At 40.3% G+C, this 144,179-nt stretch overlaps 1 protein-coding gene, 1 non-coding gene and 1 pseudogene across 3 annotated transcripts; 1 reads left to right on the top strand and 2 right to left on the bottom strand.

Annotated features, from left to right (window-relative positions):
• Positions 1–11,760: 11,760 nt before the first annotated feature.
• Positions 11,761–80,713, bottom strand: ZNF280C (zinc finger protein 280C). 2 transcript variants are annotated; one of them, XM_055267830.2, is made up of 19 exons: positions 80,535–80,713; positions 72,086–72,132; positions 56,153–56,299; positions 53,136–53,201; positions 52,899–53,035; positions 48,936–49,047; positions 45,858–46,028; positions 45,600–45,706; positions 39,988–40,208; positions 38,450–38,607; positions 37,176–37,276; positions 36,253–36,399; positions 29,810–29,941; positions 25,251–25,561; positions 24,653–24,793; positions 18,937–18,999; positions 14,330–14,448; positions 14,154–14,190; positions 11,761–14,031 (listed from the first exon to the last, which is right to left on the bottom strand). In XM_055267830.2, exons 2-19 carry the CDS (start codon positions 72,114–72,116, stop codon positions 14,016–14,018), a joined length of 2,217 nt encoding a protein of 738 aa, XP_055123805.1. In that variant the 5' UTR covers positions 72,117–72,132; positions 80,535–80,713; the 3' UTR covers positions 11,761–14,015. The 2 variants fall into 2 exon arrangements, with proteins under 2 accessions (XP_055123805.1, XP_063490809.1); XM_063634739.1 differs by lacking the exon at positions 36,253–36,399 and having other exon boundaries at positions 80,535–80,698.
• A 35,711-nt stretch (positions 80,714–116,424) lies between these two features.
• Positions 116,425–137,828, top strand: LOC129475402 (SNRPN upstream reading frame protein-like; annotated as a pseudogene).
• LOC129476507 (U6 spliceosomal RNA) lies at positions 123,087–123,193 on the bottom strand. Its single transcript, XR_008654948.1, has one exon. It is a non-coding gene; the product is annotated as a U6 spliceosomal RNA (small nuclear RNA).
• Positions 137,829–144,179: the final 6,351 nt, after the last annotated feature.

Raw genomic sequence — 144,179 nt, forward strand, 5'->3', positions numbered from 1 at the left:
TGCTCAGGCCCCTGGATCCAGCCTGGGGACTGTCTTGCCAGGGTCCTTCCATCAGAGAGCCCAGGACCAGATGCTGCCCTGAGCGCCACTACCTAGAGTAGTGCCAGGGAAGGATGCCCAGCCCAGAATAGCTGGAGCAGCCCTCACCCCTTGAGGGAAGCAGACTGAGCCCACCCTCAGTGTGTGCTGGGGGAAGAGGAGGGCACACAGATGTGCTGAGAGCTCCCTGGAAAGCAAGGCTCAGCTTCTTCTGCAACTGTCACCAGCAGATGCAGAGAGAGGCCAGTATTTATCCTCTTGTAACACCTGAAGGGACATAATTGCCTCCTTACCTTAAAGAGGCCCCTCCTTTATACAGAATCCCTCATTGCCTCACTGGAAGGGGCCTTGCTCCCTACGAAAGGGCCTCCCTAGTCTCCTGAACCACTTCCAAGTCCCTTGAAAATCCCTGCATGATTCAAGTGGCACAGCCACATGAGTTAAAAACCTTGTTCTGGGCCGTGCGCAGAGGCCGAGGTGGGTGGATCGCCTGAGGTCAGGAATTCGAGACCAGCCTGGCCAACATGGTGAAATCTGGTCTCTACTAAAAATACAAAATTAGCCAGGCATAGTGGTGCACGCCTGTAGTCCCAGCTACTCGGGCGGCTGAGGCAGGAGAATTACTTGAACCAGGGAGACAGAGGTTGCAGTGAGCCAAGATCACACCACTACACTTCAGCCTGGGCGACAGAGCAAGACTCCATCTCAAAAACAAAAACAAAAAAAACCACAAAAACCAAAAAACAAAAAAACCTTGTTCTGATTCCAAGTCCTCTTGACTTCTATGCCCTAAGAGGCCGTGCTGGGGCAGAAGGACTGAGACGGGTTCCCAGAGATTCCTCTAGATTAGTGGTTCCCAAATGCCAGTTCACAGCTAACAGCATGAAATCAGTGAGGGACTTGTTAAAGTATAGACTCCTGGGGCTGCAGACCCCAACACTCTGGTCAGGGAGATCTTGGGGGCAGGCCCAGGAATTAATTTGTATTGTTAGAATGTCCACAGCTGATTCTGATGTGCCTCTAGGTCTGGGGTGGGGGTGAGGTGGGGACGGGGTCATTACCCCTAGGCTTCCTAGTGAGCCCTAAAATCAGAAATGACTTTTCCTGAGCCAGAGCTTCAAAACCAGCTGTATGAACCCCAGGGCGATCTGGGTAACCAGAGAACTCAGCCTGATAAAGTGGATCTTTTCAGGCCCTAAACTTGGGGTAAGTGAAACGGTTCCAGTTATACCCAATGTCCTTGGGTTGTTTCCTTGAAATTAGGAAGCAAGAGCCTCTTATCTATAAGAGACAACCGAAGACTAATCCCGAGTATAACCTGAGTATCAACCACTCTGGACACAAGGCTCAAGATGAGATAGAGAAAAAATATATTACATGTCTGCCGCGCGCCTCCTGCTGGTAAGATTAGTGAAAGCAGGAGGCAGGAAAGTTTACCAGTTTTTTTCTGACCAGTACTGACCATTTCCTGGGATGGACGCTCAAACAGAAGGAGCTAATCCTGGTCCCAATCTGTGCATTTAGACACCTGGAACTAGAGGGGTTACTCATAAAAGGGAATGGGCTGGGAGTGCCCTGCAGCTACCTCTGCCAAATCACTAGGGCTTAACACTCCTAAGGGGAGTCTGTGAAACATACTAGCCTGGCAGCAGGGAGGGACGGAGAGGAGACATTGAGAAACACCTCACCTGCCCAGGGAGACAGATTTTGAAGCTGGGTAGGTAGGCAGTCCTGGTAGTCTTTTTTTTTTTTTTTTGAGATGGAGTCTCCCTCTGTTGCCCAGGCTGGAGTGCAGTGGCGCAATCTTGGCCCACTGCAAGCTCCGCCTCCTGGGTACACGCTGTTCTCCTGCCTCAGCCTCCCATGTAGCTGGGACTACAGGTGCCCGCCACCATGCCCGGCTAAATTTTGTATTTTTAGTAGAGATGGGGTTTCACTGTGTTGGCCAGGATGGTCTCGATCTCCTGACCTCATGATCCGCCCGCCTTGGCCTCCCAAAGTGCTGGGATTACAGGTGTGAGCCACCGCGCCTGGCCGGTGACCTCTCTTAAAGACTACCAGGATTGGCCGGGCGCGGTGGCTCACGCCTGTAATCCCAGCACTTTGGGAGGGCAAGGTGGGCGGATAACGAGGTCTGGAGATCAAGACCAGCCTGGCCAACACGGTGAAACCCGTCTCTACTAAAAATACAAAAATTAGCTGGGTGTGGTGGCGCACACCCATAATCCTAGCTACTCAGGAGGCTGAGGCGGGAGAATTGCTTGAACCCGGGAGGCAGGGGTTGCAGTGAGCTGAGATCTCGCCACTGAGATCGCGCCACTGGGCTCCAGCCTGGGCGACAGAGCAAGACTCCGTCTCAGAAAAACAAACAAAGCAACCCACCAGAGGGCTTAGAGAGACGCCCCTAAGCCATGATATAGTTGAACTAGAATGAAAAATGGACCTCAAACCTGATTTGAATCTACAGGTGGTACTTAATCCCTTCCCCATCGATAAAGTAGGTACTGTGACCCTCTGAATTTAATCTTAAAGTACTGGAGAAAGTTTCAGGTACAAGCATAAATAAAAAACCTGGGCCAGGCATGGTGACTCACACCTGTAATCCAGCACTTTGGAAGGCAGAGGTGGGTGGATCACCTGAGATTGGGAGTTTGAGACCAGCCTGGCCAACATGGTGAAACCCTATCTCTACTAAAAATACAAAAAATTAGCTGGACCTCGTGGCCCATGTCTGTAATGCCAGCTACTTGGGAGGCTGAGGCAGGAGAATCGCTTGAACCTGGGAGGCAGAGGTTGCAATGAGCCAAGATAGCCCCATTGCACTCCAGCCTGGGCGACAGAGTGAGACTCCGTTTCAAACAAAACAAAACAAAACAAAACAAAACAAAACAAAACAAAACAAAACAAAACAGGCTGACCTGACCCCTACTCACCAATTCCAGGTAGAAACCCTGGCGCTTCAGGTAAAGGAGAGGTACCGCAGGCATTGTTGTTCTCCCTGTCTATTTAGGGAGATCACCAAATGAGAAGGATGATATCAGACCACACCTAGTTTTCAGTCTCGATGCTTCCAACCGAAATAATGACAATTATTAATAGCAGCTAACACTTATCGAGTGCTGTGTACTACTAAGTACAATGTTAAATGCTTAATGTGGACCATCATGCTTAATCCTCACACCACAATTACCTCTGAGGTACAGAATGATCAAAGCTTCCTGCCGAAGACCACATGACTGCCAAGTGTTGGAGCAGACTAGAACTGAATGGTCTGAACCACAGTGTTAATTTCCCTTATCTTTCTCTATTTCTCTCAACCCTGAGAGGAGGATGTGCTCCTGGGCCTGAAGTTAATGGTCCCATCTCTGCTTCATTTAGGATTAACTAGTAGATTAGATGGGAGTTGATGTTAGATGCCAGATATTATTTTATTGAAATTCAAGAAAATCCTGTAAAAATGATTTTCAATTCCATTTTGCGGAGGTGGAAACTGAGGTAATTTGTCATTCGGAAAATAAATGGTTATCAGGAAGTACTGACATGTTCACATTATAGAGCACCATTTTCCTTGCCCTGGTTTTAATCAAATCAGAGCATTTTCTTTAATGGAAGGTCTGTACTATTCAAAGCTGACTTTTGATCTGTCGACAAGTAAACAATCCTTATCCGGAGATCGACAACTTCATTCCCTTCATTCTTAGCTGAATTCATTCTTAGGTCAGGCTTAGGCCCAGAACCTAGGGGTAAGGGCTGAGCAGGCTCCTGAGGAACAAATCATCCTCCCAGGAGGGGAGGGCAAGGCAGGGGGATAGAAAGTCTAGGAACGGGTGGGCCAGCTTGAACGACTAGAACTTTTTAAAAAGAGGTATTTTAGAGGAGCTTCCTGCACCATTTGAAGGATGGGAAGAAATGACCTCAAAGGTCCTTTTCAGTTCTCCATTCCTCTGAACAACAAAAATAGTGTGATTGTGCACTGGTTTCTATGCATGTCTTAACATGCCATATGCATGTTAAGACAGCTATGAAGAGAATGAAGTTTTAGGTCTCTAGATAAGGATTGTTTACTTGTCACCAGATCAGAAGTCAGCTTCGAATAGTACAGACCTTTCAGTAAAGAAAGAAGGGAAAAGAGATTAAAACCAGAGCAGGAAAAATGGCGCTCTACAGTATGAACAAGCCAGTACTTCCTGATAACCATTTATTTTCAGAATGATGTTACCTCAGTTCCCGCATTTGCATAATGGAATCGAAAATCACCTTTATGGTATTTCCTTGAATTTAGATAAAATATAAAATGTATTTTATGCACAAACATTTGTGTATTATTCCTTATCCAATTCCCCTGACATAAAGGACACTTGGAAAGAATGAAAATGGAAGATCATTCATGTAGCTCCCAATCATTCAGTTTTAAAAATGAAGCTGTGCTGAATATGTCCTTCTTTTAAATTATTTAAAACTGAGGTAACTTGACCGCAAAGCCACTTGGAAGTTACTAAGAGAACTAAATCAACTGTTTGAAATTACTTCAAACTGTGGCCTTTAAGGATTTGACTCAATCAATAAGACAACTTGTTAAGTAGCTGAGTTTTCCAAGCTTGGGGTATCTACTAATTTATCAAGGATTCTTATGTTCTGAGGCACTGAAGATTTGCTAGATAGAAATACCCTATTCTGTTATTTTATCAAGAAAAAAACTTTTACAACTTAACACTTTCCTTCAATTCTATGTTATGATAATCTAGTTAGGAGAACATACTGGAGAAGATAGACGAGGGGGAAAAATGGAGATAAGGGGAAAACAGAAAAGGACAATTTCAAGATTGAGTGAAAATATCCCTACTCTCTGAGAAAGCAAGGTATTTCTCAATCATTTTAAAAGTCCTACAAAAGGAAAGAACACTTTACTACTGCTATTTGAAATTACATGTTTTTGGCCGGGAACGGTGGCTCACGCCTGTAATCCTAGCACTTTGGAAAGCTGAGGCGGGTGGATCACCTGAGGTCAGGAGTTCGAGACCAGCCTGACCAACATGGTGAAACCCCATCTCTACTAAAAATACAAAAAAAAAATTAGCTGGGCGTGGTGGCGGGCGCCTGTAATCCCAGCTACTCAGGAGGCTGCGGCAGGAGGCTCGCTTGAACCCGGGAGGCAGAGGTTGCAGTGAGCCGAGATTGTGTCACTGCACTCCAGCCTGGGTGACAGAGTGACACCGTTTCAAAAAAAAAAAGAAAAAAAATAACATGTTTTCATATAATTAATTGTATTGAATAAGTACCCAAGATTTCATTGATTCAAGATTCATTTCTTTCTGGAAATGAATTCCTGGTAATAATGAATAAAGAAGTTTCTTTTAAAGAAGGGGCTCTTTAGCACAAAAGGAATGCTTCCCTCCAGAGCAGACAGGATTCCGTACTAGTTTTCAACAAGGCAGTGTCGTTTCGTAGTCCTTAGAAAAAGCCAGAGCTACACTCATTTCCGACATTAGAGAATTATGCCACATGTAATTGAAGCACTGTGATAAGATGTCATCCACCCGCCAGTTTGAAGGAATGTACTTCAAGACCTGGGAATTATAAGCCAAAGTTATGAATAACCACAATGTTGATGGATTGCCACTAAAACTGTCAGAGAAGATTCCACTGATGTGTCGTTTCCAGGGTCTCAGCAGTAGCAGCAGTAGTGATAGTAACAGCAGCAACAGAATTAACAGCAATAACAGCTGAAGCAGCAGCAGGAGTAGCAGCAACATCACCATTGTTTATTCATTGTCTACTCTGTCATGCCAGAGCCAAACGTTATACATATATAATATACAGATGGTCCTCGAGTTACAATGGTTTGACTTACGACTTTTTTTTTTTTTGAGATGGAGTCTTGCTCCTGTTGCTCAGGCTGGAGTGCAGTGGCACAATCTCGGCTCACTGTAACCTCCGCCTCCCAGGTTCAAGCAATTCTCCCGCCTCAGCCTCACAAGAAGCTGGGATTACAGGCACACGCCACCATGCCCAGCTAATTTTTGTATTTTGTTTTAGTAGAGATGGGGTTTCACCATGTTGGCCAGGCTGGTCCTGAACTCCTGACCTTGTGATCCTCCCGCCTTGGCCTCCCAAAGTGCTGAGATTATAGGCATGAGCCACCGTGCCCGGCCAGACTTATGACTTCTGTTGTTGTTGTTGAGACAGAGTCTTCCTCCCTCGCCCAGGCTGGAGTACAGGGGCACCATCTTGGCTCACTGCAACCTCCGCCTCCTGGGCTCAGGTGATCCTCCCACCTCAGCCTCCAGAGTAGCTGGCACTACAGGCGTGCACCACCACACCCGACTAATTTTTGTATTTTTAGTACAGACGGGGTTTCGCCATGTTGGTCAGGCTGGTCTTGAACTCCTGGGCTCAGATGATTTGCCTGCCTCTGCCTCCCAAAGTGCTGGGATTATAGGCATGAGCCACCATGTCCAGCCAACTTATGATTTTTTGACTCTACAATGCTGTGAAAAGGATACACACACCTTCAGTAGAAACCATACTTCAGTTTTTTTTTTTTTTCTGGGCTAGCAATATGCAGTAGGAGATTCTCTCGTGATGCTGGGCAGTGGCAGCGAGCCATAGCTCTCAGGCAGCCACGAGATCACAAAGGGTAAACAACCAAAAACAGAGTGTACTGTGTTGCCAGTTGAGTTTGCTCAACTGTAGGATAATGTAAGTGTTCTGAGCACATTCGAGGTAGGCTAGGCTAAGCTACAATGTTAAGTAAGTTAGGTGTGTTAAATGCATTTTCAATTTATGATATTTTCAGTTTAGGATGGGTATGTCATAATGCAACCCCATTGTAAGTTGAGGAGCGTTTGTGTATATATATTCCTTACAACAACTTTGCAAGAATATCACCATTACATGCCTCTCACTGATGAGGAAGCTGAGACTGAACAAGTTCAGGTAATTTACTCAAGGCTACACAGCTGTTTAGATACAAAACCACGATTGAAACCTAGGACTGTGTTCTTTCAAGGCTATTCTCTTCAGCAGCCCCCCAGCCACCATATATCACAGTGGTATGGATAAACAGATATTTTTCAGTGTGGAGGATTAGAAACAGTAGAAGTCATGCACAGCAGCCTCTCCAAGTTTGTTGATGATATTAAGCTTTTTCAGGTGGTCAAATACCAAACTGACAAGAATCAGACTGCAGAAGGGTTTCAAAATCAGAGAAGAGAGGTATATGAGTATGAGCATGAGGTGAACCATGGTGTGGCCAAGTATAAGGTAGTATAATTTAGGGGAAATAGCAATACTATTAGATTGGTGCAAAAGTAATTGCAGTTTTTGCCACTGAAAGTAATGGGAAAAACCGTGATTACTTTGGCACTAACCTAATATTTATAAATGACAATTACGACTAAAGCGAACCCAGGAGCATTGATAGACATTCCTTAAAAATATTAGTCTGGTAAGCTTGAGAAACCAAGAAATATAACGGTATGCTTATCTTTAGTACTATGTACTTCAACAGTGACCCTCAAGAAAGCCACTGGGTTAGGAAAAGAGAGTTAATAGTCATTGATTGTGAAGGTGGTGTGAGGAGGCTGGAATGAAAAACTGGGTGAAGATTCTAACTATTTCTATCTGAATAAAGTTAAGACAAATAAAATCAGGAAAGGTAGTCACAATGTAGCAATAATCGTAACAATGTTGGATTGCATTCCTGTGTGCCAATCACTGTTCTAAGTGGGATATACATATACTGTATTAACTCAATAAATTCCCTCAATTCTGAGTAGATGCTGTTACACGCAATTTACAAATAAGGAAAATGAGACACAGAGCCTAAAGTCACACACACAAATCTAATCACTGGTAGGGCAGGAATTTCAACCTAGGCAGTCTGCTGCAAAGCCTGGGCTCTAACCACTCCACTGCACTGCACCTGTAAGGGTGCAAAGAGGGTTTACTGCAGAGTCAGGTATTGAATCTCGGACCTTGTAATCCTAGTATTAAGACACTCTCTTGAAGCTGTTTAAACAGGAAGTAAGACTTTACAGAGTAAGAAACTTGTTAATGGATAATAATAGGCTGAAAATAGTAATAGTTCCAAGAAAAGTAGGTAGATTAATAAGCCAAGTATGAGTTATAGAGAGAAGCTAGATATGATTAAGTCTGAAACTTCTCGAGTTTGAAATCGTGTAAAGTGACTGTCCGTTATGTATTCCTTAGATTTTATGAACACAATGACCATACTATTTTTCCTGATATAATTTCTAAAAATATGAAAACGATTTTTTGAGTCTTGCTGTCACCCTTGAGTGCAGTGTGTGGGTTTATTTCTGGACTCTCATTCTATTCCACTTCTCTGTTTCTATCCTGTGGCAGGACCACACTGTTTTGATTACTTTAGCTTTGTGCCAAGTGTTTTTTTTTTTTTTTTTTTTTTTGATGGAGTCTCACTCTGTCACCCAGGCTGGAGTGCAGTGGTGTGACCTTGGCTCACTGCAACCTCCGCCTCCCGGGTTCAAGTGATTCTCCTGCTTCAGCCTCCTGAGTAGCTGGGATTACAAGCGTGTGCCACCACACCCGGCTAATTTTTGTATTTTTTAGTAGAGACAGATTTTCGCCATATTGGCCAGGCTGGTCTCAAACTCCTGGCCTCATGATCCACCTGCCGCGGCCTCCCAAAGTGCTGGAATTACAGGCATGAGCTGCCGCGCCTGACATGAAAATGACTATTGCTAGCCTCCAGTTACATGTTCCACCTTACAAGTGGTTCATGAACACCCTTAACAGTGTCTGTTGTTCCCTTGTGTTCATGAGTTCTCATTTTTAGCTCTGAGAACACGTGGTATTTGGTTTTCTGTTCCTGCGTGGATATTTCATATAAAGGGAATCACACAACATATGACCTTTTGTGACTGTTTTCTTTCACTCAACATGTTTAAGAGGTCCATACACACTGTAGCAAGTATCAGCACTTCCTTCTTTTTTGTGGCTGAAAAATATTCCGTTGTATGGACACACCATAATTTTTTTTTGAGACAGTCTTGCTTTGTCACCCAGGCTGGAGTGCAGTGGTGTGATCTCAGCTCACCGCAACCTCTGCCTCCCAGGTTCAAGTGATTCTTGTGCCTCAGCCTCCCCAGTAGCTGGGACTTCAGGCGCCCACCACCACACCCAGCTCATTTTTGTATTTTTAGTAGTGATGGCGTTTTGCCGTGTTGCCCAGGCTGGTCTCAAACTCCTGACCTCAGGTGATCCACCTGCCTCGGCCTCCCAAAGTGCTGGAATTACAGGCATGAGCCACCGCGCCTGGCAACACACCTTAATTTACTTATCCCTTTATCTGTAGGTGACATTTAGGCAATTTCTATCTTTTGGCTATTGTGAATAGTGCTGCTATGAACATGCATATGCAAGTATCTGAGTCTCTGCTTTGGATTCTTTGGAGTGAAATTGCTGGGTCATATGGTAATTCTACATTTAACCTTTTTGAGGAACTGCCAAACTTTTTCATAGTGGCTGGGCCATTTTACACTGCCATCAGCAATACGTTAGGGTTCCAATTTCTGCTTCAGGGCTTTTGCACTTGTTTCCCCTCTCTAGAAAGCTCCTCTGACAGATACCCAGGTGGCTCACTTCCTCACCTCCTTCAGGTCTTTACTCAAATGCCATCTTCTCAAGGCCCAACTTGACCATCAAATTTAAAACGGCAACCTCCCAACCACCAACCTGTATGTTGCTATCTCCCTTATTTTTCTCCATAGCCTTCATCACCATTAACATACTATACGTTTTTATTTATTTTCTATTGTCTGTCTCCCACCACAGAAATGAAAATCCCATGAAGGCAGAGATTTCAGTTTGTATTTCCAACAACTACAACAGTGCCAGGCACATAGTAGGTAATATTTACCTAATAAATGAGACTGAGGGGCTGGGCACGGTGGCTCAAGCCTGTAATCCCAGCACTTTGGGAGACCGATGTGGGCGGATCACAAGGTCAGGAGATCGAGACCATCCTGGCTAACACGGTGAAACCCAGTCTCTACTAAAAACACAAAAAATTAACTGGGTATCGTGGCGGGCTCCTGTAGTCCCAGCTACTCGGGAGGCTGAGGCAGAATGGTGTGAACCTGGGAGGCAGAGCTTGCAGTGAGCTGAGATCGCCCCACTGCACTCCAGCCTGGGCAACAGAGCAAGACTCCGTCTCAAAAAAAAAAAAAAAAAAAAAAAAGAAAAAAAAAAGAGACTGAAAGAGGTGTTTTACCAAAATGTGACAAAAAGAAGGGCAAGAATCTAAGTCTTTGTCATTTAGTGTTTTTTTAAAAAATAATAATAGTGATGGACTGAAACTGAGCCAATCATACCTTTTATTCAGTTGAAAACAAAAAAGGACACATGCATGACACGGCTATTTCTGAATCAGGTGAAATAACTAACAGTCTGAATGTGAAGAGGGATCATATTGTCAAGCTAAAACTCATTAACACCTATTAAAACTCAACTGCTTATAACAAGTAAGCTTAGTACTGACTGCATAAATAGTTTTAAACAAAGTTTAAAAAAAAGTGATGCTATGGGACACATAATTTCCCGAGCATTAAACTTTAAGAAAAATAACTTGATACATAGTATAAGCAACAGAATCCTATGGAAGAACACAAAACTGTACCTCTACCTAAAATACTGCTATAGCAAGAATGTGGTTTTTCGTATTTTTGAACTGTGATAGAGACAGAGAAAATATCTGTAAATAAAAAGACCAATGTTAAAAATGCAAATAAGTTGCTATTTCTGGGAAAAAGTTTAAAACTTAAAAGTTGGGTGTCATTAATGCTACTGAATGAAAATGATTTTAAATGGCAAATTTCATACTACATATATTTTACCACAATAAAAAAAGTAAAAAAAAAAAAAAAATGGGTAGAAAAATGGTGTTTGACAAAACATCCTAGAGAAAGGTATGGAAAGAAAAAACAGAGTATTACCAAGCCCACGACTATGACATAGCCCCTTTTGGAGATTTGGGAAAATCATTTAGAGCAGAAATCTGTTTGGAAAATTAAAATTAATGGATTCAACTCCTGATTATGAATTGCAAGGAGTATACTACATAGCAGTGGCCAATGACACTGGCTTTCAGTGTTTCAAAGTATATCAAAGCAGTTTTGATTTTCTTTTTTTTTTTTTTTTTTTTTTTTAAAGACAGGGTCTTGCTTTGTGGCTTAGGCTGGAATGCAGTGGCATGATCATAGTTCACTGCAGCCTTGAACTCCTGGGCTCAAGCAATCCTCCTGCCTCAGCCTCCTGAGTAGATAGGACTACAAGCATATGCCACCACACCCAGCTTTTTTTTTTTTTTTTGTGGTAGAGACAGAGTGTTGCTATGTTGCCCAGGCTGGTCTTAAACTCCTGCCTCCCACCTCAGCCCCTCAAAGTATTGGGGATTACTGGCATGCGCCACTGTACCTGGTCCAGTTCTAATTTTGGAGTTAAAAAACACCCATATTGAGTCAAACGACTTCAGAGCCTGCCCACCTTCATGATTATTAAGATCACAAAGGGGGCTTTTGATAGCTGCTCAAGAAATTAGTAAAGTGTAAATAGTTTGCTCTTAACTGTGCTGGAGGAAAAAGTACAAGATGTGCTCAGCAGATAAAGCTTTCAGTCTGCAGGTCAAGCAATGAGGCTACACGGAACTAGGAGCAAAGCAATGCTCCTATAGTTATATGATAGCTTTTATATGAAGTTATTTATTAGAAATTTCCAAGGCACTTTAACAATACAAATTTTATTAAAAAAATAACATCAAAACGGTTCAGCAAATCTGTATTCAATGTAACCAAAATAAACAAACAACAAATTAAAAAAAATATACATCTATATATATATGAGCAAGAAACAAGTGCATTTTTTGGTCCCAATATATTTTGAATATATTATCTTTATCCAGAGGAATTACATTAATGGCTAAGAAGGTATTATGTATTAGATGTATAGAAATGTAACTTTAAAACTTGTTTTAAGGTCTGTAAGAAGAGTTTTGCCAATTCTTTATGTCTTTGAAATCAGAATCCCTAAGCTAATGTTAATGATAGGCCCAAGATAGAGCATGTAATAATGTCTAATGGTCTGGACAAGTATGAAATTAAGAAGTTACCAATAAGTAGCTACACAAAATCTGTAGACAATTCTAAGAAATGTCTTGGAGTTTGTAATAAGAACAAAACAAAGAGAAGAGTTCAAAAGTAGACATAAAATGGACATCAGCAAATTTCATGAATCTGGGACAAACAAGTGACAGAAAAAAAAACCAGAGTAAAATAAATTTAAGAACAATATAAAACCAAGCTACCAAAATAAAATTTAAAAAAATGTTTAAAAATGTGAATATCAGCCGGGCGCAGTGGCTCACACCTATAATCCCAGCACTTTGGGAGGCCGAGGCGGGTGGATCACGAGGTCAGGAGATCGAGACCATCCTGGCTAACATGGTGAAACCCCGTCTCTACAAAAAATTAAAAATTAGCTGGGCGTGGTGGCAGGTGCCTGTCATCCCAGGTACTCGGGAGACTGAGGCAGGAGAATGGCGTGAACCCAGGAGGTGGAGCTTGCAGTGAGCCAAGATCGTGCCACTGCACTCTAGCCTGGGTGACAGAGCAAGACTCTGTCTTAAAAAAAGAAAAAGAAAATAAAGTGAATATCAGTATTGCTGAAAATTCCTAGAATATTGGATAAAACTTTAAATGAAAACATGAATAACTGACTTTGGGAACTCTAATTGTAGAAATTTTGTTTTTCCAAAAACAAGAAAGTAACCTTGGTTCCCAATACAACCAGAATTTTGATATTCCTTGGACTGCATGCCTGCTAGAGGAAGATTAAAGAACAGCAGCCAAAATGGTTAAACGTCAACCTGGATGTTGAAGCACTGATCTAAAAACAATATAAAACCAAGCTACCAAAATAAAACAAAATAAAATGTAAAAAATGTTTAAAAATGAGAATATCAGTATTGCTGAAAATTCCTAGAATACTGGATAAAACTTTAAATAACATGAACAACTGTGTCTTTGGGAACTGTAATAGTAGAAATTTTCTTTATCTAAGAACAAGAAAGTAACCTTGGTTCCCATACAATCAGAATTTTGATATTCCTTGGACTGCATGCCTGCTAGAGGAAAATTAAAGAGCAGCAGCCAAAATGGTTAAACGTCAACCTGGACGTTGAAGCAGTCATCTCATGGACTTTTCTTGGTTAGAATCGACCCATAAGCTTAAGATCAAAAGCCAAAGCCCCCAATGGGAAGTTGTGCTCTATTTAGTGGGCCTTGAGGTCATCTCTGGCCAAATCAGCATCAGCCTTATGGGAGGTCAGTCAGGTAGGAAGGGACTCTCCCCAAGATCTGATTTCTGAAGGCCACAAACTAGAGGAGATCTCACAGTCAAATAATTCACATTTCTTGGAAAGAAAGAACAGGTATCAGTTGTGTCCATCAAAAGGTGACACTGTCCAGGAGTACCCTGGATATTTTTTGAAACTTATGTGTTGCTTCTTCATTTGAAAAATATGAAAAATAGAACAGTAATGAACAAGGAATGAAGAAAAAATGGTTATCTGATCTAAACATGTAAGACTTATAAGAAATTAAGAAAGCAGACAAAACAGACAGAAAAAGATGAACAGTCATATTATCTGGAATGTAATATTCTGAAGGCAAGTCAAGTATAGCAGAGAAAAACAGAAGGTATTTTTGGAGAAAGCCAACTGGAGAAAAAATATGTTAAGATATGTTAACCTGACACAAAGATAAGGTGGAATAACAATGTAGTGGCATCTGAAAGCTGAAAAGAGCTGAATAATGAGAGCTAGTGTCATGAACTTGGCTGTTTAACTGCCGTTGTGTGAGAAAATACTTCAGAACTTTGAACTTAGGAACTTCCAACTTGTCTTGCACCAGGTTGCACGAACTCCATGGAGTAGGAATCTATTTCAATGAGCAGCTTTAAAAAAAAAAAAAAAACTTTAATATTTTTCATTTATATTAATATTAATGATACATTAAAAAATACAACAGTGCTACAGTCCATCAAAGCAAAATGCACTGAAGGAAAATTAAACTTACCCAGAAGTGGGTTCAGAAGTTGAGGTACTTTCGGAAACTGAAATCAAGAGTTTTACATTTACAATAGCATATATGAAGAGTGAGACTATCAATTTAATACATGGGTCCATATGGTGTCCGATCAAAAATACTGAAATAAGTATCAGAGAATCAAAGAAACAATTATATATACGTACCATTCTCTATTATAACTTGGCAAGTATGAGTTTTACGTTGACTTAAGTGTTTAGCCATACGGTCTAAGCCAGAAGAATCAGCTAGGAAATCACATTTAAGGCACACTAGAGTAATGCCCCTATGAAAAAAAAGAAGACAGTAAGAAATATTCTTATCATTTATGGAAATCCATATGAGCTCAATAATTATTTTTCCATGTACTAACTTGATTTACATTTTAGTCTCCACAACCGTCATTTTCCAATTTTGTTATATAAACTTGATATATTTAAAATGGTTCTCTAGAAAATGGCATTGCTGGCCGGATGCAGTGGCTCACACCTGTAATCCCAGCACTTTGGGAGGCAGAGGTGGATGGATCACCTGAGGTCAGGAGTTCGAGACCAGCCTGACCAATATGGTGAAACCTCATCTCTACTAAAAATACAAAAATTAGCCAGGCATCATGGCGTGAGTCTGTAGCCCCAGCTACTCTCAGCTACTCAGGAGGCTGAGACAGGAGAACTGCTTGAACCCAGGAGGCGGAGGTTGCAGTGAGCCAAGTTTGTGCCACTGCACTCCAGCCACGAGACTATGTAAAAAAAAAAAAAAAAGGAAAAGAAAATGGCATCGCCATATTCAAATTACGCTAACATTTAGTGCTTTTTATAAATTGTCACCTCTCAACTTGTTGCTGAAAGCTAGGCATCAAGAGACTCAAAGCCTAGTCTCCCTTAACAACTCAATGTGTGCAAGTTATTACTTAAAAAGCAAGGATGTAATATTCATTCACTGAAATATATAAATATACATTTGCTGAGAACCCTCTTCATCCACACTGTACTACTAGGTATTGTAGGTATAACAGTAAACAAAAAAGGTAGTCTGTGGATTCTGCAATCTAGTATCTTAGTCAAATGAGGATAAAATTAGAAAAGAAATGTGAAGGTTTTAAAATCCTGTAATTATCATTATCAGTTTATTAACAAAGCATACATATACTTTTGAAGTTCATGAGATACTTTAAACTTAAATATTTCACCTCTATAGGAAACCAGTGGCATACCTTGGACTGACTTCTCTAGGTTTTTTTTTTTTTTTGAGATGGAGTCTCGCTCTGTCGCCCAGGCTGGAGTGCAGTGGCACAATCTTGGCTCACTGCAAGCTCCACCTCCCGGGTTCATGCCATTCTCCTGCCTCAGCCTCCCAAGTAGCTGGGACTACAGGCGCCTGCCACCACGCCTGGCTAATTCTTTGTATTTTTTAGTAGAGACGGGGTTTCACCGTGTTAGCCAGGATGGTCTCGATCTCCTGACCTCGTGATCCACCCGCCTCGGCCTCCCAAAGTGCTGGGATTATAGGTGTGAGCCACCGTGCCCGGCTACTTCTCTAGTTTTAACAATGTGTTGTGGATTTACACCTAGCCAGAACTCCTGCACATCAAAAATTATCTTCATAAAACTGGAATCATGTGCTTTCCCCATGAAATTTAGGGGGAAAGTCTCTCTTATGATGCCATTTCCCTAATACTGAGGCTCAAATTTGTAGTTATCTCTTTCTTCTTACGTAAAACATTCAGTATTTCAAACGTTTTATGATGTTAATGATTTATTGAGTACTTACTCTATGCCAGTCTGAGGGTTTTAGACATTACTGTCTGATCTAAATCTTATGGCAACCCAAAGAGATAGGTGCTATAATTATTACCTTTTTCAAGAGGACAGAGTTAGTTTCAGTAATCTACCGAGGCCAGGATCAGGTTGGAAATGGAGCCCTTTGATTCTCAAGCCCATGCTCTTAAACATGATGTGATACCACCCCACCACCTTAGCCCAGGGCATTATTAAGTAAGTCTTAACCACTACAATAGCCTTAACCAGCCTATGTGTCTCATGCAGCTACAACTCATCTTGTATACTCCTCCAAAGTGATCTTCCTTCAGCACCCTTGATTCTACTCAAAACATCAGTGGCTTCCCCAGTGTCTTCCAAATGAAAATTAAGCCCAAACTCCCTAGCCTTGTTTTCAAGGATTCAAAAATCTGCATTTAAGTTCAAAACTATCTCCCCAGACTGATCTTTTTTTATTTTTGGAATGGAGTCCCACTCTGTCACCCAGGCTGGAGTGCAGTGGCGCAATCTCGGCTCACTGTAACCTCCACCTCCCGGGTTCAAGTGATTCTCTTGCCTCAGCCTCCGAGTAGCTGCGATTACAGGCGCACACCACCATGCCTGGCTAATTTTTTTTTGTATTTTTAGTAGAGATGGGGTTTTGCCATGTTGGCCAGGTTGGTCTCGAATTCCTGACCTCAGGTGATCCACCCACCTCAGCCTCCCAAAGTGCTGGGATTACAGGCGTGAGCCACTGCGCCTGGCCAACTTTGATCTTAATATAATACTATGCCATATGAACTTTGTGCTTCATCCAAATTTTACTCCTAGTTATTCATTGTGATTCAGGAGAACGTGTATAGTTTCTGCATTTTCCTTTCTGAACTTTTATTCATGTTATTTCTTCCAACTAGAATGCCCTTGTGCCTCTTCTTATAAGTAGAAACTTCTCTCCCCTTTGAAATCTGTATCTCTCACTGCACTTACTAGAAACCTCTTTGAATTACTGTAGTTATTTATGTTCACACCTTATATCCATATCCCTTTAATAAATTGTACATTCCTTGAAGGTTGGTACAAGCCTTCTTCTTCATCACGGTCATCTGTATAGGACTTCCTACGTTGTGTTAATACACGACAGGTGCACAATAAATAGCTAAACAATATTTCATTTTAACAAAATAGTAATTATGAAAAAATTGTTTATAGAAATACAAAATGCTATGTCCATACAGATTTTTTTTTTTAAATTTTTTGAGACTGAGTCTCACTGTGGCCCACGCTGGGGTATAGTGGCACAATCTTGGCTCACTGCAACCTCCGCCTTCCAGGTTCAAGCAATTCTCGTGCCTCAGCCTCCTGAGTAGCTGGGATGACAGGCATGCACCACCACGCCCGGCGAATTTTTGTATTTTTAGTAGAGATAGGGTTTCATCATGTTGGCCAGGCTGGTCCTGAACTCCTGGCCTCAAGTGATCCACCCGCCTTGGCCTCCCAAAGTGCTGGGATTACAGGTGTGAGCCACTGCACCCGACCCATACATAGAATTTGACCAATTTTCTATTTAGATGTGAGATCCACTCAAGTTGAAAAAAAAGCACCTCAGATCTTTCAAATCATACAGTTAATTTAAACACCAAGCATACAATTGAGCTTGACCATAATGTGGTAAAAATCAAATCGAAGTCTCATCTTTAGAATTAAATCTCTTCTCATTCTTATAGGCATTTTTAAGTAAAGGTAACACCTAATATATTTTACTCTTTTCTAATTCCTCGAATTCAATGCTTTAAAAATAGCATAATTTTTTTTTTTTTTTAGATGGAGCTTTGCTCTTTTGCACAGGCTGGAGTTAAGAGGTGCAATCTCGGCTCACTGCAACCTCTGCCCTCCGGGTTCAAGCGATTCTCCTGCCTCAGCCTCCCAAGTAGCTGGGATTACAGGTGCCTGCCACCATGCCCAGCTAATTTTGGTATTTTTAGTAGAGACAGGGTTTCGCCATGTTCGCCAGGCTGATCTCGAACTCCTGACCTCAGGTGATCCACCCGCCTCAGCCTCCCAAAGTGCTAGGATTACAGGTGTGAGCCACTGCACCTGGCCTAACATGAGTATGTTTTGAAAATACAATAAAAATTTCCTCTATGAGCTGTTGGTCCAACATTATCCACATAATTCATTTTCAACAGATACATTAACTTATTCAACAAATATTCACCAAGTGCCTACTATGTGCCAGGTACTGTGTGCCTGGCAAACATCTGTCAACATGAGCAAAATAATTAACAAAGGAAGATGGAGTCAAAAGATATCAAAATCATGTAAAAAAACAGATGTTTAGTTGATTCTGAGCTAAATGTGTGTGGTGTAACCAATGGTAATTATCAATGCCTTTAGAAATATTTATCCATTTTTCTTTCTTTTTCTCCCTCTTCCTTCTCCTTCTTCTTTGTCAAACAGAGGATTGAGTTATTATCATTGATCCATACAAAGTCCCTCTCTCATTTATTTTCTTTAATTCCCACCCCCCATTTCTATTCCCCATCTTCCCATGTGCAACCTTCCTAATATGTTTGATATGCATCTTTTTGTTTGTATGTATTTTTAGAAAATGTTTTGTGTGCAAAAAAAAAATTAATAAAAAAAGAAAAAAGAAAAAAAGAAATATTTATCCATTTTTTTCTGTACAGTAAACAAGTTATATACTTTAATTCTAAAAACATTAACAATTATGAAGGCTATATATTGATTTCAAGTATTATGGTATTTTCATAAACTTACTTCTATTCAGATATGATTGGAGAACCTTATTTTTGTTATTTTACAAATGCAAATGCATGAAGGTTTCATATTAATGCTTGGCACTACAGAGTTTAGTCAGAGATGATAGGCTATCCCTCCAACTTTGGTCCAAGGACATAATAAACAGAACTCTATCATTTCCAAAGTAGGCACTCCAACATCAGGTTTAAAAAAATTACTGCAATATTTCAATTGAAAGAAAAAAAATCAATGATTACCTGAGAGTTCCTGAATGCTTCTTGAAAATACAAAACCGTTTACCTGGATGGTTGCTGTGAGAGCTGGAGAAACACGAGACAAACAAGATTTTATTAATTTTATTATACAACACCATATTAATTTTATGACCACATTTCAAGCCAACGCTTAATTTCTTAGTTTTGAATAAAAGATCATGATCTAAATAATAAAAGTCTGTTGGTTATAGCTATAATCTGAATTTTTGTGTCACCCCAAAATTCATATGTTAAAATCTTAACCCCCAAAGTGATGGTATTAAGAGGTGGGGCCTTTGGGAGGTGATTAGGTCATGAGGGCAGAGCCCTTATAAGATTAGTGCACTTATAAAAGAGATCCTAGAGAGCCAGTGTGCCCCTTCCACCATGTGAGGACGCAGTGAGAAGGTGCTGTCTATGAGGAATGGGCCCTCACCCAGACACCGAATCTGCCGGCACCTTGATCGTGGACTTTCCAGCCTCCAGAACTGTGAGAAATAAATTTCTGTTGTTTATAAGCTACCCATCTATATTTTGTTGTAGCAGCCTGAATGGACGAAGACAGTCATCTCTCTTTAATTCAAAAATTTTAACTTACATTCCACTTTACCTGTATATTTTCTAACGACATAGTTCCCTGAGAGTTTTCTTAGATGATCAGTACCTCACCATTACTAAAAACAATGCTTGAGTTAAAAATGCAGCATCAAATTAAAGTTTTTTAATTATTAAGAGTAAGAACAATTTAAAAGATATTTGATAATGTATTTTGCTATGATAGAAATTGTTATAATAATAATTATTTTTTGTTTCAGAGTCTTGCTCTGTCACCCAGGCTGGAGAATAATAATTATTTATTACATTTTAATCTTAATATGTTTGGGGAGGGGGATAATCAGAATGATCCTGGAAGTAAACACTACTTGAGATAAAAGCCATTGCCTAATTCAATAAACATGAAACATTTAAAGAGTCCTTTGCAACTACCAGGAGAACTTTCAAAGACAGCAAATTAAGAGAAGCAGAGCTCATGAATTAAAACAATGCTTCTCCTACACACAGATCAGAAAACCACTGATCTAGCTTCACAGCCAATGTTAATAGCTTTTATGCCTCCCTTTAAAATGATAATGAAAGCTTTCCTGTGTTAGAAAACCAGGCAGTGGTGGTGGGCGCCTGTAGTCCCAGCTACTCGGAGAGGCTGAGGCTGGAGAATGGCGTGAACCCAGGAGGCGGAGCTAGCAGTGAGCTGAGATCGCGCCATTGCACTCCAGCCTGGGTGACAGAGCGAGACTCCCTCTCAAAAAAAAAAAAAAAAAAAAAAAAAAAAAGAAAACCAGGCAAAATTAGCCAGGATTAGCCTAGCACAGTATTACTCAAAGTGTGGTCCATGGACCAGCATCATCAGCATCACCTAGAAGCTTGTTAAAAATACAAAGTTTCAGGCCTTACTGCAAACATAGTGAACTAATCTCTGGCAGTGGGGCCCAGAAATCTGTTTTCCCAAGTTTTCCAGCTGATTCTTATGCAAGCTAGTTTGAGAAGCACTAGCCCTATCTTGCACTGACAGACCCAACACAGCAGGTCAACAGTTACCCTCAGACACAAGGTAACCATCACCAGCTTACTATATATGCACGGGAAAATAAAGATTCTGGCTAGCTGTAATTCCAAGAAAATATCCTCAGAATAGGCACCATGGTGAATACAAAGAAAGAGCTTCTCTCTCAAAGAGATAATAGAGACACATGTGAGGCAGAAGAGCAGAATGTTACGGAACTCAAAGAATGATTCCTATGAATGGCTGTGCTGATCAGATACTTCACAGAGGGTGAAATGAGAGGAAGGAGAGGGGCATTCCAGAGAATAATCAAGAATAAGAAAAAACTACCTTAAATACTGAATATGAAGAGCCTATACATTGGGGAAGACAGATCAATTTTGAGGGCCTGTCTTCTCACAATAGAGTTGGCATAGCCTGGGAATAAAGGTACTCAACCTCTGAGAAAATGAAGCCTCTGAACATACAGAACTCAAACCTATGACGAAAGCCCACACCGAGTGGGAGTGAGGGTGCACCATTCAGAGGGAGGTACCTGAACCAATGAGGGAAACAGTGTACCCTTGCAAGTAGGGGAAAAGCAAAGGGACCTACGAGGCCCTTAGAAGAGTAGAAGCGGACGCTTTCAGTTCTAGATGAGGTTAATGATGAGTAAGAGCTCAGTGTTTGTGATGACAGTACAGGGGCTCACTAGAAATTAGGAAATGTTATGAAGGTAACTTTAGGTCAATTGGGAATGTTCGGGGATAGAATGGGGCTGAAGGTTCTACAAGACAGTTGGTGAGCCTATGGAAAATGGGAGAAGGGAGGACGGAATGACACATGGGTTTAAGTAATGCCCAAAATATTTTCCAGTTTAATCCTCTATAAATTAGTGGCAGAATTAAAGCCTCACTAGGGCAGCCAAGTGTTTAGCAAGAATAAGAGAACAACATTACTCACAGCAGTGTACTGGGGGAAGGGTTGGCTAGGGTCTGCTTTAGAGAAACTGGGGTGTAGGTGCAGAACCACTGTAGTAGTGGAAGAGGCAAACTGGTAAACTGCAAAAGGTGGACTCTCCGGAAGCTAGGATGTATAGTGGCAGATCAAGAGAACTCCATGGGCTTCAGAAACTTGGGATAGTAAATTATTTCTAGCTGGTGCTTCATGTTTATGCAAATGATGCCCTGAAACAGACTGAGCTTAAAGGGTATTGAAGTAAAAGTGGTTTGAATCCTAGTTAGAAACAAACAGTTGGGTCTCAGGGAAACTCAGCTTTGAAATCAGAGGATTTACAGTTGAAAGGTAAAAGATAAAACCTCAAGAATGGTTAAGGTACCAAGAAAGGGATTATAAGAGAACAAGAACAGCTGAAGGGAGAAAAGATAATTATATACAGGAGGAGTAGCCAAAAGGAAAGAAGAAAAACGGTGGTAACAGTTTAACAGAAGTTGAGAAGAGTTCCAAAAGTAAGTGATCAAAAATATCAAATACTCTGAAGAAGTCATAGAGGAGTAAGAATGAAAAATAATGAGTACATCTAGTGGTTAGGATATGACTGACAACCTTTAAAGGAGAAGCTTTAGCTGTATGTAGGTGGGTGGGGGGGGTGGTGGTGGGGTGACACTCAAATCACAAAGAGTCAAAAAATGACAAACAGGCTAGTAAAGAATACTCTTTATAAATGTTGATGGTAAATGGAGAACAAGAAAACATGCAAAGTAAGGGCAGATCTTCCTCATCCTAAAAACATGCCTGAAAATATCTACAGACACAATGAATGTGGTAGAGAGAAAGAGATGAACTGAAGGTCCAAAATAATGAAATAAGGGTGTGGAGGAAATGCAAGAGATGACAAACAGGGTTAACTTAAAAAAAATGGGACATGTCTGTTTTTTGAGATTAATGTCTGAAGGAAAAAAAAACCTTGAGACAGGAAAAAGTTAATCTTGAGAAAAACAAAAAGTATGACCTCTGAGTAATTATTAGGCAAGGTTAACAACTGAGGGACTAGAATAAAATCTGACAGATGTTGTAGAAAAAAGCAAAGCCCTATTTTTGGCCGGGCGTGGTGGCTCACACCTGTAATCCCAGAACTTTGGGAGGCCCAGGCGGGCGGATCATGAGGTCAGGAGATCGAGACCATCCTGGCTAACATGGTGAAACCCCATCTCTACTACAGATACAAAAAAAAAAAAAAATTAGCCAGGTGTGGCGGCGTGTGCCTATAGTCCCAGCTGCTGGTGAGGCTGAGGCAGCAGAATGACATGAACCCAGGAGGCGGAGCTTGCAGTGAGCCGAGATCATGCCACTGCACTCCAGCCTGGATGACAGAGCAAGACTCCGTCTCAAAACAAAACAAAACAAAAACAAAGCGGTATTTTTAAAAGGGCAGGACCAAATTAAAGATTTGATGAATTCAGAGCTGATTGAATCAAGTATGGTGTGGTAGTCTAGAACTGAGCATAGGGATACACCAAAAAGGATGAAAGATGCAAAGATAGCAAGACTAAGCATGCCTGAAGATATAAAGGATTTTAGGACAGAAACAAAGCAGCATTCGAAACAGAAGACCTTGAGGGCGTGGTTGGCTACAAAACTGAATTGATACTACTGGACTAGAAAAAGGGGTCAAGACTCTGAAAGTCATGGGGTAATGAGAATTCAAAATAAGTATTGTCTACAATGAGGTAAAATGGGATGGTGTTAAGAAAGGGGATACAACAAAGCAGAAAGGGATGTAAAGTGCTAGCACTGAAGAAGTAAAGGTATCATAAGGTCAGGCTGACCACCAAAGAGAAAAAAAAAAAACCCTGCAAGCCAGGTGCTGAAGCCATCAAAAAATGTGAGTGAATCCTTCAAAGTGGTAGCTGATTATGAACAGAAAATAATATAGAAGTCTTGTTATAATCTTCAAGAAAACCACTTTTATTGGTTATACCTATTTCTTTTTTTAAAAATAGAAATGAGGTCTTGCTATGTTGCCCAGGCTGGTCTTGAACTCCTAGGCTCAAGCAATCCTCCCTCCTTGGCCTCTTAAAGTGCTGGGATTACAGGCACGAGCCATTGTGCCTGGCTAGTTATATCTTATTTCTAACTGAAAATAAATGGAAATATCTTAATTAGAATAATGAACTTATATTTATATCTGGACACTTTTTGGTTATTTAAAATAAAATCCATTCTGAAGGAATAAAGCAAGCCCCTATGAATGAGGTTCAAATGAAAGTAAGGGGGGCTCTGAAGTCTTTCCCTTGTGTAGAGTAGATCATAGGTGCTCAAATTAAGTTGAATCAATGCATGAAAAGGAATTCCAACGGTAGCATCATGACTGGAATATTCCTACAGTCTCTTATGTTTCACTGAATGAATGCAAAGATGGATGATCATAAAGACAAATGGACAGACAGACACGGGAGACAGAGACAGGATAATGTTCTTAGCATCATTAAAAAGCCTGGAGCCTCTTAAAGTGATCGCTTTGAAGAGGATAACACTCATGAAATTACATATACAGGGGTCCCTGTATCCATGGGGGATTGGTTCTAGGACCTCCTGCAGGTATCCAAATCTGCACAGACTCAAGTCTCTGATATAAAATGGCATAGTACTTGCATATAAACTATACATATCCTGCTGTATACTTTAAATCATCTCTAGATTTGTGAACCTATGATGCCTAATACAATGTAACTGCTATTACATAGTTTTATACTGTATTGTTTAGAGAATAATGATGGGAAAAAGGTTTGTACATGTTCAGTAGAGACATAATTTTTTAAAATACTTTTATCTACAGTTGGTTGAATCCACAGATGTGGAATGCAAGAGCTGATCATATTTATTTGATAAATATATTGAAAACACTTAACATTTTATGTTAAAAAATAACCACTTTTTGAAAGACATAAAAGAAAAAAAAAGTCCCATAGAAAAACAAATTTCCCTAACAAACTCATTTTAATTTCATTAGTCTAATTGTTCTCAGAGTTTTTGTCTCAGTAATTTTATGAGTTACTATGCTGGAAAATAGTACAAGGAACATCTTAGAAGTTCCCTATTGCTAGATCCTTTTAGTTCCTTGATGAGACAAACTTGCTTTCAACAGGATAACTCTGTTTTCAAAAAACAAATGACCCAAATAGAAATTCTGATTGGCAGTTTACATGTTTAACTTACCTCATCATATGATTTACAAAGGCTTTGTTACAGTTAGTATTGTACTTGCACAAACTGCAGTGGATGTATATAGAGAAGTGGCTTGCAAAATCTTTTATTTTGGAATGACATTCAATGCACTTGTGAATTCCCCAACGACACCTTATGGAGACGGAGAAAGAAAATAAAAATACATTATAAAACAAAAATAATAGGAGAAAATCTTATTAACATTTTATTAACTGAAGCCAAAATGTTTAAATTGGTATCTTTAAGTAGACTCATAATTTGAAAATTTGCTTTGAAACAAGCTAGAGTAAGTGTAAAAAATTTAACACCAGTTAACATTTCCCTGGAATAAAAGGGATCAAATAAACCAATTAATCTATCTTAAGATAAAAGCACAAAATATAAGATTAGTGTAAAAGATGAAAATTAGAGAATAAACACAATGACTCAAGTTCTGCTCAGCAGTTGTAAAAAGTACCTTTTTCTCATTTACTTGGTCTTTATGCCAGATAAGTGATTATCATGTAAATGTGTAAGAGGGTTCTGTGATATGGTAAATTATATACTTAAGATTAAATTTGTATTGTATATCAGGAATAAAAGATATTACCTTAAGTTCTTCAAAGCAAGGCTCATTTTATTTTTTCTGTTGCGCTGTCGCTTTTGCTTGTAAGAGGGTTTTGCTTTGGACTTAGCTATATGTCTCCTTGGCTTACTTGTATTAGCTTTACTTGCAGTGGATGTAGTTGCATGAGGCTTACTTGTCTTAGATCTACTGGCATTAGATTTTCTAGGATTTTTAGCAGTTGTATTTTGAGATGTCGGAGGTGTGACCTGAAGAAAAGAAGTGCCTGGAGCACAACCGGAAGGTGCAGTTGGTAATTTTGACTGGTGAGGTCCAAGTGAAGCTCGAATAGTAACCTATAAAAACAAAGCCAATACATATTTTTAGAAAAGTAACTATCGCATTAGTATTAAAAGTATCATTGTAAGCCGTAAATATCACATTTACGGTAAATTGATTTTTGACAAGGGTCCCAAAACATTTCCAATGGGGCAAAAAATAGTCTTGATGAATGCTGCTAGAAAAACTGATATCCATGTGCAAAGGAATGAATTTGAACCCCTACCTCATATTATATACAAAAATTATCTCAAAATGTATTAAAGACCAAATTCTAAAAGGTAAAACTATAAAACTCTTAGAAGAAAATACAGTAGTAAATTCTTGTGAGCATGAGTTAGGCAATGGTTTCTTATATATGACACCAAAAGCACAAGCAAATAGATGAAATAGATGAATAGGCATTTCTTCAAAGAAGATATACAAACGGCCAATAAGCACACAAAGAGATGGTCCACATCATTAGTCACCAGGGAAATGCAAATGAAATCCCAAATGAGATGCCCCTTCACACCAACCAGAATGGCCATAATAAACAGACAATAATAAGTATTGGCTAGGACGTAGAGAAATGAGAACCCTCATACATTGCTGGTGGGAATGCACAACAGTGTAGTTACAATGAAAAACAGTTTGGCAGGCCGGGTGTGCTGGCTTAGGCCTGTACTCCCTGAACTTTGGGAGGCCGAGGTGGGAGGATCACTTGAGGTCAGGAGTTTGAGACCAGCCTGGCCAAAATGGTGAAACCCCATTTCTTTTAAAAATACAAAAAATTAGCCAGGCATGGTGGCAGGTACCTGTAATCCCAGCTACTCGGGAGGCTGAGGCAGGAAAATTGCTTGAACCCAGGAGGCGGAAGTTGCAGTGTGCCAAGATCGCACCACTGCACTCCAGCCTGGGCAACACAGCGAGACTCCGTCTCAAAACAAAACAAAACAAAACAACAAAAAAAGAAAAACAGTTTGGCAGTTTCTCAAAATATTAAAGGTAAGAGTTACCATTTGACTCAGCCATTCTACTCAGAGGTATATACCCACGAGAAATGAAAACATACATTCACACAAAAACTTGTACATGAATTTTTACAGCAGCATTATAGCCAAAAAGAGGAAAAAACCCATATGCCCACAAACAGATGAAAGGATAAAATGTAGAATATCTATGCAGTGGAGTATTACTCAGCCACAAAAAAGAATGAAGTACTGAAACATGGTACAGTATCAATGAACCTACAAAACATTATGCTAAGCAAAAGAAACCAGTCCCTAAAGATGACATATTGTATGATTCAATTTATATGAAATGTCCAGAATAGGAAAATCCAGACACTAAAAGCAGTCTAAAATTTGCACAGGTCTAGTGGAGGGGAAATAGTGAATGCTAAAGGGTATGGGGTTTCTTTTGAGGGTGATAAAAATGTTTTAAAATTTATTGTAGTGATGTTTGCCCAAATCTGAATATACTAAAAACCACTGAACTGTGTACACTGTAAATGGGTGAACTGTGTGATATATGAATTATAGCTCAATAACACTGTTACCAAAAAACCACTGCAATATAAAAAGTTAAAATCATTATTTTGAAAATGGCAAGTATAAACTACAATCAGATAAGCCTTCTACTTATTCTAAATGGTCATATTGATTAAATGAAATTTACCTTGATATTTACTTACTGTTGTAATATTAGTTTTATATTGATAACGGTTGTATGTTAACAGATATTAACGAATAATTAGGAGTTAGTACAAATTAGACAAATATCAGAAGAGCACATTCCATAGCTATTTTATGCTTCCATAGAATTAAAAAGGTCTGGGTGTGGTGGCTCATGCCTGTAATCCCAGCACTTTGGGAGGCCAAGGTGGGTGGACTGCCTGAGCTCAGGAGTTTGAGACCAGCCTGGGCAACTCATCTCTACCAAAAATGCAACAAAATTAGCTGGGCATGGTGACATCCGCCTGTGGTCCCAGCTACTTGGGAGGCTGAGGTGGGAGGATCGCTTGAGCCTGGGAGGCAGAGGTTGCAGTGAGCTAAGATGGCACCACTACACTCCAACCTGGGTGACAGAGTGAGACCCCTGTCTCAAAAACAAACAAACAAACAAAAAAACCCAACTAACTAAAAGGCTTTCACAAATAGAGAGGTCAAAATGTAATATAGAGGCCTGAAATAATAACTCTGGAAAGGCCTGCATTACCCTCTGGTAACTATAAAACAGATTTTCAGTAAATGTGACCTCTTCCTGGGGGATCGGGGGCATGATTTCTGCTTCCAAGGTTATGGTGGAGCTTATATCAATTCATCACACAGCATGGTGGTTATAATAATGCTCAGAATTTCCTTAATGGTAGCATAAAATTTATCATTTACTATTTGGAAAAAGAAAATGTTTGTATCTATTGGTTACTAATAGAAAACAGTCACCCACTAACATTCTCTTTAATCATTTGATTACACTCCCCCCCACGTACTTGAAGAACAGCTTCTATGAAGTCCTATGAAATATATGTGGTATAGAAAAGCACTGAAGCAGAACTTGTTAGCTTGCAAAAAGAAAATACATGTTTTGAAAGCACTAGAGTAGAAGTCAAAAGACCTGAGTTTAAGAATCTTAGTACTACCTCTTCCTAGATACATGACCTTGAGTAAGGAATTCAGCCTCTCTGAGCCTCTTCATCTCTAATATGGGGATAATACCTGCCTTGTCTACCTCACTGGATCACCGCATAGGTTAAATAATAAAATGTATGGAAAGACACACTGAACACTTAATTCTAAAGTGCTATAAGACATATAGTATCATTATTATCAATATTATCATTACTATTGGTATCTTATTAATAAGGGAAGATGTGAGAGAGGATTGCACTGCCTACATTAATATTCTGCATGTCTAATACCAACATGGAACAAATGGATTGCACGGAAGGATGCCAGATGGTTTATCTTACACTAGATATTCAGATAATTGTTTTATATTATTTTTGTTAATTTAAATAGCAGACATACTCGCATTCAAAAGTACGTACTCAAAGTGAAATACAAATGTTTAGGGATTATCTCACCTTGGATTATCTATCTATTCACTGGAGAAAATATTCAAGAGCTAACTTTATGTAAAGAAGTCAGAGGGCCAGGCATGGTGGCTCATGCCTGTAACCCCACACTCTGGGAGGCCGAGGCGGGCAGATCACTTGAGGCCAGGAGTTTGAGACTAGCCCGGCCATGTTGGCGAAACCCCGTCTCTATTAAAAATACAAACAATTAGCTTGACATCATGCTGCATGCTTGTAATCCCAACTACTTGGGAGACTGAGGCACGAGAATCACTTGAACCCGGGAGGCGGAGGCTGCAGTAAGCTGAGATCGCACCACTGCACTCCAGCCTGAGGGATAGGTGAGACTCTGTCTCAAAAAAAAAAAAAAAAAAAAGTCAGAGAAAACATATGTATATAAGGCAAACAAGGAGAAAGAAATTTGTAGTCTGATGTGTGCTTGCTCATGAAAAACAGCAATGCTATGCTATCCAGGAGCAAAACTTGCTTCTCTGAGAGTAGATTAGTAATACTAACTTCAACAAACCTACGGCATTTAAGGCACTATGACAGATGCTGGGGACACAAAGATAAATTAAATATAATTCCTGATCTTAAATATCTTACAGTCTAGCAACTTTGAAAAAGATATACACACTGACAACTGGAATAGCTCAAAAACAGCCTACAGAACATTGAAATGACCTGCCAACTTAGTCTACAATCTAGTTGCACTAGAAATACCCCTCCAACAAACCACGTCAATCAACTAAAAAAAAAAAAATGGTTAGAAGTTTTTCTTTACAAGCATAAGAATGATAAAATCTAAAATTAAAGTCTTAATAACAATCAGAGGTCAATTTTAATATTATATTCACTAAATAAACCAGGCAGTAGTTTGTTTCTATTATCATGCAAAATGTTAAAAATACAGCATATTTAAAACGCACTTTTGGGGTGCATGTGATATTTTGATATGAGCATACAATACGTAATGATCAAATCAGGGTAACTGGGGTATCCACCACCTCAAGTATTTATCATTTATTTGTGTTAGGAACATTCCAATTCCATTCTTTTAGTTATTTTGAAATATACAATAAATTATTGTTAACTACAGTTGCCCTAGTGAGCTTTCTAACACTAGATCTTATTCCTTCTATCCATAATAAAAAAAAAAATTAATAGAATGTGCAAAAAACCACCAAAAACTCCCTCACAAACTCACTTTTGTTCCAGGAGGCAATCCTTCTAGTTCTTTAGGCTTTATAAATGTACGATGCTGTGCCTTATGTTCAGCTTTCTCCTTGCTGGTCAAAAATTGTAGTCTGCATTTTGGGCAACGATGAACTCCTTTTTTCTGTTTACAGAAAATATCAGATATAATAACTTCCACCACGAACCACAAATCCTAGGAGCTGAAATTGCTCTTTATTCTAAAATCTAAATAAATTTACAACCAGAATTTTACCATCTCCCACCACAGACAATTCAAAATGATCTATTATTTAAAAGTACTCCTTGTGTTAGTATTTGAGTTTCAAAAGCATTAGTTACCATATAAGGATTAAACATAAAAAGTATATAATTAGATTTAAATTGGAAAAGTTCTATACTGATTGCAGAGGCATAAATAAGAATGGATCCCAATCTATTGTTTGAGAAACGCTTGACTACATCCCTCCTCAAACCTAGTCCCATTATTATTTTACCAATGGGAAATGGGACCCAAGAGAAATTTGCACTTGCCCATAGCTGGTTAGTGTTCTTTCTACTATACAACTGCAATCTTTATGCATATGTTCTCATTAATTAAAATATATTTTATATTTATTATAAATTTAGAACAACATACAAATACAAAAGAAAGCTTTCTTTAAAGATGTATCTCCACCAGCTCATCATTATTTGCATATAAAACACAAACAATCTTTTAGGAAAACCAAATGAGGTAACATGTATGAAGTATCTAGTAGTTATTGGTGCATAAAAGACATTTGCTAAATAAAAGCTCTTTACAAAGTTCAAAGCAATATATAAAGATAAGGTGTTTGCATTACTATTTTAGTTTGATCTTCAGACTATTTTAGAAGTGTGGTGTACTGGATCATACCACAGGTACAGTAAACACAAAGATTTACCTGTAGGTGCTCAAGAGAGAAGGGGAAAGAAGAAAATCTCAGCCAAGTAACAGACAGCAAATTAAGATGATGGACAGAATGTTCCCGCAGAGTACAGTTCCCACAAATTTTTTCTCTACCTATACCTATACCTCATCCAGTTTCATGGCTTTAAATAGCATCCACCCATCACCTACTTGACATCTTTTGATGTCTAACAGGTATTTCAAATCAACATGGACAAAAAGTTGAACTCTAGATTCCTCTCATTCATCCTGAGTGGGGAAGGGCACAAAATCTGTTCCTTCCCTACTCTTCCCAATATCTCAGTATATGGGATCTAAATTCTTGCAGCTGCTCAGGACAAAAAATACTTGGTCACTCTTAACTCTTCTCTTTCTCTTACATCCCACATTCAACAAATTAATAAAACCTGTCAGTGATACCTTAATAAAAAAACACTTATAATCTTTCAATTTCTCATCACCTCCAATCACTGCTACTATACTTGTCTGAGCCACTTACGAGGACTCTTGCAATAGCCTCCTATCTTCTATTTCCATCCTTTCTCCTTCTACAGTCTGTTCTTCCCATAGCTGTCAGAGTGATCTTAAAATGTTACAGATCTTTCACATGGTTAAACCCTCCAAATGGCTTTCCATAACACTCCAGAATCCTGACTCTGGCTTACAAGTCCTCAAATGATCTGGCTTACATTCTATTGCCACAACTTCATCTCCTACTACTTTTCCTCTCACTTGTTTCCTGTGCTCCAGCCACACTGGCCTCCTTGCTCTTCCTTGAATATCTTAGGTATATGTTCACCTCACTGCCTACCTATTATTCCCTCTACCTGGAACATTCTCTCCCAGATGAGTAAGCCACATGACTTACTCTTTTATTCCCTTTAGAGAAGCCCTCTTTGACCACACCATTTAAAAAACAGAAACTACTCCTTCACCTGAGCCCTGGCACTCCCTATCTACCTCTATTTTCTTCCCATGGTACTTACCAACAGCTGGCATACATATACATTCAGACACCACACACACACACACACACACACACACACACACACACACACACACACACACACCCTTCTCTACCATGATGCATTATTTCAGTGAGTACAAACCTTGCTTTGCTTACTTCTATATCCCCAGTACCTAAAACAGTCCTTGGCATATATTTGGCACTCAAATATTTGTTAAATAAAGAAATAAAGTGAGGCAAGAGACTGACAGTACAAATGAGCAGCAGGCACAATTTAACTAGTTCAAAGTGTCTGCCATTTCATTCAATGAGTATTTATTTGTCCAGAGCCCCAAGATGGGAGACATTAATCTACTATTCCCTTAATTGGACTCGAGTCCTGCATATCCCTCTTATGTATGTATGCTTGCATTGTGCTAATGATCACGGATGACACTTTTTTTTGTTTTTTGAGATACAGTTTTGCTTTTGTTGCCCAGGCTGGAGTGCAATGGCGTGACCTCGGCTCACTGCAACCTCCGTCTCCTGGGTTCAAGCAGTTCTCCTGTCTCAGCCTCCCAGGTAGCTGGGATTACAGGTGCCTGCCACCACACCCGGCTAATTTTGTATTTTTAGAGATGGGGCCAGGCTGGTCTCGAACTCCTGACCTCAAGTGATCCACCCTCCTCGGCCTCCCAAAGAGCTGGGATTACAGGCGTGAGCCACCGTGCCCAACTAATACATTTTTAAAATAATGTTTAACCAAAGAAACAGTAACTTGTTCCAAGGGTACCGAAAAAGTTAAGTGTTGAACTTCTTGACATGCATACTATATAGTTTTTGGGTGATATGAGGAATTTATTTTCTTTTGAGACGGAGTCTTGCTCTGTCTCCCAGGCTGGAGTGCAGTGGCATGATCTTGGCTCACTGTAACCTCTGCCTCCCGGGTTCATGCAATTCTCCCCCCTCAGCCTCCCGAGTAGCTGGGGTTACAGGCATGCACCACCACACCCAGCTATTTTTTTTAATTTTTAGTAGAGACAGGGTTTCACCATGTTGGCCAGGCTAGTCTCAAACTCCTGGCCTCAGGTGATCCGCCTGCCTTGACCTCCCAAAGTGCTGGGATTACAGGCATGAGCCACTGCACTTGGCCAATCTGAGGGATTTTCAAGGGTAACTATCTGTAATTTCTGCCTTTTGACCTAATGTCAATGTGGAGTATGAGTCTGCGGTGGAAGCTTGGGCTATAAATCAATTTTGGGCTCCACCATTTATTAGGGAATGTGACACTGGGCAAATTACTTTCTATAAAGCTTTGTTTCCTCATCTATAAAATGGAAGCAATCATATACCTGCTTCATAGGGTGGCTGTGAAGATTAAACAAGATAATGCATGTAAAAGCACCAGTGGCTGTCAAATGGTAAGTGATTATGACATGTTAACTGCTTACTGTTATTATTAAAGAGCTAATGAGGATATTTAACACATGTGGAGTCTTTTGTCCTTTGTTAAAAAATGTATAAACTGCATTGCTAACTCCAAAATCACTCAAGACATAATAATATATTATTTTTAGGAAAAAGTTGCAAACAAAGTTTTCAAAAGGAATAAAATAAACCATAGAGTCAATAATTCTTATATAAAATTACACTAATGCCATCTCAATTATAAGCTTATAATATTGGTCAGCTCAGGTTTTTGAGTCTTTTGTGAATAATTATGCAAACTGCAAATACCTTCAGAGAAGTCTGATGATCCTTCTTATCAACAGAATCTTACCTCTTCACTGCTGACTGTTTACTCTTTAGGTACTCCAAACTTAACAAAAAAATTCAGCACCTGAAATGGACTGAATGCTTGTGTCCCCTCGGCCCCCAATTCATATGGCGAAATCCTAATTTTCAATGTAATAGTATTGGGAGGTGGAGCCTTTGGAAAGTAATTAGATTATGATGGTGGAGCTGTCATAAATGGGATTAGTGTTCTTATAAAAGGGACCCTAGAGAGCCCTCTCCACCCCTTCCCCCATGTGAAGACACAGTGAGAATATGGCCATCTATGAACAAGGGAGCAGGTCCGCATCAGACACTGAACCGCTGGTGCCCTGATCTTGGACTTTACAGCCTCTATAAAACAGAGAGAAATAAGTGCTTGTTGTTTAAGCTTCCCAGTCAATGGTATAATAGCATGTTATAGTAGCTCAAACAGACTAAGACAGCACCTGTGGCACCTCGGTGGTCCCTCAGACTACTCCCAGATGTGATAATTCAGCAGAAGGATCGATAGGACTTAGTGTTATACTCACAGCTATGTCTTATTACAGTGTAAGGGTACAGAGCAGGATTAATAAAGGAAAACGGTGTACTGGATAGCTTCTAGAGGATTACCAGGCGCCAACTTCTAAGAGCTCTATTCCAATGGAGTCACAGAGGACACACTTAATCCCTCAGCAATGAACTGCAGCAACATGTATATAATCCCTCAGCAATGAACTGCAGCAACATGTATATAATCCCTCAGCAATGAACTGCAGCAACACGTGTAAAGTGTTGCTTGATGGGAAAGCTCTCGAGTCTAAGAACTTAGGTTTTTTATGAAGGTAAGCCACCAAATTTTCAGACGACTCCTCCCATTGCAAGAAAAGCAGGTGGTCACCATAACCGTATTTTTTTGTGTGAATTTTCTTGACTAACTGGTACAACATGGCTCAAGGTTCCAGGCATGTAAAACACTCTTATCAGTTAATAACATAGAGAACATTTTAGGAACTCAATTTCCAAGATTTAGCCAAGGGCCAGTTATACAAGCAGGCACTTCTGAAATTGTGCAATATTTGAGCAGCTCAGACCTGTTGGGTAACTCTTTCCAATACATAAAGCAAGTTAAGGCATACAACTTAGGGTATGAAGAATGACTACAGATCAGATAAACCAATTACAAGACACAGCTCACAAAGTGGGTTCACTATGTCTTTCTTACCTTTCTAAGCATGTTATCACTCCCTTCAAATCTACATCTATATCACTCTGGAACTTAGTAAAGCACAGGGGAAAGAATTATGTTAAAAAACCCATAATTAGACAGTCAGAGATACTGCTTTATGTTCCATTCTTCTTTTCAAAATTGAAGGCCAAAAAATGAAATACAGACCACCAAGAATAGTGTTTCCCAAACTCTATACCTCAAGAAATGTTACTAGGTATTGTGCAAATACAGGGCTCAAAGGTTAAAAATGTTTGAGGACTATTACATACTATGTCCCTTGCTTAGAGATTTACAGTATCAGCATATTAAAAGCTCTGAAAAATCTTGTTGTTAAAAATAAACAAAAAACACCCCTATGAATTTTGTATATCCAGCCATTCACTAAATTTCTTTCACCAGAAACAAGTTAAGAGGGGAACACTTATTAACATCTGAGTGAACACTGTTGGTGGAAACCCTAGAAAGATTTTGCCAAAGGTTTTTAAAGGTGAGATGGCCTACCAGGATACAAAAAAAAAAAGACACTGATACCATCCAAGTCATAACACAGGTAATCTGAATGTGTTTGGAAATTCTATTTTTATGACTTTTTTTCCAATTAACAACTACAAGTTGATTTCATGATCATCCAATGACTACAATCAAGGGCCACATTAGTGCCAGTACTGAATGAACTTGCCGAGACAATGTAATCAATACTAAGAAAATGTAATGAGCTGATCAGTGAGGAGGCAAAACTTGATTACACGACCAGACTTAGTAAATCCATTGACTTCTGATTTTGGCAAAAGCACTATTGCTGTTTCAAACACTCAAGAATAGGCCCACTGTTTCATCAAAGTTTTCAGCCCACAGGATGCTCTAATTGAGGAAAAGAATCAGTAAGCATAAAATCAGAATTCAAAGGAAAGATGCAAGCGTCAATACTGGTATCCCAGAAATTATATAGCAGAACTGGCAAAAGTCACAAAGTAAGTAAGTTACAACCTAAATATAGTTCTCTGGTATAGTTCACATATCTGGTCATAAGTGTTCTTGCTGTTTCCTTTGTTACTGGCTGCTACAAAAGTCAATTCTGGGTCACTGATGACAACCACATGTCTCATAATAAAAAGTGGGCTAGAAAGTAGAAATAAGATTTCAAGAGAAAGAGGAAAATACAAGGTTATGAGTCCTTAATCTTATGTTCCTCCATTCAAACTTATTCTTTTTCCTGCTCTTGATAAGCACCTTCAAAATCATCCCCAGTCCCACCACCCTTAGGTCCTAAAATATCTAACCCACATATTTCATGAATCTTCTGTTTTTTCCTCCACTTTGGGGTTCCTATTTCTAGCTATCTTTCAGAACTTTGACTATTTATGATTCTCAGTGTCACCAGAAAGCAAGCAAGGAAAATAAGTGAAAGTTTCACAAGTTATTCAGCATAAATTATAAATTGTGTCATTCAGAACAACTTTGCTTTCTGTCCAGAACATATCTAACCAATGTTCTAAGTTATAGATAGATATAGATGTAGCTATAGCTCTATACATATAGATCTATATCTTTTCACTAAGACAACATGAACAAATAAGAACTGCTTAATCTCACCTGATGCTTCATGTAATGATTCATGTAGGGGGTTGCCATTTTACTAACTTTGAGGCAAAATGGACATAGCAAGTTCTTAGTGTTTTCATGGGCTGCTCTAAAATGAGCTTCTACATCAGAAAATGTTGATGATCTAAACTGGCAAACCTAGAAATATAAAGAAGGCTTAGTTTAACTTGAAATTTTATAACTTCTTGCAATTACATCAAAGTAGCAATAACGGGTCATCTGTTTGGAAGAACATGTACTACTAGTTCAGCTCTGCTGCCTATACAACCAAGAATCGTATTACTGCAAGTAATAAAGATAACCTTTGAAAGATATCTTTCAAAGTTTAGGCAAATATTCCAAAACACAGTAACACTCTCTTCATCTTTTCAAATCTACCACCCCCTATCTTGATGTGAATTTTCAAGCTCTGCCAAATCTTGTTCTAAAAAGTTTTTCCTGCTATATAAAACAGAGTATTCTCTTCTTTAGATTTTAAATAGCATCCATGCTATGCCAGTGTCAATTTATCTTCATCTCACTTCCTCATTACTGGAAGCCACTTCAAATTCTGGAACACTGATCCCAAAGCATTTAATTTGGTTTTCTATAACTGAGAGATTTTCCTATTTCTCTAGCATATCCATAATTTTCCCTATATGATAACCCACATTATTTGTCTTTCTCTAGTAGGGCATTTCCTCATCTAGTGCAGAGGTCAGCAGACTACAACCCACAGGCAAAATCTACTCCACCCCTTTACTTATAATGCATGAGTTAAACCCAAGGGGGTTTCCACTAATGAAGAGGGTCTTCAATTTTAGCATAGTAACTATTTTTATTTAAATGGCTTTAAAAAATCAAAAGAACAATACTATTTCATGGCACATGAAAATTAAACAAACACTTAACTACACAATAAAATGTGTGTGTACCTGGCAAACATATGGCATTTCACCAGGTTTATGGGTGTCCTTCATATGTTGTAAAAGAATATGCTCTGTTTCAAATGATAATTCACAGATTTTGCAAATAGCTGAAAGTGGAAAAAAACACATTATACCATTTAAGGATGTATATAAAAAAAGATTCATTTTGTACATCCACAACAACAAGTAATAATAATAGTAGAATAGTGATGTGGTTCTAACAATTCTATAGCTGTTGACTCTGTAATGCTGTTCCAAGGATATATTAGCTTATTTAATTCTCGTAACATCACTGAGGAAGGTACTGTTATTTGTATTCCTATTTTTCAGATGAGGAACCAGAAGCACAGAAAAATTAAGTAACTTGCTTGAGATCTCAAAGCTGTAGTAAGAGCCAAAGTTGGAATCTGAACCAAATCTGTCCGCTTCTCAGACTCTAAATCTTAACATTGCAGTTAACTTTTGTCTAAAGTGTAAATCAAGACAATTGATTTCAAATTTGAAAACCATGGAATCTGGGTGTTCTAATTTAGTCCCCTACACACAATGCATGTGCCAAGGAAGTTTCTACTAATTAACTGTTTATAAGAAAGATTTCAATTATTTTATTTTTTTGAGATGGAGTCTCGCTCTTGTTGCCCAGGCTGGAGTGCAATGGTGCCATCTCAGCTCACCGCAACCTCTGCCTCCTGGGTTCAAGTGATTCTCCTGTCTCAGCCTCCCGAGTAGCTGGGATTACAGGCATGCGCCACCTCGCCCAGCTAATTTTGTATTTTTAGTACAGATGGGGTTTCTCCATGTTAGTCAGGCTGGTCTCTAACTCCCGACCTCAGGTGATCCACCCACCTCGGCCTCCCAGAGTGCTGGGATTACAGGAATGAGCCACTGCGCCTGACCAAGGGACTTCAATTTTAACAATTTTTTTCTTCTATTTTTTTTTTTTTGTAGAGGCAGGGTCTTACTATGTTGCCCAGGGTGGAGTGCAGTGGCTATTCACAGGTGCAATTGATCATAGCATTCTATAGTACTGAACTCATGGGCTCAAGTGATCCTCCTGCCTCAGCCTCCTCAGTAGCTGGGCGTATAGGCATGCACCATCACACTTGGCTTTAGCAACACATTTAATCTAAGTTTATAAAAGTTATGATTTTTTTTTCAATTTTGCCCTCAAATTACAAAGTCTACTTCTTATTTTTTTCTGTCAGAATTTTTAAGGTTTCCTCACAGTTCGGATGATCAAAGTCAATAATATTCAGGATTCCAAAGAAACTTTCACTTACTAGAAAACTCATGGGGAGTGTGTGTACTCTCAATGTGGCACTGCAGTTGGAAGGGTGTGGGATATTGCCGGTAACAGTGCTGGCAGGTGGTGTGGTTTTCCCAGCTTTCACTGTTCTGCTTCTCAAGTTCCAAGTGATGTTTCATGTGGTTCATAAACCTACAAACAATTTGCCAATAAGAGCAAAAATTCAGACTTATAACCAAAGAAAAACCTCACAAATAAGTCTCTGAACCTAAATTTTTAAAAATGTAATTCTATGACTCAAAATAACATCTCCAAGGCCTGAAAGCCCTCTAGAAAAGTGTGTACTTTAAATAATTTACTTTCATTAAGTGGCTCAGTAAGGTTTTTTTAATCTTTGTTTTTAAAATAGTCCATTAATGTAGTAGTATGAAACATCACTAATTTGCTGTAACACTTTATTATTATTTTAGATTTAAATTTTTTTTTTAGCAAAGAGAAATAGCAGGCTTCTTTTCCATACATGAAATACTATTTACATTTTAAAATAAAATACTGAAAAGGATGGAAAAACTACCACCAAAAGCAGCTACAGTGAAGAGACAAATCTTTGAAAGCTTTGAAGGTTTCAGCTGCTCAAAAGACAAACTGCTGGTATATTTTTATTTGTGTCTTGGTTTCTAAATGCATGCAATAGCAATTTTAATGCCTATAATTACAAGAACGTTTTGTTTTATCTAATTATACTGGCTTACTGTTAGCACAAACTATTCATTTTTCTTAGCAGGTTGTGCCCTTTGTAGCACCGTCTATTTTTCAGTTTTACCTTCTGCTATTTTAGCTTCTCTAAAAGGCTTCTGAATAGAAGGAACTATGATGTTCAATGGCAGAGAGTACAATATAAATGGACATACCATTTTCAAAGGGCTTACTAAAACTTTTTGCTGAATTTCAAAGTAAAGTTATTCAATGTAAACAACAATTTTAAGACTGGGTCAACCACTTACAATTATTATGAATCACTAAAGAAAATAATCTTGAAACAAAGTGATAATGTCATCAACCTACATAGCAATCATTGTGAAGGCCTGGGTTTTTATCTTTTTTCACACCTCCAAAACACTTCTCTTTGGTTTTGGTAAACGTCTGAAATTTATTTTAAAACTGAAAAATTTGAGCTTTAAATAAGGTTAGTATGGAGGAGGTCATGCTGCATAGGGTTCTTCTTGTGACAAGAAGAAAAGTAAAATTCAAAGTCAGTTAGAAAATATAAATTTCTCATGAAACCGCCTAGTTCAGTAACAAATGTAGGGAAAAGAAGTAATTTTCCCCTAAATTAAAATACATTTTGTCTTTTCTTAAGCTATCTGAAAACAATACAACTAGGTGGATCCTGGAGTCAAACTCTTAAAATACAAGAAGGAACAAAAGCTTTTCAACATGATAATCTGCCTCTGTTCTTAGTAGAAAATATTAGAATTACTTACCGAGGATGGCAGAGCAAAGTAAAGATACTATATTCTTATCTGTCATATCCCAACTTTCAAACAGAAATAAAAATAAATATTTACATACCTAATATTATTTTTAAGAACTTTCGAGCAACTGAAGCATTTAAAGGTTGTGTAAGTCTTTGGCTCTTTCTCAGTGACTCCTTCATGCCTTCCATAATAAAACTCATTGACTAACATGATCAACTTTCCTGTCTCTGAATCAGTCTTATTGTCTTCACCACATGGACGTTCTGATTTAACAATTACTCCCAAAAATTTAGTTACCATGTCTGGACAACAATGCTGAAAGAGGAAAAAAATATGAGCCTTGTCTATAGCTCTTTTAAAGATTAGATACCAAAAAATGATTGTGTTTACATCTAAGGACAGATGATATAAAACTATGCTTGGCAATGTATCTAGAAAGATACTCACCAAAATTGTGGCTTCCGTTTTTATATATTCTAAAAAAAATTCAAACAATAAACACCTACTATCTTAATAAAGGAATAACTTCAAAAACAAATTGAAAACCTTAAGATCAGGGATGTTTATACATCTAATATTTTTTCCTTGCAATTTTTCTTTTTAGATGTAAATATTTAATAATTTTTTTCTTGGCCCAAAATCACCCATTTCATATCTGTGTCAAGATACAGCTTACATGCTTATACACCATTGGTAGGAATGTAAATTAGTTCGGCCCCTGTAGAAACAGTTTGGAGATTCTCAAAGAACTAAAAATGGAACTACCATTTGACCCAGCAATCTCATCACTGGGTATATACTCACTGGAAAATAAATCGTTCTACCAAAAAGACACCTACGCTTGTATGTTCATTGCAGCATTATCCACAATAACGAAGACATGGAATCAACCTAGGTGCCCATCAACAGTGGACTGGATAAAGAAAATGTGGTACACATACACTATGGAATACTACACAGCCACAAAAAAGAATGACATAATGTCCTTTGCAGCAACATGGATGCAGCTGGAGGCGATTATCCTAAATGAATTAACACAGAAACAAAAAACTAAGTATCTTATGTTCTTACTTACAAGTGGAAGCTTGTAAGTGGAAGCTAAACATTGGGTATACACTGACATAAAGATGGAAACCACACTGAGGTCTCCAAAAGTTGGGAGGGAGGGAGGAAGGCAGGGGCTGAAAAACTTCCTATTGGGTACTATGTTCACTATTTGGGTGACAGGATCAGTAGAAGTCCAAACCTCAGCATCATGCAATATACCTTTGTTAACAAACTTGCGCACGTACCCCTGAATCTACAATAATTAAAAAAAAAAAAGCTTAGGCTGGGTGTGGTGGCTCATGCCTATAATCCCAGCACTTTGGGAGGCTGAGGCAGGCGGATCACAAGGTCAGGAGTTCGAGACCAGCCTGGCCAATATGGTGAAACCCCGTCTCTACTAAAAATACAAAAAAATTAGCCGGGCATGGTGGCACGTGTCTGTAGTCCCAGCTACTCAGGAGGCTGAGGCAGAAGAACTGCTTGAACCCGGAAGGCGGAGGTTGAAGTGAGCTGAGGTCGTGCCACTGCACTCCAGCCCGGGTGACAGAGCAAGACTCCATCTCAAAAAAAAAAAAAAGCTTAAAAGGTAGTTTTACATGCCATTATGTATAAGCTTGATTATCAAATAACACAGTAATATTTAAGTGAAGCCTGGTTGGAACTAGACTTTGAGCATAGCTAACCTGCCATCCTCCAGACTTACCACACTAGAAAATGTGTGGGACACAAAGAAAGAAGCATCAGTTACATTTTGAGTATCTCAACATATTCTATCTAGAATGCCTAAATATCTGAAGGGGAAATCTACCTCATGAATAAAATCAAGACATCATATAAACTGATCCTAATGTGGAATACTTTCATACATAAGCCTTTTTTATCCAGTGAGATAAAACTAATTTATTTATTGTGTATATTTTACAGTTGTAGAATTTCTCTAGAAGAATTCTCTAAGAATAACTGGAGAAAAAAATAGGAGAAACTATCTGAGAAAGGGTTAAAATCCAAAATATATGAGAAATTCCTGTAATTCAATAGCAAAAAACCAAATACACTAATTTAAAAATGGGCACAGGAATTGAATAGACAAAAGAAGACTCATGAGTAGCCAACACGTATGTGCAAAGGTGCTCAACATCACTAATCATTAGGAAAATGCAAACCAAAACTACAATGAGCTATCACCTCACACCTATTAGAACAGCTATATCAAAAAGACAAAAGATAAGTGTTGATAAGAATGTGAAAAACGGGAACCATTTTACACTGTTGATGGGAATGTTATTGATGCAGTCACTATGGAAGACATGGGAGGTTTCTCAAAAAGTTAAAAATAGAACTATCATATGATCCAGTAATCCTACTTCTGTATATATGCCCAAAGGAATTGAAATCAGAATCCCAATGAGACATCTGTACTCCCATGTAGGTAGACTTCATTGCAGGGTTATTCATAATAGCCAAGACATGAAAGCAATCTAAATGTCTATTAATATACAAATGGATGAGGAGGATGTGGTATATACATACACACACACACACAAATGGAATATTATTCAGCCATAAAAACAGAAAGAAATCTTATCATTTGCACCAACATGTATGGATTTGGAAAACATGCTAAAGAAAATAAGATAGTCACAGAAAGACAAATATTACATGATTTCTGTTATATGAGGAATCTAAAATAGTCAAACTCATAGATGCAGAGAGTAGAATTGTGATTGCCAGGGGCTAGAGGGAGGGGAAAATGGGAAGGTATTAGTCAAAAGGTACGTAGGTTCAGTTATTCAAGATGAATAAGTCCTAGAGATCTACTATATAGAATAGTGCATATAGTTAACAATACTGTATTACATACTTAAAAAATTTGGCCGGGTGCAGTGGCTCACGCCTGTAATCCCAGCACTTTGGGAGGCCAAGGTGGGCGGATCACCTGAGGTTGGGAGTTCAAGACCAGCCTGACCAACATGGAGAAACCCCATCTCTACTAAAAATACGAAATTAGCTGGGTGTGGTGGTGCATGCCTGTAATCCCAGTTACTCAGGAAGCTGAGGCAGGAGATTTGCTTGAACCTGGGAGGTGGAGGTTGTGGTTGTGGTGAGCCGAGATTGCACCATTGCACTCTAGCCTGGGCAACAAGAGTGAAACGCCATCTCAATTTGCTAAAAGCATAGATTTTCTATTGTGTTCATATCACAAAAAGGTAATAATAATAAAGACGGTAGGAGGAAACTTTTGAAGGTGATCGTTATGTTTATGACACAAATTGTAATGTTTTCATGGATGTATACTTAGCTCCAAACTCATCGAGCTGTATTCATTAAATGCAGATTTTTATAGGTCAATCACACCTCAATAAAGTGTTAAAGACAAGACTACATAATAAATACTAAATAAGGTGTTAAAGACAAGACTACACACTAAAACAAGAGTGGAAAACAAAAGAAAAACTTTCCTAAAATCACAAAGTGAAAGACTTTAAAAAAAAAAAAGGACAAAGAAAGCATAACAAAACATTGTGACAAAACTAAGACCAATTAAACCTATCAGACCAGTTAAATTTCTCCTACCAATGAATATACATGGGTTTAACTCAACTTCTAAAAGAATAGAAGTTTTCATATAGGATCACAAAAGAAAAAACTCTGGTGAAAGCAAGAAAGAACAAAAACAAAGTGATTTGGGAGGGCTGAAAGTAAAAGGATAAGCAAAGAATATAACAGGCAGGTGGAAACAATAAGAAAGCAAGGGTTGTGAGCCTGATATAAAACAAAAAGCACTAAACAAACAAAAAGGACACTATAAAAATGCTAAAGGGTGCACCCACAATGAATCATAAGAGATGGATACATCTGTGTCCTAAAGAGCAACACCATGAAACAGAATTGGAATGTATCAAGGGCAATAGTGGTAATGTGAGACTTGGATTCCCCTTTCCCAAACACACTCAGGGAGGTGGAAACAGCAAAAGACTCAATACAGTTTTGCATCAGAGTAAAGACGTCTGTATTTGCAATTTTAGAATTCCTTTTTTGTAAAATGCCGAATTTTAATAAAAACTTGCCAATCTTTGAAATAGTGAACAATTCCTTTTTCTAAGTTGCTTCTTTGCTTTGCACTCTTCTCATCACTTCGTTCTCACATATAATCAACACTTTTTTCTTGCCTCCTTTGCCCCTTCCTGTCATTTACATTGGGCATGCAAAGAGAATACAGACTATCTTTATACACACATAACAGAATACTGTAATATCTACGAAAATATTTTAAGTGGCATGTTACCTTAATCCCATACTCCATTAGTACTGTGAAAATTACCTAAAACCTAATTTCAAGAGCTTCCTATATTAATAGAAAGTTAGAATTCATTTATAACTATATAAATTATATTATGGATTGAGTTAAAACTATCATTTCATATGAAATGCTCCATCATTAGAAGTTTATTTCTGAGTGTTGAAAATTAAAATGTAAGACTAAGGTTTTCACAGGGTAATGCAACATGGATATGTCACCATGGGCAAAAAATAAGGTAAACAAAAGGAGCTTTCACTTTACACAAAAGAATAAGCACGTAATAAAACACCTGCTTTACAGGAAGTTTGAAGAATGGCATAATTTAGTCAATAAAATATTCCAATTTGTACATTATTTTCATTTAAAATTAAAATGCAGGCCAGGTGCAGTGGCTCACACCTGTAATCCCGGCACTTAGTGAGGTTGAGGCCAGTGGATCCACTTGATGCCAGGAGTTTGAGACCAGTCTGGCCAACACGGCAAAACCCCGTCTCTACTAAAAATACAAAAATTAGCCAGGCATGGTGGTGCTACGTGTAATCCCAGCTACTCGGGAGGCTGAGGCAGGAGAATCGCTTGAACTGGAGAGGCAAAGGTTGCAGGGAGCCAAGATTGTGCCACTGCACTCCAGCCTGGGCGACAGAGCAAGGCTCTGTCTCAAATAAATAAATAAATAAAAATAAAATACAATATGCATACACTGTAGTGCATATGAACTTAATTAAAAAATTTAAATTGATACATAATGTTTATAAATTATTATGGGGTACATGTGATATTTTGTTAAGTGCGCAGAATATGTAATGATCAAATCAGGATGTCTGAGGTATCCATCACCTCGAGTATTTACTATGTCTCTGCATTGGCAATATTCTAAGTGCTCTCTCCTAGCTATTTTTCACTCTACTTTGCACCAAACATTACAACTTATTCCTTCTAACTGTATATTTGTGCATAATAACCAACCTCTCTTCCTCTTCCCCTACCCCTCCTCACATACCCTTCCCAGCCTCTGGCAACTATTGTTCTACTCTCTACCTCTATGAGATCACCTTTTTAGCTTTCACATATGAGTGACAACGTCCATTAGTCTTTCTATGCTTGGCTTATTTCACTTAACATAATGGCCTCCAGTTCTATCCATAACTTTATTTTACAAATTTCATCATTGGAAAGGATTTTAAAATCTTATATAATCATTGTGAATATCAATTTTAACTTGTTATATGGAAATGCCAAAATGAGGTTTCTTATCTAAATATCTCGATAAACCAGCATTTACTGTATGTATATCAATTTTTAATATTTTCAAGGATCTATAAACATTTTTAACAATTGAACTTTGAAAAAAGTTTTACCTTCATGTGGTATTTCAAAGGATCCAAAAGATTGAACTGAACATTGCACTTTGGACAAGTTCTTAGGTAATCTGCTCCAGCATCATATGGAGATGAGGTATTTGTACCTACAATAAATTAAGGACTTTTAAGACTCAAATTCATCTTTTTAAAACCTTAAATGACCACTAATAATGGTTTTAAAATTCATCACAATTTCTAAAATGTACAAATAAATAATACTGTTTTTTTTTTTTACATGCCAGATTTCACGTTTACCTTTTGACAGCATAACTTGGGAGGATGTCACTGGAGGAGAGCCAATTAAAGGCAATGAAGTGGAGGGATTTATCTGAGGAACATCTTCACTGGTCTTTGGTTTTTTTGGAGTAACACTGTTTACTTTAGAAGTAGAAGGATGTTTTAATACACATGAAGTATTTTTCATACCTACAAAGATTTAGTGAGAAAGATATTTGTAAATATTTCAGTATGGAATATTGCTTATGTAAAACTGCTACCAAAATGGCTTTACATTTAAAATTGAGCAAAAACAGTTTGGAACTAAGTTAAAGGTAATATAATTTAATAAGCATATCATACAAATGACAATAAAGATTAAAATTTATATGAGCAAGCAGAAATTGCACAGCTACTACTATGAACTACATATCTTTACTTCACAAACTTTATATACCAAAATTCTAAAAATGCTTTCAAATAAAGAAAACAAACAGATATCATGAAAAAAGTTAGACCAAAAAATTCCAAGCTAAATAAAATAAAGTTATAGCACAGGCAATACTCTAAGTTTCTACACATCAACTTATATTTAGATGCTTAAATGCATTTGAATTTGTAAAATATTTAAAACATTTATTCCAAATGTTTAGAGAAACACTTTTAAATGTTTTTTAAAAAACTTAAGATGTGTAATGGAAAATTCAAGTTGGTTCTTTTTCCACTTAACAACCTAACAGGTGGTTTAAATTATCTTGTTTACTTCCTATATACAAAGTAGAAACAACTAATCTTGAATAATACCTCACTCATTCATATGAAAAGGTTTAGAGTTAGTATAATGACTTTCAAAGTATGTTCCCCTTAATCCAATTAAGGGTCTATCTTAGAAAATATAATGGGTATGTCAGATAAAGAAACTCTGCTTTTATGTTTTATTAATTTCTGCATAAATTTTATTTGAGTAAGAATTTCATTGCTAAAGATAGTTCTGAGTTTGAGAGCCACCACCTTAAAGACCAAAGGATTATATAATTCAGAGCATTCCCAAGACAAGTGGGGCTATTTAGGCTATAACCAGACCCAGCAAAAGTGATTTTCGAAAATAATGTACGATTGTACTTTGTGATAAGGGTTCTAAAACTGCATGTCGTGTTTTAAAAGCTCACAACTGTACATTAATAGGAGAAGCAGTAGAGTAGACATATGCCAGGAAAGTATTACATTAGTGGGTTCCTCTGTTAAATCTGTTTCATTCTTTGAGATAAAAATGATTTTTTCCTTAAACAGAAATTATTTTTTCCATCCTCAAAGCACATAATTACTGCCAGCTATATTGAAGGCACCTAAGACCAATTTTTGTGTAATCGCTAACATTTTTCTGAGATGCTTAGGTTACTTGAACAACCAATGAGTGCTAGTACTTTGGACTAGGCAACTGATTATATAACCAGCTGGATAATAGACTGTTTTAATATATGCTTATTCAAGCATGATAAATCTAAGTTAAATAAAATCAACCTGAGCTCAATAGTTTTAAATTCTGACCCTTTAGCTTACTTATTTGTGTTGTGTTTGGCTTGCAGTGTTCCCTACCTCAACTCTTCTTATCTGTGCTAATAAAAATCCTATCCTCATTCTTCAAAATCAAGTTCAAATCCAACTTTCTCTAAGAACTCTCCATGATCATCTTAGACAGGAGTCTATTAATCATGCTTCTGAACATATAGCACATATTATCATGCATGATTATCATTCTAACAACTGTTTATTGTCAAATCCTTTAAAACTGATAATGCATTTTTCACTTTCCACTTATTTTATTTGGGCCTCAAAAAAGCCCTGAGATAAACAGAGCAAGAATTAAAATTTAATATCCAAATGGCTCATTTCAGGTCTGAAGAATAAATGCTTTATGTGAGAAAAATGAAAGTATTTTAATAATGTGAGAAAACTGAGGTATAAAGAGGTTAGATGACTTGATAAAAGCCACAGAAATCTTTAGAATAAAGGCTTAAACCTGTACCTTCCCAATCAACTATAATCCTATTTACTATTCAGGACAAAGTTCCACTCTCTGCTGTATTAATCTTAGAGAGAGAGAGAGTAGGAGTCACTGTCTTTACCCTTTGGAAGCTTCAAAAATTCAGACTTTTTCTATGAATAAAGATCACGTGCTTTGCAAAACCCGAGTTAAAGCAACTATTTTATCTCCCTGTTTATTTCGGTTCTTGGCCATTTTACTATCTAGATAAGTGACACCTAAATAGGTGAGTATCAAACCAAGTAATATCAAAATGGGAAAATATTTTTGGCATTCATATAATTTTTTTGTTTTGGTTTGGTAAAGGTTATACACTAATTTATGAGTAAATAATTACATATGCAAAAAAATTGTGTTCCTCTTTCCATTTAGTGAAACATATCAAACTAGCTAATATAGAGAACAGTAACTGCTTTGATTATAGGGAATTTTTCAATGAGACAAAATTCCTTTTTAGCATACTAATTTATTTTAGGTTAATGAAGAACTTTGTTACGGTGGACATCAAAGAACTGTAACACTTCAACTGGAAAATTTCCATTATTACTTCAAAGTATATTTACTGAGTACTTACCATGTGGAAATCACTGTTTCTTTAGTTCTTTCATTTTACAATACTACTCTATAATCATATTTAACTATCATATCCACATCATTTATTTGAATAGACATTAGCATATTGAGAAATCAACTATAACCATGCACCTTTTCTCATGTTAAGTGTCTTCCAAATAATTACTATTTGTTTTCGCAGAGTATTTAAGGCATCAGGGGACTTCCTTGACTCACAGAAATTATATTAAGATTGTTCAGTCCATGGCTGGTTCCAAGTGAAAAAGAGTGCAAAGAATATGTGCTAGCCAACTTAATAGAAATAAATAAAACATTCTATTACTAAATACAATTTTATATATCACCCAAGAAAGGCATTCAGGAATGATTAGCTCTATTCCATGTTATAATATATGAAAAACTTAACGTGAAGGTATGGGTTTCAAAACAGAAATTCAATTCCATATGTATATTCAACAAGTCTCTTTTTATAATTTTTATGAAAGAGTGCTAAACCAAACCTTCTCTAAAAATTGCTGGTATGTCTTGGGATGGTGGTAGTGATTCCCGGGTCGAGCCAAACAGTAAAACTGAAGAATTATCCGATCCAACTTGTGAATTCTTTGTAAAATCCTGTAAAAATTTACAATTATTTTGTTTCATAAACTTTTACAGAGATAAATTTAGCTGTATGTCAATACTATAAAAAATCTTAATAACACAATTACTAATATGGTATAAGACACAAAGGTAATTATTAGTCTCTGCCAAAATTAGCATCTACTGGGTGAGGAGTATATGGGAACTCTGCATTATTTTTATAATTTTTCTGTAAATCTAAAATTAGTTTGAAATAAAATGTTAAAATTTAAAAATAATATTACTGGCAAAGTAGAGGTTATGTTTTGGAACAACTTTTCTGCAAGGAAATTTTAGCAGTATCTATATCAAGGGCTTTTTAAAAAAAGTTCATATTCTTTGGTCCAATTATTCCAATTACTCCATTTCTAAGAATCTATGCTAAAGAAATGAAAATGTTTAATGAAGAATGATTTATAATAGCAAAAATTGAAAATCTGTATGTCTAACAATAAAGAAATGACTAAATAAATTAAATGATACTATCCATAACATCATGTTTTTGGGAAATACCCAATGACAAAGAACAATGTTCCCAGTACAATGTTCAGTGAAAAATGAGGAATAGATATCAAATATGTATTAATATGGTCCCGATATACTCTAATGTCACCCTAACCATCTACAGAAAACGAAAATCAAAATACAGTATGTATTCTTCCCTGTCTCTTTTCTAACCTATCCCTCCTTACACGTTACTTTTATAATGAGGATATAAAGATTTTGCTTGCTTGTTTTGTGCTTACACTTTGAGAGATGATTAGGTTTTAGACTATGACTTAATTGTAACCAAGTGCAATCTTACCACAAAGTAAATATTTTCTCTAAATATTTTTTATTTAAAAGTTTAAAAGTGGAAAATATTCATTTGCAATTTCCAAAAATAGTTAACAGAAGTTCCTCTGAATAAAGGTAGCACCTTTCAACCTTTTCTAAGGTGACATCTCTGATAAATTAAGAATCATAATTTCAGAAAGCAGACACATTATTCAACAGATAATCTGTTAAATAATTCTCCAATTGGGAATTTCTTATGTCTCATAAAATATTTCAGAAAGATAACAAATATAACAGTAAGGCAGACTAGGCAATAGGCTGAGATTCACAAGACCTGTCCATTTATTTAACTATGTTACCTTGGGCAAGCCACTTCTGAGCTTCAAGTTATTTACCTTTCCAACTGAAATAAGAGCCACTAATAATTATGTATTTAAAATGTACTTGCCTCTTTCACAGTACATGTATTATATTAATAGTTGTCATAACAGTACTAATAAAGACCTAATATTATCTCACATTTTATAAATACGCAAACTAAAATTTCTTGTAGTTAAGGTTCCCAGTACAACCCAGCCTGTTACAGATGAAGGAGCTGGAATCAGAACTAAGGTCCGCCTGATTACAAAGCCTGCGTCCTTAAGCTGTATCTTTAAAAGAGATAATAATAATACTCACTTTAAAAGAGATAATATAATACTCTCCTTCCCTGCCTGAAAGAACTGAGATACAGATAATGAAATACATTTAAATTTTTAAATAAAATTTCCTTATGTAGGATTCTCAATTCATTCCAGAATATTTGTCTGTCATTCTCAACTCTGGCTGCACATTACAATCACTTGGAGAGTTTTACAATGTCAACACAGTGAAGAGCACAAATGTCTACGACAATAGTTTTAACCTCACAGACCCCTGAAAGAGACTTAGGGAACCATAAGGGTAAACCACTGCTCTAAGGCAGTGCTTCCATTTAAAAAGCACATACTTAATGGGGCTGAGTGCAGTGGCTCACGACTATAATCCCAACACTTTGGGAGGCTGAGGTGGAGGCTGGCTTGAGGCCAGGAGTTCAAGACCAGCCTGGGCAACACAGTGAGACCCCCCCTCCAATCTCTAAAAAAAATTAAAAGCCAAATTAGCTGGACATGGTGGTGCATGCCTGTGGTCCCAGCTACTTAGGAGGCTGAAGTGGAAGGATCACTTGAGCCCAGGAGTTCGAGGCTGCAGTGAGCTATGATCATGCTACTGCATTCCAGAGTGGGTGACAGAGCAAGACCCTGTCTCTAAATAAATAAAGTATATGCTTAAATGTATAAATGGATGTGTGTATACGCATATTTTTAAAATTCTGGGTTAACCTGGATTGAAATACCAGATCCATCATTTACCAGCTGTGTGTCCTTGAGTGAATCATTTACCCTCTCTGAGCCTGAGTTTCCTCAACTATAAAATGGGAATAATACTAGTGCCCATCTCAGCTGGGCGTGGTGGCTCACGTCTGTAATTCCACACTTTGGGAAGCGGGGTGGGGGGTGGATCACCTGAGGTCAGGAGTTTGAGACTAGCCTGGCCACCATGGCAAAACCCCGTCTCTACTAAAAATACAAAAATTAACTGGGTGTGGTGGTGCGTGCCTGTAATCCCAGCTACTCGGGAGGCTGAGGTAGGAGAATCTCTTGAACCTGGGAGGCAGATGTTGTAGAGAGCTGAGATCGCACGACTGCACTCCCGCCTGGGAGACAGAGCAAGACACCGTCTCAAAAAAAATAAAAATTGTGCCTACCTCATAAAGATGCCATAAGAATTAAATAAGATTAGCGTCTTAAGACTTGTACATATTAACAGGCCGGTAAATGTTAAGTATTATCATTATTACTTTTACTAAAAGTTTTTAAAGCTAAACTATGAAAGTATGTTTTCAGAATAAGCAGCAATAATGACTTCAGAACACTCTTTCCAATTTAAGAACACCTGTTTCAGTTTATTAACTTAAAAATGTTGCCATTATGCATTATTCATGTTGCGATACATTTTAATTTTTTATTTTGTTGTTGTTTGTCTTTTTGAGATGGAGTCTCACTCTGTTGCCTGGGCTAGAGTGCAGTGGTGCGATCTCGGCTCACTGCAACCTCCGCCTCCCAGGTTTAAGCGATTCTCCTGCCTCAGACTCCCAAATAGCTGGGACTACAGGCATGAGCCAACACGCCTGGCTAATTTTTTTGTATTTTTAGTAGAGACGGGGTTTCACCATGTTTGCCAGACTGGTCTCGAACTCCTGACCTCAGGTGATCCACCCACCTCGGCCTCCCAAAGTGCTGGGATTACAGGCATGAGCCACTGCGCCCGGCCTTTATTTTTTTATTAAAGAGAGACAGGGTTTCGCCATGTTGCTCAGGCTGGTCTCAAACTACCGAGCTCAAGCAATCCACCTCCCTCAGCCTCCCAAAGTGCTAGGATTACAGGTGTAAGCCACTATGCCCAACCTGATCATACTTTTTCACTCATATTTAGATAGTATAGTTTTCAATACCGTATTTAAGCATATTAGCTGATTAATATGTTGGATAATTCCTGCAGTTATTATTTTGGGTTTTGGTTGAGTTATATCATAAAGATGGGGATTATTTTTCTACTGAAATGGTAACTAGCTATGATAGTTCACAATTTTTTGGGTTTGTTTGTGTTGGCTTTTGTTTTTTTCTTGAATCAGGATCTCATCCTCTCACCCAGGCTGGAATGCAGTGGTATGATCTTGGCTCACTGCAGCCTTGACCTCCAGGGCTCAAGCGGTCCTCCCATCTCAGCCTCCCGAGTAGCTGGGACTACAGGTGGTGTACCACTATGCCCAGCTTATTTTTTGTATTTTTGTAGAGATGTGGTCTTGCCATGTTGGCCAGGCTGGTCTCGAACTCCTGGGCTCAAGCGATCTGCCTGCCTTGGCCTCCCAAAGTACCAAAGATTACAGGCGTAAGCCACTGTGCCCGGCTGACAGATCACAATTTTAACTCAGTATTATAATAGCCAATGTGTCCCTGAATTAATTGTGTAATTTTATAAACACTTACAGGTTTAGACACATTCTCAACAGTAAGAGAGCTTTGTGAAGATTTAGATACAGGATGAAATCTAGGCGAGGCAGCCACTGGATTTGATGGTGGGTCTCTGCAGCGTTGACTTGCAGTCCTGAATATTTCAGGAATACCTGTATTTTAAAATTACACAACATATTGAATATATTTCTATACAACCAATTATATCAAAATATTTCACTTTAAAATTGAAATACTACAGTAATACTGTACCTGGACTGTGTGGCTCACTCTTTATTCCTTTTGAAGATGAGCTGGAGTGGCCTCTGTTCAAAATATCTATAAAATTATATTTATTTTAAAATTTGTTATGTGAATGAAATATACACTAATAGAAAAATTCCTCCAAAAATATATCTTTGCATAACCAATAATTGAAGTATATTTCTTTCCTTTAATGGTGACAGGGTTGTGTACAGATACAGATTCCCGTGACTTGAAATCAAACCCTTCCCCAACCCTGTGCCACATTCAGACCTCTAAAAATCTGGAAGTTTCATGATGGGAGGGCTGACTGGATTAACTTTCTGTACCATTACTCTTCAGTTCTGAATAGGAAATTATCAGAGACTACAGACTAAATTAAACCTGGAGTTCCAGAGTATCTGATTAATGTAAGGGGTTTCGAATCTATTACTACGCTAAAACTCAGTTTGAGCCTCACAAAACCCTCTGGATCAGTTTAAGATTGCACACCCTCATACCCATATGAACTCCGTAACTTCTAGGTTACTGAGAGGTCAAATTGAAATCTGGAAGAATAGTGATTTGCTTAAAATTGCTTATCAGGAAAAGGTACAAAGCATTAACAAATCCCACAAAACCTCAAAAATTTTCATTTTTTCTCTCCTAGTAGAAAATAACCAGATCCCAGCCAGGGGCAGTGGCTTATGCCTGTAATCCCAGCACTTTGGGAGGCCGAGGCGGGTGGATCATGAGGTCAGGAGATTGAGACCATCCTGGCTAACATGGTGAAACCCTGTCTCTACTAAAAATACAAAAAAATTAGCTGGGCGTGGTGGCAGGCGCCTGTAGTCCCAGCTACTTGGGAGGCTGAGGCAGGAGAATGGCGGGAACCCGGGAGGCGGAGCTTGCAGTGAGCCGAGATTGTGCCACTGCACTCCAGCCTGGGCGACAGAGCGAGACTCCATCTTAAAAAAAAAAAAAAACAGAAAAGAAAGGAATCAGATCTCATGAAACAATTCTATTAAGTGAAGGGTCACACCAAAGTAGGGTTGCTTTCTGATAACAGAAATGCAGTACTCTATGAGTAAACATTACAGAAGTCTTCTAAAAGAAAAATCTCCTCAAACAACTTGATAATGTTTTCATTCAGAAATTCAAGATAAGTATTACTCAACCCACTAAGAGCTATTTTTACTTTTTGGTTGTTATAGTCTACCAATCACAAGTTTTTTCCTCTCCTTCCCCTGCCTTCATTGTAGTTCTATATAAACATTTAGATGAGATTCCATATGCTAAAATATTTTATAGCTCACAAATAAAACATCAATAAAATCACTTAAATTCTGAGTTATCAATATAGAAAAGAAATTCTAGTGGGCCCAATACCCTTTTTCATACAATCTCTTAAAACGAATACACATTGTTTTGGTTGAGTACTGCTAAGTCATCTACAATCAATATAAATCCAACTTGAATCTTAATTGTCATGCTTCAATAAGATGATTTGAGTAATAATTTTGAAATATGGTAATATTTCAGCATAAAAATTGTCACAGTGACTAGAAATAATAAGAGAATATTCTATTCTACTATCAACAATAAATATGCCAAATATATCTAGCTCATTTAATAATTTAAGTGGCTCTCCACTTAGAACCTCCCAATTTGCCACAGGAAATGATATTGAGAATTCAATTGGCTAAATTATTCTGCCTCTGATAAAACTGAGTAGAAACGCTATTCCAAGTTTATAGCCAAGAGAAGTAAGAACTAGGCTTTCAGAAAATTTAAAACTCATCTCTTAACCACACTATTACTCATTGCCATGGTAAGAAAGAAGACTGGTATGCTGGCTACATTCCTTGACTTCTCCAGGCCTAAAAAAAGTAAATAAAATGAAAAAGGATCTGTTTTCCTCTTTCTCCTGAAATTCAGTTATGTTGTCCCTTGCACTTTAGACACATTTGAGGACTTTTTTTTTTTCTTTTTTTGAGATATAGTCTTGCTCTGTTGCCTAGGCTGGAGTGCAGTGACGTGATCTTGGCTCACTGCAACCTCTGCCTCCAGGTTCAGGCGATTCTCATGCCTCAGCCTGAGTAGCTGGGACTACAAGCACGCGCCACCATGCCTGGCTAATTTTTTTATCTTTACAGTAGAGAGGGGGTTTCACCATGTTGGCCAGGCTGGTCTCAAACTCCTGGCCTCAAGTGATGTACCCACTTCGGCCTCCCAAACTGCTAGGATTACAGGGAGGAGATATTTTAATAAGCATCACCAATATCTTCACTTTAACATTGTAATGTCAAGTCTAATTACTCTAACAGAAATCTAACAATCCACAAAGGTACTGGACATGTTTTGCTAGAAAGCCATAAAGATTTACGTGTGCTGACTGCCTGCATTGTCCAAGTATAGTGTTGGAAAACCAGGCCCTCCCTCTTTCATGAATATAAACAGTAGTTGCGGAAGATGGGTGTAGCCAGAGGCTACAGCACATGCTGGTAGACAGACCAGAGATTCTATAATCATGCAGCACCTATGCATTTTATAGTCATATATCAAGATGATACTTTGATGAGGCAGTTGCTTAGACATTAGAACCCCCATCAGACACTAACATAAACTTATTTAGCATATTAGGATATTTTAAGAAAAGTATTCCAAACACTTCCTTTTCTGTACATCTGAGTTTAAGGGAGAAAAAAAAATTAACAAATAAACAGATAGGCTACTTGGTTCCATTAAAAATTATGATTTCCAATCTCAGAAGGCTTACAATGCTGTTCAGGTCATCTTAACCCTCAATTAACTTAGTTATTTCCTTTTGCTCACATCTGATATTTTAACCTCTCACCTCCTTACTCTAGTCCCCAACTACATTCCCGCTTTGATTCTCACAAGTTCTTATTGACCTTTACTCTCCCTCTTACCTCTAACTCCTTACAGAAGAACAACAGTATCAAGGACAGATAAGATATCTCATATATTTTCCATTAGAAACAACCATCTTATGAAACGTTACTTCACTGAAAGTAAATGCTTACTTGAAATGGCTGGTTTTGAACTCGATATCTCTCCAACAAAGATCAGTTCATCGTCATCCTCATCCTGAGTTTCTTCTACTTTCTTCTGCCATGGCTCTAGCTCTTCTTCTTCACATTCCATAAAGAGTTCTGCCATTTTTGAAATGTCTAATTTTCAAAAGGAGAGAAGCAAACTTTATTTTCAAAAGAGAAAAATATTTTTTGTGCAATACATAGTATGATATTTAAGATGCACTTTAATAATCCTAATAGCAATTACTGACTTGATATTTGTTTGTTTTTGAGATAGAGTTTTGCTCGTTGCCCAGGCGTGATCTCGGCTCATTGCAACCTCCGCCTCCCGAGTTCAAATGATTCTCCTGCCTCAGCCTTCCAAGTAGCTGGGATTACAGGCGCCCACTGCTACGCCCAGTTAATTTTTGTATTTTTAGTAGGGATGGGTTTCACCATGTTGACCAGGCTGGTCTCGAACTCCTGACCTCAAGTGATCCACCTGCTTCGGCCTCCCACAGTGCTAGGATTACAGGCGTGAGCCACCATGCCCAGCCTACTGACTTGATTCTCGTGCCTCAGCCTCCTGAGGCACTGGGACTACAGGCTAGACTCCTGAGGTAGCTGGGACTACAGGCACGGTCTACAGTGGACCCTCCCCTACCCTGAGCGGCCATCTCCGCCTTGTAATCAGTACATGGTAGCAAAAGAAATGAGCTCAGAACTAAATCTCTAAGATCTAAACCAGTTAAACTTGGCTAGACAGATAGATAATGAAGGATAGTAGTCATTTACAGTGGCCAATACACTTTAGGATCAAATCCAAGGTGAGTTTTAGTTATAGGACTAGGATGATTATATCTACAAAAAAGATTGTAGCTATTATCTGAAAAAAAAATCCACTTGTATAAACAAGAGAGATAAACTAAGAATAAGAGAAAATACATAGGAGATATATTAGAAAAACGGAACCAGATTCAGGTATATCAGGCACAGGGCAAAGCAGGGATGAGATACGAGACTGAAAATAGGGAAATTAAGTGAAACTTAATTCCATTCCAGGACAGATTAGACATTTCTCATTTGAAGAAACTAAGTAAAAAATATACTGTGAATATCGCCAGCCTACAAGTTCTGACCAAAATCAGATCTCCTGGGAAGCATTTTAGTGCCTCACTCTTAAATATGGGTGGACAACCAATGCGTACCAGAAAATTGAGGAAAATCTTCAACGTGAAACACCAAAGCAATAAAACAGATTAAAGGATTTTAAAGAAAACCGACAGCTAGGCAGGATGGCAGACTAGATACAGCCAGGTGGAACAGCTGCCACTGAGGGACTGGGACAACTGGTGCACTCCTAACAGATCTTCAAAGGGGAGGCGCTGAGTGGGCTGAGGGAAGACACAGAAGCTGGAATGAAGCGGGAGGAAACTGGGAAGCCTGTATGGGGCTACTGTGCACCAGGATTGGTTCCTGGCCCCCAGTGACTCCAGGGGAATGAGTGAGTTGAACTGGCAAAGAGCAACTCACTCTTGCCATGGACCTCTGGGAATCCCGGCAGGAGAAGACCCTTTGATCACCACGGACACTTTAGCTGGCAGGGAGAGCTGCTTAGAGAAGTGGTAGAGGCAGCACGTGAGCCGGTGTAGAGCCCAGAGGGTTTGTTGCAGGAGCATCTGTATTCGAGCACAGCCTGGGATGCCCATCCCCCTAGGCTCTGCTTGTTTCCATAGGAGACTGTAGCACTAGGGGAACTGTCAGACCTGAACTCTGCAGGGTGGTCTTGCCCACCTGACCTGAGCACTCTTTGGTCTGCTGTCCTCTCCTGGAGCCCCAGCCTGCCCATTCCCTCTTGCAGTACAGCCTAGAGTGCCCTGATGGCCCGCATCATAGCTCCTGAGCTGGCCGACCGGGCTTGACCAGCGGAGAGCTCCAGCAGGGTTGCCCCTGTGGCCATGCACCGGCCCACCTGCTCATTCTCCCCACTTCAGCTTACCCTGGGTCCATGGCCACCCTCCACATCACTTTGCCAGTCAGTGCGTATGTGCGCAGGTGGATCTTGCCTTCCCTGCCCCGTAAGCACACGTGTATGTGCACCCTGCCCTGCCTGCTGCCAGTGGGAGTGCACTCCGCCCACCCTCCTCTGCCATACTACCATTGTAGTCGGAGCCTTGGTGAGCACAGAGCCCGCAAACCCTGTGCCCACCAGCACCCTGCCCCTGAGCCACCACTGCCACTAGAATGTAACTACGCACAGAGAACAGTGGACCCTCCCCTACCCTGAGCGGCCATCTCTGCCTGTATCAACATATACAAAGAGTGCATACAGTCCTGCAACGGCCAGTGCCCCATCCCCATGCTAATGCCACCACCAGCATGACCATACACACAGTTGCCAGCTGGGGCCCCTGCACCCCTGAGCCATGCTGCCTCTGCCGCTTCTGCAAAAGCCCACGTAGAAGCCGCTAGCACCCTGCAGCAGCTGATGAGTGTGCACTCTGCTGTGCTGCTGCTGCCATTGGCATGTGTGAACAAGAATGGGCCCTGCTGTCACTGCCCTACAAAACAGTTTGGCTGGCACCACTCATTGGCGTGCTGACAAGAGGTCCACGAGCACCTCAGTCCCCCTAGCACAGTGGGTTCCTAACCTTGAGAAGCCAGAGAAAAATGCAGAGGCCCATTATCAGTCCTGCAAAATTAAGAGCATGCACTCCAGGAGTTGTAAGCTGAGCCTTGGCCCCCTAAAATTTTCTAGAAATGAAGCCAGTTGACTGAATCTACCTTATACCACAATCAAACCCTTAAGGTAATCAGGTAGGATAGAAGAAAAAAAAAATCCAAAGGACAGTGACTTCAAAGACTGAAGGAACGTCAGCCCACAAAGAAGAGAAAGAACCAGCAAAAGAACTCTGACAACTCAAAAAGCCAGAGTGCCTTCTTTCCTCCAAACAACTTCACTAGCTCTCCCACAAGGGTTCTGAAGGGGGCTGAGATGGCTGAAAGGACAGAAAAAATAATTCAGAATATGAACAGGAATAAAGGTCACCGAGATGCAGGAGTACACTGAAACCTAATCCAAGGAAGCTAAGAATCATAGTAAAACAATACAGGAGCTGACAGACAAAATAGCCAGCATAGAAAAGAACGTAACTGACCTGATAGAGCTGAAAAACATGTAAGAATTTCAAAATGCAATCACAAGTATTAATAGCAGAATAGAACAAGCGGAGGAAAGAATCTCAGAGCTTGAAGACTGGCTTTCTAAGATAGCCAAAAAAATAGAGAAAAAAGAATGAAAAGGAACAAACAAGACTTCTGAGAAATATGGGATTATGTAAAAAGACCACTAAACACCCACATCAAAAAGACAGATCTCGATTTAACATCCTACCATGACAACAAAAAGAACTAGAGAACCAAGAGCAAACCAATCCCAAAGCTAAGAGAGAAGACAAGAAATGTCCAGAATCAGAGCTGAACTGAAGGAGACTGAGACAAGAAAAACCATTCAAAAGATCAGTGAATCAGAAGCTGGAATGAAGCGGGAGGAAACTGGGAAGCCTGTATGGGGCTACTGTGCACCGGGATTGGTTCCTGGCCCCCAATGACTCCAGGGGAATGAGTGAGTTGAACTGGCAAAGAGCAACTCACTCTTGCCATGGACCTCTGGGAATCCCGGCAGGAGAAGACCCTTTGATCACCACGGACACTTTAGCTGGCAGGGAGAGCTGCTTAGAGAAGTGGTAGAGGCAGCACGCGAGCTGGTGTAGAGCCCAGAGGGTTTGTTGCAGGAGCATCTGTATTCGAGCACAGCCTGGGAGCTGTTTTTTTGAAAAAAGTTAATAAAATAGGCCACTAGCTAGACTAATACAGAAGAGAGAAGATCCAAATAAACACAATAAGAAACAACAAAGGAGATACTACAACTGAACCCAGAAAAATACAAATAAACATCAGACAATATTATGAACACCTCTATGCACACCAACTAGAAAATCCAGAAAAAATGAGTAAATTTTGGGACACATTCACTCTCCCCAGACTGAACCAGAAATAAACTGAAACCCTGAATAGAATAATAACGAGCTCTGAAATTGAACCAGTAAAAAGAGCCTACCAATCAAAAAAAGGTGAGGACCAGATGGATTCACACTTGAATTCTACAAGATGTACAAAGCAGAGTTGGTACTATTCCTACTGAAAGTCCTTCCTAACTCATTCTATGAGGCCAGCATTGTCCTGATAACAAAACCTGGAAGAGATACAACAAAAAAATAAAACTTGGCTGGATGCAGTGGCTCACACCAGTAATTCCAACATTTTGGAAGGCAGAGGTGGGCGGTTAACTTGAGGCCAGGAGTTCGAGACAGGCCTGGATAACATGGTGAAACCCCTATCTCTACTAAAATACAAAATTAGCCAGGGTGATGGTGAACACCTGTAATCCCAGCTACTTGGGAGTCAGAGGCAGAAGATTCACTTGAACCCGAGAGGCAGAGGTTGCAATGAGGTGAGATCGCACCACTGTACTCCAGCCTGTGCGACAGAGTAAGACTGAGTCTCAAAATAAATAAATAAATAAATAAATAAAAAATAAAGAACAGCTTAGCCAGGCATGACGGCAAGTACTTCTGTCCCAGCTACTCAGAAGGCTGAGGTGGGAGAATCACCTGAGCCCCAGGAGATTGGGGATGCAGTGAGCCATGATGGCACCACTGTACTCCAGTCTAGGCAAACAGAGTAAGGACCTGTCTCAAAAAAAAAAAAAGAAAAAAAGAAAGAAAGAATAAAGACCAGCAATATTATACAACATTTCCCTCTGATTCACCCTTTCTCAGGAAGAATCCACCAAAACGAGACTTAAGAAGGAGGACAAATGCAGGATGCAGAAAATCTGACATTCGGCACAATACAAAAACAAAAGAAAATCCCAGGACAACAGCTGTGCAGTAGGCCTACAGAGCAAACAGCCAGAGTAGCGCAGGAGAATACCACTTTCAGGAGACCGGCCAATCTTCCAAAATATTAAGCATTAAATTGTTAGGTAACCTGACAAGTTTCACAGTGTAAGAAAAGTGAATTAAGAGGCCATGGGGCTGGGTGCGGTGGTGGTGCATGCCTGTAGTCCCAGCTACCCAGGAGGCTAAAGAATGAGAATCTCTGGAACCCGGGAAGGGGGAGTGCAGTGAGCCGAGATCGAAACACTGCCCTCCAGCCTGGGAGGCAGCGCTAGACTTCATCTGAAAAAACAAAAACAAAAACAAAAACAGGGGTGACAGAAGGAGCCAGGCGCAGGGTCTCATGACCTTAATCCCAGCACTCTGGGAGGCCAGGGTGGGTGGATCACTTGGTGCCAGGAGTTCAAGACCAGCCTGGCCAACATGGCGAAACCCTGTCTCTACTAAAAACACAAAAATTAGCCAGGCATGATGGCGCACACCTGTAAGCCCAACTATTTGGGAGGCTGGGGCACGGGAATCGCTTGAACCCAAGAGGTGGAGGTTGCAGTGAGCTGAGATCATGCCACTGTACTACAGCCTGGGTGGAAGAATGAGATGCTATCTCAGAAAAAAATGAAAAACAAAAAAACGAAAAAACCAATAATCAAAAAACCAAAAAGCTTTCATGCCAACATCTTTGATGAACATGGATGCAAAAATCCTCAACAAAATATTGGCAAACCGAATACAGCAGCACATCAAAAAGCTTATCTACCACTATCCTGCAGGCGTTATCCCTGGGATGCAGGGTTCATTCAACACATGGAAATCAATAAATGTGATTCATCACATAAACAGAACTAAGGACGAAAACTATCTGATTATCTCAATAGACGCAGTAAAGCCTATCAATAAAATTCAACACCCTTTCGTGTTAAAAGTACTCAATAAATGGTCAGACGTGGCGGCTCAGGCCTGTAATCCCAGCATTTTTGGAGGCCGAGGCAGGCAGATCACGAGGTCAAGAGATCAAGACCATCCTGGCCAATATGGTGAAACCCCGCCTCTACTAAAAATACAAAAATTAACAGGGTGTGGTGGCGTGCGCCTGCAGTCCCAGCTACTTGGGAGGCTGAGGCAGGAGAATGGCTTGAACCCAGGAGGCGGAGGTTACAGTGAGCCAAGATCCTGCCACTGCACTCCAGCCTGGCGACAGAGTGAGACTCTGTCTCAAAAAAAAAAAAATTCTCAATAAACTAAGTATTGAAGGAACATACCTTAAAATAATAAGGGCCATCTATGACAAACCCACAGGCAACATCATACGGAATGGGCACAAGCTGGAAGCATTCCCCTGGAAAACCAGCACAAGACAAGGATGCTCTCTCTCACCATTCCTATTCAACACAGTATTGGAAGTCCTGACTAGAGCAATCAGGCAAGAGAAATAGACGACATCCAAATAGGAAGAGAGGGAGTCAAACTATCCCTGTTTGCAGACAGCATGAGCCAATATCTAGAAAACCCCACAGTCTGAGCCCAAAAGTGCCTTAAGCTGATAAACAACTTCAGCAAAGTCTCAGGATACAAAATCAACGTACAAAAATCACTGGCATTCCTATACACCAACAACAGTCAAGCCAAGTGCCAAATCAGGAACACAATCCCATTCACAACAGCTACAAAAAGAATAAAATACCTAGGAATAGAGCTAACCAGGGAAGTTAAAGATCTCTTCAATGTAAATTACAAAACACTGCTGAAAGAAATCAGAGATGACACAAACACATGGAAAAACATTCTATGCTCATGAACTGGAAGAATCAATATCGTTAAATGGCATACTGCCCAAAGCAATTTATAAATTCAATGATATGCCTATCAAACTACCAATGACATTCTTCACAGAACAAGAAAAAGCTATTTTCAAATTCATATGGAACCAAAAAAGGCCTGGATAGCCAAGGCAAACCTAAGCACAAAGAACAAAGATGAAGGCATCATGCTACCTGCCTTCAAACGGTACAGGGCTACAATAACCAAAACAACATGGTCCTGGTACGAAAACACATATATAAACCAATGGAACAGAATAGAGAGCCCAGAAATAAGGCCACACACCTACAACCATCTGACATTCGACAAAGCTGACAAAAAAACACAATGGGGAAAGGACTCCCTATTCAATAAATGGTGCCAGGATAACTGGCTAGCCATATGCAAGAGACTGAAACTGGACCCGTTCCTTACACCATACACAAAAATCAACTCAAGATGGATCAAAGACCTCAATGTAAAGCCCAAAACTATAAAAACCCTGGAAGACAACCTAGGCAATACCATTCTGGACATAGGAATGGCCAAAGACTTCATGACAAAGACGTCAAAGGCAATTATAACAAAAGCCAAAATTGACAAATGGGCTCTAATTAAATGAAACTATAGACAGAGCAAAAGAAACTAGAGACAGAGTAAACAGACAACCTACAGACAGGAGAAAAAGTTTGCAAATCATGCATCTGACAAAGGGCTAATATCCAGCATATATAAGGAACTCAAACAAATTTACAAGAAAAAAGCAAACAACCCCATTGAAAAGTTGGCAGTGGATGTGAACAGATGCTTATCAGAAGAAGACACACATGCAGCCAACAAGCATATGATAAAAAGCACAACATCACTGATCATTAGAGAAGTGCAAATCAAAACCACACTGAGATATAATCTCTCACTGTCAGAATGGCTATTCAAAAGTTAAAAAAATAACAGATGCTGGGGAGGTTGCAGAGAAAAAGGAACACTTATACACTGTTGGTGGGAGTGTAAATTAGTTCAACCACTGTGGAAGACAGTGTGGTCATTCCTCAAAGAGCTAAAAACAGACCTATCATTAGACCCAGCAATTCTATTGCTAGGTATATACCCAAAGGAATGTAAACTGTTCTATCATAAAGACACATGTATACATATGTTCACTGCAGCACTATTCACAGGAGCAAAGACATGGAATCGACCCAAATGCCCATCAATGGTAGACTGGATGAAGAAAATGTGGTACATATACACCATGGAGAACTTTGCAGCCATAAAAAAGAGCAAGGTCATGTCCTTTGCAGGAACATGGATGGAGCTGGAGACCAGTATCCTTAGCAAACTAATGCAGGAACAGAAAACCTAATACCACATGTTCTCACTTATAAGTGGGAGCTAAATGATGAGAACACATGGACATATAGAGAGGAACAACAGACGCTGAGGGCCTACTTGAGGGTGGAGGGTGGGAGGAGGGAGAGGATCAGGAAAAATAACTCATGCATATTAGGCTTAATATCTGAGTGATGAATAACCTATACAACAAACCCCCAAGACATGAGTGTACCCATAACAAATGTGCACATGTATCCCTGAACTTAAAATAAAAGTTAAAAAAAGACACAGATAATACAGAGAGCAAGAGACAATAATAGGATATAATAAACATCTTTAGACAGATAAGACGATATTATATAAAGACAGCCAAAATTCAGTAAAAAAAAAAAAAGTCAATGTCAAAGTTGAGTAAATGTGAAACCAAAAGACAAAAAACACATATATTAAACACAGAAAACAAGATTGGTAGACAAATCAATTTCAAAGGTATAAAATGCACCTAACAAAAGCTCCAGGAAAAAAAAGAGAAAAAGGAGAGGAGAAGTAATCAAAGGAAAATACAAGAAAAATTCCTAGTTCTCATGGATATAAATCTACAGAATGAAAGGGCCCACCAGCAGCCAGCACAATGATCAAGAATAAAAACTACACTAGCAGGACATATGAAATTTCAGAATATTGGAAATTGCCAGGTGGCTGAGTGCGGTGGCCCAGGCCCGTAATCCCAGCACTTTGGGAGGCCAAGGCAGGTGGATCACTTGAGGCCAGGAGTTTGAGACCAGCCTGGACAACATGGTGAGACCCTGTCCCTACTAAAAATACAAAGATTAGCTGGGCATGGTGGTGCGCACCTGTAATTCTAGCTGCTTGGGAGGCAGAGGCACAAGAATCGCCTCAACCCGGGAGCCGGTGGTTGCAGTGAGCCGAGATCGGGCCCTGCCACTGCAATCTAGCCTGGGTGATGGAGAGTCTCATTTAAACAAACAAACAAGAATAAAGAACAGCTTAGGCATGGTGGTGCGCACTCTAGTCCCAGTTACTCAGAAAGCTGAGGTGGGAGAATCACCTGAGCCCCAGGAGGTGGGGGCTGCAGTGAGCCATGAAGGTGCCACTGCACTCCCATCTAGGCAACAGAGTAAGGGCGTATCTCCAAAAAAAATTAGAATAAGAATAAAGACCAGCAATATTATACAACATTTCCCTCTCATTCCCCCTTTCTTAGTAGGAATCCACCAAAACAAGACTTAAGAAGGAGAATGACACAGGATGCAGAAAATCTGACATTCAGCACAATACAAAAACAAAAGAAAGTCCCAGGACAAGAGCTGTGCAGTAGGCCTACAGAGCAACAAGCCAGAGTAGTGCAGGAGAATACCACTCCCAGGAAGGTGCCAATCCCCCTAAATATTATTAAAATATTGAACATTAAATTGTTAGATTACCTGACAAGTTTCAGTATAGGAAAAGTGAATTAAGAGGCCACGGGGCCGGGCGCGGTGGTGATGCACGCCTGTATTCCCAGCTACACAGGAGGCGGAGGCATGAGAATCGCTGGAACCCGGGAGTGGGAGGTGCAGTGAGCCAAGACTGCGCCACTGCACTCCAGTCTGGGAGACTTCATCTCAAGAAAAAAAGGGGACAAGGAAGTGGGGGGGCGTGGCAGCTCACAACCTTAATCCCAGCACTTTGTGAGGCTGAGGTGGGCTTATCACTTGAGGTCAGGAGTGTGAGACCAGTGTGGTCCATATGGCAAAATCCTGTCTCTACTGAAAACAAAAATACAAAAATTTGCAGTGCATGGTGGTGCACGCCTTTAATCCCAGCTAGGCGGGAGGCTGAGGCAGGAGAATTGCTGGAACCCGGGAGGTAGAGGTGCAGTGAGTTGAGATCGTGCCACTGCACTCCAGCCAGGTTAACAGCGTGAGACTGTCTCAGAAAATAAAAAAAAAAAAAGAAAGAGGGCCGGGCGCGGTGGCTCACACCTGTAATCCCAGCACTTTGGGAGGCCGAGGAGGGTGGATCACGAGGTCAGGAGATCAAGACCATCCTGGCTAATATGGCGAAACCCCGTCTCTACTAAGAACACAAAAAAATTAGCCAGGCATGGTAGCAGGTGCCTGTAGTCCCAGCTACTCGGGAGGCTGAGGCAGGAGAATGGTGTGAACCTGGGAGGCGGGGTTTGCAGTGAGCCAAGATCGCGCCACTGCACCGCAGCCTGGGCGAGAGCAAGACTCTGTCTCAAAAAAAAAAAAAAAAAAAAAAAGGCTCTGGAAGTGTGTGAGTGGCTATAGGTTTTAATAAACTTTGCTAACTTATAAAATGAAAATTTTAATTGAACAATATATAGAAAAAGAGAAAAGGAAATGTACCCATGATACATTAATATGTATTATTATGTAATATGTATGTTCACTCACCTGTGAACAGTATTATGGTCATCATAAAATCATGGAATATGATTTACTGAAAAATTCAGATATAACTATATTGAGAGATGCTTAAAAGAAAAAGTTTTAAGAAAACTAAAATCTTGCCTGCCTGCCTTCCTCCCTCCCTCCCTCTCTCTCTCTCTCTCTCTTTCTTTCTTTCTTCTTTTCCCTCTCGGGCCCAGGCTGCAATCTACTCGGCTTCCTCCTGCCCGCTCCGCGGACTGCCTGGGTCTGCCGGCGCGCGCCACCGCTGCCTGCCTTTTCTTCTTTCACTGCAGGCACGCGTTCGCCATCTTGGCCACGCTGGTCGCCAGCTCCTCACGCCGAGTGCTCTGCCCGCCTCAGCCTCCCGAGCTACTGGAACTACAGACGGAGTCTCGCTCACCCAGTGCTCGGTGTTGCCCAGGCTGGAGTGCGGTGGCGTGGTCTGGCCTCGCGGCAGCCTCCGCCCCCCAGCCGCCTGCCTTGGCCTACCAGGGTGCTGGGATTGCAGCCCCTGCCCGGCCGCCGCCCCATCTGGGAGGTGGGGAGCGCCTCTGCCCGGCCACCCACCGTCTGGGAAGTGAGGAGCGCCTCTGCCCGGCCACCCACCGTCTGGGAAGTGAGGAGCGCCTCTGCCCGGCCACCCACCGTCTGGGAAGTGAGGAGCGCCTCTGCCCGGCCACCCACCGTCTGGGAAGTGAGGAGCGCCTCTGCCCGGCCACCCACCGTCTGGGAAGTGAGGAGCGCCTCTGCCCGGCCACCCACCGTCTGGGAAGTGAGGAGCGCCTCTGCCCGGCCGCCCCGTCTGGGAAGTGAGGAGCGCCTCTGCCCGGCCACCCATCGTCTGGGAAGTGAGGAGCGCCTCTGCCCGGCCGCCCCGTCTGGGAAGTGAGGAGCGCCTCTGCCCGGCCGCCCCGTCTGGGAAGAAGTGAGGAGCGCCTCTGCCCGGCCGCCCCGTCTGGGAAGTGAGGAGCGCCTCTGCCCGGTCGCCCCGTCCGAGAAGAAGTGAGGAGCGCCTCTGCCCGGCCGCCCCGTCCGGGAAGAAGTGAGGAGCGCCTCTGCCCGGCCGCCCCGTCCGGGAAGAAGTGAGGAGCGCCTCTGCCCGGCCGCCCCGTCCGGGAAGAAGTGAGGAGAGCCTCTGCCCGGCCGCCCCGTCCGGGAAGAAGTGAGGAGCGCCTCTGCCCGGCCGCCCCGTCCGGGAAGAAGTGAGGAGCGCCTCTGCCCGGCCGCCCCGTCCGGGAAGAAGTGAGGAGCGCCTCTGCCCGGCCGCCCCGTCCGGGAAGAAGTGAGGAGCGCCTCTGCCCGGCCGCCCCGTCCGGGAAGAAGTGAGGAGCGCCTCTGCCCGGCCGCCCCGTCCGGGAAGAAGTGAGGAGCGCCTCTGCCCGGCCGCCCCGTCCGGGAAGAAGTGAGGAGCGCCTCTGCCCGGCCACCCATCGTCTGGGAGGTGAGGAGCGCCTCTGCCCGGCCACCCATCGTCTGGGAGGTGAGGAGCGCCTCTGCCCGGCCACCCATCGTCTGGGAGGTGAGGAGCGCCTCTGCCCGGCCACCCATCGTCTGGGAGGTGAGGAGCGCCTCTGCCCGGCCACCCATCGTCTGGGAGGTGAGGAGCGCCTCTGCCCGGCCACCCATCGTCTGGGAGGTGAGGAGCACCTCTGCCCGGCCACCCATCGTCTGGGAGGTGAGGAGCGCCTCTGCCTGGCCACCCATCGTCTGGGAAGTGAGGAGCGCCTCTGCCCGGCCACCTATCGTCTGGGAAGAAGTGAGGAGCGTCTCTGCCTGGCCGCTCCGTCTGGGAAGTGAGGAGCTCCTCTGCCCGGCCGCCCTGTGTCTGGGTAGAAGTGAGGAGCTCCTCTACCTGGCCGCTCCGTATGGGAGGTCTACCACGGAGGCCAGAAGCAATGTGGGGGCTGGACGTGGTGGCTCACGCCTGTGGTCCCGGCACTCTGGGGGGCGAGGCGGGTTGATCACTTCGGGCTAGGAGTTCGAGACCAGTCTGGCCAACTTGGGCGAAACATGAAGAATACAACAGACAAACCAACCAACCAACTCAGTGACAACAAAACAGGTCTACCCTGGAGTCATACTCTAATTTTTTCTATTTTCTTCCCTTTCTGATCCTTTATCCCACTTTCTTTTTCTTCCTCTTCCTTCTCCCTCTTCTTTGTCAAATAGAGGATTGAGTTATTATCACTGATCCATATAAAGTCCCTCTCTCATTTAACTCCCACCCCCCATTTCTATTCCCCGACTTCCCATGTGCAACCTTCCTAATATGTTTGATACGCATCTTTTTGTTTGTATTTTTAGAAAATGTTTATTGTTTTTGTACGCAAAAATTAATAAAAAAAAAAAAAAAGAAAAAAATGTTGCAAATATTTTCTCTCAGTTGTTATTATTCTTGTATACAAAATCAGGAAAAATCTTCTCTTTCCAAACTTTCTTTTTCAAAATTTTCCTGTTTATTTTTGAGCATTTATTTTTCCTGATGAAATTTTTGTCAGATTTAAAATCCTGTTGGAAATTTGGGAGAAATGTTTTCTTCACAGATTGATATGTAGGGAATTCACTTTGTATAATGTTGCTTTTTCCCAAACCATTCATTCAAGTTTCGTTTTATGACACTCAATTTAGTTTTTTGTTTCTTTATATAGTTTCTTCAAATTTCTCTAAGGTTTATTACCAGATTTTTTTAAAAACCAATTATTATGTTGTTACTGTGGATTAAATATTTTCTTTGAATATAAAAAAAAAAAAAAAAGAAAACTAAAATCTTCATCTTCCTTGATAGAAAATCACTAGGTAATGGCAAAACTTGATGATTCAAGAGACAACTGTATGTACATACGAGTTTTAAAAATTGAGAAACGTGGAAGTAATTATTAGAAAAACAGCTATACAACTGAAAGTACATGCTTTCAGTTTTTTAGCTTGAAAAAACAGGGAGTATATAGGTACCTGCATGTGCTCACACATACACACCTATCTCTACCTCTCTCTCTCTCTCTCTCCTTCACTCCCTCCAAGAGCTCTCCTTCACTCCCTCCCTTCAAGAGACTGTGCTTAAGTAACTTAAAGTCTTTTCAAGTTGTTTGACTTTAAAAAAAGATATGTGTATTGTTTAGGTTAAAAAGTAGTGAAGGAGATGTAAACTAACGTAACAGCAATGGGGTCTGGGCACGGTGGCTCACGCCTTTAATCCCAGCACTTTGGTAGACTGAGATGAGGCCAGGAGTTTGAGACCAGCCTGGCCAACATGGTGAAACCTCGTCTCTACTAAAATTACAAAAATTACAAAAATTAGCCGGGAGTGGTGAGGCACGCCTGCAATCCCAGCTACTTGGGAGGCTGAGGCAGGAGAATCACTTGATCCTGAGTGGCAGAGGTTGCAGTGAGCAGAGATGGCACCACTGCTCTCCAGTCTGGGCCACAGTGCTAGACTCTGTCTCAAAAAAATAAAAAATAAAAAATAAATAATAAAAATGGGAATGTATGTAAGTGGTGGAGTGACATGTAGATTGTGGGGGACAACTATAAGAATAAATAAAAACAAAATAAAACTTCTTCAGGGTTCTGGCTTAGACAATGATATCTTTGTTTTTCAAATGCAGTCATTCCTAACAGTAATTTTACTATATTAAAATAATGCCATTTCTACTTTTGACTCAAAATTAAGACCATCCTTTAGCACGGCCTTAACATGTAAAACTTGAAAACAATGATTTGAGGATAGGACACAAACAAAACCTCTTAACAAATTGGTTCCATTCTTTTAAAACATTTTGATTTCCTCTTCTATACAGACACGCCAGATATCATGGCTTGGCATAACATTGTTTGATGTTCAGTAGCCTGCCTACCAAAGAAACCCCCAAAACAAAAAATCTTCACATTCTCCCAAATGTAACCAATATTATGAACTGACCCTTTTTTCCAAATACCTCAAAAAACATTACATAGAATGCTGTAAGTCTGACAATTAAAAGTATTAATTCATTTTTCAGTATTTGTATATTCTGAATACTTGAAAATACCGCAATCATTGTGTCCCTTGAAGTCCTCATTCGTACTGCTTCTTCCACTTGGAATATCCTTTCTCCTTACCTTACACTGTCACATGATTTGAGTATAGTGGAAAGAGCACGCACTTGACATCAAATTGAATAGTTCAAATCCTCATTGCACCATTTTTAATTATGTGACTCTGGAGAAATTACTTGAACCTATTTTCTCACCTCTAACATGAGCACAATATCTACCTAATAGAAGTGGTAACAGAGATTCAGGAAAATGCCATATTAATAAGTATCTAACTTCAAGCAGATATCCCCCCAGATTGATTCCTTGCCCCTTTCCAACTCTTAGTTCAATTATAACTTCCTCAGCAAACCATTAGATTTGTTTTTCTTTAACCTCTTACTGCACTGACAGTCTATGCTATGCAATTCAAGATTTAATATATATGATCTCAAACTGCCTACTACTTCTTAGTGTGTCTTAATTATACATGTTCAACTCCAAAGTAAGCTCCTTGAGAGTGAAGAACATATTTTCTTTCTTTGTATTTCCTCCTACACACAGTAGTGTATTGGATATGTACATGATTATCTACGGGGTAAGAAACTAGGTAAAGCCATGCAATGCCAGATTTAAAGAAACAAGGGAGACTCATATATACTGATAATTAAAAAAATAATTTACATTATGTTGATACCATCGTGATATTATGGGAACAAATAAATAGGTCTTCCCTATTCTTTTAAACTGAGTACTGCCATTGTTAATTTCAAGATATACTTCTGAGCAAAAATTTTTACAAGGCACATAATAGCATATATAGTATGATCTTATTTAGAAATTATTTTTTGTCTATGCATAGAAAAAAGTTTGTGATTATGTATACTAAACCTACAACAGTAGTTATCTCTGGGGATGAGAAGGAAACATTTCATATCTATTACTGACATGTTTACTGTATTTTTTTTAAATTAGGAATATGCATTACTTTAATAAATATTTGTTTTGGCCAGGCACAGTGGCTCACGCCTGTAATCCCAGCACTTTGGGAGGCCGAGGTGGGTGGATCACGAGGTCAGGAGACTGAGACCATCCTGGCTAACACAGTAAAACCCCGTCTCTACTAAAAACACAAAAAATTAGCTGGGCATGGTGGTGGGCGCCTGTAGTCCCAGCTACTCAGGAGGCTGAGGCAGGAGAATGGTGTGAACCCAGGAGGTGGAGCTTGCAGTGAGCCGAGATCATGCCACTGCACTCCAGCCTGGGCGACACAGTGAGACTGTCTCAAAAAAATAAAAATAAATAAATAAATAAATATTTGTTTTTAAGAAAATGTGCCCACTTCTGTCTCTAACCTTTTCTTTTGAAAGGTTTACAGTACAAAAATCATGCCTATTAGTATCAACTACAGCGGAAATACTTACTTTTCGGTTGAAAACGTTTGTCGTCATCCATGAAGTTGCAAGGTCACCTAAGTACGAACACATGACATCAATCAATGTTATGAGTCACTTTAAGTAACACCAAGTATTGAAACATGAAACCTGAGATCCAAAATCTTTGGGTCTAATTTTGATCTCCAGCACACTCACCATATGACTCCAGACAAGACAGTAAGCTAGGTCTCAGTTTTCCACCCTCTAAAATAAAGATGTCTACTACTAGTGTGGATTTTGTTAAATTAAATGCACACAAATTTAAGTCTTTTTCTCCTATAAAAGCCCACCTTTTGAGTTTGATATGTTTAATACACACAGGTAATTCATTTTCTGTAATTGGTTTATTCCCAAATGAATACATTTAACATATAGTTACATGTATTAAACATTTACTACTTGAAGAAATCGGAGTTATCAGATTACAAATAAACTTCAAAAGGGATCTTTATGCAAAAATGAGTAATTACCCTGTAATATATGTTTTAGTAAATCTGAATTCTGAAATGCTGACATTAATCTTTAACTGATTCCTATTCTTCACATTTCAGAAATATTATTACTATAAGAAAACACATACGTTTAGATATTTTTAGTTTTTCGAATCAACTCTGAACCGAAAAGTAACAGAAAAGTAATTGGATAAATTGCATAATAAAACAATTCATTATTAAGTAACTGTTCATTGCCTTTTGTGCTCAGGGTACTGTGCTAGGTTCTAGGGAAAATATAAAGATGAATAAGCCATAGTCCTTGCCTTCAGAAGTTTACAATCTGTCTACAGTTCTTCGGGCTTTTCAAAAAGCTGTTACATTAAACATTATCAAAAAAAATTTGAATTGCTTTCTAAAACAGGAATTTGTATCCTGAGTTCTTGTGCACTGCACATACCATATATTCTACATACAGAATACACACTTTTAAAATACTATTTCAGTTATAAAACAAAAAAGGTAAAAATCGGACATCAGAAATCTAAAGTAGGATATACAGAGCTAATTCAGTCTCCACGTTTGTCTTTATCTTCCAACTGGCAAAAGCAAACTCCCTAATTCCAAATTATTTGGACGAAATTAGAGCAAAGCGGAAAATATTACTTTAACTCCAGAAGAAGTTACTTGTATAAATGTTTGTATTTCTACTACAAGAGTCTCTAGTGAATTCTGTAATTCAGTAAATGTCCCTAGTTTTGAGGTCTGACTTGAATATCCTACTTTAGATTTCTGATGTCCGATTTTTACCTTTTTTGTTTTATAACTGAAATAGTATTTAAAAAGTGTTTATTCTGTATGTAGAATATATGGTATGTGCAGTGCACGAGAACTCAAGATACAAATGTTTGAATAATCTCTTTAAACTCAACTACTTGGATAGTTAGTGCTTGTTCCTAAATTAGAATTAAGGTAATACATATGTCACGCAGATAAATACATGACAATTCTTGCTCAACATTAAGGATCTATTGCTACCAAGAGCATAGAATTTTTTAAAGTCACAATTGCACAGTATATGAGACTCATACAACACTTTTTTTTTTAATTTTTATTTTTTAGAGACAAGGTCTCGCTATGTTGCCCAGGCTGGAGTGCCGTGGCTATTCACAAGCACGACTGATCATCACATACCACAGCCTTGAACTCTTGGGCTCAAGCGATCCCCCCAAGTAACTGGGACTACAGGTGAACATCACTGTGCCTGGCTTAACACTTTAATTAAATGATCATATAAAATATTTATTGGCATAACCATCCTAAAATGATTACTAAATGTACAAGTGTCTATATAAACAAGTCATATTTACTGCCTATGGCTATAGAGATAGCTTTTGAGGCCCAATGCAGCCACCAAAGAGTCTCAATTGGTATGCTCATAAACGCTCTAAAAAGTCAGAAATCTTTAGATGCCATTAGAGCCATAACTTCAGTCCAAAGCTGTGCTATCCAATGAGGTAACCACTAGCCACATGTGGCTACTTCAACTTAATTAAAAAATAAAAATCCAGCTCCTCAGTCACTCTAGCCATATTTCAAGTGCTCAAAAGCCACAAGTGGTTAGCGGCTACTGTAGTGGATGATGCAGCTATGGAATTTCTATGGGACAACACGTCAAAAGAATGTTACCATACTTAGTTCCAGTTTTTAAAATAAACAAATACATACAACTTCATGGATTCCTTTGGGGAAGGATTGCAGCCTTCTAAAACTATCACAAAAACCCCTAAAGTCACTACATCAGAATTTTGGTGGCAAGGGAAGGAACTGTATGGGGGATTAAGTCAGCTGTCAGAGAAATGGAATATCCAGCAAAGATATGCAGTGGGCATCTCAGAGCTCCTATAACAGCAACTCCAGAGGGTCTCTAGGTTCTGCAACTCAGAGTTGGCATCAAAATAGGCACAAGAGGAAAGAATGCTCCATATTTCAGCTACTGATTCAGGTGGAGATACTATACCCATGTTTAATACACCGTTCTTCTGGGGGAAAAAAATGAATTCTGAGTAACTGACTCAGGAAACACCTACTGAACACAACCCATTCATTTTTTTGAAAACTGCCTGTATAAATAGTTATAATTCCTATTTAGTTATTTTTTGGTTTCAGCTTTTATGTATCTAAAATTCAACTATGTTTTATAAGAGTTTATTCCACAAAAAGTTAAAAATAGATTAACATAGTTAAAATGGTAAATAGTATATGTATTTTGCCACAATAAAAAACATTTAAATAGTTAATGGATGTCACTTTACACCCACTAGGATGGCTAGAATTAAAAGACAGATAATCACAAGTGTTGGCAAGGATGTAGAGAAACTGGAACCCTCATACACTGCTGGTGGGAATGTGAAATGGTACAGCCACTATGGAAAACACTTTGGCAGTTCCTCACAAAGTTAAACAGAGTTATCACATGACCTAGCAATTACACTCCTAGAGACAGACAATTGAAAACATATGTCCACACAAAAATTTGCACACAAATGTTCACAGTGGCATTATTCACAATAGCCAAAAAGTGGAAACAACTCAAATACCCATCAACTCAGGAATGGACAAACAAAATGTGATATATCCATACAACTGAACACTACTTGGTAATAAAAAGGAATGAAGCACTGATACATGTTACAATAGGAATGGGCCTTGAGAACATTATACTAAGTGAAGGAAGACAGTCAAAAAGACCACATATTGTATGATTTCATTCATATCAAATGTCTAGAAATGGCAAATCCATAGACAGAAAGTAGAGTAGTGGCTGCATATGGTTGGGAGGGTTGGTGGGAAATGGGAGTGACTGTTAATGGGTACAGGGTTTCTTACTGGGGTGATGAAAATGTTCTAAAATTAACTGTGGTGCTAGCTGCACAACTGTGAATATATTAAAACGACTGAATTGCACACTTCAAATGAGTAAATTGTATGCGATATGAATTGTATCTCAATAATGCTATTAAGAAAATAATAAGGCCAGGTGCGGTGGCTTACTCCTGTAATCCCAGCACTTTGGGAGGCAGAGGCGGGTGGACTGCAAGGTCAGGAGTTCAAGACCAGCCTGACCAACATGGTGAAACCCAGTCTCTACTAAAAATATAAAAATTAGCTGGGCGTGGTGGCGCGTGCCTGTAATCTCAGCTACTCAGGAGGCTGAGGCAGGAGAATGGCTTGAACCCGAGAGGTGGAGGCTGCAGTGAGCCGAGATCGCACCACTGCACTCCAGCCTGGGAGACAGAGTGAGACATCATCTCAAAAAAAAAAAAAAAAAAAGAAAGAAAATAATCAGCTGGTAGGATATAAGCTTGGGAGTGATGTAAAGAAAAAGTACCAAAGAACCTAACAAAGATAGCAAAGCTGTAAGATTCTGGAGTGGAGAAAGGGAGAGTAGGTAAACATTCAAGTCCTGATGATACCATTTAAATACCTGAAGCTAACCATGCCTGAAGCAAATTATCCACAACAGCTTTTCAGTTAAGAGAGAAAATAATTATTCATTTTTGGTTTAATCTACTTTGAGCTAGGTTTCTGGCAACTGTGTTTAAGACTACTAATAAACTCATCAATGGATTACCCCATTTTTCAAACCAGGGTCAACAGACCTCTCAGGAAAATAGATATATTCCAGGTTGTGCAAGAGAGCTCTATAACAATATAATTCTCTTTTTGTTTTGCGATCTAACTTTTGCTATCTAAAAAAATTAATATAAGCCTGCTCTGGGGATTCCCTGGGTGACCACCTTATATACCTAAATGACGCATTTGCACTAAATGAAGGGCAATGACAGTATGGTTAGCTACAGAAATGAAGGTACTGAAAGGGTTCAAATAAAAAACCTTGCTATTATTTATATATAAGCAGGGAATATATTATATATATAGTATATATAAGTAGGTATGAAAAACTCAATAGAAGTAGGCAGTGACTCAGCAAAATACTCATTCAATATATGAAAGCTGATTCAAATGGCAATGGTTTTGTAGTTTCACTTGACTGCTTTGTTTTATGGTTGTGTAAGAACTCTGAGAATGTTTCAAACATTTTAAGTTCAGGGGTGTCTGTGAAATGTTTTTCTTATACCAAGAATTGGTATAGTACTCAAATCCAAGAAAACTGGATTATATCTTGGTTCCTTAGACAATTTCACTGGCATCTCAATGATTCAAACTTTCAAAGTAGGTTTTGGGAACAAATTAGACACAATTCAGAAAGAAAACAGAGGCTCTTCATATTTTCTTTGTCCAAGTTTTTATACTATGCAAATTATCTTTTTTTCTGAAAGTCTGAACACATGAAGTCCAGGTACATTTTGAGAAGACATTTAATAACTTTATTATTTTATCCTAATTTATTCGTTTTCAACTTTTGTCTCTGTTAATTGTCATACTTCATTTATTTGTAGAAAATAGCTGGTTTATGCTAAGATTTAAAACTCACTAGCATAATACTTTGCGAAGTTTGCCTATATTTTAAAACATTTTATGTCAGCTTTGGGATAGGGCACTATAATAAAATATACTTCTACAAAGAAGTTTTACATTATACTCAGGGTATAGACTTTATAGGCATACACTTTTATTATAATTCATATGTAAAAGATATAATATGGAGAAAAGACTAATGTACAATTACTGGCCTTTCGAAGCCAATCTGTAAATATTTTATGTAAGTTTCATAAGATATTCTATGATCACTAATTCCTAAAGTAACCTCAAGAAGTATGTATTATTAATCAATTTGCTTTTTATAGGAGTAAAACTTATCCACCAGGGAAAATGTAAGTAAGTGCATTGACGGGAACACTGGACATAGGGGCTGAAAACCTGAGTGGGAATTTCTGGTCTACCACTTCCTGGCTGCCAAATCTGTAAGTATAATCAACCTCTGTAAGCCTTAGTTTTTCTATCTGTAAAACGAAAACAGTAATACCTTCCTTGCAGCACTACTGTGAACATTAAATAAAGCACGTGAAATATTCCTAAACAGTACTTTGCACTATTTTTCTCAACTTCTCCTTCCTTACCTGAAGTCATACCGTAAATTGATGAATACAAGCACTTAAAGAAAACAAATCTAGTTCACATGAAGAGCTCAATTAAAATCATATCATAAATAAACTGCATCACATCAGTAGTTCTCAAACTCTTTTATCCCAGGATTTCTTTTCACTTAAAACTTAACGAGAACCCCAATGAGCTTTATGTTTATATGGACAATATGTGTTGATATTTCTCATATTAGAAATTGAAACTGAGACAGATTTCAAATGTTTTTATTTAAAATATTTATAAGACCATTACAAGTTAATAAAAATACTTTTAATGAGAATAACTTTTAAAAAACAAATCTAATGAGAAAAGTAATATTGATTTACATTTTTGCAAATGTCTTTTAATATTTATCTTAATAAAAAGCAGCTGGATTCTCTTAGTCTCTGGGGAAAAACATTGTATGATCTCACATGTGGAATCTAAACAACTTTATCTCATAGAAACAGAGAGTAGAAAGATGGTTACCAGAGACTTGGGAGTTCGGGGTGGGACAGATGGGGAAAAGATGTTGATCCAAGAGTACAAAGTTTAATTAGGCTGGAGGAATAAGTGTTATTTATCTATTGCACTACAAGGTGACCACAGCTAATACTAATAATGTATTGTATATTTCAAAATTGCTAAAATAATTTCTAACATTCTCATAACAAAATGATAAATTGTAAGGTGATGGCTATGTTAGCCTCTTTCCATAATGTATACATATCAAAACATCACATTGTACCCCATAAATACGCACAATTATCATTTGCCAATACAAAGTTAAAAAGGAAACAAAAAAATGAAAAAAAAAATACTCCTTAAAAGAAAACCACTTTGCAGCAAATGAATAAAGTCTAGACAAACACTCTACTTTCAGGGGTCATTTCTACAGTTCATTACTAGTGATGTTTCTCTGAATGTGCAGAGCACTGGGAAAAAAAAGTCTAGACATATATATTTGATTCAAATTACTGAAGAAGGCTGGGCATGGAGGCTCACTCCTGTAATCCCAGCACTTTGGGAGGCCGAGGTGGGTGGATCACGAGGTCAGGCGTTCCAGACCAGCCTGGCCAACATAGTGAAACCCCATCTCTACTAAAATTACAAAAATTAGCCGGACGTGGTGGCAGAGGCCTGTAACCCCAGCTGCTCGGGAGGCTGAGGTAGGAGTATCGGTCGAACCCGGGAGGCACAGGTTGCAGTGAGCTGAGATCGCGCCACTGCACTCCAGCCTGGGCGACAGTGCGAGACTGCGTCTCAAAACAACAACAACAAAAATTACTGAGGAAATCAAATCTTTTTGAATCACTACTTAAGACAAACTCACTGAAAACCAAGTAGCTGAGATTTGGAGTTATTCAACCTAAGAACTTTTTCAATAGGATATTCTTCAACTCTTCAACATGCTTAGAAATAATATTAAAGTATGAAAAAGTTGAAAAAAAATGAAGCCTTAAAAATAAAAATACAAAGGAAAAAGGAACTGAATAATACTTCTTAAAATTTTTAAGTGAGCCTCCTTGCTTATTCTCCGTGACCACCTCACTCTCACAAAAAGTGAGACACAATATAGCAAATTGAACACTGAATGAGGGTCAGAAAGCCTAGGTTTAAGAATTGGTTCCATCACTTCCTAGGCACATGACCTCGGTAAAGTTCTGTCCTTGAGGCTGTTTCCTCATCTTCAAACAGTTCTATCAACACCCTACAGCCCATCTCAAAAGGGGTGCTACCAATGAAATACACAAATGCAAGATACGATTATAATGGAATGTGTACGGCTGTAGAAACATCAAAGGTACACAGCCCTAATTTTACAAGCAAATCAGTGCCTTTGTAGGCTCAATGAAGTTTCCGCGTAAGGAGATTAAGTTTGCACAGTAACCCCCAAACCAGGACACCTCACAAATACTAAGATGAGACTTTTGCAGTTTAAAACTCTACTTCTAGGTTCCAATTTTATGTTTAGGGGCACTAAAAGACATTACAACTCATAGTCCAAACCTGAAAACAATAGTAAAAAAAATTTAAGGTCGCAGATTTAAAAAATCTCCACAAAACTAACAAATCTTTCCAAACAAAGAGAATCCCCTGGATGAAGGTCTCCCGTGCTTGCAGAAGCTGGTTCACTTGACAATTTCCTCTCGAATTTCTCCTTAAAAAAGCATTAAAACCTGAGAGAAGTTGAGAGGAACTCCCTCCATCTCTAGAGCAGGAGTATACCTCAGCCTAATTTTTTCCATCTCTTTAAGTAAAACCTGCAAACCTCCTAGTTAGAATATAGTGTATTTAACTCCACGTTTCTCCTCAGGGCTCTTATCCTCTAGACAATAACGGAATGGAGCACGATTCCTGTGACAGAGAAGGGAAGTCCCTTTGACCAGAACAAGGCTGTGGGCATGGAATGACCGGTCCTGTGTGGGGGGAACCTGGGCAGAAAGAGGGGGTCACAGGATCTCTGATGCCTGAAAGTTCGGAATCCCCTCAAGTCTCTTTTCGTTTGACTGAAGAGACTTGAGGGTGGGCGGGTCTCCGTCAAACATCAGTATCAACCGTACAAAAGACGAAAGGGAGCTGCCTCCAGAATGAAAAACCCAAACCGAGTTGGAAACAGACCGGCAGGACTCAGGAGGTGAGAAGGCTGCCGCAGCTGCCGCGGCCCGCGAAACCACGGGCCGCCAGGCTCTACCTCCAGAAAACCCTCCCCCTTCAGGGCCCGGCGCAAGATGGTGGCCCACCAACTACCACGCCGCCAAGCCTGTCCCCTCCCCCGCACCCCCGTGGATCCGCACCCGCATAGAGACCCTCAGCCAGACACCCTCAGAACCGCCCTCTGGGGAAGGCTGCCTCGGCCGCGCGGGAGAGCTGCTGCCTGCTTCCGCGCGGCACAGGCGGGGGCGGGGGCCGCTTACCGAGAGCAGAGCAGATCGGTCTGACTGGGGTTCGTATAAGGAGGAGGAGAAAGAGGAGGAGGAAAGGGAGGAGCGCGAAAAACCTCGGGCGACAGCCTCAGCAACAGCGACTCCCCCGGAGACTTCCAGCGCGGAACCGGCGCCTCAGCACGGCGCAGGAGTATATAACTGCGCGCGCTGCCTCATGGGTAGAGGCCAACTCCACCCCCTGAACATCCGGGGCCTTTTAGCCGCCCACGGACGGCTGGTACTTACATGTGCAGCTACTTTACTTACCGTCGAAGGCGGCGGAGGAAGTGAAATTGACCAGCGTGGATGCAGCTCTTCTAAGCAAACGCTCCATTTAACCTGGAGTTGTCATCCCAAAAAATACGTTGTACCTGACTACAGAGAAACATGAATTCCGGGTCTTCCCTGTGTGTGAGGGCTAAAGACACGAGTTAAAAAAAAATATATATATATATATATATATTTTTGTACTTGAAACACGTCTCAAAATACTAGTTATTTTTACCACATTTTGTTTTAAACATATGGTTTTGCCTGTCTCTGTGTTATTTCTAATTGCCATATAGATGCCTATAGTAGTTACAAAAATGCTAAGGAAAAATACATTTACGGCTGGGTTCGGTGGCTCACACCTGTGATTCCAGCACTTTGGGAGGCTGAGGTGGGTGGATCACCTGGGGTGAAGAGTTTGAGACCACTTACCTTTCCTCCTCACCTTTCTCCTCCTCCTTATCGGAACCCCAGTCAGCCTGACCAACATAGTGAAACCCCATCTTTCCTAAAAATACAAAATCAGCTGGGTGTGGTGGCACATGCCTGTAATCCCAGCTACTTGGGAGGCTGAAGTGGGAGAATCACTGGAACTTGTAAATACGTTTACAAGAAAAACACTTGCCAAAATACTGCTTACAGAAACATTTTCTAGACATTGTGCTTTGAACTGTAAAAGTTTCTTCTCCCAACTTTCTCCACAAGGTTTATAGCAGTACTGGTTCATCTCTCTTTTTTTTTTTTTTTTTTGAGACGGAGTTTCGCTCTTGTTGTCCAGGCTGGAGTCCAATGGCGTGATCTCGGCTCACCACAACCTCTGCTTCCCGGGTTCAAGCGATTCTCCTGCCTCAGTCTCCTGCGTAGCTGGGATTACAGGCATGTGCCACCACACCCAGCTAATTTTGTACTTTTAGTGGAGACGGGGTTTCTCCATGTTGGTCAGGCTGCTCTCAAACTCCCCACCTCAGGTGATCTGCCTGCCTCGGCCTCCCAAAGTGCTGAGATTAACAAGTGTGAGCCACCACGGCTGGCCCAATTCATCTCTTAAGAATTGCCCAGACTGAAAATACTGTGTGGCTCACGTAACACACACATAAATCCAGTCACTGAATCCTACCATTTTTTTTATTTGAGCTAGTTTTTTCTTTCTTCTCTATACAGCTATTTGCTTCTGACCCTGAAAATAAGCTTTACAGGAAAAGACAGGGAATAATCAAAATAAACAAAAAAGTGAGAAGTCTCAAAATCTTGGAGCATGCATAGTTGGTCCCTGCTTCCGGTCAGGGTGATAAGAAAGTCCGGGCACCTTTTCCTTTGATGCCAGCAGGAAATTTAAAACTAGCAAATCTACAGCCGGCATGACTCTGTTTTTGGCTGTAGTGGGAAATTTAAAACTTGTAATTCTCCAGCCTGCCTCCTTCTTTGGCATTGGTGGGAAATTTAAAACTGGCAACAAAAATTGGTGCAGTTGAGAAATTTAAAACTTGCAAATCTACAGCCTGTGCGGCATTTTCACCAGCCCCACTTCCTAGATGCTATAAAGGCCCATCCAACTTCCTCTGCCTCTCTCAAAGCAGTCCAGACCTGTTTGCAGCACCCACCCCTCCCTCACTTACCCCCACTAGTCCCCAGGGTAATAAAATTTCTCTCCAATTCTCTTGGCATATCTAGTGTCACGAGTGTCCACATCCAACCTAAAATTAGGAGGAGGAATGGTCAAACTGCCTCAGCAGGATGACCAGAAAACACTTGTACACCCAAATTTCAATCTAACTTATTCTTTTTTTCGTGAAAAATACAGCCAAGAAGACCAGCGGGCTCTGGTCAGTTGACTGCAGACTCTGGTCAGCAAATTTTCTATCAAGATGAAAATTTGAGAAACTAAACAATAACAATAATTAAAAGGATGTCTGGTGAGAATGGAATTAACACATGGGAAATTGTTTGGGTGATTTTTAACTGTTCTTAAAACTCTTCCCCAGGCTTGTAGAAAACCACTCTATTTTGGTTCTCTTGACTAGCTGGCCGTATGTTCTTTTTTATTTTTCAGCACTTCCAGTAAATGAGGGCTTACTCCTGTATAGGTTTTTCTGACAATTTTAAAAATTGAGACAAATTTACATGAAAAAAATCTACCATTTTGAAGTGTACAATAGAGTGATTTCTTATATATATTTACAGTATTGTGCAACCATCACTGCTATCTAATTCCAGAACATTTTCATTACCTCCCACCAAAAAACCTGCAAACCTATTAGTAGCCACTCCTAATTTCCTCTTATTTGTATCCTCTGACCAATCATTAATTAACTTTTTGTATCTATAGATTTGCCTATTCTGGATATCACGTATAAATGCAATCATACAGTATGTAGTTTTTCATGTCTAGCTTCTTTCATTCACTATAATGTTTCTGAAGTAGGTTCATCCATGTTGTAGCACATATCAATTCGTTCTTTTCTCTCTTTCTCCTTCCCTCCCTCCGTCCCTTCCTTCCTTCCTTCCTTCCTTCCTTCCTTCCTTCCTTCCTTCCTTCCTTTCCAGATGGCCTCTGGCTCTGGCTCTCAGGCTGGAGTGCAGTGGGGCGATTTCCACTCATGGCAACCTCCGCCTCCCAGGTTCAAGCAATTCTCCTGCCTCAGCCTCCTGAGTTGCTGAGATTACAGGGTCCTGCAACCGCGCCAAGCTAATTTTTGTATTTTTAGTAGAGATGGGGCTTCACCATGTTGGCCAGGCTAGTCTTGAACTCCTGACCTCAAGTGATCCACCCGCCTCAACCTTCCAAAATGTTGGGATTACAGGCGTGAGCCACTGCACCCGGGCCACTTCATTTCTTTCTATTATTGCATGATATTTCATTGTACAAACATATCACTTTCTGTTTATCCATTCTTCAGTTGATGGACGTTTGGGTTGTTTCCGCTTTTGGGCTGTTATAAATAATGTAGCCATGAATATCGGTGTATTAGTCTGTTCTCACACTGCTCTTAAGATATTACCTGAGATTGGGTGATTTATATACAAAGGAGGTTTAATTGACTCACAATTCCGCATGGCTGGGAAAGCCTCATGAAACTTATACCATGGAGGAAGAGGAAGCAGCCACCCTCTTTGCGAGGTGGCAGGAGAGAGAAAGAGTGTGTGTAGGAGGAAATGTCAAACACTTATAAAACCATCAGATCTTGTGAGAACTCACTCATTATCATGAGAACAGCATGGGAGAAACTGCCCCTATGATCTAATCACCTCCCACCAGGTCTCTCCCTCAAAACCTGGGGATTACAATTCAAGATGAGATTTGGGTGGGGACACAAAGTCTAACCATATCAATTGGTGTACAAGAATTTTTTTTTTTTGAGACAGAGTTTCACTCTTGTTGCCCAGGCTGGAGTGCAGTGGCATGATCTTGGCTCACTGCAACCTCTGCCTCCTGGGTTCAAGCGATTCTCCTGCCTCAGCCTCCTGAGTAGCTGGGATTACAGGCACCCACCACCACGCTCGGCTAATTTTTTGTATTTTTAGTAGAGACGGGGTTTCAACATGTTGGCCAGGCTGGTCTCGAACTCCTGACCTCAGGTGATCCACATGCCTCGGCCTCCCAAATTGCAGGGATTACAGGCATGAGCCACCACGCCCAGACGGTGTACAAGATTTTTTTAAAAGCTTTATGAAGATAAAGTTCACATAAGGTACAATTTATGCACTTAAGTGTGCAATTCAGTGGTTTTTAGTATATTCACAGGTATATGCAACCATCACCACAGTCAATTTTAGAACACTTTCATCACCCTAAAAAGAAATTCTGGCCAGGCGCAGTGGCTCACACCTGTAATCCCAGCACTTTGGGAGGCCGAGGCGGGCGGATCACAAGGTCAGGAGATCAAAACCATCCTGGCTAACATGGTGAAACCCTGTCTCTACTAAAAATACAAAAAATTAGCCGGGTTTGGTGGCGGGCGCCTGTAGTCCCAGCTACTCGGGAGGCTGAGGCAGGAGAATGGTGTGAACCTGGGAGGTGGAGCTTGCAGTGAGCTGAGATCGCGCCACTGCACTCCAGCCTGGGCAACAGAGCAAGACTCCATCTCAAAACAAACAAACACAAAAAAAGAAATTCTATGCACATTCGTCACGACATCCTTACTCACCCTACCCCTCTTTTCAGCTACCCTCCTGCCCTACACAACTACTAGTCTACCTTTTGTCTGTGCAGATTGCCCTGTTCTTTATATTTCATATAAATGGAAGTATATAATATGCTGTCTTTCGTGACTGGCTTCTTTCCCTTAGTATAATGTTTTCAAGGTTCACTCATGTTGTAGCATGTGCTTATTTCCTTTTTATGGCTGAATAATATTCCACTGCATGGCTATAGTATATTTTGTTTATTCATTTGTCAGTTGATGAACATTTGTGTTTTTTCCACTTTTAGGCTATTATGAATATTCCTGTGCAAGGGTGAAAATATATTTTCAATTCTCTTTGTTATATAACTAGGAGTGTAAATGCTGAGCAATATGATAACTATAATTAACTTTTTGATGGACTGTTAAACTTTTTCACCATGGCTGCACCATTTTTCATTCCCACTAGAATTTATTATGATTCCAGTTTCTCCACAAACTCACCAACACTTGCTATTTTCCATTTTTGTTTTTCTTGTTTTGGTTATAGCCATCCTAGTGGGTGTAAAGTAGTACCATGGTTTCTGCTGGCTTCTGATCTCAGAATTTCTGCCACTTCCTACAGTCAGTCCACTGGTCCCGGGTTTTACCCTTCGATCTGCTGTGGTGGGCCCACTTGTTCTCCATTCAACATCTGTGTTACACAGGAACTGGGAACAGGTCAGGGAAACTAAATCTCAGATCTGCCATCTGCCTGAGCCTGAGGCATTCTCATGTTTATTTTGATATCACTGTGCTTTAGGATGGTACACAGAAGCCCAATAAACAGCCTCTTTCTAGAGCAAGATGGCATGGGTGAGGAGTTAGAGGAGGTAAAGGAAGAGAGGGGGTGGAGAGGACGGAGGAGAGGATGGGGGATGAGGATGAGAAGGGATAGAAGGAAGGAGAAGAGATAAGAAAGGATGGAGAGGAGGGGAGAATTATCCATGACCTGAAAAAGTTGAACCCCTTCCTCTAGTTACATTTCCAGTTTCTTTCCTGGCCTGAATTTGGGCCAAGCCTGATGCCCAAGGCAGGTGTTTTGTGTACATCTAGCAGCTATAATGTTACCAAGCACAGAGAAGTTTGAAGCAGGTCACATAGGAATATTTTACTAGGCTTCCGAGGCAACATCATGAAGTGGGCTGACAGATTATTTGTGTTTTCAATTTACTCTAAGTATTATTATTAAAAAGTCCATAAGATTGTTGTTTTGTTTTCTTTTTCCTCAGTATGAGTATGGATCCTCAGTGGCTTTTGATCAGCTCATTCTCCTTCTGAATATGGAGACAGTTTGGAAGCAAATACATGAAGTGCTGAACCCCTAGTCATATGCCCTCAAAGTGACATTGGCAAAATGTTAAAACTGACTCTTGTTATCTTTCTTTTAAATATCTTGGTCAGGCGTGGTGGCTCATGCCTGTAATCCCAGCAGTTTGGGAGGGCGAGGTGGGAGGAACCCGAAGTCAGGAGTTTTGAGACCAGCCTGGCCAACATGGTGAAACCCCATCTCTATTAAAAATACAAAAATTAGCTGGGCATCGTGGTGGGTGCCTGTAATCCCAGCTACTTGGGAGGCTGAGGCAGGAGAATCGCTCGAACTGGACGTGGAGGTTGCAGTGAGCCGAGATGGCACCACTGCATTCCAGCCTGGGCGACAGAGCAAGACTCCATCTCAAATAAATAAATAAATAAATATCCCTTCCCATCTGGCATCCAAAAGCACATATCACTTCCCCACATTCTGCCTATCCACGTAAACTCCAAGTCCCCTAAACCCTCGTTGGCTGGAATCTAAAATCTAAAAGTGCTGGAGTTGCCCCCTACTCACGTTAGAAGAGCTGACTATAGATATCTCTTCTTGACTTGTTCAGTTATGTCACGTTGGTAGGTTGAAAGTTTCCATGGTGAAAGTATTAACACCACAGGAAATCAACAAACACTACTAATGAGAGCTGGATTACCAGCATAAACCCCTGGTTGAATTCTATGGCTTCAGTCTCTGTGGCCTAATGCTTAAGTAAAGGTGCCTCAGAAAGCTCCTCATATTCTTTTAAACCAAAGCAGCAATTCCATGTTTACATTTTGAGCTTCTACCTAATATTTTTTTGAAGAAAAGTTTCCACTGATATGAAATAAATGATAAACATCTGAAAGCTATTGTTCTAGGCCAAGCCACCAATTTTGAAGATGTGTTCATGGAAACCTAGAAAGGTTAAAATAGTTATTCAACATCACACAAGGGACAAGAGAAAAAAGGCAGGGCAAGTACTAGGACCTAGGTTTCCTTAATCCCAGTCCAATGCTCTTCCCATTTGTACTTGATAATAGTGCATTAAAATGTTTCCTGTTCTGTTTCTCATCCCATCAAAAGTGGGTATGTCAAGTAGTCTGTCTAATAAAATAATAAATGTTCCCAGGAACGTATGTTTATTATGAGTGGGGCCTTCTAGAGAAAATGCCCCCTCAGGACACTTTAGTGAATGGAAGGTATTCACTTTAGTGAATGGAAGGAAAGAAAATAGGCAGGAGTAGAGATACCGGGTATATACAAATGACAAAAATTGTGGATAAAAATTATACAGCACTTATTGTGTGCAAAGCACTGTTCTCAGTACTTTATAAATATGAATTATTTCATACAATAACTCTATCAGTAAAGTACTCTTATTACCATCCCACTTTACAGATGGCACAGAGATATCAAATAAATTATTGTCACAAAACTGGAAAGTGGTAAAACCAGGATTTTAACCCAGGCATTCTGGTTCTAGCATCTGGCATCTTAGCCATTATACTATCCTGTCTCTTTAGGTGATCAATAAATATATGTCTCTTTAGGTGATCAAATAAATATAAATATATAGCTGATCAAAAAATATTTATAATTATACTATCCTGTCTCTTTAGGTGATCAATAAATAAAAATAGTGAATGAATGAATAAGCATATAAACAGCATGAGACACCAACATTGGAGGTTTTGGGGTATGTTTTAAATAACAGAGGGAATATCACACCATGCTGTCTTCACGTAGAACCAAATATAAGTGAAATAGAGTAAGTAGCCAGTAGAATGTATCTCCCAGGAAGAAAAAGTCACTCCTATCAAAGGTTTGGTGGAAGAGATATGCTTAATCACCTTGGTCTCTAAGATTTCAATTAATGCCTTTCTATGCCTCTCACATTTCTGATTAAGCCACTTAGTGGTAGAGGACTCTTGAGCTAGTCCCAAGGATGATCAGGCCACTTATATAATTTCTAGGAAAAGAGAGTTTTCACATTCCTCTGGTAACTGTATACATAGATTGACTTAGCCTTTCAAAGTGAAAGGTTTAAATGTATGTAATGAGTACTTTGCATTATGCTATATGTCAGAGGAAAGGCACAAGTAAGTATGCAACATAGATGCTTCTCTTATGGCATTAATATCTGTTGGCAGGTTAGGCCCAAAACCCCAGAAATGATGAGTGAGCAATGCAAGAACATGTATAATCAACTATTAACTTTGTGTGGTTCAGACTGTCAAGTACAGAAAAAATTCAGAGAAATGGAAAATTACAGCAGATGGAAGTAGACATAGAAGGCTTGCTCTTAAGCTTGAGTTTAGACTAAGCAGGATCTTGAAGGTTGAATACAATTTAATAAGGCAAAGAAGAGGCATTTCAGGTAAGAAGAGTGACAGGAGAAAAGGTAAGGAGACAGAATTGAAAAGAATGCTTCTGTGAGACAATAATGGGACCAGTCTGATTAGAGGAAATGTTGTGTATGAGCAAGGCAGGAGAATAGGGTCTGGAGGCAGGGAACCTAAGGCCGTTTCCTGCTGACTTCCTAGAAATAAATTGAAAGGAAAACCCTAACTTTCCACGCCTAAGTAACAAGAGGACCAGAGGATACTCCCTTTGCAAACCTTCACTTTTTCTGTGCAGCAGATGGAACATTGAAAACACCTCTGATTGGTTGCTTTCTCTCAGGCCTCTGAGCCCAAGCCTGCATGTATACATCCAGATAGCCTCAAGTAACTGAAGAATCACAAAAGAAGTGAAAATGGCCAGTTCCTGCCTTCACTGATGACATTACCTTGTGAAATTCCTTCTCCTGGCTCAGAAGCTCCCCCACGGAGCTTGTGACCCACGCCCCTGCCTGCTAGAGAACAATCTCCTTTGACTGTAATTTTCCGCTACCTATCCAAATCCTATAAAACTGCCGCACCCCAACTCCCTTTTACTGACTCTCTTTTCGGACTCAGCCTGCCTGCACCCAGGTGATTAAAAAGCTTTATTGCTCACACAAAGCCTGTTGGTGGTCTCTTCACATGGACGCGCATGACATTTGGTGCCATGACTTGGATTGGGGGACCTCCCTTGGGAGATCAATCCCCTGTCCTCCTGCTCTTTGCTCCGTGACAAAGATCTGCCTATGACCTGGGGTCCTCAGACCAACCAGCCCAAAGAACATCTCACCAATTTTAAATTGGGTAAGCGGTCTCTTTTTACTCTCTTTTCCAACCTCTCTCACTATCCTTCTACCTCTTTCTCCTTTCAATCTTGGCACTACCCTTCAATCTCTCCTTTCTCTTAATTTCAGTTCCTTTCCTTTTCTGGTACAGACAGAGGAGATGCGTTTTATCCGTGAACCCAAAACTCCGGCGCCAGCCACAGACTCTGGAAGACAGTCTTCCCTTGGTGTTTAATCACTGCGGGGATGCCTGCCTGATTATTCACCCACGTTTCAGAGGTGTCTGATCACTGTGAGGACACCTGCCTTGATCCTTCACCTTAGTGGCAGGTACCACTTTCCTAGGGGGCAAGTACCCCCCCCACACACCTTCTCTCCATGGCTCTACCCTCTCTTTTCTCTGGGCTTGTCTCCTTCACTATAGGCAACCTTCCACCCTCCATTCCTCCTTCTTCTCCCTTAGCCTGCGTTCTCAAGAACCTAAAACTTCTTCAACTCACACCTGACCTAAAACCTAAATGCCTTATTTTCTTCTGCAATGCCACTTGACCCCAATACAAACTCGACAATGGTTCCAAATAGCCAGAAAACAGCACTTTTGATTTCTCCATCCTACAAGATCTAGATAATTCTTGTTGTAAAATGGGCAAATGGTCTAAGGTGCCTGACGTCCAGACATTCTTTTACACATCAGCCCCTCCCTAGTCTCTGTTTCCAATGCAATTCATCCCAAATCTTTTCTTCTTTCTCTCCTGCCTGTTCCCTCAGTCCCAACCCCAAGCATCGCTGAGTCTTTTCAATCTTCCTTTTCTACTGACCCATCTGACCTCTCCCCTCCTCCCCACTCTCCTCACCAGGCTGAGCCAGGTCCCAATTCTTCCTCAGCCTCCGCTCCTCCACCCTATAATCCTCTATCACCTCCCCTCCTCACACCTGGTCCGGCTTACAGTTTCATTCTGAAACTAGCCCTCCCCGACCTGCCCAACAATTTCCTCTTAAAGAGGTGGCTGGAGCTAAAGGCATAGTCAAGGTTAATGCTCCTTTTTCTTTATCTGACCTCTCCCAAATCAGTTAGCATTTAGGCTTTTTCATCAAATATAAAAACTGAGCCCAGTTCATGGCTAGTTTGGCAGCAACCCTGAGATGCTTTACAGCCCTAGACCCTGAAAGGTCAGAAGGCCGTCTTATTTTCAGTATGTGCTTTATTATCCAATCCGCTCTCAACATTAGAAAAAGCTCCAAAAATTACATTCCGGCCCTCAAACCCCACAAACAGGACTTAATTAACCTTGCCTTCAAGGTGTACAATAATAGAAAAGAGTTACAATTACTTGCCTCTGCTGTGAGACAAAACCCAGCCACATCTCCAGCACACAAGAACTTCAGAACGCCTAAGCAACAGTGACCAGGTGTTCTTCCAGGACCTCCTCCATCAGGATCTTGCTTCAAGTGCCAGAAATCTGGCCACTGGGCCAAGGAATGCCCGCAGCCCAGGATTCCTCCTAAGCCATGTCCCATCTGTGTGGGACCCCACTGGAAATTGGACTGTCCAACTCACCAACCAAGCAAGTAATTACGCTGAACCCCCTTGGGCACTCTCTAATTGGATGTCCTGGGTCCTCCCAATTCTTAGTCCTTTAATACCTATTTTCCTCCTTCTCTCATTCGGACCTTGTGTCTTCTGTTTAGTTTCTCAGTTCATACAAAACTGTATCCAGGCCATCACCAATCATTCTATATGACAAATGTTTCTTCTAACAAACTCACAATATCACCCCTTACCACAAAATCTTCCTTCAGCTTAATCTCTCCCACTCTAGGTTACCACGCTGCCCCTAATCTCGCTTGAAGAAGCCCTGAGAAACATCACCCATTATCTCTCCATACCACCCCCCAAAATTTTCACCACCCCAACACTTTACCACTATTTCTTTTTATTTTTCTTATTAATATAAGAAGACAGGAATGTCAGGCCTCTGAGCCCAAGCCTGCACATATACATCCAGATGGCCTGAAGTAACTGAAGAATCACAAAAGAAGTGAAAATGGCCAGTTCCTGCCTTAACTGATGACATTACCTTGTGAAATTCCTTCTCCTGGCTCAGAAGCACCCCTACTGAGCACCTTATGACCCCCCACCCCTGCCCGCCAGAGAACAACCCCTTTTGGCTGTAATTTTCCACTACCTACCCAAATCCTATAAAACTGCCCCACCCCTAACTCCCTTTGCTGACTGTCTTTTCGGACTCAGCCTGCCTGCACCCAGGTGACTAAAAAGCTTTATTGCCCACACAAAGCCTGTTGGTGGTCTTTTCACATGGACACGCATGACACTTTCTGCAACCAATCAGATGTTTGCACAGGAGTATGATCTTTGTAATTTCACTTCAGCCTCTAGTTGTGGGCCACCACTCATTTATGAGGTACCAAGTGGCCAATAGGAAACCTCTAGCGGGTATTTGGACCTGAGAAGATTCTGTATCTGGGGCCCTTGAGCCACTGCTCAGGCCTGCTCCCACACTGTGGAGTGTACTTTCATTTTCAATAAATCTCTGCTTTTGTTCTGTGGTTGCTTCATTCTTTCCTTCCTTTGCTGTGCATTTTGTCTAATTCTTTGTTCAAAACGCCAAGAACCCTGGACAACCTGCAGTCAAGACCCTCTACCCGTAACATATTTTGGCAAGCTGGCCAGTAGAAAGCAGGTCCAAAGTTTGGGATTTATTTTTCTCCTTTCCCCTTTTACATACAGGGAAATCTTTCTGTCTCTCTCTTTTCCTTTCTAACTCAGGACCCTCAGTAGGCAGCACCTAAGCATGTAGACAACTGCAACTTTCTGGCCAGGTCCACTCTCTGGTGAAACTGAAAGGCTTCCATGTGGAAGTGCCTGACCACCACCACCTGGTTTGGGTAAGGGACCTGAGTCCTTTTCCTTGTTTGCATTTTTCTGAGTCCTATTCCTTTTTTCCTTTTTCTGAGTTTTCTTTTTTCATTTTTCAGTCTTTCAGTGGCCGTTTCCTAGTAGCTCCTTGAGGGGAACTGGTTGGGTCCACTCTCCGTTGTTGTCTGAAGGCCAAGGAGAAAGCAGGGATGGCTGCCCTTCCCAGAAGGGGGAAAGACTCTTTTTTATCCTTTTCAGTGATAGTCCCTGATCCTTATGTGTGAAGCAGTTGGCAGTGGCCGTTCATCCAGGGTGAACTCACACATGTTTCAGGCAACTTAAACCTCCTTTTCTTATGCTAAATTCTTCCCTTCCCCCACTTGACTGACTAAGGACAGGAAACCCACCTAGCTATGCCAAAAAAAAAAGGGTTATACAAGTCAGAGGGTCTGGGATTGTCCTAGGTGGTCTGTGGGGGGTGGGGAGGGGAATTCATGAAAGGGAATTTATTATTGCCTCAATTGAGAGTTAAAGGGTTGCTTTCAGTGGGATACAAAAACCTTAAGGAAAGTTCACAGTAGGTCCTCAGTAGTAGAGGGAACCATTCCAAAGTGGTGCTGCCACACATCTAAGGTCAAATATCTGACAGACTAAGTCAGGGCCTTTAAGGCGGGATGCCTCAGGGAACCCAGCCTGGGCCTAGAATTTTTCCAAGGGGACACCCGGGTAAAATTTGGGTCACCTAGTGAGCCCTCCACTTTTCAAAGTCCTCTTTTCCAGACCACTAAGGGCAACTGTCAGTCTATTCCACCTGATTCCACTGTGGGCAACTCTCCACCTATTCCACCTGATTCCCTGCTTGGTTACATCATCCACCATTGGAATCAATTTGACTCTGACAATCTAAAGAGAAAATGTATAATTTTTTTCTGCAATACTGTCTAGCCCCATTATGAGCTGCCCAGCCCAGAACAATGGGCAGTCAATGGTAGCCTAACTATGACATCATCCTGCAATTAGACCTATTTCGCAAGGGGTAGGGCAAATGGTCAGAAATCCCATATGTAAAGGCTTTCATGACCCTATACCAAACCTAACCATCTGTGAAACTCCCAGAACCCACTCCCATAAAGGAAAGTTCTAAGGCAGAACTAGATACTATAGATGACCCCCTTTTACAAGGGCCACCTGTCTGTCAGGGTGAACAGCGACCACCCCCATATAGCCCCTTGCCAAGTGCTCCTGAGGCTAAAGCCCAGGAGCAAACACCGGAGACCCTACTAAGTCCCCCTCACACTCAGAGGGGAACACCGTATTTAACTCTCAACCCTGCTACCTTTTAGGGAATTAGCAGGAGCCAAGGGGTCAGTCCTAGTGCAGGCCCCCTTCTCTATAATTGATATACAATAATATAAGGAAAAGCTAGGAAGCTATTCTGAGAATCCCAGGAAATTTGTAGATGGGTTCCAAACTTTGACCTTAGCCTTTGATCTCTCATGGAGAGGTGTTCAATTCATTCTAGCAACCTGTTGCACTCCTTCAGAAAAGGAACGAGTCATCGAGGCCACCCACCAGGAAGCAGACGAATTATTTGCCTGAAACCCTCAGGGCAATTGCTCAGGCCCAGACACAGTTTCCACTACTGATCCTAACTGTGGGATTCCCTGTGGGAATGAACAACCGGGTTAAATTTCTTGAGGCTTTCCTTTGAGGAATGAGAAAGGGAATAACTAAGACAGTAAATTATGATAAAGTAAGGGAGATTATGCAAGGCAGGGAGGAAAACCCAGCCATGTTTTATGGCAGGCTGGAGGAAGCCTTTAAAAAGTATACTAATCTGGACCCTTCCTTTCCCAAAGTCAAAATATTAATGGCACAGCATTTCATTAGCCAATCTGCCCCCAGACATTAGACATAAGCTCCGAAAGCTACAAATGGGGCCACAAACTAATCAAAATCAGCTTCCTGATACCACCTTTATGGTGTATAACAATTGTGACCTGGAGGAAGGAAAAAAGGGAACAGAATGAAGAAAAACGGCAAGCCAGAATTATGGCAGCCATCATTGGCGATGCCTTGAATGCTCAAAGAGCGTCTAAGGGAAATCCAAAGGGCAATAAGGATAATGCCAGCAAAGGCTCTTGCTTCAAATGTAAGAAAAATGGGCATTGGGCAAAGGAATGTACTAAGCCCCTGCCAGACCCCTACTGTCAATGCGAAGGCACCAGTTGTGGCACCTGGCACTGGAGAATTGACTGTCCCTTCTCCCACCAAGGGGCTCAGTCAGGCAAAACTCTAGTTTTGCGAAAAGAGGAATTAGATGAAGACTGAAGGGGCCTGGATTCTTCCTCACTGCCCCCGTCCAGGAACATTTTAATTACTACTGAGGAGCCTCAGGTAACTCTGGACATCACAGGCACCCAACTTCAGTTTCTTTTCGATACAGGGGCAAATTACTCTCTTCTTATTGCTTATGCAGGAAAACTTTCCTCCCAGTCCATGAGTGTTATGGGAATGAAAGGGAAGCCACAGACAAGATTCTTTATTCCTCCTTTGATTTTTCAATTTGAGAGACAAATCTTCTAGCAGGAATTCCTAGTAGTACCAAGCTGTCCAATCCCCCTGTTGGGAAGAGATATTGTGGTTAAAACAAGAGCACTACAATAATTTAAGCATCACCCAGTGAAATTGCTAATAGTCAAAATTACAGACAATGTCCCAGACCACATTAATAAACAGGTTAACCCACCGGCATGGTATACTGGAAAACCGGGGAAGGCTAAAATGGCAGTGCCAGTCAAAATACAGCCTAAAAATCCCAGCTATTTTTCCAATTGAAAACAATACCCAATTAAGCAGGAAACAAGAAAAAGCCTAACACCAATAGTTAAGGTATTACTTACCCATGGGCTCTTAAGACCCTGTAATTCATTGGGCATGGTGGCTCACACCTGTAATCCCAGCACTTTGGGAAGCCGAGGTGGGCAGATCACCTGAGGTCAGGAGTTTGAGACCAGCCTGACCAACATGGAGAAACCCCGTCTCTACTAAAAATACAAAATTAGCCGGGCATGGTGGCACATGCCAGTAATCCCAGCTACTCGGGAGGCTGAGGCAGGAGAATTGCTTGAACTTGGGAGGCAGAGGTTGTGGTGAGCCGAGATCACGCCATTGCACTCCAGCCTGGGCAACAAGAGCGAAACTCTGTCTAAAAAAAAATAAAAAACCCTGTAATTCTCCCTGCAATACCTCCACCTTACCCATTCTAAAAGCTTTAGGGGAATACCAATTAGTACAGGACCTCAGAATAATTAATGAAGCTGTTATTTCCATATATTCTCCTGGCTTAAGTGCCAGGGGATGCAAAATGGTTCTCAGTCCTAAACCTAAAAGATACTTTCTTCTCCATTCCCCTGGCCCCAAAGTCTCAATACCTTTTTGCCTTCTAATGGGAAAATCCTAATACCGGGGAAAAACAACAATACACTTGGGCAGTGCTCCCTCAGAGCTTTTGGAATACCCCCCATTTCTTTGCCTGGGCTTTAGAGAGGGGTCTGAGGGATCTGCAATTACAGACTGGAAGTATACTTCAGTATGTGAATGAACTTCTTGTGTGTAGCCCAACTCAGGAGTTTCTGACCAAAATACTATAAAAACTTTGATTTTCCTGGCAGACAGGAGATATAAAGTGTCCAAAAAGAAGGCACAGATTACCCTCTAATGGGTCCAATATTTAGGGTATGTCTTAACACTTGGAGCCTGACAAATAGTCCCAGAATGAGTGCAAGCCATATGTGGTTTGGGGGCCCCCCACACCAGGCAACAGCTTCGTTCTTTTTGGGGAATGGCCAGGTTTTGCAGAACATGGGTACCAAATTTAGGACTCCGAGCAAAGTCCCTGGATGAAGCAACAAGTGGGCCTGAAAATCAGCTAATGGAATGGACCCCGGAAATGAGAGGAACCTTTGCCAAGTTAAAACAGGCTCTTGCCCAGGCTCCCGCTCTTGGCATCCCAGACCTAACTAAGCCCTTCTTTTTGTATGTAGCAGAGAAGAGGGACATAGCTGTGGGAGTGCTAGCACAGAAATTTGGATCAGAACACAGACCAACCACCTACTTTTCAAAGAAGTTGAACGGAGTGGCCTTGGGGTGGTCAAGTTGCCTGTAGGCAATAACAGCCACTGCTATGTTAGTGGAGGAAGCCACTAAAATTCCCCTGGGCCAACCAGTGGAAGTTCTAGCCCCTCATCAGGTAAAGTTAGTTTTAGAGATAAAGGGACACATCTGGATGACAGGGGAAAGGATAACCAAATACCAGGCTATGCTCCTAGACAATCCAGATGTAATCCTTAAAACCTTTAACACTGAATCTAGCTTCATTGCTGCCCACAGGCCCAATAACTGATCATTCCTATGAGCAGGTCATTGCACGTATGTTAGCTGTCCCGCTTTGAAAGATCAGCCTCTCCCAGATTCTGAGGATGATCGATTCACAGATGGCAGTAGTTTTGTGTCAAATGGGGAGTGCTGAGCTGGATATGCAGTAGTGAATCATAACACAATTACTGAAGCCCAGCCACTGCCCCCAGGCACATCAGCACAAAAGACTGAAATCATTGCTCTTACTCGAGCATTAATGTTGGGACAAGGGAAAAAGGTTAACGTCTATACAGATTTTAAATATGCATTCTTTGTGGTTCATGCTCATGCTACAATCTGGAAAGAAAGGGGATTACTAACTAGCAAACACTCCCCCATAAAGCATGGGCCTGAAATTCTTCAGCTATTGGAAGCAATACACCTGTCAAAGGCCATAGCTATTGTCCATTATAGGGGACATCAAAGGGACTTAATCCCTATAGCACAAGGGAACAGAAAGGCTGATAGAGAAGCCAAAGCTACAGCCCTCAGGGTGCAATCCCAACAGATCCTAGCACTACTTCCTTTCTATGATGCCCCAATATGACCGGAGTACACACTACAGGAAGAACAGTTAATAAAGGAAGAAGGCAGACAAAAACAAGGATCCTGGTGGTATTGGGGTAAAAAAATATATCTCCCTCAGACAGCTCAGTGGAAAGTTATAAAAGCCCTGCGTGTCTCTTTCCATGTGGGGAGAGATGCAACTCTGGCCATGGTAAATAAGCTCTTTACTGGGTCTAACTTGGCTTCAGTGGCTAAGCAGGTCTGCCAAGCCTGCTCACTGTGTGCACTTAACAACCCAGGAAACAAAATGCCTCCTCCATTAGAACCAGTCCAGAAGAGAGGAACTTATCCAGGGGAAGACTGGCAATTAGACTTCACCCATATGCCAGCTTGAAGAAGATACAAGTTTTTGTTAGTGCTAATGGATACCTTTACTGGTTGGGTCGAAGCTTATCCTACCATAACAGAGAAGGCTAATGAGGCTATAAAGTTTCTCTTAAAAGAAATAATCCCCTGGTTTGGGTTACCTCAGAGCCTCCAAAGTGATAATGGCTCATCCTTTATCTCCCAAATAACTCAAGCGGTTGCTAAGGCTCTTGGAATCAAATACTATTTATATTCAGCATGGAGGCCTCAATCCTCCAGGAAAGTAGAAAGGGCTAACCAAACTCTAAAATGAGTGTAAGCTAAGCTATGTCAGGAAACATCAGAAACTTGGGTCGGCTTACTGCCCATAGCCCTCTTAAGGATCCATAATACCCATAGAGCAAAAATTAATATAAGCCCATACGAAATGTTATACAGGAGGCCATTCTTAACTAATGATTTAATTACTGATCCAGAAACAGCCAGTTTAGTAAAATACCTAGTCAACCTACGACAATTTCAGCAGGCTTTACAAAAGCTTGGAATTCAAAGGCTTTCCACACTGGGAACTAATCAGTAAACCCAAATCAGGCCAGGAGATAAGGTACTTGTTAAAACATGGAAGGAAAGATCACCTGCTCAACAATTACAACCCAAATGGAAGGGACCATTTTCAGTAACACTGGCCCTGCCTTCTGTGGTCAAAGTACTAGGATTAGATAGTTGGGTATATCTTTCAAGGATCAAACCAGCAAAACCAGAAGCCCCGGACCAGGAACCTGAAGTTCCCATCAGCCACTACACCTGTGAACCTGTGGAAGATCTGAAGTACCTGTTTAGAAGACAGCCGAAATGCCTACCAACTTTCCTTGGTGTCTTTGTTGCATAGTTACTGTAGGCTGGATAATAGTAGCCATTTATTTTTAATTATTGCAGTTTAATTGCCTTCTTCCAAATGGACGGAATCACTACCTTTGTAGTAATTAAGCAGAATGTTTTTAATACAATTCTGTAACAAACATTCCTGACAGCATAGGTATCCACCCCCAAAGTTCCCATTAAATCTTTTAACCAAATTCATTTCCTCTCACATAGAGGCCATCAAGCTTCAGATGCTCGTGCAACAAGGTTTCCAGCCAGTTCCATGTGAAGACACCACCCCCAGCCATCAAGAAGCCACCCGGTTTCCACCAGACAGAGTAGGGCAAAAGTTCCGTGATCTTCAACAGGTAGGGACTATGCCCCAAGTCAGCAGGAAGCAGTTACAGAAGAAAGACCGTCAGGCCCTCTGCCTCCTGTAAAGATTTATGGGGATCACATCTTTCGGGGGGAGATGAGGCAGAATAGGTTCTGGAGGCAGGGAACCTAAGGCCATTTCCCATTGACTTCCTAGTAATAAATTGAAAGGAAAACTCTAACTTTCCATGCCTAAGTAATGAAAGGACCAGAGGCTACTTACTCCCTTTGCAAACCCCTACCTTTTCTGCTCAGCAGATGGAAAATTGAAAGCACTTTCTGCAACCAATCAGACGTTTGCACAGGAGTGTGACCTTTGTAACTTCACTGCAGCCTCTGATTGCGGGCCACCACTTCATTTATGAGGTGAGCACCAAGTGGCCAATGGGAAACCTCTAGGGGGTATTTGGACCTGAGAAGATTCTGTATCTGGGGCCTTGAGCCGATGCTCGGCCCTCTCCCACACTGTGGAGTATACTTTCATTTTCAATAAATCTCTGCTTTCATTCTTTCATTACTTCATTCTTTCCTTCCTTTGCTGTGCATTTTGTCCAATTCTTTGTTCAAAATGACAAGAACCTGGACAACTTGCAGTCAAGACTCTCCACTGGTAACACAAGGGTTATGGGAAATGAGTTTAAATACTTATTCATTTATTCATGTACATAATCATCCATGCAGCAAGTGTTTATTGAGCACCATGTCACGTGTTGGGAATACTGAGATAAATGGGACACAGTCTCTGCCTTCAAATTGTTTACATTCAAGTGGTGAAAACAGGTTCACAAACATGTAAGTACTATGATAAAAGTAAGCTACAAGTGGCCTCCTGCCTCAGCCTGGACTGAGTCATATTTCATTTAAATGCTCTGATTTCACTTCTGCTACATCTACCTTCTTGGACTCATATTTCAGGACCTGCATTATGAATTGGTTTCTTTCAGGATAAATTAGACACCAAAGGTCCATGATACCATCTGAAGAAGAACCTTAATTGGTAGAACAAGCAAAAGCAGTTTTTTGTTTTGTTTCGTTTTTTTTTTTTTTTTTTTTTTTTTTGAGATGGAGTCATGCTCTGTCGCCCAGGCTGGAGTGCGATTGCGTGATCTTGGCTCACTGCAACCTCTGCCTCCCGGGTTCAAATGATTCTCCTGTCTCAGCCTCCCAAATAGCTGGGACTACAGGTGCATGCCGCCACACCCGGCTAATTTTTGTATTTTAGTAGAGATGGGGTTTCACCATGTTGGCCAGGCTGTTCTCCAACTCCTGACCTCAGGTGATCTGCCTGCCTCAGCCTCCCAGAGAGCTGGGATTACAGGCGTGAGCCACCACGCCTGGCCACAAAAGCATTTTTGTATTTCCATAGAGTGTAGCACTTTTTTTTGAGAGTCCCTCCTCTTTTTTTTTCTAAGAGCAAAAATGGGAATATTAAACGGGTGAATTTTGAAATGTAAAAAAGAAATTATAATTCTATTTTACTATATATCCTCAAGCAAGTATAGCCAAAGGAGGAGGGGTAGGTAACAGTAAATATTTTATCTCCTAACAATGTATCTATAAACCATTCTGCTGAAGAATCTGACAGATTACTAACTGTGAGAAAAGAAAGGTTAGCAACTCTGATAATACGTGAACTCAGATCAGATATAGGCCCAATTTTTGTTGTAATCATCCATCCACAACCTGCTCAGATGACAAGCCCTGTTATTAACAAAGCATACTGTACTACGAGTACATTGCTTTGTGCTCTGCTTATCTTTGTAGAAACTGTAATTGTCTAAAACAATGGCCTCAGTGAAAAAATGTGATATATTATTAGTTGTGTAAAGATTAAAATAATTTAAACTTATAATAGTAGTTGTTTTTGAAGGATTAAGACATGAGTGATGCTGTATAGAGTTAATAACTCAGCATTGGGTTTTTTTGTTTGTTTATTTTGACATGGAGTCTCACTCTGTTGCCCAGGCTGGAGTTCAGTGGTGCCATTTTGGCTCACTGCAATCTCTGCCTCCTGGGTTCAAGGGATTCTCCTGCTTCAGCCTCCCGAGTAGCTAGGATTACAGGTGCCTGCCACCATGCCCAGCTATTTTTTGTATTTGTAGTAGAGTTAGGGTTTCACCATGTTGGCCAGGCTTGTCTCGAACTCCTGACCTCAGGTGATCCACCCTCCTCGGCCTCCCAAAGTGTTGGGATTACAGGCGTGAGCCACTGTGCCTCTCCAGCATTGTTGTTAAGTTTGTTTCCATTCTGGTCCTTGTGAGAGAGCCATAAATTTCAAGCTACATCTTGTGGGAGAGACAAAGTTACCCCAACAGAATGCAAGTTCCATGAAGGCATGGAACCATGGCTCATTTACCAATATCTACCAAAGACATAGTGATTGGAATACAGTTTAATATTTGTTGAATGAATAAATAAATGAATGGGAATATACAAAAGAAATGGAACAAGTTTCAGATTCAAGCCAAGTCATTTTTAGAGTTCTTCCAGGATGGGACACAGAAAATTAGAGTGGAATCCAATCTCCAGGGGATTGGGACTGTCAGGGAGTGGGGAGAGGGGATGGAAGCAGACCCCAGACAAGTGGCTGAGGATACCACATGGTACTTTTACATCCTAGAGTGGGACAGAGAATCCTTGTGTACAGAATCCTGGAAGTAAACAATAAAGCATGCTTCTGGTCCTTGCCTTCCCACCCCTACTCCTGCCTCACCTAATAGGATTCGAAAGTGTTCTTGCATCTTTAAATCTGGATTCTCCTGGGAAAAAGGAAAGAGCATTAGATCTCCTCTGATTATCACTAATGGAGTGACAAGTAGAACAGGATGCAGGTGTGGTTCAGGGACCAGTGTGAGGGGCTAGGACAAGAATAGAGTCAAGGATCTATGAGGTAGAGAGATAGAGCGCTAGGTCTTGAAATGAAAGGGAGATTACCACTCCTCTTGAGATACTAAAGAATCTGGGTGATGATAGACCAATTTAAAGGTGATGAAGAGGGGTAGGTACAGAAACATTTTGCAGTTGGGGGAGTATGTACAATTATGGTTTAAGAGGAGGAGAGAGAGGGTGAAAAAATTTGTTAGGTTCTAAGCCACAGCCATTTTTCCTTATTTATTTCTGGCAAAATTTGGTGTTGTTTGGAGCCTACCCTACCACATGCTCTGGGAAGTTGATGAGGTGTGGGTTTGATTAGTTTCATTCTCCTTACAAGGAATTAGTTTAGGATAGATGTGTGACACAATTTTGCCTAATGGGACCCAAGGAAAATTCTGCTAGAGGTCTCTGGAAAGGACTTTCCTTCCTTTGTTGAGAGATAGAGATAGAGATAAAAATAGAGATAGATAAGAGAGAGAGAGAGAGAGAATGAATCATAGGTATAGAAGGTAGTATCCCTTTTCTTTGCTAGGTGCTCCCATTTGTATCTGACACCAAGCAGTGCTGAAGCCATGTTACAGCACTGACAGGAGGTAAGAGGAATATTACCCACACACTATAGGTGGCAGAGCAGAAAGAAAATTCACTTGGGTCCTTGATGACTTCCTTGGTTTACTCAATTGACCTACCATGGAACCATCTTTCCCCAAACTTATTTTATAGGATAATAAATAATTATTTTTAAAATAAATACTTATTTAAAAATAAGTCATCTCTTGTTAGGTCTTCTGTTGCATCTTGCACTTGTGTTGATGCCTCCATCTATTCTAGTAAGGTAGGAAGCAAGAGCATGTGTTATAAATATGAAGTGTGGGATTTGAAAAGTTGGAAACAGATATTTCAGTTTTCATCAGTTTTCAGCTATAGCCCCATCTTTCTCTTTCTTCCCCGACCCCATCCCCACCCCATCTCTCGCAAGACTCAGACAAGGGCCAGGAGACACAGGACTGGACTCAGAGAATCTCTCTCTTCTGATGACCTAATCTTTGTTTTTGGTTCAAGCTCACTGTGTTTAGCTCCTTCTTCCTTGAAGACGTTCTTTCCCAGGAGGCTCTCCAATCACCGCAGTAAACAGACTTCTGGGATATTGCCTCTCAGACATGTCTAAACTCTAAGCCGTAGCTTAGGATCAAGTGGGAAACCCCAACTACAGTGCTATTTTATGCCTGTATCTAGCAATACCCTGCTGCCTTTGAGCATGAATACAGAAATAATAAAAATGGCTCAGACTCAGCATTGGAAACTGCTTCAGGCATTATTGGGCCCTGATTTCAATGGGCACCAGATATCGGGGAAACCAGCCCCCAGTATTTCAATGTAGGTTCTTTTCTATTTTCCCTAAGTGTCGGCTGGTCTGAGAAAAAAAGGTAAAGAGTACAAAGAGAGAAATTTTACAGCTGGGCCTCCGGGGATGCCATCACATATTGGTAGGATGATGACGGTGACCCCGAGCCACAAAACCAGCAAGTTTTTATTAGGGATTTCAAAAGGGGAGGGGTGTACAAATAGGGAGTGGGTCACAGAGATCACATGCTTCAAAGGCAATAAAAGATCACAAGGCAAGGGCGAAATTAGAATTACTGATGAGGGTCCATGTCACGCTGGGCATGCATTGTCTTGATAAACATCTTAACAGGAAACAAGGTTCGAGAGCAGACAACCGGTCTGACTAAAATTCACCAGGCCGGAATTTCCCAATCCTAGTAAGCCTGAGGGCACTGCAGGAGACCAGGGCGTATTTTGTCCCTTATGTCAACTGCATAAGACAGACACTCCCAGAGCGGCCATTCATAGACCTACCCGTGGGAATGCATTCCTTCTCCAGGGTTATCAATTATTAATATTCCTTGCTGGGAAAAGAATTCAGCGATATTTCTCCTACTCACATGCCCGTTTATAGGCTCCCTGCAGGAAGAAAAATATGGCTCTATTCTGCCCAACCCTGCAGGCAGTCAGACCTTATGGTTATCTTTCCTTGTTCCCTAAAAATCGCTGTTACTCTGTTCTTTTTCAGGGTGCCCTGATTTCATATTGCTCAAACACCCATGTCTTACAATCAGATTTCATGTTGTTCAAACACACATGTTTTACAAACAATTTGTACAGTTAACGCAATCATCACAGGGTCCTAAGGCAACATACATCCTCAGTTTACAAAGATGACGGGATTAAGAGATTAAAGACAGGCATAGGAAGTTATAAGAGTATTGATTGGGGAAGTGATAAATGTCCATGAAATCTTCACAATTTATGTTCAGAGATTGCAGTAAAAAAAGGCATAAGAAATTATAAAAGTATTAATTTTGAGAACGAATAAATGTCCATGAAATCTTCACAATTTATGTTCTTCTGCCTTGGCTTCAGCTGGTCCCTCTGTTCAGGGGTCCCTGATTTCCCACAACAAGGCATGGGAGAAGGTCAGAGTATGTTGGAGTGTGCGTGACTCCAGTAGACTATAACTCCCATAAAAGCCACATAGCATACAGCACAGAATGCAGCATATACAGAGTTAGTTCTCAACAGATGTGTACTGAGTTTAGTTGAAATGATTGGTTTCTGGAATGAAGGTCAAATGGCTTCCTTTTACTGAATCTTCCATTCAGAGAGTGCATTTCATCTTCTATCCCTTTAACTCCCAAAACAAAACCTTTAGTATTTTCACTTCAGTTGTTTAAGTTTCTTTTTACAACATACTTGCGACGTAGGGAGTGGTGAGAATAGTTTTATTTAATTTACTAGGAAGAAAGACAAAGAGATGATCTGACTTAGCATAAGTACCAGAGGGTGTCTGTGGCAGAGCTGGGATGGCCCATTAAATCTCTTGAGCCATTGTTCTGATGTCCGTGTGTAGTGGTTTTGATAGCACTTTCTTCTTTCTCTCTTACTAGGCTGCTAATTATGCATGCCAATTATAGTCAGGAACACCATGGGCCTAAGGGTCAGCCACGGTCTCAGGAGGATGTAATTTAAGTGAGAAAATAAGGCACAATACAGTATTTCCCTCCTTCTGATGTGCATATTAATTGTGGCCTTATAAGTTTGAAAACTTGTGCAGGAGAGTGGTGCTGGTTTTATTCCCCTTCCAGATATAAAAAGAAAAATATATAAGTGCTCTGAATGGACCACAGCTGAAAATCAAGTGAGAAACCCACCAGCTTGATATCCTCTTAACAGAGAACACTCAAGAATGTGGAATGAGTTCTTCACCAGTCTCTAAAAAAAATCAAGATGGATACTCATTTTCCTCCTCCTTATCGAGGCGCCTCTAGGGCATCAATCTATACTCAGTCTTTTAAGAAAGCCTGAAGATGGTGGAAGATTTAGTATAAACGGTGACAAAAATGCTAATTGCTATTTGCAAAAAATGCTAATTAGCTAAAGAATTAGCTAATTGCTAATTCTAACCAGCACTGGCATTTTTCCTAATTTATTTTCACTTTAGAAAGCAATAGCAAGGTGTTCAGAAGACAAGATCCAAACCTGGAGAAAGTCCAAAGGAGAGCACGGGGGAAGAGAGAATGCAGGATGAAAAGGGAACATGAGTGGGAGTTGAGGCTATTTGGGTGAGGTGATTGTGAACTAGCCCTAGGCTAATATCCTGCCACTCATCCTTGCAGACAAAGGTGCTGATGCCCTGGACTTCATGCTGTGCTGGACCACTGTCCCTTCTCTGGGGCTTCGGGTGCCACCTAGAGCCTGGGGGCAGAGAGATGCAGGTGGACTTGACCCTAGCTCTTCTCTTGGGGCCAGACAGGAGTATTTCACTCACCTAGGAAAATAGTATTCTACCATTATGTATGATACTCTTTTATCGTGAAGCACAATGTTAGTTGTAGGTTTTGGTAGATATTCTTTATCAACTTGGGGAAGTTTCCCCTCTGTTCCTAGTTTACTGAGTGCTTTTATATAATCATAGGATTTTTCTTTTTTAGTCTGTTGATATGGTTGGAAATGTTGAATGATCTTTAACTGTTGACCCAGCCTTTCATATGTGACATAAATCCCACTTAGTCATACTATGTCATTCTTTTTGTACATTGTTAGATTCAGTTTGTTAGTATTTTCTTGAGAATTTTGCATCTAAGTTCCTATTAGATCCTAGTCTATAATCTGTAGTTTTCTTTCTTTCTTTTTTGTACTGACTGTCTGGTTTTGGCATCAGGGTAATAATGACCTCATAAAATAAGTTGAGAAGTATTAGCTCCTATTCTGTGTTCTGGAGGAGATTGTGAGTATTGGTGTTGTTTCTGTTTAGGTGTTTGGTAGAAACAAATAAAACCATCTGAGCCTGCAGATTTCTTTTGAGGTTTCAAATTATGAATTCACATTCTTTAATAGTTATAGAAGTATTCAGATGATCTATTTTGTCTTTGGTGCATTTTGTTAGTTTGTGATTTTCTTTTTCTTTTCTTTTCTTTTTTTTCTTTTTCTTTTCTTTTTTTTTTTTTTTTTTTGAGACAGAGTCTCGCTCTGTTGCCCAGGCTGGAGTGCAGTGGTGCGATCTCAGCTGACTGCAACCTCCGCCTCCCTGGTTCAAACCATTCTCCTGCCTCAGCCTCCCAAGTAGCTGGGACTACAGGCGTGTGCCACCATGTCCGGCTAATTTTTTGTATTTTTAGTAGAGACGGAGTTTCACCATGTTAGCCAGGATGGTCTTGATCTCCTGACCTTGTGATCTGCCCATCTCAGACTCCCAAAGTGCTGGGGTTACAGGCCTGAGCCACCGCGCCCAGCCTAGTTTGTGATTTTCAACCAATTGGTCAACTTCATCTAAATTCTAAAATCTATTTGTGTAGAATTGTTTGTATTGTTATCTTACTAACCTTTTGGTGTCTTCAGCATCTGCAGTGATACTCCCTGTTTCATTTTTTACACTGGTAATTTGTACCTTTTTTTCTTTGTCACACTTGCTAGAGGTTTGTCAATTTTATTGATCCTTTCAAAGATCTAGCTCTTTGTTTTATTGGTTTTTCTTTATTGTTTTTCTGTTTTAAATTTCATTGATTTCTGCTCTTAGACACAGGTCTTTTGGGAACTCACCATCTAACAGCAAAAACTTGTGTAACAAATAATTATAATTGTATGATCTTATTTACTTGAAATGGCCAGAAAAAGAAAATCTATAGACACAGAAAGTAGATTAGTGGTTATCCGGAGTTGGAGGTGGATATGGGCATTAACTGTAAATAGAGCATGAGGGATTTTATTAAAGAGAAGAAAATATTTTAAAACTTGATTATGGTGATGGTTGCACATTTTGGTAAATTTACTAAGAGTGATTGAATTGTACAGTTGAAATGGGTGAGTTTTATGATGTGTTGTTTGTACATCAATGAAGCTGGAAAAACAAATAATAAGGATATAATATGAATAAATGCAACAGTAAAATGATGTAGTTGTCTTAGCCCCCTCTAACTGCCAAGGAAACAGAGGACTAGTTATTATAGGGTTAGCATATTAATCTAGTCCTATTGTGCCAAGATTAGTCATCAGCTGAGGCAATAATAAGAGACACGGAGGTATATGCCAGGAAATAGATATCCTTCCTACAAGTGAAGGTTATTCCTCTTTCAGAATGGTCCTCACCCAGTGACGCAGAGATCGCTCCGAGTGGTGATCCCACACGCATACTGCTAGCTGTACAAGCCAGTTAGCCTCTGGCAGACGCTTTGGCTTGACCAGTGTTCTTAGTTTCAAGCAACAAATACCACTTCTGAGTGATTGAGGTGGGAAAGAAATTGGACAGCTCACAGAATCTTATGAAGGTTGAAAACCAAACTCAAAGCTCTATAGCCAGGAACGATACCCAAAACCGTGCTGTAGATTCAGTCCAGTGAGAAGACTGCTTTAACTAATGCTACTAAGTGTCCTGGACTCTGCCCCTTCCTCTACCACCGCTACTGCTCTGGGAGATCAGTTTGCCCACGACTGTGGCTGTTGCAAGAGAGAACTCACTGCTATCCTAGCTTTTATGTGACTAGCTCCTTACTCAAATTCCTATGCAGGTTTTTTGGTTGGTGGAGTGTAGGCCACACAACTAAATCCAGGCTGTGTGGGAGGCTGGTAAAGTGAGTATTTGATACCTTCTATCAGCTTCCATAATGTGAACCAGGCTGAACTTTTCCTCAAGACTCATATATTGGTTAATTCCCTAGATGCAGAGAGTGAGTTCAGATATTGGACCGTAAATACACACACACACACACACACACACACACACCTTTCCACTGCAACCTTACTCAAACTGTAGTAGTGCACAGACCAGCAGGTTTGGCGTCAACGGGAAGCTTGTCAGAAATGCAGAAACTCTGGTCCTGCTCTAGGTTTTCAGAATCAGAATATGCTTTTTAACATGCACCTCAGATAATTTGCATGTGCATAGAAGTTTAGAAGTGCTGCTCTACTTTATACAATATGTAGTCCTTTTTAATTTTCAAAGATCAGTCACCACTACTCTCTACTCATCCATAGGGTTGCTAGAGTTACCAAATAAAAATACAAGACTCCCAGTTAAATTTGATTTTCAAAATAAACAGTGAATCTTTTTTTTGGTATAGGTATGTTCTGTATTTTATCTGGCAACCCTACTTATCCACATACCCCTCCCCCCATGATTAACAAAACGAACAAAAAGAAACAGAAATGGACAAAACAGCCTACAGGAATGCATGCACACCAGTTTTCTATTTTGGCATAGGAGAGTATAAACAGCATGTCAGCAGAACATGTACACTCTACACAGTTTCAAGCACACTGAGTTCTGCATAAGCATTCCATGCCTGAGGTCCCTATAATTTGAAGGGTGAGTCACTTCCTCTGTTAACTCTTCCATAGGTTAAGGTCGTTTCTGTTTTTTAAAAATATACCTATTAATTGCAATTACTTTTACTTAATGAATTTTGACCAAAAGTACTTTTATCCCACAGACTTTACTTTCATTCCTTCAAAACAGGAATAAACTGAATCTTAAAATAAATACAGAGAGTATGTGTAAATAAAATATGAAAAAATATGTGCTGGCTTCCCTGTGGAGAATGCTTCAGTTTTTCCTAAAGAAAAGAGTTGTCATCCATGTCCAGGAGTCTTAGAAAAATAGCTTTCAAATATTCTATCTAGGAAAGGGGCAGATTGCATGATGTATCAATTAGAATTAGAAGTATCACGTGCAAAAATTAAAGAAAACTTTCAGTACTCCAAAATGTCTACCAATTGCCTTTATTCATAAGGTGGCTCAATTCACCCTAATATTTTAGCTAATACAAATATTGCTAACCAAAGCAACCAGATAGGTAGTTTTGAGTGGTTGGGAGAGAATGACTTTCTGTTTATAATTCTTAAGCGTAAGGCAGTCATTTTCTAGATAGCAACTTCTTGCACAGGTAAACAAGAAATAAGTCACCTTCAATGAAGCCTAACAACAAAAATGTTTCAGTAATCATATTCTCATAAAGTCTTATCCTCTTGACTGATGATGAAATGTCCAGGAATTGTCAGAGGGATTATAGTTTCAAGAAGCAGAATATCCTTAGGGGCTAATGAGTATCAGGGATTAAATATATACATATCCTCCCTCACCACAAAGAGGTTTTATTTCATGTCTGTTACCACCTTTTAATTCATTGTTTGTAAGCCCCATTTTAGAAGCAGATGTCTCTAATAGGCAAATGATATACCCTAGTTTATTTTATGTGCCAGGCCATAAATGAGCCAATTGACCAGACTTTCATTAAACATTAAATAGAATTGAGATAAGATATTATAAAATACTCCTGGAACATCCTGTCATACCAGAAATTAAGTACCAAAGACCACTGAATCATGTCAAAAAGGACTCAAGGGCCAACTTGAAGATTCAAAGAGAGGACAACTTGAATATTAATTAGTACAATAACTATAATGAATTGGAACATATAAAATCTATTTCAATGCATTTGTTCAGATTGATATTCTAAAACAATGCTAGGGAATCAACTTATTATTTTGAAGACTACAAAATAAAAGAGAATGAAACAAGTAATTATTCCACCTTTCATATGCATGATGTACCTCAGATTAATCATAGTTACTAAAAGGACATTTCTCTTCACAGAAGTATTCCAAATAATACGTGAAGAAGAAACGATAGAAATTATTATCCCCAATGAAACAATGTGGATGGAAAGAATCTGCAATGGTGGTTAACTTCACAACAACAGACAAGCAGGTATTATTGCCCTGACGGCATATATACAACACCACATATGAAGTATTCTTGCAAAAATTCAAACTAAACTCTGATCAAGCCTTTAAATATACATAATAATTTACAGAAAATACAGAGGATAAATAACACATTAAATGATAATTTTTTTAAACCTAGACTATGGAAAATTCTATAGGACAGACATTCTAGTATTGCCTCAACACATAAATTGAAAGAGAAGGAGGGAGGCATTCTAGATTCAAAGATGCTTAAGACATATCAAACAAACATAGCGTGTGGTACTTATTTGGATCTCAGTTTGAACACATCAACTGTAACAAAATTATTCACAATACAGTTGGGGGAAATCTGAACACTGTTGATGTTATTAAAAATTATAAAAATTATAGGTATATTAATGGTATTATTGTTATTTTTTAGAGGTGTCCTTATCTTTTAGATATGTATGTGAAATATTTATGGATAAAATTGTTACCAGATCTTTAGGGTATTACTTTTCTTCCCAGAAACCTCTGTGACTGGTGGCACCTTTGCCCGAATTCTTGACCTGTGTCTAGGAAGAATGAGGTATGCAGACAAGTGAAGGGTGAATGAGATGAAGAGGAGCTTTATTTAGTGTTAGAACAACTCAGAGGAGACCAGCAGTGGGTAGCTCCTCCCTGTAGGCAGGTCATCCTGTGGAGTGTTCAGCTCTCAACAGAGAAGAGGCCCTGGAAAGGCTGGCTCCTCTCTGCTGGCAGGTCATTCAGAGGTCTCTGCAGGTCTCTGAAGCTCTCAGCAGAGAGGGTAGCTCCTCTCTGCGGCTGGTCATTCCATCATCTCTCTGTCCTCTGCCCTGCTCTGGCTGAGCTTGGGGCTTTTATGAAACTTGGAGGGGAGGAAGTTCATACTGATTGGTCCATGGGCGGCCATGGGCAGCCTGGAAGAGGCACCACAAGACCCCACTCTGGTCAGCAGGTCTGGCAGTCTGGCCTCCAGGCTTCAGGTTCTCCCTGGCCTGAAGGTGGGGCCTTACCCAAGACCCATCCCTTCCTGCCCAGTAGCCTGTCTGCTTCCTGGTGCTGCCTATGGCGCCCAGACCGCTAGAGCCAAGGGGCACCTGCAGACCAGTGCTGAGCTGCCCCCAGCCCCATCTTGGCCTCCCTCTTGTGCTCATTGGTGCCTAAAGTCTGGAGGGTCCCAGACGGCAGGGGGCCTGCGTGTCAACACTGTACCGAACCTGTGCACACCAGTCCAGGGCGGGACAGCGCAGGAGCTCAGCCCCAACCCTGCTCCAAGATCAGAGGGAGTACTGGGAGCAGAGAGAAGCCAGGCAGCAGCAGAAAACACGCACGAGCCTGAGAGGGCACAGGGGGCTAGGGCCTTCCAGATCCCCGAGCGTGCAGGTTGTAGAGCCGCCAGGGTCCCGCACCTGGGAGCATGGCTGCAGCTGCATCCGGGGAGCTCCAGTCCAGCCAATTCAGAAGGGGCGGGACTTCCGCTTGTCCCCAGCTACAGTCTGTGGAGTGGAGAGAGACGCCCGGGTCTACAACCACAGGTCAGGCGGCTGCAGCTGTATTTGAGAGGGCAGAGATCCTGCCTGCTCCTGACACCCACCAAGCGCACAGGGAGGTTCAGATCTACAGCTACAGTTTGGGCAGCTGCAGCCCTACCCAGGAGGGTGGGGCTCCTGCCTGCTCCATGGAGTGGGCAGCCCCAGCCACGCGTCCCTGCTGCAGCCGATACCATAGATATGAATTGATATCTGGGATTTGCTTCAAATTAATCAAGAAGTAAGGAGAAGGCAAAATTGGCTGTGAGTTGAATATTTGTTGATCTAAATGGTAGGTACGTGGATGTTAATTATACTGCTGTATCTACATGATAAGGGTATAAATTTTTTCATATAATTAGGTTATAAACTTGTACTTAAAATAAGATCTCATTTTCAGTTTTGAAATATATGCTATATGTGTACACACACACACACACACACACACACACACACACACACACACACTAGAAGGAAAATAATATATACCAAAAAGTCCTTACTGGCTGTTTGGTGGGATTAGAAGTAAAACATAGGTTTTTATTGGTTTCTATATTTCTCATTATGGAAAACATTTTTAGTTGAGATATAAAATTCACATACCATAAAAGTAATCATTTTAAAGTATACAGTTCAGTCGTTTTTAGTATGTTCAAAATATTGTGCAACTGTCATCAATCTAATGCCAGAACATTTTAACCACCCTGAAGAGGAAACCTATACCCATTAAGTAGTAAATTACTAACCTCATTTTCTTCCCCAGCTATAAGCAACCTCCATTTTTGATATTTCTATAGATTTACCTATTCTGTACATTTTATATAAATGGAGTGGTACAATATTTAGTTTCTTGTCATTGGCTTATTTTACACACCATCATATTTTCAAGGTTTTCTGCAAAAAAGGGGGGTGCGTTGGCATTTTAATAAATCTTGTGAGTATTGCCATCTTAACAATATTAAGTCTTCTAAGTCATGGAACCAGATATCTTTGTACTTAAATCTTCTTTAATTCTTCTCTGTAAAATTTTGTAGTTTTCAGCGTATTAATCTTGTACTTCCTTGGTTATATTTATTTCTAAGTACCTTATCCTTTATGAGACAAGTTTCAATGCAATTGTTTCCTTAACTTTGGTTTTGGGTTATTCAATGACAATATATAAAAGAGCAACCATTTTTAGACATGTACGCATTTTATTAAGATATAATTCACATACCATAGAATTTACCCACGCAAAGTCTATAATTCTGTTTTTTGTATAGTCACAGATACATGAAAACATCACCACAGCCAATTATAGCACATTTTCATCACCTCAAATAGAAGCTGTGCACTTTATGTGTGATTCAGTGTCTCTCCATTATCCCAAAATGTAATCTACCACTAATCAACTTGCTGTCTCCCTAGATTTGCTTATTCTGTACATTTCATATAAGTGGAATTAAAGAATATGTAAGTTTTGTGTCGTGCTTTTTTCAGCAAGCATAATATTTTCAAGGTTTTTTTTTTCATGTGGTAGCATGTAGCCATACTTCACTACTTTTTATGGCTGTCTAATATTCCATTTTATGGCTATACCTAATTTTGTTCATCCATTTATCAGATGATCATTTAGGTTGTTTTTACTTTTTGTCTATTAAGAATAATACTGCTTAGCAATGACATGGAATCAATTCAAATATCCGCCAATGATAAACTGGATTAAAAAATGTGATACATATTCACCATGGAATACTATGCAGCCATAAAAAAGAATGAGATCATGTCCTTTGCAGGGACATGGATGGAGCTGGAGGCTATTATCCTTAGCAAGCTAATGCAGGAACAGAAAACCAAATACCACATGTTCTCACTTATAAGTGGGAGCTAAATGATGAGAACACATGGACACATAGAGGGGAACAACACACACCAGGGCCTTTTGGAGGGTGGAAGGTGGGAGGAGGGAGAGGATCAGGAAAAATAATTAATGGATATTAGGCTTAATATCTGGGTGATGAAATAATCTGTACAACAAACTCCCATGAACTTAAAATAAAAACTAAAAAAAAAGAATAATGCTGTTACGAACATTTGTGGATGCATTATTGTTTGAAAATATTTTTTTAATTCTCTTGGGTGTACCTAGGAGGTGAACTGATGAGTCACATGGTAACTCTATGTTAAACTTTGTAAAAAACTGTAAAAAGTTGTTTTCCACATCAGCTGTACTACAGAATGTTCTCACCACCCTCGTATTAGGGCTCCAATACTCCACATCCTTGCAAATACTAGTGTTGTTAAAAAATTTTACTAATAACTACCATAGTGGATGTGAAGTGGTATCTCATTATAGTTTTGATGTGTATATCCCTAATGACTAATGATGTTGAGCACCCCTTCATATGCTTATTGGCCATTGGTTTATCTTTTTTGAGCAATGAGAACACATGGACGCAGGGAGGGAACATCACACACTGGGGCCTGTCGGGGGATGGGGGTCAAGGGGAGGGAGAGCATTAGGACAAATACCTAATGCATGTGGGGCTTAAAACCTAGATGACGGGTTGATAGGTGCAGCAAACCACCATGGCACATATACACCTATGTAACAAACCTGCACGTTCTGCACATGTATCCCAGAACTTAAAGTAAAATAAAAAATAAATAAATAATAAATAAATAAAGGAATCTGAACTTGAAAAAAAGAAAAAAACGTCTATTCAAGTCCTTTGCCCATTTTTTTCTGAAGTTGCCCATCTTTTTATTAAGTTTCAAGTGTTTTTATACATTCTGGATACTACAACTTTATGAGATATGTGTCTTGCATATATCTTCTCCATCCACTAAGTTGTCTTGTTACCTTCTTGATAGTTTCCTAGAGGCACAAAACTTTTACAATTTGATGAAATCCAATTTATCTATTTTTTCTTTTGTCGTTTGTGATTTCAATATTATATTAAAGAAATCATTGCCTAATACAAGTTCACGAGGATTCACACCTGTGTTACTTTCTAAGAATTTTAGAGTGTTTAGGTCTTACATTTCAGATCTTTGATCCATTTTGAGTTAATTTTTGAACACAGTATGAGGTAGAGGCCAAATACATTCTTTTGCACATGGATATCCAGTTTTCCCAGAATCGTTTTTTGAAAACGTTATATTTTCTCTATTGAATTGTTATGGTAACAAAATTTAAAATCGATGTACCATAAATGCATGGGCTTTTTCCTGGACTCTCACTGTACGTCACTGCTTTGTTTTTTTTTTAATCCCATGGCATGACCACAGTGTTTCGATTACTGCAGGTTGATAATATTTTGGAATTGAGAACAATAAGTTCTACTTTGTTATTCTTTCTCAAGATTTTATTCTTCAGGATGCTTTTCAATTACATATACATTTTAAGATCAGGTTGTTTATTTCTGCATAAAAGCCAGATCATATTTTGATAAACCTTGAATTCAAACTGTAAGTAAATTTGGGAAATATTGGCATTTTAACAATAGTAAGCCTTCTAGTCCATAAAAATAGATGTCTTTTCAGTTAATTATGCCTTCTTGAATTTCTTTCAACAATATTTTGTAGTTTTCAGTGTACAAGTCTTGTACTCCCTTGGTTAAAATGATTCCTAAGCAGTGTACCTTTTTAGAAACTAATTTATTTTTAATGCTTTTTAAATATATTTTTTAAGAATTTATTTTTAATTTTGTGGGTACACAGTAGATGTATATATTTATGGGGTACATGAGATATTTTGATACGGGCATGCAATACATAGTGATAATATCATGGAAAATTGGGTATCCATCACCTCAAGCATTTATCCTTTGTGTTACAAATAATCCAATTACACTCTTCTACTTACTTTAAAATGTACAATTAAATTATTATTGACTATAGTTCCTTTGTTATGCTACCATATACTAGGTCGTACTCATTCTTTCTAACTATTTTTTTGTACCCATTAACTATTCTTACCTCCCACCCACTCCCACTACCCTTCCCAGCCCCTGGTAACCATCCTTCTCTATCTCCAGGAGTTCAATGGTTTTGATTTTTAGAGCCCACAAATAAGTGAGAACATGTGATGTTTGTCTTTCTGTGCCTGGCTTATTTCACTTAAAATAATGACCTCCAGTTCCATCCATGTTGTTTCAAATGACTGGATCTCAATCCTTTTTATGGCTGAATAGTACTTCATTGTGTATATGTACTACATTTTCTTTATCTATTCATCTGTTGATGGACACTTAGGTTCCTTCCAAATCTTAGCTATTGTGAACAGTGCTGCAATAAACATGGGAGTGCAGATATCTCTTTAATATACTGATTTACTTTCTTTTGGTATATACCCAGCAGTGGGATTGCGGGATTGTATCACAGCTCTATTTTTAGTTTTTCTGAGGACCCTCCAAACTATTCTCACTTTTTCCTATTTTCAAATTTACTTTCATAGGGGAGGACTTTTTCCTGAAGATTTATGTATGATGTTGTTTCGGTAGGGTACTTCAGCTTTGATTCTGGGTACATGCAGTAGTGTAGTCTCTGTATGATTTCTTTGGTTGTAAACAGTGTTAGTAGTACCTGTGATTTCCTTGGTGGGTAAGGGTGTGATTATTAGTGGAGGCTGTGATGAAGTTGTCCTGGGGACTGAGATGGCAGGCGGGCCAGTCTTCAGGGCCCAGTGGTGGCGGTAGCGGGCTGAGTGAACCTATCTTTGGGCTGCAGGGCAGAGTGCACTGGAACCTTTGTTGGCAGTTACTGGCAGGTCTATTCTTTTGCCTTAGGATGGCTTGATCAGATGCCAGTACTGGAAGCAGTGGACTGGGCAGGTTGGCGAGTTCTCAGGTTTCTGGGCAGCTGGTGTGGCTTGGGCAATACGAATAGCAATGGTGAAATGATTCTCTGGGTCACAAAGTGGGTGCATTGATATTGGTGATGGCTGCAATTGGCTTGGTAGGACAGTCTCCAGGCCCGCAGGTGGTAGTGCCTGCAGGTAGGTGCCAGCTGAGGTGGTAGCAGCTGGGAGTTTAAACCCAACGTCAGGCACCCAGGAGGAGTGCTCGGGTGTCCAAGGTGTTGGATTGAGTTTAGCAATTCCTGGGACCCCAGGCTATGTCCTTTGTCTTGTGGGAATTGAAGGAGAACCTGGGCTGAGAAGGTTGTGCTCAGGTCCCCCAGTGGTGAGAGTAGGCATCAGCCATGGAGGGCAGGGGCAGGAAGTTCCTCAGGCCCCATCTGTAGTGCTTGAGTGAGGGGTGGTAGCAGCTATGCAGAGGCTCTGCTACTGGAGAGGATGGGGCCTCCCTTAGTGGTCATAGCCTGGGCTGAGGAATAGGGAATATGTATTTCCTTCACACCCAAGTCCCTGTGGGGCTTAACCCCTCCCCCATTCCCCTATCCCTGGCTGTAGGAGCCCAATGTCAGCTTGAGACCAATCCCAGCAGCAACTCATGTCCTGCTTATATCCCTGTCTTAGATTCCAGCACCAGCTGCTGCTGCCCAGGTATTGGTCACTTCCTAACCCTGGCTGCAGTAGTGCTTCCAGCTCACTGCTACATCTCAGCAGTGATAGCCCAAGTTTCCATAACACCTCAGTCCCGGTGTTTCCAGGACTTATTATTTTCTTAATTTTTGTTTCAGGTTGTTCAATGCCAGTATATAGAAATATTACTGGCTTAAAAAAAAAACAGCTTTGGGCTGGGTGCGGTGGCTCATGCCTATAATCCCAGCAACTTTGTGGGGCTGACGCAGGCGGATCACCCGAGGTCAGGAGTTCAAGACCAGCCCAGCCAACATGGTCTCTACTAAAAATACAAGAAAATAGCCAGGCATGGTGGCGGGCGCCTGTAATCCCAGCTCCGCAGGAGGCTGAGGCAGGAGAATCGCTTGAACCCAGGAGGTGGAGGTTGTAGTGAGCTGAGGTCGTGCCATTGCATTCCAGGCTGGGCAACAAGAGTGAAATCTGTCAAAAAAAAAAAAAAAAAAAAGGTACTGCCTAGGTTTTCTTCTAGGGGTTTTATGGTTTTAGGTTTAAATTTAAGTCTTTAATCCATCTTGAATTAATTTTTGTACAAGGTGTAAGGAAGGGATGCAGTTTCAGCTTTCTACATATGGCTAGCCAGTTTTCCCAGCACCATTTATTAAATAGGGAATCCTTTCCCCATTTCTTGTTTTTGTCAGGTTTGTCAAAGGCAGGGGGAGGGATAGCATTAGGAGAAATACCTAATGTAAATGACGAGTTCATGGGTGCAGCAAACCAACATGGCACATGTATACCTATGTAACAAACCTGCACATTGTGCACATGTACCCTAGAACTTAAAGTATAATTTAAAAAAAAAGAAAAAAAAACCAGTTGTATTGGCATCTAAACCAAATATACACACATTTGACGCATTTAAACTGTAAAATTATATTGTTTTTGCCTAGTTGCAGATATACTACCATAACCACATGCAGTTGCCAGAGACTAGTTTTCAAAACGGTGCCTGACTGTAGCTGCTTAGGTCTCAGCAAGCGTATGGGACCCAGTGTGATCTCCCTCCCTGGAACAATTCTGACCCACAGTCTCCCAGTAGCTTCCTATGTTAGTTTCAGAGGTTGGGAGGGACAAGGATTTCTGTGGCCAGGATTGCATGGTTCCATGTTGGGGATGTGGGTCGCTGGTAGACTCTTACCCCTTCCCTGCATTGGGAAGTCACTCCTGGCTCCCAGCCAATCCTGGCCAGGGAGGCTGCCTCTCCTCCTTCTCCTTTCCTACTTTTGGTATTTCCCTTTCTTGATATTGTCTTTGAGGCCTAGAGTTTTTTCTTTTGAAGAATGCTAATCATCTAGTTTTTCTTTTGTTCCTTGTGATTTTGTTATATTGAAGAAACTATTGGCTAAACCAAGATCATGAAGATTTACACCATGTTTCCTTCGAAGATTTCCATATTTTCAGGCCTTACATTTAACTCTTTGATCTATTTTGAGTTAATTTCTGTATGTAGTCTGAGGTAGGGACCATGTCATTCTTTTGCATGTATTTATCCAGTTGTCTTAACACCATTTGTTAAGGAGACTATATTTTCCAGATTAAATTTTCTTTTCTCTTTTTTTGAGATGGAATTTCACTCTTTGCCCAGGCTAGAATACAATGGTGCAATCTTGGCTCACTGCAACCTCCACCTCCTGGGTTCAAGTGATTTTCCTGCCTCAGCCTCCTGAGTAACTGGGATTACAGGCACGCGCCATCATACCCGGCTAATTGTTTGTATTTAGTAGAGATGGAGTTTCACTATGTTGGTCAGGCTGGTCTCGAAATCCTGACCCCAGGCGATCCACCCACCTCAGCCCCACAAAGTGCTGGGATTACAGGTGTGAGCTGTGCCCGGCCCAGATTAAATTTTCATGGAAACCTCATCCATCAAAAAGTATTTGACTATATATGTATGGGTTTATTCTTGGACAATCATTGTATCCCACCAGTCTGTTTATTTTTTTATCCTTATGTCAGGACCACAGTGTTTTGATTATTGCAGCTTTCAGGTACACTTTAAAATTAGAAAGTGTATCCTCATACATTGTTTCTTTTTTTTGAGATTTTTGGCTGTTCAGTGATCTTCACAATTCCATGTAAATTTTAGGATCAGCTCACCCATTTCTGCAAAAAGGCTGGTGATATTTTTATAGACCTTGCATTCAATATGTAGACATATTTTGGAATATTGCCATCTTTTTTTTAAATTTTTTTTGCACACAAAACAATAAACATTTTCTAAAAGTACATACAAACAAAAAGATACATATCAAACATATTAGGAAGGTTGCACATGGGAAGACGGGGAATAGAAATGGGGGGTGGGAATTAAAGAAAATAAATGAGAGAGGGACTTTGTATGGATCAATGATAATAACTCAATCCTCTATTTGACAAAGAAGAAGGAGAAGGAAGAGGAAGAAAAAGAAAGTGGGATAAAGGATCAGAAAGGGAGGAAAATAGAAAAAATTAGAGTATGACTCCAGGGTAGACCTGTTTTGTTGTTGCTTGGTTGGTTGGTTGGTTTGTCAGTTGTATTTTTCATGTTTCACCATGTTGGCCAGGCTGGTCTCGAACTCCTAGCCTCAAGTGATCAACCCGCCTTGGCCTCCCAGAGTACTGGGACTACAGGCATGAGCCACCACGTCCAGCCCCCACATTGCTTCTGGCCTCTGTGGTAGACCTCTCAGACGGGGCGGCCGGGCAGAGGTGCTCCCCACATCCCAGACGGGGCGGCCAGGCAGAGGTGCTTCTCACTTCCCAGACGGGGCGGCTGGGCAGAGACGCTCCTCACTTCCTAGACGGGGTGGCGGCCGGGCAGAGGGGCTCCTCACTTCCCGGACGGGGCGGCCGGGCAGAGGGGCTCCTCACTTCCCGGACGGGGCGGCCGGGCAGAGGCGCTCCTCACTTCCCAGACGGGGCGGCCGGGCAGAGGGGCTCCTCACTTCCCAGACGGGGCGGCCGGGCAGAGGCGCTCCTCACTTCCCAGACGGGGCGGCCGGGCAGAGGCGCTCCTCACTTCCCAGACGGGGTGGCGGCCGGGCAGAGTCGCTCCTGACATCCCAGACGATGGGCGGCCGGGCAGAGGCGCTCCTCACATCCCAGACGATGGGCGGCCAGGCAGAGACCTTCCTCACTTCCTAGACCTGGTGGCGGCTGGGCAGAGGCCCTCCTCACCTCCCAGACGGGGCGGCCGGGCAGAGGAGCTCCTCATAACCCAGACGATGGGATGCCAGGCAGAGATGCTCCCCACCTCCCAGACGGGGCGGCGGCCGGGCAGAGGCTGCAATCCCAGCACCCTGGGAGGCCAAGGCAGGCGGCTGGGAGGCGGAGGCTGCAGCGAGCCAAGACCACGCCACCGCACTCCAGCTCGGGCAACACCGAGCACCGAGTGAGCGAGCCTCCGTCTGCAGTCCCCCAGCACCTCGGGAGGCCGAGGCGGGCAGACCACTCGAGGTCCGGAGCTGGAGAGTGGCCTGGCCGACATGGCGAAACCGCGCCTCCAGCCAAAGGAGAAAAACCAGGGAAGGGTGGTGGCGCGCGCCGGCAATCCCAGGCAGCGAGGGCAGGAGAATCATGGGAGCCGGACGCAGGGAGTCTGCAGCCAGCCGAGTGTACTCCAGCCTGAGCCACAGAGGGAAGAAAAAGAAAGAAAGGAAGGAAGGAGGGAGGGAGGGAGGGAGGAAGGAAGGAAGGGAGGGAGGGGCCCTCTTAATATTAATTCTTCTAGTCCCAAGAAGAAACCACAATGTGTTTCTCCTTATGTGGGTCTTCTTTACTTTAAAAAAATATTTGCACCTTTCTATGTACAAGCCTTGTACTTCCTTGGTTAATGGTATCCTTTTTTTTTTTTTTTTTTTTTTTAGATGGAGTGTTGCGTGTTGCTCTGTTACCTAGGCTGGAGTGCAGTGATGCAATCTCAGCTCACTGCAACCTCCGCCTCCCAAGTTCAAGCAGTTGACCCTGCCTCAGCCTCCTGAGTAGCTGGAATTACAGACACCCGCCACTACCCCCGGATAATTTTTGTATATTTGGTAGAGACGGGGTCTCACCATGTTGACCAGGCTGATCTCGAACTCTTGACCTCAGGTGATCTGCCCGCCTCAGCCTCCCAAAGTACTGGGATTACAGGCATGAGCTACCGTGCCCAGGCACTACTCCATTTTTAGTTAAATGAAATTATTTTCTTAATTTTTGTTTCAGGTTGTTCAATGCCAGTATATAGAAATGCTACTGGCTTAAAGACAGCTTTATTGGCATATAAATCAAATACGCATATTTGACACATTTAAGCTGTAAAATTTAATTGCTTTTGTTTAGTTCCAAATATACACCATAACCAGAGTTTTTTATGGCACCATTCCATTGCTTCAAAAGAAACCCCATATATTTTAGGTATCATTGCCCTCTTCCATTCCAAAACTCTAATGAATCACAAATCTATTTCTTATCTCTATAGATTTGTTTATTCCAGACATTCCTTATAAATGACATCATAAAATGCATGGTTTTTGTACCTGGCTTCCTTCACTTAACATATTGTTTTCAGGGTTTACCCTTGTTGGTAGCATTAGCAGTCCTTCATTCCTTTTTATAGCTGTATAATATTCTATTATATGAGTATATCTCATTTTGTTCATTCATTCATCAATTGATGAACATTTGGGTTGTTGCCACTTTTTCTGTATTGAGAATAATGCTGGTGACCCACGCCTCTAATCTCAGCAGTTTGAGAGGCCGAGGTGGGAGGATCATTTGAGTCTAGGAGTTTGAGACCAGCCTGGGCAACATAGTGAGACCTTGTCTCTACAACAGAAAAAAAAAGAAAGAAAGACAGAAAGAAAAAAAGTTAGCCAGCTGTAATGGCATGTGTCTGTAGTCCCAGCTACTGCAGAGGCTGAGGTGGGGTTATCACTTGAGCCCAGGAGTTTGAGGCTACAGAGAGTTGTGATTGTATAATACCACTGCACTTCAGCCTAGGCAACAGAGCAAAACTCTGTCTCAAAAAAAAAATAATGCTTCTATGAACATCAGTATATAAGTTATTGTGTAAACATGTTTTTAATTCTCTTGGGTATATACCTAAGAGTGGAATTTCTGGGTCACATGGTAAATCTATGTTTAACTTTGTGAGGAATTGCCACGTTTTCCACATCACTTGTACCATTTTATATTCCTCACAGGATTGTAGGATGGCTCAAAACTTTCCACATCTTAGCTAACACTTGTTTTATTTCCTTTTAAATTATAGCTATCCTAGTGAGTGTGAAGTGGTATCTCACTGCAGTTTCTATTCACATTTCCCTATTGACTAATGATGTTGATTATATTTTCATGTATCTATTTGCCATTTGTGTGTCCTTTGGAATAGTGTCTAATTGGGTCCTCCACCCTTTTTTTTTTTTTTTTGAGGCGGAGTTTCACTCTTGTTGCCCAGGCCAGAGTGCAATGGCACGATCTTGGCTCACTGCAACCTCTGCCTCCCGGGTTCAAGTGATTCTTCTGCCTCAGCCTCTCAAGCAGCTGGGATTACAGGTGTGTGCCACCACACTCGGCTAATTTTGTATTTTTAGTAGAGACAGGGTTTCTCCATGTTGGTCAGGCTGGTGTTGAACTCCTGAACTCAGGTGATCCAACAGCTTTGGCCTCCCAAAGTGCTGGGATTACAGGCATAAGACACGGCGCCCGGCCCCTCCACCCATTTTATACAGGGCTGTTTTTCTTTTTGTGTTTGAGTTGAGAGATTTCTTTGTATATTCTCATAGTAGAGTCTTATGAGACTTAGAATTTGCAAACATTTTCTCTCTCTATATGGGTTGTATTTTTACTTTGTTGATAATATTTTTTGAGGCACAAATATTTTTACTTTTAATTAAGTCCAATTCATGTGTTTTTTTCTTTTGTTGCTTCAGCATTGGGTATCACACTTGAGAAATTGTTGCCTAATCCACAATCATAATTATTTACATTTATGCTCCTTTTTAAGAATTTTCTTTTTAAAACTTTTATTTTTTAAAAAATAATAATAGTAGTAAAAACAGAGCAAGCTCTTATTCCCTGTCTCTGCTCCAAAAATCCCCAAAATACAGAATGCTTCACAAATTATCGTGTCATCCTTGCTCAAGGGCCATGCTAATCTTCTCTGTATCATTCCAATTTTAATATATGTGCTCCCGAAGTGAGCACTCTTTTATTTTATTTTATTTTATTTTATTTTATTTTATTTTATTTTATTTATTTTATTTTTTGAGACAGAGTCTCGCTCTGTCACCCAGGCTGGAGTGCAATGGCGCGATCTTGGCTCAATGCAACCTCCACCTCCTGGGCTCAAGACATCCTCCCACCTCAGCCTCCTGAGTAGGTGAGACTACAGGCACTTGCCATCACACCTGGTTAAATTTCAGTAGCTCATGCCTGTAATCCCAGCACTTTGGGAGGCCGAGGTGGCAGGCAGATCACTTGAGGCCAGGAGTTCAAAACCAGCCTGGTCAACATGGTGAAACCCCGTCTCTATTAAAAATACAAAAGTTAGCCGGGCATGTTGGCAGATGCCTGTAATCCCAGCTACTCGGGAGGCTGAGGCGGGAGGCAGAGGCTCCAGTGAGCCAAGGTCGCGCCAAACCATTGCCTTATCCAAGGTCACGATGATTTACATCTACATTTCCTTTTAAGATTTCTAGAGTTTTAAGTCTTATAGTTAGATATTGAATCCTCTTTATGTTAATTTTTGATTATGTTATGAGGTAGGGGACAAAATTCTCCTTTTGCTTTTGAATACCAGAGCCATTTGTTGAAAAGACTTTTTTTTTCCTCATTGAGTGGTTATGACACCCTCATCAAAAATCAATTGGCCATAGGCCGGGTGTGGTGGCTCACACCTGTAATCCCAGCACTTTGGGAGGCTGAAGCAGGCAGAGCACTTGAGGTCAGGAATTCAAGACCAGCCTGGGCAACTTAGTGAAACCCGTCTCTACTGAAAATACAGAAACTAGCTGGGCGTGGTGGTACACGCCTGTAATCCGAGCTACCCAGGAGGCTGAGGCAGGAGAATTGCATGAACCAGGGAGGTGGAGGTTGCAGTGAGCTGAGATTGCACCATTGCACTCCAGCCTGGGCAAGAGAGCAAGACTCCATCTCAAAAAAAAAAATCAATTGACCATAGATGTGTGGGTTTATATCTGGACTCTCATTGTATTCCACTTCTCTATGTTTCTATCCTATGCTTTGTAATAAGTTTTTTTTTTTTTTGAGATGGAGTCTCACTCTGTCACTCAGGCTGGAGTGCAGTGGTGCAATCTCAGCTCACTGCAGCTTCGGCCCTCCAAGTTCAAGCGATTCTCCTGCCTCAGCCTCCCAAGTAGCTGGGATTACAGGCACCTGCCACCACGCCTAGCTAATTCTTTGTATTTTTAGAAGAGATGGGGTTTCACCATCTTGGCCAGGCTGGTCTTGAACGCCTGTCCTTGTGATCCACCCGTCTCGGCCGCCCAAAGTGCTGGGATTACAGGTGTGAGCCACTGTGCCCAGTGTTTTTTTTTTTTTTTTTTTTTTAGATGGAGTCTTGCTCTGTCGCCTGGGCTGGAGTATAGTGACGCAATCTCAGCTCACTGCAACTTCCGCCTCCTGGGTTCAAGCAATACTCATGCCTCAGCTTCCTGAGTAGCTGTGATCACAGGCGTGCACCACCACGTCTGGCTAATTTTTGTTTGTTTGTTTTTTTGTCTTTTTTTTTTTTTTTGAGTAGAGGCGTGGTTTTGCTATACTGGCCAGGCTGGTCTTGAACTCCTGGCCTCAAGTGATCTGCCCACCTTGGCCTCCCAAAGTGCTGGGATTACAGGCGTGAGCTACTATGCCCAGCCTGTAATAAATTTTGAAATTAAGAAGGCTGTGTTCTTTTACATTGTTCTTTCTCAACACTGTTTTTGCTCTTTAGGGTACTCTTCAGTTTCATATGAATTTTAGGATCAGTTCATCTATGTTGGGGAGAAAAGGCAGATTTGAAAGGTCTTGTATTCTATCTGTAAATCAATTTGGGGAGTTTCCCATCTTAATAATATTACATTCTCTAGCCCATGAAACTGGGATGGTGCTCCATTTATATCTTCTTTAATTTATTTCAACATATTGTAGTTTTTAGTTTACAAGTTTCACAATACCTTGGTGAAATTTATTCCTAAGTGTTTTATTAGCTTTGATTCTGTTTGAAATGCAATTCTTTTCTTAGTTTTGCTTTTGGTTATTTTATGCTAGTATATAGGAATACAACTGTTTTTCAAATAGCTTTGTTTGAAAAGTCACCCGTTTAAACTGTGCAATTCAATGGTTTTTAGTATATTCACAGATATGTGCACCATCACCACAGTTGATTATGACATATTTTCATTGCCTCAGTCAGAAATCCTGTAGTCTTCTGTCATCATTTTTCTATCCTACATAACCTTTAATCATAATCACCCACTAGTCTACTTGCTGTCTGTTAAATTTGCCTTTTCTGCATATAAAGGGACTCATAGAATAAGTTGTCTTTGTGTGTGACTTCTGCTTTTTTTTTTTTTGAGACGGAGTTTCGCTCTTGTTGCCCAGGCTAGAGTGCAATGGCGCGATCTTGGCTCACCACAACCTCTGCCTCCTGGATTCAAGCGATTCTCCTGCCTTAGCCTCCTGAGTAGCTGGGATTACAGGCATGCGCCACCACGCCCGGCCACCATGCCCGGCTAATTTTGTATTTTTAGTAGAGATGGGGTTTCTCCATGTTGGTCAGGCTGGTCTTGAACTCCCGACCTCAAATGATCTGCCTGCCTCGGCCTCCCAAAGTGCTGGGATTACGGGCGTGAGCCACCGCACCTGGCCGTGTGTGACTTCTTTACCTAGCATAAAGCTTTCAGTGTTTGTCTATGTGATAGTATATGTCAATTCTTCATTCCTTTTTTAGGCTATACAGTATTCCATTGTATGGATATATCTCATTTTGTTTAGAATTCATCAGTTGATGGACATTTGGGTTTTTCTACTTTTGGCTATTATAATAATGCTGAACATTCATGAAAATTTGTGGACAAGTATTGTGTAAGCATGCTTTCAATTCTTTTGGGTATACACCTAGAAGTGGATTGTTTGGTCGTATGGTAACTCCATGTTTAGCTTTGTGAGGAACTGCAGAACTGTTTTCCCCAGGGACTGATCCATTTTAGATTCCCATCCACTATGTATGATGGTTTCCGTTTGTCTGCATTTTTCCTAATACTTGTTTTTTAACTTTAAAAAAAGTGTAGCTTTCCAGTGGATGTGAAGTAATATCTCATTATGATTTTGATGAGCGTTTCTATAACAACTAACGAATTGCCTATCTTTTAATTTGCATATTTATTTTGTGTATCTTTGGAAAAATGTCTGTTCAAGTTCTTTGTCTATTTTTAAAGTGGGCTGTTGTGAGAGAATCCTTTATATATTCTGGATACCACCTTCTTATGAGTTATATTATTTGCAAATATTTTCTCCTTTTCTGTGGATTGTCTGGTCAACTTTCTTGATAGTGTCCTTCGAGGTACAAACATTGTTAATTTTAATGAAGCCCAATTCATCTACTTTTTATTTTCATACTTGTACTTTTGGTATCATAATTAAGAAACCATTGCCTAATTCAAGGTCATAAAGATTTAGTATGTGTTTTCTTCTACAGTTTCATAGCTTTAGGCTGTATTTAGGTCTTTGATCCATTTTGAGTGATTTTTTTTTTGTCTATGGTATGATACGGATAGAGACCAAATACATTATTTTTCACATGAATATCCAGTTGTCACAGAACTATTTGTTGAAAACACTATTGTTTCCCATTGAATCAGTGTAGCACCTTTGCTGAAAATCAATAGCCCATAAATTTATAGGTTTATCTCTAGATTCTTATTCTATTCCATTGCTGTATATTTCTTTTTTATGACAGATCTACACTGTTTTGATTTCTGCAGCTTTGCAGTAAGTTGTTTAATTCAGTAGTGTGGGTTCTTCCCCATTGTTCTTTTCCAAAATTGTTTTGGCTATTCGAGGATTTTTGGAATTACACGCGAATTTTAGGATAGACTTTATTTTTGCAAAAAAGGCAGACTTGTCTATTTCTGCAAAAAAACGTATTTTGGTAGGTCATGCATTCAAATTGCAGATCAATTAGGGGAGAACTGCCACCTCAAAAATATTGGCTTTCAGGTTCATGAAACTAGATTGTTTTTCCACTTATTTAGGTCTTCTAAAATTTTGTTCAAGAATAGCTTGTATTTTCCAGTGTATGAGTTTTTCTTGGTTAAATACGTTCTCTAATATTTTTATCCTTTTTGATGCTACTTTTTTTTGGGGTGGTAATGGATTTTTAAACAGCCTTATTGAACTATAATTCACAAACAATACAAATCATCCATTTAAGAGTACAGTGCAATGGTTTTTGTATATTACATTATTTTTAAAAAACAACTTGTGGCAAAATATGTGTAATATAAAAATTGCAAATTTTACATCTTAACAATTTTAAGGTTACAATTGAGTGGTATTAAATGCATTCCCACTGTAGTATAACCATCACTATTATTGATTTCATAACTTTTTCATCTCCCCAAACAGAAAGTGTAACTATTGAGCTCCCCATTACCCTTGTCCTCCAGCACCTAGTAACCTCTATTATACTTCCCCTATATATACATTTGTTTATAAAGGATACCTCATATAAGTGGAATCATACAGTATTTGCCTTTTTGTGTCTGGCTTATTTCACTTAGCATAATGTTTTCAAGGTTCATCTATGCTATAGTATGTATCAGTATTTCATTATTTTTTTCTTTTTCTTCTGACGGAGTTTTGCTCTTGTCGCTCAGGCCGGAGTGCAATGGTGCGATCTTGGCTCACTGCAACCTCCTTCTCCTGGGTTCAAGTGATTCTCCTGCCTCAAATCCCCGAGTAGCTGGGATTACAGGCGCCCACTACCCTGCCCGGCTAATTTTTTTAATTTTTAGTAGAGACGGGGTTTCACTATGTTGGCCAGGCTGGTCTCGAAATCCTGACCTCAGGTGATCTGCCCACCTCAGCCTCCCAAACTGCTGGGATTACAGGCGTGAGCCACCACACCTGGCCTGTTCCATTCCTTTTTAAAGCCAAGTAATATTTCATTGTGCCACATTTTGTTGATCCATTAATCTATCAATGGGTACTTAGATTGCTTCCACCTTTTGGTTATTGTGAATAACCACTGTTATAACTATGGGTATAAAAATACCTGTTTGAGTCCCTGCTACCAATACTTTTGGGTAAATATCCAGAAATGAAATTGGTAGATCATGTGGTAATTATACATTTGACTTGAGAAACTGCCAAGCTGTTTTCCGCAGCAGCTACACTGTTTTACGTCCCCACCAGTAATGCAAAGGGTTCCAATTTCTTTACATTCTCCCCAACACTTGTTATTTTCTCCTTTTTTTCTGAATAGCCATAATAGTAGCTGTGAAGTGGCATTTCATGTGGTTTTGATTTGCATTACAATGATGTTGACCATCTTTTCGTGTGTTTATAGGAAATTTGATATCCTTTTTGCAGTAGTATCTGTTCAAGTCTTTTGTCCATTTTTAAACTAGGCTTTTTATCTTTTTGTTGTTGAGTTGGGGACATTATTTCTATATTCTGAATACTAGAACCACATGAGATATATCATTTTCAAATATTTTCTCCCATTCTGTGAGTTGTCTCCTCATTGTCTTATTACTTACTAGATACATAGTGTTATTCTTTGATGATGAAAGGATTTGAGGTGGTGGTTGCACAGCATTGTGAAAGTAGTAGATGCCGCTGAATTGAACCCTCGTAAATGGTGAATTGTGTGTTAGGTGAATTTCACCTTAATAAAAATAAACAAGAATACCAGCGAGGTTTAGGGAAATCCTTATATCTACCAATGTTAAAAGAGTAAATGTAAACAAATTTTCTGCCAGGAACCCCCAGAAGTGGGAAATTCTTTCCAGCTGTTCGAGGAGAATAATGAGAGTTCAACTGTGATTGGTGTGTGATTACCTGAAGGGTTTGATTGTTATTAAACTAATTTTTCCATCATATTGTTCCTTCTAGTCCCAAGTGGACAGAGATATTATAGGAAATACACTGGTGGGAATAATATTTCCTCATTGAAAAGGGTGTATGTGGCCGGGTGCGGTGGCTCATGCCTGTTATCTCAGAACTTTGAGAGGCCAAGGCGGGTGGATCACCTGAGGTCAGGAGTTCGAGACCAGGCTGGCGAACATGGTGAAACTCTCTCTCTACTAAAAATACAAAAATTTGCTGGGCGTGGTGGCGGGTGCATGTAATCCCAGCTACTTGGGAGGCTGAGGCAGGAGAATTGCTTGAACCCGGGAGGTGGATGCAGTGAGCCGAGATCATGCCACTGCACTCCAGCCTGGGTGACAGACTGAGACTCTGTCTCAAAAAAAAAAAAAAGAAAAGAAAAGAAAAGAAAAGAACAAGAACAAGAACAAGAACATTGGTCTGCAATCTTCTCCGTTTGCTGGGTCTTCAAAATAAAGTCACTGTTCTTGCTCTAACTTCTTGTCTCTTGGCGTATGAGCTGTCGTGTGGTGAACAAAATGAGTTTGGACTCGGTTACAGTTCTGTGAAAAGTTACAAATCAATGTTGATTCAAAACCATGCTGGGAACTCTTACAAGTCTTAGGTTTTCCCTTGAAGTGGTACCTGTTTTGAATTTCTAGAGTGTGTCTTTCCTGAACAAGATGGTGGACCTGTTGTCATTTTTTAGAGATGAGGTCTTGCTCTGTTGCCCAGGCTGGAGTGCAGTGTCACAATCATAGCTCATTGTAGCCTTGAACTCCTGGGCTCATGCAATTCCTGTTACTGCCTCAGCCTCCGTGTTATCATTTTTATGTTCAACAAGAGGTTCTGTACATCAGGAAAATTAAACTCTATTTGTAAAATTGGAGTCATTGGAAAAGTTCACTGCATTAAAAAATCTTGAGATTTGGAAATTATTAGGGGAAAATTGGGGCAACCTAGATTCTTGAGACTGAATGCAGATTGTTAGAGAGAGGATGCTTCATTTCCTGAAATCTGTTTAAAAGGTGGGAGGTTGAGGAGAAATGTACCTGACAGGGTAGTTATGAGACCTAAATAAGTCAAGAGTTTAGCGTGATATATAATGGTTAGCTTCTTCTTGAACTTGAACCTACTATAGAAAAAATAAATAAATTTTAAAAAGTTAGCTTCTTTTGTAATGTACTTTTGTTTTCATATATTCTAACATTTTTATTTTGAGAATATCAAGCTTGAAATTATTTCTCTCAACATATTGAACTGATACTTAAACCTATATATATCCAGTGCTGTCTAACTGCAATAATGATTTTAAAGTGGTTAATATGTAATAATGTGCTGATTTTTTTTGCATGAAACACAGCATATTCTTGGTGTGTAGTATAGGCAATTATTTAGTGATTATGCAATCATATACCAGTTGTCTTGAACCAAAAATCTTTCTGCACTGATGATAATGCTATATCTCATTGTGTTTACTTTCCTGTTTCCTTGTCGTGCATATATTATTTTTAATTTCCCACCAACCATGACTTCCTCCCTTAGATAATGTTTCGTCTCTTCCTAACTTGGAGTCTTGTACTCTAACTTTTGGATGTCTGTACTCTTGTTCTTGGGCTGTTGTATTAGTCCGCTCTCATGCTGCTAATAACGGTCTCACGCTGCTAATAAAGATATACCTGAGACTGGGTAAATTATAAAGGAAAGAGGTTTAGTTTATTCACAATTTAGCATGGCTGGGGAAGCCTCAGGAAACTTACAATCATGACAGAAGGGGAAGGAAACACATTCTTCTTCACATGGTGGCAGCAAAGAGAAGTGCTGAGCAAAAGCGGGGAAAGCCCCTTATAAAACCGTTAGATCTTGTGAGAACTCACTCACTATCATGAGAACAGCAGCATGGGGGTAACTGCCCCCATGATTCAATTACCTCCCACCAGGTCCCTCCCATGACACATGGGGATTATGGGAACTACAATTCAAGATGAAATTTGGGTGGAGACACAGCCAAACCATATCAGCTGTTCGTATGGAAATCCTCTCCACCCTTATATTTTATTCGTGAAACATTTACTGAAATTCCACTATATTGTAGTCACTGGCACTAACTGAGCAAAAGAAAAATGATCCATTATCATTCCCTGGGCAGAAGGAGTGCTCAGTCTCATGAAAAAGACAGATTATTGTACTATAGGATGATTAGCGCTATAATAGGGATGGCCCAAGAGGTAGTAGAGGCACACAAGTAGAAGCAACACTTGCTTATGAAACCTTCAAGGCATATTCCATGCCACTGAAAATGATAATCTATTGTGTAATACAAAAAGCAGAGGATTTATGGTTGGAAACATCTCCCATTTCTCTCAAGTGAATTACTCTTTCTAGGCATTAGATTTCTCATATTTAGAGCAAAAGTCTTGAACAAGATCATGGTTTTCAAATTGTGTTTCATAAACTATTACTAATATGCTAATAAAGAGCTTCATGGACAAATATATTTGTGTATTACTGGGTTAAACAAAATTAAATTTATTTGTTGTTGGATTTCTGAGTTTTAATAAGTTATTGCAAATTATAAACATTTACGCCGGGCGCGGTGGCTCACGCTTGTAATCCCAGCACTTTGGGAGGCCGAGGTGGGAGGATCACGAGGTCAGGAGATCGAGACCACGGTGAAATCCCGTCTCTACTAAAAATACAAAAAATTAGCCTGGCATGGTGGCGGGCGCCTGTAGTCCCAGCTACTCGGAGAGGCTGAGGCGTGAGAATGGCGTGAACCCGGGAGGAGGAGCTTGCAGTGAGCCGAGACTGCACCACTGCACTCCAGCCTGGGCGACAGAGCGAGACTCCGTCTCAAAAAAAAAAAAAAAAATTTACAAAAGGAATATACTTCTTCATATGTTTTTTACACCATGGAATTCTTCTATATCAGTTAGGAATTTAGTTTGCTACATAACAGTCTCAAGAAATAGTTTTTAAACTCAACCTTTAGGTCTGTGATTCATTGAGATTTTATTTTTTATATGGCATAAAATACGGGTGTAAGTTGTGTTTTTTTGCATGAGATTATTCAAAATTTTTTGTATTTATTTATTTTTTTAGAGATAAGGGTCTCTCTATGTTGCCCAGGCTGGCCTCAAATTCCTGAGCAATCCTCCCACCTCAGCCTCCCAAGTAGCTGGGACTACAGGTGTACATCAATGTGCCTGACAAGGTTATTGAATTTTGACAGCATTATTTGTTGAAAATGTTTTTTCTCTCATTGAATTGCCTTGTCATCTCAGTTGAAAATAAGTTGACCATATTTGTGGGTCAGTTTCTGGACCCTTTATCCTACTCCATTGATCTATGTATTTCTCCTTCTGTCAATGCTACTCTGTCTTGATTACCTTTATAATAAATCTTGAATCAAGTAGTGTAATTCTTTTAACTTTGTCATTCTTTTTCAAAATTTTTTTTTTGTATTTCAGATCCTTTGCATATCAATTAAGAATTTTAGAATCCGCTTGTGAGTTTTATAGGGAAGTTTCCTGGGATTTTGGTTGGTATTGTGTTGAATCTATTGATCAGTTTGAGGAGAATTGACATTTTCATACTATTGAGTCTTCCAAACCATAAGTATAGTGTATCTTCCTATTTAAGTTTTCTTTAATTTCTCTTAGTAATCTTTTATAGTTTTCAATGTGCAGATCTTGCACATTTTGCATCACATTTATCCCTAAATATTCTATGTGTCTGATGCTGTTTTAAATATTTTTAAAATTTAAAATGTCCAGTTATTCACGGCTAATATATAAAAGTACAATTGATTCTTGTGTATTGACTTTATATTCTGTGACCTTACTAAGCCCACTTATTAGTTGTAGGTTATTTATACAACATTCTAGAAGATTTTCTGTTTGGACAACATGTTATCCATGAATAATGAGAGTTTATTGTTTTCCCTTTCCAATCTGAATGCCTTTTTTTCTTGCCTTATTTCATTGACTAGAATTTCTTCTATTCAGTATCATGCTGAATAGAAGCGGGGTGAATGGATAGCCTTGCCATATTACTGATGTTAGGAGAAAAGCACTCAGTCTCTCATCAGAAAGTGTCATGTTAGCTACAGGTCTTTTGTAGTTACCTTTCTTTAGGGTATTCTATTCTTAGTTTGCTTAGTGATTTAATCAGGAATGAATGATGCATTTTTGTGAAATGTTTTCTCTGTGTTTGTAAAAATGATTATGTTTTTTATTTATTCTTTTATTCATATAGTGAATTACAGTGATTTATTTTTGATTGTTAAATCTACTTTATATTCTTCAATAAACCCCCATGTAGTTATGATAAATCATCCTTTTTATATAGTGTTAGATTCAATTTGCTAAAATTTTAAGAATTTTTGAGTCTTTTTGAACGGTATTAGTAGTTTTCTTTCTTGTAATGTCTTTATCTGATTTTGGTGTCAGGGTATTCTGACCTTGTAGAATGATTTGGGAAGTATTCTATTCTCTTCTATTTTCTGGAAGATTTCATATAGAATTATAATTATTTCTTCATTAAATGTTTGGGAAAATTTGCCAGTGAAGTCTGGGACCAAAGTTTTCTTTGTGAAAAGGTTTTTAAACTACAAATTAATATTTGACTATTGTGATTATTGATTTATTCTTGAATGAACTTTGGCACTTTTTGTATTTTAAGAAATGTGTACATTTGTCAATTTCACCAACATCGTCAAATTTATTGGCATACAGTTGTTTCTGTGGTTTGAATATTTGTCCTCCCCAAAACTGATGTTGAAATTTAATCCCCAATTTGGCAGTATTGAGAGGTGGGTCCTTTAAGAGTTCTTTATGTATTCGAGATACTAAACCATTATCAGATATATAATTTGCAAATATTCCCTCCCATTTTGTGAGTTGTTTTTTCACTTTCTTGGTAGTGTCCTTTGAGGTCCATTTAAAAAAATTGATAAAGTTTAATTATCTATTTTTTCTTTTTTGTTTATTGTTTATAATATTCCCTTATTATCCTTTTGATGTCTGGAGGATCCATGGTGATATCTCCTTTCTTATTTCTGATATTGGTAATTTGCATCTTCTTTCTTTCTCTTGATCAGTCTGGATACAGATTTTTACATTTTATTGGTCTTTTCAAAGAGCCAACTTTTGATTTAATTGATTTGTCTCTGTTTTTTCCTATTTCCTATTTTATTGATTTTTTTCCCCTTACCATTATTATTTCCTTTCTTCTGCTTACTTTGAGTTAAATTTGTTATTTTTGTTTGTTTGTTGTTTTTTGTTTGTTTCTTAAGAGCAAAGCTGAGGTCATTGATTGGAGGGCTTTCAGTGTTTCTAATATAGGGATTTAGTGATTTGAATACTCTTCTGAGTACTGCTTGAGCTGCATCCCACAGCTTTAATTATGTTGCGTTTTCATTTTTCTTTTAGTTTACAATACTTTGTAGTTCTCCTTTCAATTTCTTGTAGCAGTGAACTTCAGGGACATGTGTGGAATATCTGTGCCCAGTGAAGGCTGTTTCAAGTCTCAAGGTCTGAGGCTCTGATGGAAGGCTTAGTCATATATGCGCAACTGGCCATGGCAATTGAAACTCAGGAGGTTGGGTGTGGTGGCTCATGCCTGTAATCCCAGCACTTTGGGAGGCCGAGGCTGGCAGATCACTTGAGGTCAGGGGTTTGAGACCAGCCCGGCCAACATGGTGAAACCCTGTCTCTCCTAAAAATACAAAAATTAGCCGGGTGTGTTGGCGTGTCCCTGTAATCCCAGATGCTCGGGAGGCTGAGGCAGGAGAATCAGTTGAGCCCAGGAGGCAGAGGTTGCAGTGAACCGAGATTGTGCCACTGATTGTGGTCAGGACCCCAACAATGAAACCAGATTCACATACATCAATCTTGATGTTTGGGCAAAGCAACCCTAACAAGGTGCTGTGGCATGGTGCATTACTCCAGGTGTACAGAACAAAATAGTCAATCCATCAGTGACCTAAAGAACATGCTGAAGGCTACATTCCCAAGGGGTGGCTTGGAGACATGCAAGGAGTAAGCCACCAAACATACTGTGTTAACTCCTTCTTCACAACAACCAAACAGAAGAATTCTCTATTGCTAACCACTGCCACTCTGAGGTACAGGTTAGATGTGGGAGTAAGGGATGGTTAGGGATTGGGCACCATTTGGTCTACTATTGCACAAAACCAGGAGTCACTTGTTTTAATGGAAGTTACTCTTTTTTTCATTTAAAAATATAAAGACTAGACACCTCTGCTTTGTGTGGGCTTGCTTTCCCCCGATCACGTCAACCTTTCCAGCTCTTGGAACAGAATCCAAAGTCCTTAGCATGATACACAGAGCCCCACCTGATCTCCCCACCCTCCGGGAACTCCCTGCCTTCATCTCCCACTGCCCTCCCCCTTCATGGCTCTGCTCCAGCCATGCTGGCGAACACACACCAGGCCCCCGCCTGCTTCAGGTCTTTGCCCGGAGTGTTCTTATAAATCCTCATTACTGTCCCCTCATCTCCTGCATGCCTCTGCTCAAAGATCACTCCATTGGAGGCCTCCTGGCCACTGTAGCTAAAACAGCTGCCCCTGCCATTCTCTGCGCACTTTCCTCACACCTGACAATATATCGTTAACCTGAATATTTAATTATTTTTTTACCTGCTCCTCCTCCAACTCCCAATGAGACTGTCTGCACCATGGGGGCAGGGACTGTTTCTGGTTCGCTGGGAGGTCCTGAGGCCTAGCACCATGCCTGGCACAAAATTGGGGCTCAGTAAGAGCCTAATGAATGAATGAATTAGATATAGATAGACAGTAGGTGGAGGGGAATAAGGAGGGTATTTGGAACACAGTAAGATATTTTATTTTCAGCTCTAGGCTGTAGAGGAAATGCTCAATTAAATTCTTAAGTTTTCTTTCAGGACTTAAGTTTCAAATATTATATTTAATACCATAAAATTTATTTTATAAAGATGATTTGGTTTCCTCTTAGAGGCTAACCTTGTCTGATAAGTTTTTTCTTTCTTTCTTTTTCCCTGATGACAAGTCACACATTTATAGAAGAAAATTTAAATGATGCAGAAAGGAATAAAGTAGAAAGTGAAAAGTCTACTGGACTGGAGGTTAGGGATAGCCGTGTCAGCAGGGCTTATCAAAATGTCCCTGTGGATAAAATGGCCACATCAAACGGTCCTGCTCTGCTGTTTATGTTCTTTGCCTATTTTTAAAGGAAAATACCTTTGAGTGTTTGTACACTTAGAATCCAAAGTCCTCAGCATGATACACAGAGCCCCATCTGATCTCCCCACCCCTGGTACTTCCCTGATCTCATCTCTCACTGCCCTCCCCTCCCCTTTAATGTACTGTGAGCTTTACAAGTTTCTTTTTTAAAAAATTTACAAGTTTCTTTTAACTTGTAAAGCTCACTGTATATTAAAGATAATAGCCTTTTGTCCATCGAATATATGTTACTTTTTTTTTTTTAAACAGAGTCTTGCTCTGTCGCCCAGGCTGGAGTGCAGTGGTGTGATCTTAGCTCACTAGAACCTCCGCCTCCCGGGTTCAAGTGATTCTCCTTCCCTTCCTCTCGAGTAGCTGGCATTACAGGTGTGTGCCACCATGCCCTGCCTTTTTTTCCCTCCAATTTATTGCTTTTCTTCTAACTTGGTGGTGTTTTCTGCTGTTCAGAAGTGATTTTTCATTGAGTGGTCAGTTTTATTAATCATTTGCTTTTACTGTCTCTACCTTTTGTAGTGTGCTTAGAAAGGTCTTGCTCACCCCAGGGTTATAATAATACTATTCACCTACATCTTCTTCTGGTACTTGTCATGGTTTGATTTTATTCTGTCATGTTTAAATTTTAAGGCATGCCCCTTTTGAGAGTGATAATAGACATGTATTGAGTGCTTACGATGTGTCAAGCTCTGTTCCAGGTGCCTTATGTGAATCAGCTCATTTGAATGTTCAGTAAGTCCAGATATAGGTCTGGTAGATCCTTGTTTTCACAGGTGAGAAAACTTGAAGACAGGGTGGTTGGGTACTTATGCAAGACCACACAGCTAGCGAAACCTAGTCTGTCAAATACTAAAGGCTACAAAGGGTTGTTGTAAGGATTAGAGTTGTTGTACGTGAAGTCTCTGGAATATAGTAGGCAGTCTATAGATGGTAGGGTTTATTAATTATTATTACATAGCTCCCATAAACATAATTTCTGACGGCTGCATATTATTTGGAAAATTGTATATTTCAAGGTAAGTACATTTCTAAAATATTATTCCTTTAAAAGCATGTTTAGAATTCCATGGGAACAAACAAAACTTTTATTTGAAGAAACAATTGTCATAAAAAGAAGTCCCAGAAAGATTGCATTAACATGTGTTTCACTGGGCAATGGGATTGTGTGTGTGTGTGTGTGTGTGTGTGTGTGTGTGTGTGTGTGTGTGTGTGTGTGTGGTGTGTTTAAATCTTTGTTGGCAGAGCAGAGCGGCTGGCCGCTAGAGGTCTCTGATGCCCGAGGAGCTGTCAGTGGCGCGACGGAGAAAGCGAGGGATCACTAACACCTGACACGGACTACAGACCAGCACGTGCCGGAGGTGGAAGTCCAAGTTAAACGCAAAAGGACCACCTCTTGAGAACCAAGAATGTCAGTTATACCCGAGGCCTTCTCAGCAGCAGCAAGCACCTGTGGTGAATTTCCAAGCTGAACTGAGACAAGCATTCTTAACTGAGACACCAAGAAGTGGTTAAAGCCGTATTGGAACAGCAAGGAATCTGACTCCAAGGAAAAACCAGTCAATGTAATAAAGATATAATCTGTAATTTTTCAATGTGATGTAGATTCATTTAGTCTGTCTTTTTATGTTTGTTGCTTTCATTTTTTAGGAAAAGACTATTACAAGGTTGATTTTGATTTATTACCTTTTTTTTTTTCCTTTGGGATTTTTCTTTTTTTCGACTTTGAGATTAGAATGCTCTCATTTCTGAGGGTTTACTATTTACTTTTTATAAAATAAGAGCAGAGAGGAAGGGGGTTTATTGATAAATTCTCTTCTAGCTTTTCTTTATGTCTTTTTGCAATATTACCTCTCAACTTGAATTAATTAGGCCTATTTATGCCACCATTCTAAGTTTAAATCCAAGGAGACAAACAGAAAATTTCTGAGAAATTCTCCTTTGTTGAATCATTTATACCCAACATTTTCAGTTTATTTTTTATTTTTTATTTTTATTGTTTTTTGAAACAGGGTCTCGCTCAGTCACCCAGGCTGGAGTACAGTGGCTTGATCTCAACTCACCACAGCCTCCGCCTCCTGGGTTCAAGCGATTCTCCTGCCTCAGCCTCCCGAGTAGCTGGGATTACAGGTGCATGCCACCATGCCTAGCTAATTTTTGTACTTTTAGTAGATATGGGGTTTGTCATGTTGCTGAGGCTGGTACTGAACTCCTGACCTCAGGTGATCTGCCCGCCTTGACCTCCCAAAGTGCTGGGATTACAGGCGTGATCCACTGCACCTGGCCAGTATCCAACATTTTCTACTAATTGCATGGGCTTGGTTGCAAGCAGATGATGGAATCTGATCATTGTCCCAAGCTCTTCCCCAAGAGTAAGACAATTTTTCATTGAATAGGCGGGCACATTTGATTTTTTTTTTAACCTAGGAATTTTTTAGCTTATCAGTTCAGTTCACACATTCTTATAAATTTCTAAGTACAATATTTAAATCATACATTATGGTCTGCAAGTAGGACCATTTAATTTTCTGATATTTAATTATATCCTATTTTATTCTAGTCTCAACTGCTAGTTCTACCTAAACAATACTAGTTTAGGATTTCTTTAGAGCAGGGGTTGGTAACATACCTGGTCCGAAATTTTATTGGAACACAACCATGTTCACTTATTACATGTGATCTGTGGTTGCATTGGTGCTATAGTGGCAACTTTGAGTAGTTGTGAATGATCGAATGACAGGTACAGCCTAAAATATTTAATATCTTGCCATTTAAAAGAAAAAAATGGCTGAACTTTGTTTTAGAGTAGCAGATTTAAAGAAGAAAACACCAAAGTGAGGCCAGTGAGGCTACTGATAACGTTATAGAAGGTGATGAATAAAGGATTATAGACGTTTATATGAAGTATACATTACAGGGTAGAGAATCAGATAAATTTCTTGGGTAAGGGATGACTCGAAGAATCATGTTAAAACTTGCTATATAGGTAGATGGGTAGTTCTTAAAGACATTTAAACAATTGATACCCTTTTGCATTATAAAAATATAAGGCACATGATAGCCAGAAGAAATAGATAAATAAACCATTATGTTATGAATATCAGTTCAATTTTTGTTTGGTACCTAAAAATTTACTAGGATATGCATCCAACTGGATACTTACCCAATTGAGATGCAAGGTGTAAATATTAGTAATATTAGCATGACTTTTAAATATTTTGTTACATTGTTTTCTGAAAGCATCACTAGAAATAGGGATTGCCACTAAAAATTAATAGACCATTAGTTTGTTAGGACCATTCTTTGTATTCTGTTTTTTTTGGTAAATAAATATTTACAATAAAGAAAAACATTGTCTATATTTCAGTTTTCATAAAACAGAATGTTTAAACATTTTTCTGATCAGAAAAGTAGCCACAATAACTGCTATATTTTTAAAAGGCTGTGATTAAACAATGCTGCCACTCTGGAAAACAGTTTGGCAGTTCTTTAAAAAGTTGAACATAGAATTACCATATGATCCAGCAATTGCTCTCCTAGGTATATAACCTTAAAAATTGAAAGCAAGGACTCAAACAGATTCTTGTACACCAGTGTTCATAACATGTATAGTAGCCAAAATGTGGAAACAACCCAAATATTCATCTATAAAAGAGTGGATAAACAAAACATGCTCTGTACATACAATGGAATATGATTCAGCCTTAATAAGGAAATTCTGATACAGGGCACGACATAGATGAACCTTGAAAACATTATGTTAATCGAAATAGGCCAGACACGAAAGGACAAATGTTGTATGATTTCACTTATATGACGTACCAAGAATAGGCAAATTCATAGAGAAAGTAGAATAGTAGTGACCAGGGGCTGGGAGAGGGGAGAGGGGAAGTGATTAATAGGCTTCTGTTTGGGAAGATGAAACATTTCTGGAAATAGATAGTGGTGATGGTTGCACAACATTGGGAATGTACTTAATGCCATAGAATTGTATGCTTAAAAATGGTTAAAATGGTAAATTTTATGTAATGCCCTTTTTTTTTTTTTTTTTTTTTTTTTTGAGACAGGGTCTCACTCTGTTGCCCAGATTGGAGTGCAGTGGTACGATCTCCACTCACTGCAACCTCCGCCTCCCAGGTTCAAGTGATTCTCCTGCCTCAGCCTTCCGAGTAGCTGGAACTACAGACGTGCACCACCACGCCTGGCTAATTTTGTATTTTTAGTAAAGACGGGGTTTCACCATGTTGGTCAGGCTGGTCTTGAACTCCCGACCTTAAGCGATCCACTTGCCTCGGCCTCCCAAAGTGCTGGAATTACAGGTGTGAGCCACTGCTCCTGGCTGTAATGTACATTTTTCTACAGTAAAACAACAACGGGCCAGGTGTGGTGGCTCATGCCTGTAATCCCAGCACTTTAGGAGGCCGAGGCAGACGGATCACCTGAGGTCAGGAGTTCGAGACCAGCCTGGCCAACATTGTGAAACCCCGTCTCTACTAAAAATACAAAAATTAGCCAGGCATGGTGGCACACGCTTGTAATCCCAGCTACTCAGGAAGCTAAGGCAGGAGAATCGCTTGAACCTGGGAGGCGGAAGTTACAGTGGGCTGAGATCATGCCACTGGGCTCCAGCCTGGGCGATGGAGTGAGACTCTGTCTCAAAAAAATGAAAAATTAAAAAAAAACAACGATAACAAAAAGAACCAAAATTAGCCTCTATCTCATACACTGCTGGGCTTAAATGAGATAATTTGCATAAAGTGCTTAGCACAGTGCCAGGATCATAGGGAATACTCAGTAAAGGAAAGATAAATGTTTTTCTAATAATGTAGAACCATTTAACTATAGAATGAGCTTCTTTGGGGGTGGAATAGTGAACTCCCTGCTACTGGAAGCGTTTAACAGGGGGCAGAACAGACTTCTTAAAGTTTCATATGCAAACAAATCATCTGGACATAGTGTTAAAATGGAGATTCTTATTTAAATAGAGTCTGGCTGAGGCCTGAGAGTCTACATTTTTAGCAAGCTCCAGGTGATATTGATGTTGCCAGTTGAGCGCACTTGAGTAGCAGGAGGCTAGATGATTCCTTAGGGGGATGCTGGAGAAGCTATGTGATAATTCATCAGATGGAGCGATGATATAGATCTCTGCGGCCTACTGCGGGAGCCACTCACCACATATGGTTATTGAGCATTTGAAATGTGGCTAGTCCAAATTGAGATGTGCTGTGAATGTAAAATACACAAAAATGTAGTATGGAAATAGGCTAAAATATTTACTTAGTAATTTTTATATTGATTACGTGCTGAAATGATATTTTTGGATGTATTGGGCTAAACACAATATTCAGAATATATATATATTATTTTGAGGGAGAGTCTTGCTCTGTCGCCTGGGCTGGAGTTCAGTGGCATGATCTTGGCTCACTGCAGCCTCTGCCTCCCGGGTTCAAGTGATTCTCCTGCCTCAGCCTCCCAAGTAGCTGAGATTACAGGCACACACCACCACACCTGGCTAATTTTTTAAAAAATTTTTAGTAGAGATGCGTTTTCACAATGTTGGCCAGGCTAGTCTTGAACAACTAACTCAAGTGATCTGCCTACCTTGGCCTCCCAAAGTTCTGGGATTACAGGCATGAGCCAAAGAATATTAATATTGGGATCGCTTGAGCCCAGAAGTTTGAGACCAGCTTGGGCAACATAGGGAGACACCGTTTCTACAAAATAAAAAATAAAAGCCTAGTCGAGTATGGTGGTGCATGGCTATGGTCTCAGCCACTCAGGAGGCTGAGGTAGAGAATTACTTGGACCCAGGAGGTTGATGCTGCAGTGAGCTATGATAGTGCCGTTGCTCTCCAGCCTGGGTGACAGAGATAGACCCTGTCTCAAGAAAAAAACCAAAAAAAACACAATGTTTAAAGGGCTATTAATGGAAGGAGATCAAGCAGAATCTAGAGAGTGACACAGGGTTAGATTTTTCTTTTTGTGGTAACCTGGGAAGACTATGAAGCTGATAGGAAAGATAAATGGAGAGGGAAGGTGGCTGTCTAGGAGCAGCAAGGAGGAGTGAGTGAGGTCTGCAAGGAGGCACAGGTAAGACTAGGTTTATACAATATTTACATAAATATATAAAAGATGGAAAAATGTTAATGCTGGTATCTGGGTAGTGGGGATGACGCTTACATTTTACTATTACTTTCGTGTGTGTGTGTGCGTGTGTGTGTGTGTGTGTGTGTGTGTATTGTTGGTTTTTTTGAGACACAGTCTCACTCTGTTGCCCAGACTGGAGTGCAGTGGTTCGATCTTGGCTCACTGCAACTGCCGCCTCCAGGGTTCAAGCGGTTTTCCTGCCTCAGCCTCCCAAGTAGCTGGGATCACAGGCGTGTGCCACCATGCCTGGCTATTTTTTGTATTTTTAGTAGAGACGGGGTTTCGCCATGTTGGCCAGGCTGCTCTCGAACTCCTGACCTCAGGCTCGCCTCGGCTTCCCAAAGTGCTAGGATTAAAGGTGTGAGCCACCACGCCCAACCTCTTTTGTGTTTTTATCTTTTTTGTGTGTGTGTTTAAAATTTTTCTTTTGTGTTTTCCTTTCCCCTCCATGAAGATGCATCACTTTAAAATTGAGGCCGGGCGGGGGAGTATTACTTATTATGAAAACAAAAGCATAAAATCTGCTTCCCGATGTAGGAGGAGCATAAGTTAGGGATAGCCAGCCCACTGACTCCAGCACACAAGCACATAAGGCCACCTTCCAGAAGCACATGACATGAACACACCTATCTCAACAATTATAGGATAAGCATGTGTGTATGCATGGTGAGGACTAGGAGGAGGCTTTTGACTATCAAGAGTAGCGGTGGATGTTTGGATTTCAGGTAATTGCTACCTTCCTTCCACTTTTGTGTATAGTTTAATGTTTTATAATAACTATGTATTTTTTATAATCAGAAAAAATAGTAAAGCTACTGTAATTTTGAAAACTATGTATAGTCTTCACCAAAGAAATTAATAGTCCCAATGTACACTACACTGATAAAATCACATCTTAGGCTCTCATTCTCCTACTGGCCTGGAAGAAGCAGTGGCCATATTGTGAACTGTCTGTGGAAAGGGTCACGTTGCAGGAAAATGGGGGCAGCCTCAGCAGCTGAGAGTGGCCTCTGGCCAACAGCCAGAAAGAAACTGAAGCCCTCAGTGCTACAGGTGCAAGGAAATAAATTCTGCAACAATCTGGGTGAGCGTGGAAGTGGATTTTCACTCAGTCAAGTCTTAAGATAAAAATACAAGTCTGGCCGACACCTTGATTGCAGCCTTGTCAGATCCCAGAGCACAGGACCCTGCAAAGTCATGCCTGGACTCTTGATCTACAGAAACTGTGAGACAGTACATGTGTGTTTTTCTAAGCTGCTGAATTTGTGGCAAATTTTTAATGCAGCAATAGAAAATTAACACACACTCCAACTAGCAGTATGTGAGAATTTGAGATACTTTACATCCTTGCCAATCCTCAGTCCTTTTAACTTTGGCCACGCTGCTGGGTGTGTATTGTGATTTTAATTTTAATTTTCCTGATGAATAATAATGTTGAACACTTTTTAACATGCTTATTGGTTATTGGATATACTCTCTTATGAAGTGCCCTGCAAGCATTTTTCCCATTAAATATTTGAGTAGCCTATCTTTTTTTTTACTGTTTTAGGAGTTCTTTATATATACTGGATATGACATTTTGTAGGATACATGGATTAAAAATCTACCATTGTGGGGCTTGCGTTTTCACTCTTCTTAATGGTGACTTCTTTTTTCTGGGGGGTGGGGGGGTATGGAGTCTCACTCTTGTCACCCAGGCTGGAGTGCAGTGGCGCAATC

The sequence above is a fragment of the Symphalangus syndactylus genome, chromosome X, assembly GCF_028878055.3.
Source record: "Symphalangus syndactylus isolate Jambi chromosome X, NHGRI_mSymSyn1-v2.1_pri, whole genome shotgun sequence".
NCBI lineage: Eukaryota > Metazoa > Chordata > Mammalia > Primates > Hylobatidae > Symphalangus > Symphalangus syndactylus.

Coding starts and splice junctions, on each gene's coding strand:
- ZNF280C (XM_055267830.2), bottom strand. CDS start 72,116: ATGGATGACGACAAACGTTTTCAACCGAAAA. Junction 49,048..52,898: donor TTGAGAATGTGTCTAAACCT/GTAAGTGTTTAT, acceptor AAATTTTTACAG/GATTTTACAAAGAATTCACA. Junction 38,608..39,987: donor GTTCTTAAAAATAATATTAG/GTATGTAAATAT, acceptor AATTGTTTGTAG/GTTTATGAACCACATGAAAC.